The 144,179-nt window shown below is 39.4% G+C and overlaps 2 protein-coding genes and 1 long non-coding RNA gene across 3 annotated transcripts in view; 1 reads left to right on the forward strand and 2 right to left on the reverse strand.

Moving 5' to 3' along the window:
- Positions 1–3,315: 3,315 nt before the first annotated feature.
- Positions 3,316–74,133, reverse strand: LOC134203807 (uncharacterized). The gene is made up of 2 exons (XR_009977714.1): positions 73,562–74,133; positions 3,316–3,604 (listed from the first exon to the last, which is right to left on the reverse strand). It is a non-coding gene; the product is annotated as an uncharacterized LOC134203807 (long non-coding RNA).
- A 20,768-nt stretch (positions 74,134–94,901) lies between these two features.
- Positions 94,902–124,272, forward strand: LOC134203813 (sphingolipid delta(4)-desaturase DES1-like). Its single transcript, XM_062678661.1, has 2 exons — positions 94,902–95,913; positions 123,797–124,272. Exon 1 carries the CDS (start codon positions 94,935–94,937, stop codon positions 95,898–95,900), a length of 966 nt encoding a protein of 321 aa, XP_062534645.1. The 5' UTR covers positions 94,902–94,934; the 3' UTR covers positions 95,901–95,913; positions 123,797–124,272.
- A 602-nt stretch (positions 124,273–124,874) lies between these two features.
- LOC134203817 (ubiquitin carboxyl-terminal hydrolase-like) overlaps positions 124,875–144,179 on the reverse strand; it is a 20,075-nt gene continuing 770 nt past the window's right edge. The window contains exon 3 of the mRNA XM_062678664.1: positions 124,875–125,667. Within this exon, the coding sequence (XP_062534648.1) occupies positions 125,158–125,667 (510 nt within the window). The 3' untranslated portion in view covers positions 124,875–125,157. The remainder of the gene's footprint in view (positions 125,668–144,179) is intronic.

The raw sequence follows: 144,179 nt of genomic DNA on the forward strand, positions 1-144,179 counted from the left end.
AGTAATTAACTTTACTGATGTATTACAGTCCTTAAATTATTGTTGTTATTGATACACAATCGATTTTTTGGAGTGCTGTTAAAAATCGACTTCTAAAATATTTGGTGGCAAATGATCTCTCTCCAAGAACTTGCTTTGATAAAATTAGAAAGGTGCCCTCAGATTTTTATTTTTTTTCCTTCGGAATACTTGGAATTTTCGATTAGCTGTGCGTATACATGAACGATCTTTGTTATTGAATTCGACTACACATGCAATTTTAAAATTTGGGGAGACCTGATCCCCTTTCTATGATATCTGCGCAATAAATAATATTCCCTGCCAACCCTTCATCAAATCTGTCAAATCTACAAAAAATTAGAAGCCTGAGAACAGGTTTATATTTTTTTGAATTTTTTCGTCTAATGTTTGTATGGGTGACTAATGGGGGATCAAGTGTCCCCATATTGAGGCAATAACTTCAAATCCAAATATCCTTAAACTTTGATGGAATGTTGACATTTTCATCAGTACAGATCATTAAACATATTTATAGCTTTGTGCTGTGAAAAACGAAAGTATTTGGTCATTGTTATGAAATGTTGATAAAATTTTGCGTGGCCTATAAAAAATCATAACCTGCAGAATAAATAAGGTTGTCAATCCAAAAAATAACTCACCACATAATACTATATCTAAAAAATACGCTAGAACAAAACTACTTTAGTTCTCGACAAAACAGGGGGTGATCAATTCTCCCCGGGGATCAAGTCTCCTCACCTTCCCCTACTAGTCTGGCAGGATCGAGCGGAAAAACCCAAATATGTACCTTCAACCAATGTAAAAAAAGTAGTCATGAAAGGGTTAAAATAGCTTTACCGTGGTTACCCAGAGTGGGCCATTTGACCATATCTGGACGTGGACGAAAGCGGGATTTTAGAGCGTAAAGTGCTGCGTACAATGCTCGGCAGGAACCTAGAAAATATTGTGTGATTCGTGCGCATGTATCACGATCGGTATGAAGTGCACAAGAAAAAATGTAAATTGTATAAAACATGGCAAACTTCAGTGGGTTGGTCACTCAGACCTTCGTATGGGTGATGGGTGAAACTGGAGCACTACTAGCAATACGCCAGGCTCAAGTGTAACGACGCTGTAGCTATACAATTAGCCATATAGTATAACAAGCATCCGAAGGGAACAAGTCTATCAATCTGTCCCTATCAAAACTGCAAACGAATCATCTGCTTGATTTTTTTTCTAGAAAGCGATCATTGACGATGGGTACTATCTATACGCTATAAACATATTCAATTAAACTGACAAGTATTAAATTATTATAACATTAAAGCAAATCGATTCCACGCCAGCTGTCGTATATTCAAGTCTAGACTATTTGCCTGGTTACTGATTTACGCTAACCAAGATTTTATTAGCATATGGCTATAATGGTGTTAATTACAGTTATCCGTCAAACAGCGCATATCATTATCTTGGCAGGCATTTATTATTTCCCTCACACTGTTTACGAAACGTCGACCAACGATGATCTTCCCAGATTATTGTAAACATGCGCGAAAGTTGCACAAAGGTAGCTGAATAATTGTTATTCTAAGAGCCGTGAATGAAGAATTAGTTTGCATTTTTCCGACCAGATGGGTTCTATAGCACCGAATAATTAAAATCGGACCGGCCGGCCAACTTATGCGATAACTCACATAGGGATAATCGGACAATAATCGAAACACGCTGGATCACGATATTGACAATCATAAGGTAGCACGCTGCTGATGTTTACCTCTGTGTGCTGAATCGGGAAGCGCCTCATTATTACCAATAAGTGGACATTGTACGATGTCGACTGCGAGCTGCCCATGTCCAGCCAGCCGGATAGAGATGCTAATAATGGCAGTCAATGACTATTACCGGGGGCCATAATGTCAGTCGATAGCCTTTGTGACAATCAATTTCGTTTTCAATGGCACAAACTGCCGCCGTTCGTGGATGTGGGTGATTGGTTTGGCCGATGCCGTATTCTTTGGTGAATCAGTTTCATACACCATTTGATTCGGAACGATGTTGGAATATTGATGAATCTGCGCCGTATGCTACATATTTGATTCAGTTGAATAATAAAGGTAATGAGATAAATTATCGGAAATAAGAGTAGTAGAATTTTCGACTATTCTTTTGAATTTCGGCAATGCTATAGCCACATAGCCACTTGGATTAGTTGTTCAAATGCAAAACGGCTAGCAGTTCCAAGGTTGATTTTTCCATCTTCATCTATGTGAACACTGCGAAGCTCAAGACGAATAGAATAAAAAAGAAATCTTGCAAATCGGTCAATCCGTTCGCGATTTAAATCATGGCACACAAAACCCAAACTCATATCCATTTATATACATATGTAGATCTGAGCCTTCAATACAACATTTTGGTTATTTATTTGCTGTGGTCATCATTTAGAGGCGCCATGAATAAATCAAATATAAGGATTATGAAAATTACCAGATATTCTACATCATTTGCACAAATCGAAATGAGGAAGACTCCAACGAATTGAGAAAAAATTCAAGCGACGAGCCGTTGGTCGTAAAATTCCAATTTTGTGACCAAATATCACACTCTTATGAGTTTTTTAGGCTGAATCATCTTATCGCATCCTATCGCTTCCTACATACATTTGATCAAACTGTTTCCCATCGTATCAGTATGTCCGAAGACCTAGTAGGAATATTGATGGAAATATTCTTAAATAGGTAGCTGAATGGTTGTGGTGTTTTAAACAACATCACTGTACAGATTATATGAAATGAAAACAACCATACGTCTGTACACATAGTTAATTGAATTTGAAACGTTTTGTTTTGATTAGTCATCAAAGTAGATTTCTTGCCAGTAGTTCAAAATTGCATTTATTTTATTCCAATATGAATATGTTTTGCCCCAACCTTTGAATTTCTTAAATTGTACAATTCATTGTGATGCGGTTCCCTTCGTAAATTTAAATTTATTACGCAAAACATTTGATAATCGAGAATCGATCCTCTTGAATAACACAAACTCACCTTGATCGTCAGAAGGCATCCAGATAGGGCGATAATGTTGCACAGCATGTGATAGGAATCCACGAGCAGCACCAGTGCATGCGAGATGTGGCTTAGAAAAAGTTGTACCAGAAAGTACATAATCGACAGCACAAGCACGATATACAGCTGCACCGGCTGCAGCCGGTAGATCCATTCTTTCATGGGCATCCTGTCTGCTTATGGACACCGGCACCGTATTATGTATACCGACTTGACCACTCTCTTCAATTCTCACTTTTATTCACAAAAAAAAATCTTCTCTACCCTCTATTCAGCAGTTGGAATGATTTTTCCACATTTGTAAACTTATTTTTACCACAATCACCTCTGCTGTATTTTTAGAACAAACACTTTGGGATTCGATTCTCTTTGGCTGTTTGATTGCATTTAATATGTTTCCACCATTCGTAACACCCAAGACAGAGCACGGGGAATGCTACGGCGACGTTCTCGGCGTCTTAACTGCGCGACACTTTTCATCCGTTCCGTACGCGGCGAGTTCCGATCGGTGAATGAGGCGCATCTGGAGATCTCTGTAGAAGGGAGGGAGCATAGGAAGGGAAATATAAGATTAGGCAGAGCACAACAACGACGAGCACACGATACGATGATGGTAGCGATAGCTTAAACTCATAAGCTATCGTAATATGATGGACATTATCGAAATTCATACAAAACTGTTCGTGAGGTAGTGAGGGGATGATTTACAAGCTGTTGCATGACTAATGTGATAGAGAACTATCTTAGGCGCACCACACGTGTTTGTAAGCTGTTGGTTTCCTTATTGATCTCGAAGCCTCAGAAATTCAGCTAAAAAATTCGAATTTTGTTTATATAATTCTGTCCAAACTTAGACGTACAGAGATGTCCAAAATAACTGGGATAGGCAAATTTTGGGAATAATTAGATGTATTGTACAAAAGATGTTTTAGTTACCAGATAAAGATTGTCGCTTCGGTTCCCTTTGTTCTGCTGTCCGGAACATGTGTGGTACCTAACTGTCAAATCGTATGTATTTTTCCTTCATTGACATTTAGATCCCCTATCCTCGCCAGCCCTCCTTAGCCGTGCGGTAAGACGCGCGGCTACAAAGCAAGACCATGCTGAGGGTGGCTGGGTTCGATTCCCGGTGTCGGTCTAGGCAATTTTCGGATTGGAAATTGTCTCGACTTCCCTGGGCATAAAAGTATCATCGTGTTAGCCTCATGATATACGAATGCAAAAATGGTAACCTGGCTTAGAAACCTCGCAGTTAATAACTGTGGAAGTGCTTAATGAACACTAAGCTGCGAGGCGGCTCTGTCCCATTGTGGGGATGTAATGCCAATAAGAAGAAGAAGATCCTCGCCAGCAAAAGATGTTCCGGACAGCGACGACAGCGACAATATTTATCTTGTAATTAAAATATTTTTTGATATAACTATATCAATTATTATCCGATTTTAACTAATCAGGGATGCCTGAGCTAAAAATTCAATGTGTTTTCAAGATATGTTCATGGTACTGACCTTAGCCATTGTATACCGTAGATATTCCGGGTTTTTCGAAGATAGGTTCAGAACCGTAAATTTGCGGTGGGTATTAGGACAAGTTGTGGTTAAAAACCGAATAATATTAGTACATGTAAAATTCGATATAAAGTAAACTTCGATTTCAAAGTTGTACGTTATTTCGAAGCATGAATAATCATTCTTATTTTATACTACTTGAATGTTGTACTATTATATACTTTATGGGTGAATATTTATTTTTTATATAAAGCTCAGCTAGCAGTTTGAAACAGTTTTTCTTGTGAATGATTCCTACAAACTACAATTTGTGTACACAAGGCTTGCTTTTCGTTACATCGTTTGCATCAATATTTATTTATTGAATATTATTTATTGAGTACATATCCGCGATCTAAAGCAGATTTAAACTAGGGCACGATAGGATATGTGACTCATCAAATTTAATTTTTTCTCTGAAATTTTATTATACAGTTCGAATACACTTTCAAAAAAATGTTTAAAAATTTAGATTAAATTATTTGTTTTCCCGGTTCCATTTCATTAGAAGTATTGTTTATACATTTCATTTTACAACATTATACAACATTTCTTTTGGAATGATCGCTATTTTGTACTTTTTCACGAGCTTCAAACGTTTCTAAAACCCATCGCAAGCGGCATGCACGGTCTGCATGGGCATTTCGTTCCAGATTTTGAGAATTACTAGAACTGGTCCAAGTTACTGACTGTATTCGTACAGCTTTACCAGAATAAAGGATCAAACACGAAAGTTAAGAGGGTTCAAATCCGGGAAGCTGGGAGGTCGCAAAATTTTGTCCAAAAAGTTGATGAAATTGTCCCCATATTTGGCTTAAATCGCATTTTCCGTGAATAAATGGTTATAAAGTTCTCCTTTCAAGAGCCTTAGCGAACTCCTTTCAAAAGTATCAGAAGCCTTCTTTCAAGAAGCTCGGGAACTCCTTTCAAGACGCTCGGGAATCTTGCTTTAAGGGACTTGTACGCCTTTCTTGGAAGCCTCCATTCAAGATTCTTAAAAGCCTTCTTTAAGAGGATCAAAAGGCTGCTTTCAAAAAACTATGAAGCCTCCTTTGAAGAATATAAAGAGCCTTCTTTCAAGAGGCTCGGATGCTTTTCATTATTAAGGCTCAGAGGTCTTCTTTTAAGATCCTTAGAGGCCCCTTCCAAATGGTTCAGAGTCCTCCATTCAAAACACTCGGAAGCCTTATTTCCAGAGTTTCAGAAGCCTTATTCCAATAGGCTCGTAAGCCCCTTCCGAGAAGCGCGGAAGCATCCATTCAAGAAGGGAGAAAAAGGAGGCTTTCGAGAGACTCAGAAGCCTTCTTCAAGAGCCTTAGAAGCTCATTCGAAATAGTTCAGATGCCTCCTTGGAAGCCTTCTTTTAAGATTCTCTTTTCAAGAGGCTTAGAAGCATCCTTTCAAGAGGGTCGAAAGCCTTCTTTCATGAGGTTTGAAAGCATCCTTCTAAGATAATCGGAAGTTTCTTTCCCAAGCAGCACAAGTTGATCAGAAATGGTTGCAGCAACTTGATTGTGACTAAATCTGGTCACATATGAGTAAGTCTTTTTTTGGGGCTTGAAAGCCTCCTTCAACGATTCTCAGAAGCTTTACTTTCAAGAGGGTCGAAGACCTCCTATCAAGAGACTCGGAAGCGTTATTTCAACAGGCTTGGAAGATTGATGTACAAGCTCAATTTAAATTGGAAAGTTTAACGGAACAATTTCAAAAAAACTTTTTACCATAGAAACCATGTGAATAATGGAAAGCCATTTATTACTTTAGTTCTAAGGTCCGTCTTCTATATATCCTATTAGTAGGGGTGGTGGAAATTCGCAATTTCGCGGAAGCCGCGAAATTTAAACATTTTCGCGATAAACCGCGAAATCAGCAATTCCCGTCAAAATTTTATTCCAATCTATTGCCTCAGTCGATTTCTTGACCTAGTTAATACCAACTCGACAAACAACGCATTTTTTGACTTCCCGATTTTTTTTAAGTGCAAAGTCCGAAATTGGTCGAATGTTGAGTTAAAATTAAATTGAAAAACAATTTTGTTTTTGTTTCAAATTTTAAAAATAGTTAGAAACGTAAAATATATGGATTCCTTAGGAAAGTTTATCCTAAATAAGAGAATTAATCGATTGCGATACCTCGCGATTCTGCCAACCGGGTTTAAAGCTTCTACGATTGGTCCGATTACTGCATTCGCAGCTAGCGAAGTTTTTGTCTGTTGATGACCTGTTCGATGGAATTTCAGAATGTGCAATCAACGGAAATACAGGAAAATGCCGATCCACTCACGTTTTGGTTTGCAAACCGAGAAAAGCTCTTATAGCGGTGAAATATCTGTCTATTCCTGGAAACTCGGTAGATGCTGAACGTAGTGTCAACCAGTACAATTTAATCAACTTCCCAGCGCCAAAAGTTGACGGAAAAAAATTGAACAACCAAGTGCTTTTGGCCAGTAATACAAAGAAATAATAAAAAAAATAATTTGAAATTAATAAACGTATTTATTTATTTATTATCAGACTAAGGCCGGAGTGGCCTGTGCTGCACATAAAAGTCTTCTCCATTCAGCTCGGTCCATGGCTGTACTTCGCCAACCACGCAGTCTGCGGAGGGTCCGCAAATCGTCCTCCACCTGATCGATCCACCTTGCCCGCTGTGCACCTCGCCTTCTTGTTCCCGTCGGGTCGTTGTCGAGAACCATTTTCACCGGATTATTGTCCGACATTCTGGCTACGTCACCGCAGTCTTCCGATTTTCGCGGTGTGAACGATGGATGGTTCTCCCAACAGCTGATGCAACTCGTGGTTCATTCGCCTCCTCCACGTACCGTCCGCCATCTGCACCACACCATACAACACAAAAACTCCCAGTGCGCGTTGGTCCTCCACGAGCATCGTCCAGGTCTCGTGTCTGTAGAGAACTACCGGTCTTATAAGCGTTTTGTAGATAGTCAGTTTGGTACGGCGGCGAACTCTATTCGATCGGAGCGTCTTACGGAGTTCAAAGTACGTACGATTTCCAGCCACTATGGGCCTTCGAATTTCTCTGCTGGTCACCGGTCACCGGTCACCGGTCACTGGTCGGCGGTCACCAGTGAGCCCAAGTACACGAATTCTTCAACACCTCGATTTCGTCACCACCGATAGAAACTAGTGGTGGGTGGCTTACATTGACCTCTCTTGAGCCTCTTCCTATCATGTACTTCATCTTCGACGTGCTGATGACTAGTCCAATCTGTTTAGCTTCGCTTTTCAGTCTGATGTAGGCTTCCTTCATCCTCTCAAAGTTACGTGCCATGATATCAATGTCGTCGGCGAAACCAAATAACTGGACGGACTTCGTGAAAATCGTACAACTCGTGTCAATCCCTGCCCTTCGTATTACTCCCTCCAAAGCGATGTTGAATAGCAGACACGAAAGACCATCACCTTGCCGTAACCCTCTACGGGTTTCGAAGGGACTCGAGAATGCCCCTGAAACTCGAACTACGCACATCACCCGATCCATCGTCGCCTTGATCAACCGTATCAGTTTATCCGGAAATCCGTTTTCGTGCATTAGCTGCCATAGCTGGTCCCGATCGATTGTATCATATGCGGCTTTGAAGTCGATAAATAGATGATGTGTGGGCACGTTGTATTCACGGCATTGCTGCAATACCTGGCGTATGGCGAACACCTGGTCTGTGGTAGAGCGTTCACCCATAAATCCCGCCTGGTACTGCCCCACGAACTCTCTTGCAATTGGTGTTAGTCGGCGGCATAAAATTTGGGAGAGTACCTTGTAGGCGGCGTTCAGCAATGTGATTGCGCGGTAGTTGCTACAATCCAGCTTATCGCCCTTTTTGTAGATGGGACACACGACACCTTCCATCCACTCCTGCGGTAGAACCTCATCCTCCCAAACCTTAATAATGAACCAGTGCAGCGCTCTAGCCAGTGCCTCACCACCGTGTTTAAACGGTAGTTGGTCGACTCCAGGGGCTTTGTTGTTTTTCAGCCGGCCGATCTCCTCCTGGATATCCTGGAGATTCGGCGCCGGAAGTCGCATATCCTGCGCGCGTGCTCCTAGGTTCATTACCATATCGCCACCGTTATCTGCCACATCGCCATTCAGGTGCTCTTCGTAGTACTGCCGCCACCTTTGGATCACCTCACGCTCGTTTGTAAGAAGGTTCCCGTTTATGTCCTTACACATATCGGGCTGTGGCTCGTGGCCCTTACTTAAACGGTTCAACTTCTCATACAACTTTCGGGCGTTATTAGCGCGGTACAGTTCCTCCGTCTCTTCACGGTCTCGATCTTCCTGCTGGCGCTTTTTCCTCCGAAATCGAGTTTTGTCTGTTCCGCGCCCGTTCGTATCGTGCCTCGTTCGCCCTCGTGCGGTGTTGCAGCAATCTCGCCCATGCTGCATTCTTCTCCTCAACTAACTGCTTACATTCGCCGTCATACCAGTCGTTTCTCTGATCCGGAGCCACCGTGCCTAGTGCAGCGGTTGCGGTGCTTCCAATGGCGGATCGAATATCTCTCCAGCCATCTTCAAGAGATGCTGCGCCTAGCCGCTCTTCCGTTGGGAGTGCCACTTCCAGCTGCTGCGCGTAGTCTTGGGCTAGTCTACCGTCTTGTAGCCGCCCAATGTTTAGCCACGGCGGACGACTCCGACGCGTGTTGGTCACCGTCGAGAGTTTTGAGCGCAGGCATACTACAACGAGTAAGTGCGTACGTTCGTGATGTCGGAGAAGAATTTACCGTCGATTAGAACGTGGTCGATTTGGTTTTCCGTTACTTGCTTAGGTGATTTCCATGTGGCCTTGTGGATATTCTTGCGGGGGAAGAAAGAGCTTCGGACTACCATTCCGCGGGAGGCTGCAAAGTTTATGCATCGTTGGCCGTTGTCGTTTGATACGGTATGCAGACTATCCGGTCCGATGACCGGTCTATACATTTCCTCCCTTCCTACCTGAGCGTTCATGTCACTGATGACGATTTTGAGGTCCTGCAGTGGGCATCCATCGTATGTCTGCTCCAGCTGTGCATAGAACGCTTCTTTCTCGTCGTCGGATCTCCCTTCGTGTGGGCAGTGCACGTTGATGATGCTATAGTTGAAGAAACGGCCTTTCATCCTCAGCTTGCACATCCTTGCGTTGATTGGCTGCCACCCAATCACGCGTTGGCGCATCTTTCCCAGCACTATGAAGCCAGTTCCCAGCTCGTTGGTAGTGCCACAGCTTTGGTAGAAGGTAGCCGCTCGATGCCCGCTTTTCCACACTTTCTGTCCTGTCCAGCAGATTTCTTGCAGCGCTACGACATCGAAGTTGCGGGGATGTAATTCATCGTAGATTATCCTGTCGCAACCTGCGAAGCCTAGCGACTTGCAGTTCCATGTTCCAAGCTTCCAATCGTGATCCTTTATTCGTCGCCTAGGTCTTTGCCGATTATATCGAGTCGTATTATCTTCTATGTCGTTCGTAATAGTTGTTTTTAAAGGCGGCTTATTGGGCCTGCGCAAACCTCCTGTCTCGTCGGAGGGCCGTCGTGTCAGGGTTGTTTAGCGTCCCACCTAACACCAGGACTGGGCTTGTGCGCTTTGAGCGGCACACGGTCGCTTTGGCGGAGCCTACTTGCGGATTCATGCAGCTTTTTATAGAGGTTTAACAGGGCCCACTGTCAAACCCCACCACATCCTAGGCAGGCGCCACAGCTCGCAGATGGCCTGGGGAGGGATCGTCAAGCCCTTGGACATAGTCCCTGCTGCCCCCAACGTACCAATTAATAAACGTAACAATTAATAAAATTAATAAACGTAACAATTTAAATAAATATGGAGTCTACATTGCCTTTTTTTATTTTTTTGTTCCGAAATATAATTTACCGTGAAATTGCCGCGAATTTCCAGATTTTCTGAATTGGCTGTCTGCGAAATTTTGAAAATTTTGCGCGAATTTCCAAAGTAGGGGTTACTTATTAGCTACGCTTATTTTCATTACGACGATAAAAATAGGGGATACCTCAATGAATCCAAAAGTTCAAAGGAGTACCTCTCAAGAAAAAGGTTGAGAACCGCTGCCCTAAGAAATTTTCGAAGGAATATCCGAAAGAATTACCAAAATATTTTCCGTAGGTATTTCTAAAGGTGTTTCAAAAGGTATTTCCAGAGAATTTTTTAAAGGAATTCGTAAATGTTTTTCTAAATGACTGATTCAATGAATTTCCCAAAGAAATCCAGGAGAAAGTTTTGAATCCCGAAAGAACTCCTGAGGTGGATTCCAAAGTAATTCTTAAAATTCATTCTTTCAATTTTCGAAGGAACATCCGGAGGAATTTAAACGGGATTTTTAGATTTATTTCCGAAGTTGTTTCCGGAGGATTTTTCAAAGAAGTTCTTTGAGGAATTTCTGAAAGAAATCTTGAAGTAATGTCCAAAGAAATTCTTGGAAAAATCTGAGCATGTCGGAAATTCCTTCAGGAGTTCCTTTTAAAAAACCTTCAGGAGTACAGAAATTCCTCATGAGTTTCTTTGAATTTTATGCTAGAATGTTGGGAGGAGCTCCTCGACTAATTTCTGAAATTATTACTCAAAGATTTGCCGAAGGAATTTATTTATTTATTACCAGACTAAGACCGGTGGATTAAGTCGGGTTTTCATCATCACATTAGGTTTAACTTCAGTATTCGGGTTCTAAATACTTTCGGATTCATTTCATATGAGCGGTTCATGCTGAAAAATCAAATTCGTGCCTAGATCAGCATGATTGTCTTTGGCGTAAATAAGAGGGGGGCTGTGGAGTTTTATTAGAAATATTTTTTACGAATTGTCATATTAGATTTTTATGACAATTTTATCAAAATTCCTTTACACGTATCATATGACGACCATGACCATTTTTTCGAAAAGATATCGAACCGTTTCAAAATGGAAAATTTAAGTATTGATATGGATTTTCAGATTGTCTTTGCCAATAACTTCTATTACCATTAATCAATTAGGCATTTCTTCTGCATAATGTGATAATATTCAGGTTTAGCGATGTTTAGATTAATTAAAGAAAAAAATTCTAGAAGTAGAAATATTTCGAGGGAAGCTCTTAAGTAATTAAAAAACATACCGGATGTACAAACAAATTTCAATTAAAATGCTGAAAAATAAATCCAGACCAAAACACCAAATGGATTCTACTAGAAACCTCCGACGGTGTTCTAGGAGAAATTTCAGGAGCAAAGTCCTGGAAAACATTCCCACATTTTCTGAAAGATTAAATTTTAGTTGATTTTTTCTCGTTGAGCACAAACGCATTTATCGTGCCAAAAAGAAACGCGTAAAAAAGAAATTAAAAAGAATGCAAAAAAGGTGGTTGTTGAGTGGTAAACGTGTTTTCTACTCACTCCAGTAGGCCTGAAATCGATCCCAGGCGGCGCCGTTGACATTTTCTAAGACGACAATGTTCCGACAGGATATGCCATTCGGGAGAATGATTAGCGATTTACGTTTAGTGTAAATCCTAAATGAACCGGTGCCAGCGAAAGTGGTACATGTTACATTCAGTAAATTTTTCAGGGGACGCATTTTTCCAAAAACTTCGAAAATAAAATTCAAATTAGCAATTTTCTGCATCTCAACTGTACCAACGTGTTATGACTAATGTGCCTAAAGGTTGTAATGAGAAATATGCGGAGTTTCTTGACAAATTTCAAGTTTGCTGGAACAAAATGCACATGTACCACTATTAATGGGAACAAAATGCAACAGAAACTGAAAATCGTTGCCAGTAAAAGTGGTACATGTACATTTATAAAATTATTTTAAATGGCAGTAAACCATTTTGAAATTCAAAATAGAGTTAATATCTGTTGCGGAAACATCCATGTTGTCAAATTTTCTTTTCAATAAGCTGATTTTAGTGGGTAGAACTGCACATGTACCACTTTTCATGGCAACGAAATGGCCATTGTGATATATACCAGAAATTAAAAAGTGCATATCTTCAGATTTAGTTGTCAAAAATCACTTTTTCGTTATTCCCTTACTAGACCTTTGCTCACAGAAGCAGTTGGTGTAAAAAACACAAAATCGACAAAAATGGTTTATGTACCACTTTCGCTGGCACCGGTTCAAATAAAACTGAATAAAAAGTTGAAATGGTCGGCGTGGTCAATTTTCATACGGCGGTGATTCCGAGTCATTTTGGGTGGTGGCGGCAACCCAAGATTTCATCGCAATCATAATAACTCAAAATTGAATCTCGATCTTTTGTCCTCAAACGAAAGCTAGCTGTAGTTCCTAGAATAAACAGGGCCTTACAGGGGGTTTATCCAAATTGACCTCTCTAGTGCCTGGGGAACCTTAACTAAAGGTATACTGTTTGAGCTTCTCAATTTGACTGCTTGCTTATATTTGCCCTGATGACTCTATTTCCTATCTTTAGCACACATAATTTGATCGTATGAATGGTTACAAAAAATCCGTGAAGCTCTGGGATAAACATTAGGAATTTGACAATTTTACGGATGTTCCGAAGAGCTTTCCTACGTACACTCAATAGATGAAATGGCTATGAAATGCCGCATACAGGATAGCAAAAAGAAATGCAATAATTAGCACAACTAGCACATATTCGCAAGGAAGTCAAGTAGAGAAGCTCAAACAGTATCTTTTTAGCTCAGGTTCCCCGGGGACGAGAGAGGTCAATTTGGATGAATCATTATTCTAGGCTTATTCTAGGAACCTACAACTAGCTTTCGTTTGGTGATGAAAGATTGAAAATCTATTGAATTTAGGGTTTTTGTGATTGGAACGAAATTTTGGATCCAAATGGACCTCCATGCACAATGCACTATGGTCCAGGATACAGATTTACGCGGAAAGATGAATTTTACGCCAAAACTATATTTTTTAGAAAAAAACTGTTGTTCTACAAAATTGTTCGAAATAGTAAGGCCATCATTATGGTTCTACCAAAAAATAGGGTGGCCCATCATATAAAAAAAATTAGAAAATATTTTTTTTATTTCTCAGAATATTGACATGTTATGTTCTACAAAGTTGTAGCGCAGCTCATTCCAATCAATTTTGCTAAAAAAACTTTTTCTGTAGCTCTTAAGTTGGCTGATTTAGAGCAATTTTACCTAATTGGATTAGGGTGTACCTCAAAAAAACAGTATTTTTGATCTAATTTTTTTGTTTCCGATTTCTCGAAAAAGTCGTCTTCAGGTGACTTTTAGAGCTCAAAAAATTGCAACTTTTGATGGGCAAATGTGCTCAATATCTTTTTCCGATCAAAAGTTATAATTATTTTTCTGTCAAAATTACATTTTTTTCGATATCTCCGGTTAGGGCAAACCAAAAAAAATATATTTACACGGCATTTAAAATAGAAATTCGTATTCTTTAATATGTCAAAAAATTAGGGATATATTATTTTTTTTCACAAGTTTTACCAATTTTACTAAAATCATGTTTATTTTAAATAAATTGATATAACTCGACAACAGAAGAAGATACAAACGATATTCTTATAGCAAAACACGCGTTTTGAAAAGCCCCAAAAGTCTTCAGAAGATGACAACCGTGAAAAATAAAAAATGAAATGAGCACATCATAAATATTGTTTTTTTTTTGAGTGACGCCCTAATCCTGGTAAGTAAAATTACTCTAAACAAGTGAGCTTAAGAGCTACATAAAAAGTTTAAATAGCAAAGTTGATTGGAGAAAGCTGCGCTACTACTTTGTAGAACATTTTATGTCAATATTCCGTAAAATAAAAAAAAAATTAAATTTTACATTTTTATAAAATGGCCCACCCTATTTTTCGGTAACTCTATAATAAGGGCCCAAGTATCCAGAACAACTTTGTAGAACAAATTTTGTTTCTTAAAAGTATGCTGCAGACCGAAAATGCATCTTTTCTCGTAAATCTTGCAATACGATGATGATGATAAAACTTATAAAAAGTGTTAGAGCTGTAGATTTTTTATTTTTCATTTCTCACGAATGTCATCTTCTGAAGACTTTTGGGGCTTTTCATAACGCGTGTTTTGCTATAAGAATATCGTCTGTATCTTTTTCCGTTGTCGAGTTATATTAATTTATTTGAATAAACATGGTTTTAGTAAATTTCGTAAAACTTGAGATAAAAAAATAACATATCCCCAATTTTTTGACATAATAAAGAATATTAATTTATCTTTCAAATGCCGTGTAAACATATTTTTTTGGTCTGCCCTAACCGGAGATATCAACTTATGAAAAAAATGTAATTTTGACAGAAAAACGATTATAACTTTTGATCGGAAAAAGATATTGTGCATATTTACCCATCAAAAGTTGCATTTTTTTTAGCTCTAAAAGTCACCTGAAGACGACTTTTGCGAGAAATGTAAAACAAAAAAAAAATAGATCAAAAATACTGTTTTTTTAGGTACACCCTAATCCAATTAGGTAACATTGCTCTAAATCAGCCAACTTAAGAGCTACAGAAAAATTTTTTTTAGCAAAATTGATTGGAATAAGCTACGCTACAATTTTGTAGAACATAACATGTCAATATTCCAAGAAATAAAAAAAATATTTCCTAATTTTTTTTATATGATGGGCCACCCTATTTTTTGGTAAAACCATAATGATGGCCTTACTATTTCGAACAATTTTGTAGAACAACAGTTTTTTCTAAAAAATATAGTTTTGGCGTAAAATTCATCTTTCCGCGTAAATCTGTATCCTGGACCATAGTGCAATGTGTAACTTTTTTTGTGCTTCTCCTAGAGGTTGCTGTAGGCTGATTTTCTCAGGGAATCTTAGCTTTGTTGCATCACAAACTTATAGCGCTGCTGTTGATGTGCTAAAGTCTAAACTAAACGGATGAATTTCTGTCTGTCTGAACCTAATAGACTCGGAAACTACTGAACCGATCGGCGTGAAAATGTGTATACAGAGGTTTTTGAGGCCGGGGAAGGTTCTTAAGATTCGAGACCCCTCCCCGCTTTGGAAAGGGGGACTCCCATACAAATGGAACAATAATCTCTCAAGAATTGATCCAGAAAATGGAACCAAATCCTGCATGTGGAGGTTTTGGAAGGAAAGATATGTTTCTGTGGTGGTTCAAAAAGGAGTGGTGCTCCTGGAAAGGGGGGCTCCCATACAAATAAAACAGAAATTTCTGCATAAGTCGAGAACTAACCAGAAAATAAATCAATTTTAGGGTAAACGAAGTTCGTCGGGTTTGCTAGTTGTAGGTTTTCTATAATAAAGATGTATTACTCTTGAGTCGAATTGATAAGTTCAGTATTAAGATAGTCAAGAAACACTAATCGCAAAAAATCGCTAATAACAAACTGTGACGTTGTTTGCATAAATTATAAGCTAATCGTTCTATGCTTGTTTTAAAAGAATTTTAATGTTACCATATTTTCATAAAATTAACACTACCAGGCAACTACAGGCCTAATTTTATTTATGCTGTGATGGTTGGATAAAATAAATGAAATATAATAAAATAAACTAAAATAAACTACGAAAGGAACACTTATTTACGGTGTATATTTACTGAGAACCATACATAATCAAGTTTCAGTGACTCAATCCCAAAGAAGACACCGTAAAGGCCCAGTGTAAAGTTCGCACCCTGCTGAGAGAATTCGAAGAATTCAACATGATGATGATACCGTAGCAAAGAGATTTAAATCAACTCAATATGAATACCGGTCCTGTCCGAAAGATGGTTTGCAAATTAAAATTCTTGTTATAGCTACATACTGAACGAAGGCCACGTTTCCCGTTTTGCTTCCACTTGACCTTCGAAAACATTAATCCTGTTCCCTGTTCGTTCAAAGTGTAGAACGTTCAAACCAGAGTGTATGTAATCAAGAGTGGCGACACTGTCAGAATTGGAACAAAAATCATCTGTCATTCCCATACAAAATCGTGTTCCAAACGAGCAGGAGACCTGTCAAACGCGGCACATGTCGCCACTCTTATTTACATACACTCTGGTTCAAACATATTTAAGGGTGCAATGTCATTTGAGGTTATCAACTCCTCCCTTGAAACTTGCAGAGTTGTTACCGTAGGTTCACTCATTTTTCATAGATCTCGTGCGACAAATTCGTGACCAACTTTACCATTCACGCCTTTGTCTCCCACGACCGTTAACAATGACGGGTTTGATAGCCCATATGTTAATTATGCAAATTAAATGACAAACACGTTTGACCACTATCGCTCTTACACGATAATCAACAGTGATGAGATGCGTAGAAGATGACCGATAAATTAGCCCGACCCCGGAAAACGTATATCGTGCCAAAGCCCACATTAGAATGACCAACAAACGCAAAATAGCACCAGTGCAGCACAACACAACTGATAATGATGATGGTATTTTGAACTTGAAACGACATTAGACTCGGATGAGTGGCTTCTGCTTATCCTTTATCGGCTTTCCTCTTGCAGTGAGCATGTATATATTGCCAATATCGAAACAGCAGATAAGCCAAAACTGTAGTTTGAATTTAAGAGATAACTGCGAGCTCCCTCAGACCTGACGGGTGCAATATTTTTTTCCCATAAATATCTCATGATAAGAACAAAGCAACAATAGGTGCAAAAACTGAACATTCAAATTTATGACACCCGCCATCGATTCGAATAGTGCGTCATAATTGTCCATTATCAACTACCCGAGAGATAAGTCTTACAGCACAGTCCTCAGGGTGCACCTCTCTTATCTTATCATCAACTATTGCTTTCCACTTCGAAGCAAGTCCGGCTCTTCAACAAGGGAACACACGTCCTAACATTGAAAATTTGCGGAATGAATGACCAAACCAATAATCTAGATCAACGCAAAAAAACGACTGGTTAATCCTCCAGTTTAGTGCCTTTCTCGAGTGACATTAATGCTACGTTTAGACAAGGCAAGTGAATTCAGCAAGTCGCTTGAATCGAACGCGAATGGAACGTGTAAACATCTTAATTCAATTCACTTGAACGAAAAGAAAGTTGAACATGTTCAACTTTTGGCAAGTCAATTGAATTCAACTGAGTTGTTCAATTCACTTGCCCTGTCAAAACGTAGCATAAAGGTGAATTGCACTTAAGAGAAGTTTAATTAGCACTGTTAAACGGATAGACTCATTATTCATACTTAATTATACTCATTTCAAGAACCCTTGCCAAACGCAATTTGTTACGAGCAAATCGGCGCCAAAAAGTTTTTTTTTCCTATACATGTTTTCCAGTTAGTATTTTGACCATAAATTCTGATCCCACACTCAATAAGACAATAAGATAGCATTCCCCGTTGAATGCAACTTGTTTCGAGAAAACCGGGTTTGAAAAGTGGGCGAGATTTTCATGCGATTCCCGCGTAAAAAATGGTCATTTTGGTCATAATTTTTGATCGTATAGTTTGAATACATCAATTTTACAATGGGACAAGATTTCCTGTCGAATGCAATTTGTTGCGAGCAAATTGGTAAAGGGTGAAAAATTGCTCAGAAAGAAGTTGCCTTGACGAAGCCGCGATCCTGCCATCAGATGGACGTTTGCGTGAAATCAAATACGTAGGGTTAGAATTTTGGAAAACATGTTAGGCTACTCGAGGCTATTTATCAACATTTTTTTTTAATCTAAATAATTCAACTTTCGTGTTGATAATCTCAAAGTAAATCAAATTTCTAATCCGAAAAATCAAACTATTTTCGACTTAAACGTGTTTTAATGTTTAATAAGCATTTTAAAATTGACGTCCTATATGCCTCGCCGGGTGAAATAAAAAAGCACCATCCAGCCCTCATTTTGCTTTCGCGCTGCCGTCAGGGCCAATAATCGGTAAGCCATGGAATTACCAGGCCTGAGGTGACAGTTTCGATTTCTGATGCGTTTATGGGATCTGTAGGGTTTGGTTTTTTTAGACATTGTTGAACAAAGAATATCATTGTTCTAGCCACAAATACAAATTCATGCATATGGTTGACATCAAAGTTTTTACACAGCTGTGTAAAAACATACAATTTTATTGTAAGGTTCCATTTTGCATGATTTGGCGAAAAATCATAAAAACTTTTTTACACGGATTTTCAAATTTTGAACTGAACGCATCATCTGTGACAACAAGAAATAATCCGGGGGAACATTGATCATTTTTTTAATTGTTTTGTAAATATTTCCCCCGTAAGTGAAATCGTAGCTTTTTTTTCAAATTTTTAAAACGAGTACTGCTACACGTAGAACGTATAAGGCTGTTGCTCTTGATTATTTGAAGATTTTAAACTTGTTTTAAACATGTTTTTCGTCGAGTTTTTTTATTTTTCAATTTGGGGCAACTTTGACTAGATAAATGATTCTAAAGAGAAATCGTATGCAAACGCCTTAAGGTAGGCAATTTTAATTGAAATCTCTTACGATGAAGCAATGTGCATCGATTGTTTCAACAAAAACATCATCACCGCTAGTAAAATTATCTGGTTTTTCAACAATATATAGCAAAATTTCGAAACAAAAACTATGGATTACCCAGAAAATAAGATTGCTTATCACATAACTATAGGTACGAGCTTATTTTTTTGTTATTATACTTGTTTTGAATGCTTTTTTGGCAGCTTGCTCTGAGTTCTAAAATTAATATTGATTTTATTGTTCAAATTTTGGCGAAAAAAAATGCAAATTCATCCGAAGGTTATAGGGTATATGCTCCTATCTCCATCTCAGCCCCTATATTCATCTCATTCTGCGTTCGCTGAACTTCATTTGAATGAAGCACCCGACATACGCACTTATTTTTATCAGAAAGTATTGAAGAACATTCTTTTAGGACTAATTTAAATAATGTTTCTAATAGTTACAGCAAGAAATAAGAAATAAAGCTAGATTTTAATGAAAAATATAACACTTACTTGAGTAGGATGGAATTTCTATATCGTACGTTTCATTCGCTTTGCTTTCTCAGTCGTACAAATCGTTCACTCCCCCTTCTTTTCCCTTTGGTTCGGAGAACATTCACTACACGCAAAAAAATGTTGCTGTCGAAACTACCATTCCGAGGGTTAATTTAAGAATACGCACCGACGATTTTCAGCAGACAACAAACCCGTTTGATTTTACCATGCGCGCAGTAAAAATCAACTGTGCTCATGGTGGAATGTTGTTCTGCTTCTTCTTCTTATTGGCATTACATCCCCACACTGGGACAGAGCCGCCTCGCAGCTTAGTGTTCATTAAGCACTTCCACAGTTATTAACTGCGAGGTTTCTAAGCCAGGTTACCATTTTTGCATTCGTATATCATGAGGCTAGCACGATGATACTTTTATGCCCAGGGAAGTCGAGACAATTTCCAATCCGAAAATTGCCTAGACCGGCACCGGGAATCGAACCCAGCCACCCTCAGCATGGTCTTGCTTTGTAGCCGCGCGTCTTACCGCACGGCTAAGCACGGCCCCCTCCTTGGTGGAATGTTGTTACATGAACTGAATCAGTGGTGAATTTGTCCAAATGCATGGTGCATTTAACTGAAAACTTGTATATGTTTTAAAAACATGGCGTAGTCTACAAAATAGTAATTGTTACCATGGATTTTTTTTTCTGTGTACCATAACACCATAATTCTTAGCACTAAGGATTAAATTATCCAATGATTAAAGTTTAATTATTAGCTTCAGAAAGCCGAAAAACAATGGGATGAATTATTTTTACACCAGAAGTAGACTTGAACATATATCAATCTCAATTTATCTCCTTTCTCGAAATACAGGAATGCCAGATTGAAAAAAAAAATGTTAGGATTTTGTTCAGTAATTTGCTATTTCTAAATAAATAAAACACAGAACAACAATAAATATATGTTTACTCCATCACTTAATACTGGAAATAATAAAAGAATAATTATTCAGGTCAAATTTATGTCCTATTAATGAATTTGATGAAGTTCAAAAATAATCTACTCTACTGCGCAACTCCGAATTCCACGAGTTTGGCATCACAGCTCGTATGTTTCCATAGCACCACGACGCGCATGCGCTAGCTAGCAATGGTACTGTGCATTTTGACGAATAGACAAACTATTCATTACGTCACGTGATGTCGATTATCCTTTAGGAAAAAGGAATAGAACTATGCTAGATGTACCAGTTGTGGCTATAGCACCAGTTGTCGCACTAGTGCTTTTTATGCCAAATGGCCAATCAAATCACCGCAAACCAAGTTCATATCGATAAAGCATATTCATATGATACGATAACACCTTTGATTTCCTTCAAAACAAGCAAAGCATAATTGTAACAATTGATTTTGCTTAATTTTTGACGTCCTTTGCACTAGTGGTGTGGTCCCAATTTGCTCAATCCCATAAGAAAACAATGGGATTTGCCAATTAAGGAACCAAAATTAAGAATAGTGCCACAACTGGTGCATGCGTTCCTGTTATGGATTGATCAATTTTGAGGATAATAACAAATTTTATTGTGATTTTCTCAGCTGTTCTAAGGAGCAGGAAGTAAAACCTTTCGCTTGATATAAAAAGTCCACCCACATGCCTTTTACTTATTTTTTTTTAAATATTTGTTCTTATGTATGGCGACAATTGGTACACCCACCCTACATCGGTGTTGTCATGTACTATGCAACGATACTATCTGTGTCATAGTCATGAAGAAATCTATGCTGGGTTGGCATGATTGCTGTGGTGTGAGATGCAATATGAAGTGAGAAAAATATGAGCTCGGCATGCAATAAGAAGAAAATTTTACAATGAGATGGATATCGGTACAATTCGGTGGGGTTTTAATCAATTTTTTTGTGTGTCTTTATTACGGAGACTTTCAGCCCGAGGCTGGCTCGTCTCCGGTTTTAATCAGTTGATAAAATTAATTATGGGAAGAAAACGCGATATTTAATGCGATTGGGATAATATATAAATGTGAGCAAGCGGGATTTTGATATTTAATTGAGGATCGAATGCATTTCAATTGAGCTATTCTCGCTTAACTTTTCAAAAGGACCTAAGTAACATTTTTTTCATGAATTAATTTGAATAGCGCAATCAACAGAACAACATGAAAGCTATTGATTGCAGTATTCAAATTAATTCATGAAAAAATGTTACTTAGGTCCTTTTGAAAAGTTAAGCGAGTATTGATGTATTTAACGTTCACGCTCGCCTAATGAGATGGATATAGGGACAGATACCCTAATTGTGATAACAGGAAATAATATTTTATTCATTTCTTGAAAATGGTGAAACTGATCAATGTTACCGCGGTGATCATTGTTCCCCCGGATTACGGTATCACACATATTTTAAGTAAGGGTATCCATTATCCAATCATGGTTTGAACCAAATAACAGCCTTTCGACGAGTCGTCAAAACTAAGTTAATTTATTTCATCAATATACACATGTTACTATTGCAAACTCTCTCTAGTTTATTTCTAGACCAACATTTGAAAAGGGCGTAACAGCCAAAATTTATTCCTCCTGATTCTTCGTCTACATATATTGCTATATATGTGGACAAAGAATCAGAAGGAATAAATTTTGGCTGTTACGCCCTTTTCAAATGTTGGTCTAAATTTGTAAGTTTAGTTCACTATTTTTAAGAAACATCGTAGATTCACATATTTATGAGGCATAACCCAAGCAACCAGAAGTTCAGATTTTACTTAAATTTACTCTTAACTGAACTAATTGGTTCACTATGGTTCACATCAAGTTCCAAGCATCCTTAACGGAACTTTAAAGCTCATTTAAAGTTCCGTTACATACAAAAAATTACTTAAAATGAGAGCTGATTAAGCCAAAATAGCCCTTCTTATCCGAACTTCTGGTTGCTTGCGAAGTATGTGAATCTAGGACGTTCTGCGTCCACTGCGTCCATTAATTGGGTTGTTTAACGAAGAAAAATATGACATTTTTTATAGTTTAACGTAAAGAACATGCTTTCCTGATCTCCAACATATTTTTATTTTGTTTGTAAACCTTTTATTTACATTTTCGTACAGCAAACAATAAGCCATTTCAATCGATAGAATGACACTAACATTCATAGAATGACAGTTAGCCCATGCAGCATAAGAACAAATTTGTAGTCCCATACAAATTTAAAATGCAAATTAAAAATAGTTCCGGGGCTCCAAAAATTTTGAAAAATTGGGGTTAGGCTCAGTTTTTATGCAGATTCAGAATATGTAAAACACATATATACCGCTGAACAACCCAATTGTAGTATACCCGTGTCCTTTGTTTAGTCCATGTTGTTCTACTCCATTTCTATTGAGAAGAAATGAAGCAGTCGGTTTTTATTCAGGTATTTCTCATACTTAATGTGAAGCTACTTTAGATTAAGGTACCGCTATTTACACCCTTCGAGAAACAGCGTACTCAGACTCTCAAAGTCAGTTTAGGCTTCAGAAAAAGTAAGATAATATTGATTTTGACCAAGCATGGTATTGAAGTTCGAATATATTTTTGCTGCTTTTATGAGGTCCGAATTCGTTTTGTACAGATATTTGATTACATTGGGTTTAACATTTAGGAAGCTCACCTTTAAACAAAGCTTATATCAGTCAGAGTTTTCAGCAGATCCACCAAGTTCGTATCCGCTTTTTTCCTAATTAATGAGTGCTTCCGAGATTTGAGAATTTGTCGTCAGTTTAGAAACCAGCCTAAGGTTAATTGAGTTGCTTTTTTACAATTTACTCTATTGACTCCTTTTAAAAAGATGGGTCATCTAAAAGCAAATTATAGTCATTACATACTCTTCCGATCATCACTTATAAGTATTATCAAGAATAGTAAGAACAAGATTGAAAAAACCTAATTATTAGATAAAGTGAAATTCATCAGTTTCGTAACGCTAAAATTGTCCATGTCCAAACCCCTAACGCGATGTTCATGTGTTGTTTTTGTAGTTGTCGACGTCTAAAATCGGTGTGAACGATGGATGGTTTTCCCAGCAGCTCATGCAGGACGTGGTTCATTGTACTTCTCCACGTACGGTCCGCCATCTGCACCACATCATAGATGGTACGTAGCACTGCCCTTTCGAAAACTTCAAGTGCGCGTTGGTCTTCCACGAGCATCGTCCAGGTCTCGTGTCCGTAGAGGACTACCGGTCTAATGAGCGTTTTGTAGATTGTCAGTTTGGTACGGCGGTGAACACTATTCGATGTCTGCGGAGTCCAAAGTACGTACGATTTCCAGCCACTATGCTGCCGCGAATCGCAAGTCAGTCCCATCTGCATATGGCATCCATATTCAGATGGGACTACTTGCGATTACCGGCAGTATGCGTCTCCGAATTTCTCTGCTGGTATCATTTTCGGCAGTCACCAGTGAGCCCAAGTACACAAATTCTTCTACCACCTCGATTTCGTCACCACCGATGCAAGCTCGAGTTAGGTGGCTCATATCGTCTTCTCTTGAACCTCTTCCTATCATGTACATTGTCTTCGACGTGTTAATGACTAGTCCGATCCACTTGGCTTCCCTCTTCAGTCTGATCCTCCATCTTCTCAAAGTTACGTGCCATTATATCTATGTCGTCGACGAAGCCAAATAGCTGGACGGACTTATTGAAAATTGTACCACTCATGTTAATCCCGGCTCTTCGTATTACCTTTTCCTAAGCGATGTTGAATAGCAGACACGAAAGACCATCACCTTGCCGTAACCCTCTGCACGTTTCGAAGGGTCTCGAGAATGCCCCAGAAACTCGAACTACGCACATCACCCGATCCATCGTCGCTTTGATCAACCGTTTCAGTTTATCCGGAAATCCGTGTTCATGCATTAGCTACCATAGCTGGTCCCGATCGATTGTATCATATGAGGCTTTGAAGTCGATGAATAGATGATCTGTGGGCACGTTGTATTCGTGGTATTTCTGTAGTACTTGGCGAATGGCGAACACCTGGTCCATGGTGGAGTGTTCGCCCATGAAACCCCCCTGGTACTGCCCCACGAACTCCCTTGCAATTGGTGCTAGTCGACGGCATACAATTTGGGAGAGTATCTTATAGGCGGCGTTCAGCAATGTGATTACGCGGTAGTTGCTGAAACCAGCTTATCGCCCTTTTTGTAGATGGAACACACGACATCTTCCATCCACTCCACAAGAATTTGTATGGCAACTTGTATTAAGGGAAACCTGTACCTAATCACATGTTAGGAAGTACGCGTTTTTTGGTTAACATGTTGAATACTGCGATCAAAATCACCTCAGCATATTCACGCAAGCCCAAAGATCTCTTGCGTATTATTGCAGGAATATCAGATAGTGTGCGACGCTTCGCTGTAGATCGAAGAAAGATAGGAAGCAGGCGCCAGTTGATTGTAGTTGCTCTTGAGTAGATTGAGAAATATTGTTATGGATGTATTGTATAAACCTATTGTTGAATATAGAGAACTGCAGCTGCTGGCAGAAGTATCAGTCAGTAGCCCGCCGTGGTGTAGAGGGGAACTCTAGTTGTTATTCTTTGTAAGGGTGTTCCCTTCTCCGGCCAACAATTATATCCAGTTCAAAGTAGTTTTGTATGTGTGTTCTAGGTACGCCAAGTTGTTCTGGAGCTCAGATCAATTGGTATATCAACTTTGGAATTAGACAGGCCCGTCGGTTTGTCGGTGGATACACTATGCACCAGAAAACATCCTAGGCCGGACCGAGATTAACAAATGATGTCGATATTTCATCCGCAACCCTTAAGAGCCCGCACAAATTTGTAAATACCATCTGAATTTCTATGATTTATTGTGGATTTGTGGAGGGCTCAGTTTAATGTTTTAATGAATTCAAAGGCAAGAAATTACCAAGAACAAAAGCGACCCTAGTGTAATCGGGCTTGTATATAAATATCATATTTCTAGGCAGTAACAATCTACAAGCAACAGTGTATGCCAGCCAAAGTGTACTCAACTATAGATGTTCATTGTTCACATTTATCAGATTGTGATAAATAATAGCAAACAAGCCTGCTATCAACCCTGAGAAATCTGTGCCACCGACCGCGATAACGTGTGCAAAATTTAGTTAATATCGCAATCATCATCCACATCCATGGCGACGAATGGCCCCGTCGCGTAACATACATCTACTCACATGCCCTTTACATTTATGTGTACCGTTGTTGTCGTTTCGAAGACGGTCTGGTAACTAACTAGCAAACAAGCGTGGAATGAGTGTTGAGTGCCTGTTGAGTGCAAATCGCCAGCCAACAACGGTCCACCTCAACCGCCGCCAGCCAATCATCTGACGTCGCGTCGGGAGGTGGAGATGTAACTTTGGTTATCAAAAGGGCCGACCGTCTCGGCGGGAGCAGCCTTGCTCGCTTCGGCAATTGAAACTGATTAAACAATCCGCCCCATTCTTCGCGCATCAGATCAGATTAGCGATTGCGATTAGTGTAGGTAGTTACCTACCTATGATGGACGCCGTAACATTCCGTTGCTAGGTTAGACGTTAGTTAACCTTTTGGAGGTGGTTTCAAATCTTTTGAAGTCGGATATGCATTCCAATGTGGAAATGTAAAATAGTCTTTGGAAAAAACATCTTTATTGCGATTCTTAAGCTAAAATATATAAACCTTTTTTTGTTCGTCTTCTCCAATCACTCTACATTCCAACTGAAATTTGGCGTCTTATCTTTAACTATTCTATTAGAATTTGCTGCGTTATTAATTGAAAGCTTTTCTATGCCGCCATTGCATGAGTACGTATTTTGTGTGGCAAGTACAATGGACACACTATGCCCAGAGTATCGAGAAAGTTTTTTTTTCCCAAAAACATCTTAGACCGGACCAAGAATCAAACTCGCCATCTCCGGATTGGCAATCCTACGCCTTTGCTCGCAAGGCTTACTGAAAACCTCTTGTATTTGCCGAATTTGAAAGCTGGAAGCTTGCTGTTCGAAACTTTTGCAATATATCCTGCCTATCTTTCACACTTCAGCCGCCTTTCGAATACTGAGTTTGCCGTAAAGTTGGGCGTGTTTGTGATTCATCCTTTGCTTCCACACACCGTTCTCTTGCACACCGCCAAAGATACCCAAGTAACCATGGAGCTATATATGCTTGCAAATAATACAGCCATTAAAGTTTACTTAAAGTGGAAAAAGGCCCTTTTACGACCGAAATAATGCCTTATTACTTTGACATGTTGAAATAAAACATATGTAATGCATCGCTGCATTTGTAACACTGAACTAGTGTATCGTTGCTTGACAGGCGATGAATAAATGCATCTTGACATCGGTAAAACTGATCTAATGCAATAAGCATTTAATATGCCGATCTGTGATTGATTACATGCATGAATTAATGCTTGGTGGTTACTTGGGTAGTCTGAGTACTTGTAAGTCTTTTTCAAGTATGGTCCAAGCCTCATGTCCTTAGAGAACCACCTGGCTTATGAGCGTTTTGTACATGATTCATCAACCTTTTTAGAACGCGGTTTCTTCTGGAGGCATGAATTCTACAAATGGTTTTATAACTACGCCCGAGCTCATTCTCTCATTAGAATAGTGACGACTCGAAAGTTCTCATAATCCAACTTGTCGCATATTTTGTAGATGGGGCATAAGACCTCTTCTTTCCGTTCGTCTGGTAGCTGTTTGGTTTCCCATTTTCTGACTATCAGTCTATGCAGACAAATGGTCAGCTTTTCCGTACCCACCTTGATGAGTATATCGAAGAGCTGCTTCAACCTTACGATCACCTTTCGTTCGTCCTTCAAATGATCCCATTTTTTTACCCAAGAGATGAGCCAGCCCCGGGCTGAAAATCTTTTTAATTTTTTTTAAACAAGTTCCCCTTTTCAATCCTGCACATCTCGACCCACGGCACCACAATTGCCATACTGATTGTCCGGAGACTTAGCTTCGCGAAACATTATTCGCCCGAAACTTTAGACTTGCGACCGCTGGCAAATATCAGAATCCACAGTCTGACGCTAATTGAAAACTTGACAACAGAAACTGCTGAATGAGTACTGGACCAAATTTTGAACTCTTGGATGATTTCATTCATTTCATTTATTTAGTTAACATCTAAACAGATAACACTGAATCAACAATTTGACGCCACAATGCACGGTTCGAGGCCGCATCTCTCCATCCTCGGATACGCCCCACGCTCGCCAAGTCGTTTTGCACCTGGTCTGCCCCGTCTCGTACCTGCCGGATCGGAAGCAAACACCATCTTTGTAGGGTTGCTGTCCGGCATTCTTGCAACATGTCCTGCCCATCGTACCCTTCCGGCTTTAGCTACCTTCTGGATACTGGGTTCGCCGTAGAGTTGGGCGAGCTCATGGTTCATTCTTCTCCGCCACACACCGTCTTCTTGCAGACCGCCAAAAATGGTCCTAAGCACCCGTCTCTCGAATACTCCGAGTGCTTGCAAGTCCTCCTCGAGCATTGTCCATGTTTCATGTCCGTAGAGGCCAACCGGTCTTATAAGCGTCTTGTATATGACACAATTGGTGCGGTGGCGAATCTTTTTCGACCGCAGTTTCTTCTGGAGCCCGTAGTAGGCCCGACTTCCACAGATGATGCGCCTTCGTATTTCACGACTAACGTTGTTGTCAGCCGTTAGCAAGGATCCGAGGTAGACGAATTCCTCGACCACCTCGAAGGTATCCCCGTCTATCGTAACACTGCTTCCCAGGCGGGCCCTGTCGCGCTCGGTTCCGCCCACAAGCATGTACTTTGTCTTTGACGCATTCACCACCAGTCCAACTTTTGTTGCTTCACGTTTCAGGCGGATGTACAGTTCTGCCACCTTTGCAAATGTTCGGCCGACAATGTCCATGTCATCCGCGAAGCAAATAAATTGACTAGGGTGGGTGTACCAATTGTCGCCATACATAAGAACAACTATTTTTTTTAAATAAGTAAAAGGCATGTAGGTGGACTTTATATATCAAACGAAAGGTTTTACTTCCTGCTCCTTAGAGCAGCTGTGAAACCCACAATAAAATTAGTTATTATCCTCAAAATTGATTAATCCATAATAGGAACGCATGCACCAGTTGTGGCACTATTCTTAATTTTGGTTCCTTATTTGGCAAATCCCATTGTTTTCTTATGGGACTGGTCAAATAGGGACCACTAGTGCGACAACTGGTGCAAAGGACGTCAAAATTTAAGCAAAATCAATTTTTACAATTATGCTTTGCTTGTTTTGGAGGAAATCAAAGGTGTTATCGTATCATATGAATATGCTTTATCGATATGAACTTGGTTTGCGGTGATTTCATTGGCTATTTGGCATATAAAGCACTAGTGCGACAACTGGTGCTATAGCCACAACTGGTACATCTAGCCTAGATCTGTTGAAAATCGTACCCCGGCTGCTACACCCGGCTCTCCGCATGACACCTTCTAGCGCAATGTTGAACAACTGGCACGAAAGTCCATCACCTTGTCTTAGTCCCCGGCGCGATTCGAACGAACTGGAGTGTTCGCCCGAAATCTTCACACAGTTTTGCACACCATCCACCGTTGCTTTGATCAGTCTGGTAAGCTTCCCAGGGAAGCTGTTCTCGTCCATAATTTTCCATAGCTCTACGCGGTCTATACTGTCGTATGCCGCCTTGAAATCAACGAACAGATGGTGCGTTGGGACCTTGGATGATTTAGAATATTTTAAATCGAGCGCTTGAGACCAAAAGCGTTAAATACGAATGTCGCATTGTTAAATCGCTACTTAAACGTGTTCCTTTTATCTGGATAACACACGCGCTCACTTTGCTGACAGCGAGGCGAGGCCTACTTTATTACTCCATTATCATGCAATTATGGGGGCCCATTTAGCGAGTGATAGCGAGAGCGACTGCAAGATTTGCCGACTCGAAAACCGTCTACATATTCAGCGGATCGTCTCCGCAGTGATGCGCGTGGGCCGAGTTGCTAAACACAAACACTCATTAGCATAGGGGCGCCAATTGGCGTGAGAAATTGCACGGAACTTCATATCTTCCACGGTAACGAATCGTAGCACAAAGCCGCACTCATAGCGACTATGACATGCTCAGTGAAGCGAACAATGTGCTTCTAATAATGTTGCACCACACCGCTTTCGGAGGTGTCATTATGCATTAGCAAAAGGTGGAGGCATGCAAAATAAGGGTGTTTCGAAAAGGTCAATGTTGTGCTGGGAAACGTCTGTTCTCTGGTTATGATTGAAAGAAGTTTTTTCTTCAAAATTATGTGGAATGCTGAAATTTTTTACGACACACTGTTAAATTGTTCTACATATTGATAAAAAAATAACTTCTAATTTAGTAAAGAGATTATTCAATTGAATTCAGAGGAAAACTCCACAAGTTTTCCAAAACAGATCCATTTTTAGGATCACCCTGGCACGAATGAAATGATCCGCAAACCTCAAGTGAAGCGAACAGTGCTTTTGACGACTTAACGGAGTCTGATAAATCTCACCGAGCCTTGGCCAATAGTGCCCAGTGATGTGCGAATAATAACTATCCACATACATACCCTATCAAATCGTTAACGTGCGTAGTACGTACGATTATGTATGGTGTAGCGATCTGCAACATTTCCGTAGATCACGTAACAGTGTTTATAACTTGCCTGAATTCATCACTATTTTGGTGGACTTTGGTCCATACATAGATCGACCAGAGGTGTTTTCGAATATGGAACGCAATAAAATTCAAATGATTATTTATGAGATGCGTAATGAAGATGGAATTGATAATGATATTGTGGTAGGGTGCTTCGCCGCACGTTAAACGGCAAATTCTTGCCTTTTGTTGAACGCACTTGCACATATGCATTCTCTAGGGGTATTCAACAAATGGCGATTTCCCCTAACATCAATCATGCTAAATAGGTGTTAGATCGTTTTCATAACACATTTTTTGCCTTTCTAGTGGTGTACCAAAATGCTTCATTATGACATTAAAAACGAACAGCGACAGCATTTTATTCCTATATAAATTAATTCAGTTTGTAGTGCTGTATGTGTGTGCGCGCGTTTGTGCTTACGATAGAGAATCAATCGAAAATGAGTCAGAATAGATAAGGTGCTCTAAAATTATGGTCAAACACAACTACAAAATAAAACATGGGCAAGACACTTATTTTAACCAAATTTCTTGCGATATGCTTCATCGATGAGCAAGTTATGCACATTGCAAGTACACTCAACCTTTTTTACGGAACTTATTGGGGGGACATGACGTATTAAAAAAGATTTTTTGCTTAAATTACTATTTTCACACTTAATTCTTTAATCTTTGGACAATTTTAAATACGATACATAATCATAGCAATCTAAAGACCCAAATGGGATATGTTATCATCACATGTTTTAGGTCTTCCAAGAATTTCCTAGAGTTTAGGCTTTTAGGCTTCCACGCATAAACTAACATCTAGAGGTATTTTTGATATGGTACAAGCTCCCAGCGGTCCAAACATCAATATTCCTAGCGATTCTTTAGGGTCTGTCTCAATTGGATAATTAAACTGAAATTAAACTTAAAAGTGACATTTCCATAATTATCAAATAACCCTGCTCGCAGAGCAAGATTACTTTTGACAGATATCGAATCATTTTCCATCGATGTCCTATTGGAATTGCTGGGTAGCACCAGCCATTCTTATAACGGGGTGATTTTTTAATTTTCGAACTGTCACTTTTAAGTCTAATTCTCCAAATGAGACAGACCCTTAATCAAATTGGACATACCTACAACATGTGTTCCATTCCAGGCCATCCAAGAATTCCAAAAATTGGAGAACAGACCTTAAGATCAATACGTGTAACGAAAGAGCTATTTGCATGTTAGAAATTGAACATGCTCTTAGTGATCATTTAAATCAAATCAAAGCGTTTCAGGATTTGGCGCTTGCGATGGAATCTGCGACGAATTCGCCTCCGTTCTATCAAAATGCGTTGTCTCATCAATTCCATCAAGCAGCACGGATGTGGAAATTGGTGTTGAATGCGGGCATGAGTTCTGATTTTACAACGAAATTAGCGAGTTTGTCTGCAATTTCTTTTACAGCGCATTTCAGTTTAATGATCTTATCTTCCATCGAATGGGTAGGCAGAGTGGTGGTAGCAACATCGATAGTCGTGCGTTCTCTCCACTTACAGAACAATATCATGTGCACACAATTCATTTTCGGTTGTAGAAACACAGTCAGCGTGAAATACGCGTAGCAAAAGATCAATATTCTATCCCCCCAAAGTGCAATTTTTATCTCTCTTAGGGAAAATCCAACAAGTACGTCACGCAAAAATTCGCGATTTCCAACCTCCCTCTCACCTTCGTCACGTTTTTTGTAACAAACCTATAATATTTCTGTATGGATCGTCACGCTGCTCAGAATCCCTCCTCCCCCTAGAGGCGTGACATACTTTGTGGATGGTCCCTTATGTGCTTTTCTCGCTACATTGTGTAATGTTCCATTCTAGGCCATCCAAGAATTCCAAGAAAAAAAAAAGTACAAGCATTAAAGTCAATACGCGTAACGAAAAATCTATTTGCTCCTTTTAGAAATGCAACATGCTCTTAGTGATCATTTGAACCAAATAAGATATGAATGGAATGCATGTTCCATTCAATGCCATCCAAAAATTCCAAGAATTGGAGTACAGACCTTAAGGGCAATACGTATAACGAATTGCTTCTTTTATAAATCCCACGTGCTTTTAATAGTGATCATTTCAAATAAATAGGATTTGAGGCCCAAATTCCAGTGAATTTTCGAATGAAATTTGAATCAGCTGTACCGTATGAATGTTGAGTAAGCGGACATATAGATTGGCGCAATAAAGTATGGTCCCGTAAAGTGAAGTTTATTGAGTGTTTTTCACGTTACACGGTTTTCGTTAGTAGTTTGTCTCTTTTTGTGGTTATTTTACTGGGAAGGTTGGCTTCGAAACCAACCGGGCAACTTTCTCCGAGCAACACAAGTAAGACAAAAATAGTTGCAGCAACTTGATTGTGAAGAATCTGGTCACATATGAGATGCAGTAACCTAGGTGGAACATGTGTGCTGCTAGGGTCATTCGGACACGGTTCGGTTCGAAGGGAATTTCGGGATGCTTGCCAGTGATTATAAAACCCTCTCTATATAATTTGTCACTGGCCGGTAATTACAATCAAGCTCTAGATAATTATATTCGTAACTCGTATTAGTAGCGTTTCTTTTTGTGTGTAATTTCAGTCAGCCATACTACTTCCCGGACCAAATTTAAAAACTGAGCCTTCTTCCCCTGAAAGGTCTCAATGGTCGGGCAATCCAAATCTTGGTGGATGGTCTCCCTCGGGAATGGCGCTTAAGCCATCTCACTTTTAAGCCGGGAAGGTCAGTAGGCAGATGGTTATAATCTTATTTTTTATTTCTGTATCAGATAAGGTGATCAGGATCGACCTTAATTTTAAATGGATGAAACAAGAAACTATTTGTTTTTCTTTAGTTTTACTTTCTTTTAAAATTAAAAAATCACTTAAATAAAGATAAAAAAGTTTTACTTTCAACCAGTGCTTTGTTTTCACATTTAGTTGAATATTCTTTTTTACAACGTGTTATCATTCGAAACGCAGGGTCGTCCGTGAAGTGAAAAAAATCTGCCTCAAAGAGCTGATAATTAATCAGTGCGCGATTAAACGTGTTATGATCCGGAACGCCGCACAATTTTCGGATTCGTCAAATTTCACGACATAAATCGATAACTCGAAAACCATCAGTGCTAGAGTTTTGACGTCTTCAGAAGAAATGATCTGCAAGGAAAGATCTATTTTTGGTGGAAGTTGCCATTACAGCGGCCCTTCGGTGATTTTTTTGGAAGTGATTTTTTTAATCTTTTGAATTAGGTGAACAAAAAAAATATATTAAGCTCTTTTAGTGGAATGTATTAAACCGTCTAAGACGAATTAAGTACTGTCCATTTAATTCCACTAGTTAATTTTCGTTATCTTTGCAGATACGTATTTCGACCACAACTGTGTGGTCGTCTTCAGTGTCTTGTACTCGACTCGAGTCGAGTCGAGTACAAGACACTGAAGACGACCACACAGTTGTGGTCGAAATACGTATCTGCAAAGATAACGAAAATTAACTAGTGGAATTAAATGGACAGTACTTAATTCGTCTTAGACGGTTTAGGTGAACAATTTATTCTACAAAGTTGTAGATAATTTAATTCTAAGCATTTTTGCTTAATGAGCATTTGTTTTATCTCATATAGCCAGAGCCGTTGCGTGGACTCTCAGCCCTAGCAGCACACATGTTCCATATAGGTTACAACAACTCATATGTCACCAGATTTAGTCACAATCAGGTTGCGAAAAATCCAACTCCAGAGTGACTACTGATCTTTCAATGAACTTCAAATTTGGAGTGAATTGATTGATTGTGAGAATAGCGATTGGTCCAAGTCGTATCAAGAACAAAATAATTCCAGAGTGTATTGATTGATGGCCAGAATAACCAACGGGCCTATTCGGATCAAGATATATACATTTTTGGAGTGGGTCTGACGGTAGTTTGGTGGCACTGGTTGTTTTGGTTGAACCAATAAATTTCAACTTTGACGAAAGTCTTAATGAAATCCCTCGATGCATATTCTTAAATTCAGCATACCATCATTTCAAATACTTACCCCGTAAACCTTTACCAGTTAATAAAGATTACACTGGATCAAATGCGATCGCATAGTTTGTCTGCATAAAATGAGCTAATTTATCTTGTGTTAAAATTTCTTATCAGTACTTCCAAATATCTATTATTAGATAAAGGTTTGAATTTTTTAGTCACAAACAAAAACTATAGGGGGAGATTCCCCAGTTCCGGACACATAAGCCATTTAAAGAAAAACTCTCTAATTATCCGGATTATGTTTACTTGTATTTGTATACCTTATACACAAAATATGATCATTGATGATTGATACAAACTATATTTGATAATTTGAACACGTTTTTGGACGATGTATTTTGATGATGAATTTTGGTGCAAATTTTCACGGTTCAGAAAAGTGTCCCCGACACTATTGCATCATGTTAAAATATGACCAAGTTCCTATTACATGAGTGAAGACATCATTTAGAATAGTAATATTTTTCACTTGCTTCATGTTGTAGATATTAACAGGTGTTGGTAGAGCTTATTTGACTCTCCAGCTCAATTTCTTACATCCTACTCAAAAATCCCTCCATATTCAATGACATCTTCAATTTTTGTTTCTGCTTATTTCTTTGGCTTTCTGATACCTTAGCAAGAAAAAACAATTGAATTGAAGTAAGTTTAGAAAAAAAACAGGTATAAAGAATGGCTATTTGATCACATAAAAAAACTCACTGTCCAGACCCGGGGGATAGCTACCGGATACAGAAATTGATTTTACACCATATTATATCTAACAAATCATGATCGCTATTTGAAATATGGGTAATATTGACCATCTCGACATAATCAGAATGCATTCGATTGATTTTAATATTGTTGATTAAAACCTTCTAAAATAAGGCGAAACATGAAAATTTTTGACATTTTTGTTCAAATTCAAATTTTGTACAAAGTTTACAACATGACGATCTGATATTCCATGCAGTTAAAGGACTTTTCAATAGCTTTCTTTTGTACTACATAAGATGATGGAGGGATCTCTGCAAGTGCCGTTTTTAGAAGTGTCCGGTATTGGGAGGTGTCCGGCACTGGGGGATCTCCCTATATATTTGATTTACGCTTTTTTAGTCTACTCTGTGTTTCGCCTTTGGTTTATTTAAGTCCTTATCTAGTGCTCCTTTCCCAGAAGCTTGTTTCATGCTCCTTTCCTTGCATTTCCTGTTCCTTCCTTTTCCTTCCATTTCCTTTTTCATCAAGTAAATTATGAAAAAGACATTTCCAAATTTAGGGAGCATGCTGACGGTACCTGATACCTTGAAACGTTATGACCCCGGGAGTTCTTGCTGTCCCATAAAGGGACTAGCCTAGACTCCAAGCTGCTGGTCTGACCAATGGCAGCTTCTGGGGTGGGCGCAAAAGGCCTCTTTTCCCCCAGGTCCCAGGGCGTGCGAGTGTGGGAAGTTTTCGAATGGTGAATAATCTAAATTGAATTTATTCTTTACAGTTTACCTTTATAGTTTATTCAGCGGTATGGGCGGCGATGAGAACAGTGGCAATGGCCTGGTTGGGTAGCGGTGGCACTTTCGCAGATGGCGTTAGGCACAGGCGCATCATGTAGCCGGATGGTCGTCGAATGACCCAGCGGATAGCTTTGGTCCACGGAAGTCGTCTCGCAGAACTGGGGCCAACAGTTGGCAACCCCGGAAACAAATGATCGCTGATCGCTTTCTTTCTTTCTTACCTTCTTCATCGAAGCCTCTGGAGCTCATATTTTTGGTAACCGCATTCATTTTCCAACCACTTTGCCAAAATTCACTGCTTTGATTCATCGACCACCCGTTTTGAAATGACGGTTAGACTCTAACTTGACAAATTATTTCCCAGAATTTCAACACCATACACAAAGTGTTACCATTCGGTAATTACCTGTATCAGTTTTTGGAGGAACAGGTCCTTCTGAAAATACGTCATACAGTAGTCCCCGAGAGAATCGTGATAAGAGGTTAAATCTGTATTACTTTGAACCAGTGAATTTGTGAATAATTTGTCATATTTCCCATAGCGGAATTCTGGATTTCGGCGCCCCCCTAAAGCCTGGCGCCCTTGGCGGGGGCCAACCCTGCCAACCACACGCTACGGCGCTGCATATAGCTAATGTTTTATGACAAAATTACTAAATTTAGATAGGGTGGTCCCGAAAAAAAATATTTTTAGCTTCCACTTTCATCAATTTAAAATATTTTAAAAAAATTTCTTAGCATCGCTTCAAGGTCTTTGGATAGCGCATCGTTTGGTTATATAAGAGCAAATCGGTCAATGATAAGTGCCTGGAAAATGAGTGAGATTATTTTGCGCACACACATACACACACACTACCGGAGTCGGCTTCATGGGTCATACCGGTGGTCATGCCCTGTGGTCGAACTCGATCTTTTTATCGAACAAGTGACCGCGCGAAGAACAACATGGTATCGTCGCTTTCGCGGCGTCGGTCAACCGTGTTACGTTTTGATTTATCCGCATATGCAAATATTGAAATTCCTATAATATCGTCTCATTAAACACAATTATGTCACAGAATGACATTAATATATGCACTGACTCGTGAGCCGTAGTTAGAGCACCCCTGTCCAATAGTGCACTACCAATGAGAATAGATAGAAGGTGAGGAAGAAGACCAAATGCAAGCGTATTAGTGGATGATGGAAAACGTCAACAGCAAATGGTGACGTAGATATTTGCACGGCTTCTTATGGGAGCTCGTTCGAATGTAGTAGTGAGAGCTTTTTCACCATACACAAAAAGCACGCACACAAAATATGGATTTCCATACCTTAGTATCTATTTTCATTGGTGCACTACGCAAATAGCCAGCCATAGAAATCACATCGTCTCACCAAAATGCAACTCGTATAAACAACACAAGCGCAAGGAGTCGGCACAAACATGAAGCCGTTATCACCGATGGCGATGGCACAAACACAGATTCACGCGAGAGCGAGAAATATAGGACACACTCACACAACCTTCGTTACTCGCCATAGCATCGGGTGGATCGCAACGAAGAGATGGTGTTGCCCATCACAGATACCAGTGTAGCTCTGTTCGTAACAAGAGAATCGCAACGCTTTACAACCACCAAGCACAAGCGCGGTCGATCGCCAAGTAAAACACAATTATTCGCACTAGACCCGCGACGGATCGTGCAGGGAAACGTCTCCGAATTCCCAAGAAAAAACGAAAAGTACCTAAATTCGCAAGTGAAGTGAGGTGCGCGATATTTGATTACTCCAATTTGAAAGGGAGCACCATCGGCGAAATTTAGTGGGAACATTTTGTGTAACAGGTGAGCTCGGCCTCCTCGAAATCTTTTGTCCGTGACTAGTGACCAAACGACAGCGATTTTCTTCTACGTTAGGGACGGAAAAGCGCGTGGTCTGTAGCGGAGAACATTGGAAGCCTTTGATTGGCACACCTAAGCACTGGCTATAAAGGGACACGGGATCCAAGGTGAGCAAACCCAGCACCGGATGAAAATCCACCATATTAAACACCCATCTCTGGAAAATAGGTATCGGCTAATTCGTCGTCAAGAAAGCTTTGCGTGACACGGACGGTCGCCTCGATTGTGAGACCCGGGCTGGAGGAAGTAGGTCACGAAGGATAATATCGACGGGGCAAGGGACAACATCGACGTCAGAAGGTCCTCAAACAGGTGAGCGGTTAAAGTAATGTTTTGCCCATTTTCCATTACAATCGCACTCTTCCCAATGCAGTGCCCGTGGTGACGATCAGTGGTGAGGCCAGCGCAGAGCGGCGATCGATACAGACGCGAACCGAATCCAGGTCACGAGACCGCACGGCATTAAACAGAATTTTGATTTCGGTGTTATCAGCGAAAAGGAGCCCCGTCGAAGGGTAAGTCCATCGTGTTTAAGCTTACGGATAGCATTCCTAAAGACACCATCATCTGCAGGGCTTCTTTGACATATCCTAACATCGTGCCCGGATACCATTAGAAGAGCGGAGCGAATCGCGACGACGGCCGGACCGCTTACTGGGACCGTTCTTAAAGTGCCTGCAGTGTGAATCGGCGGCGATCAGCAGTGCCTGCAGCGTACATCGGCGGCAACCAGCAGTGCCAGTAGGGTGAATCGGTGCGCGACCAGCGGTGCCTACAGGGTAGATCAACGTGTGAATAGCGGCGCCCACGGTAGGAATCGGAGTGGGAACGGCAATTCTGGCCGGCTGGACGAGCAGTCGGTGGCTTTCACTCCATTTGAACGGCGACACACGATTAGCAGATCGGTGGTCAGTCAACGCCACCATGGAGCCCGGTCGAACGGCGGCAAGCTGGCTCCAATCAGTGAGGGGAAGCGGCAAACTGTGAGTCAGTGCATTAATGATAAGACCAAATGTTGTAAGAGCAGGAAAAGTAGGTACCCAGGACAGGAGGATGAGAATAAGTTTAATATAATGTGTTAAACCATGAGACATTTGTTTTGATTTGGTTGGTGCCGTTAGCCCTCAGTGTTTGTGACTGATTTACCTTGGTAGCCTTCCACTTTGCTCTACCGTAATGGGAACATCATAACAACCGGGCGGGTTCCAAACCCGAGGACGGAAAGGGGTCCTCGTCAAGGCTGGGCTAGGCGTAGGCACTGCGTCGGCAAGTCCCTCTGTGTGTTGGCGAACAGACCCTATCGCAGAGAGGTCAATTTGGGGTGCACGCGGCATCATCATTCTTGATGCCAGTCGTGCAGAGGGAAGCAGGCGCGAAGTCTACCCTTCCCACCTTCCGAGGACATAGGGCGTGGTAAGGCCACCTGGAAAGCCGGCAATGCGCTGGCACGATACCATGGTGTTCTTCTAAAAAAGCGAGTCACGATGCTCGATGCTGCAAGGACACGCAGCTAACCTCGAGGGTGCGTCGTGCACTGGCCTTTGGCCCTTTGAAGCATTACTTTCTGGTTGTACCGAAGGGACTATGGGCTTGGCAGCAATGGAAACGGTTTAGCGGGTCGGGGATGTAGTCCTGCCTCCCTCGTTTGCTGTCGGAGGTGGTCCCTAACCCCGAACTTCCTGGACAACCCAGGATGTCTGTTGAGCAGATCCCCCCTCCATTGCTTAGGAAGAAAAAAAATACACACACACGCACACACAGACATCACCTCAATTCGTCGAGCTGAGTCGATCGATATATAACACTATGGGTCTCCGGGACTCCTATAAAAAGTTCGTTTTTGGAGCGAAAATAGCCTTTACGTATACTTTGTATACGAGAAAGGCAAAAAGGACCAATTTCCAAAACCAACCTGTAGCGAGTAGGGTTAGAACTAGATTAATGAGTAAACTATTCATAGAGTGCATAATTGATTTAAGGTAATTCGATGATTCCAGGGGAAGAAGGCGGAGTACTGAATCCCTACCCCGACATGTGCTAGTTCTAACCCTACTCGCTACACAACCAATTGATTTTCATTTCTTAGTTTTTTATAGCATGAATATAGGAGCTGGTAATAAAGAACCTTATATCTAAATCACAAATTTCGGTGGTATAAACGAAGGATTTCTTAGTTCATCTTTCATCTAAATCAGTCGATCCAATAAATAATGAAAACAAAACGCCACGCGTATGCAAAAATCTTAAAAAACTAATTCTACGAAACAAACGACTTTTTCGGCGCTCTGGCTACAATGTGTCGTCAAACATGTTTATCATATTTTGTGCAACGTCGCAACAAGTATGACATCGTTCGGCTCATCGTTCAACGATTTGGTCATCGAACTATTCTTATATTTCAAGGCAACGTGCTCAACTTTCGATCCGAAAATGGTAGATTGCGCTTCGTGCGTCTTATCACAAATTCAACTCACCGATTTTTCAACCCAAACACACCTCCTCCAGAATATCGATAAGCTGTAGTAGCAGTGCAGCTTTGTCTGCATTGTCTAGTCGTCATTTTCGTTGGCCACCACACCGCGCGGTGACCTTTGCGGTGCGGTTTCTAAGCCTGAAGCCAACGACTCCGTCCTACCAGATTGGAATTTCAATTTTTACAACCTCCTCGATAAAAGCGATTTTTTTTGTGGACGTGATCCCTCCGAGCACCCACTGATCGCAGAATCGAGTAAAAAGGAAGAAGGGGAACTTGTTTGTTTACGAAATCGAGAAGACTCGTCGTGTGTATTATAACTCGACCAGCACCAGTCTGTCGGGAGACCGTGAGGATCGTCCGTTGGAGCTGTTAGTGAGGCCAAGGCGCCACTTCATCGATGCGTTATTGGCCCCAAAACAGAAAACACCATATTTAACAGTGAAGATGTACGACGACGTGACGCTAGTGATTAACATTTTGCCGCCCGACCAAGAATAAAGACGCATGAAATTTATTCATTAAGGTTTTTACCTTCATTTGGAATAGCAATAACAATTTGAACATACGACAACTCCAGTTGAGTTGCGTTAATTATCGTTTAGTTATGCGGGTGGGTGACATAGTCTGCAGTGTAAGTGAATGAAGTACTTGCACGGTAATTACTATTTCTTCCAATCAATTATGCCGGAACAATCTAGTCAAGCACTTATGCAACGGTGTTATTGTGTGTATGTCATGATAAGGGAAATACCTCTATGAAAGTGATGTAGCTACATTGTGCAAAAACCTGCCAGTCGATATACTGCCTGTTAAATAGCCCATAAGAAGATCATCTCCTGGATTTTTTTGTCTGTCTAGGCATAGTTGTTTCCATACCACTAAAAACAGTTCACAACCAGGACATTAGACAATAAGATTCGCACTTCGATTTGAGTTATGCCATATATGACCTTACATGCTTCCCTCTCACAAAGGTTTAGGGACCATGAGTACGTTTTAATAAGGGATCATCGGTTCTTCTAGTATCCAACTGATTTATTTGCTTTTTTACTAACTACCAAAGCGCATAGCTGTGAAACGTTCTACTAATTCTACGGTTAGGTATACTGCCCCTATTCGCATAAGCGTCCCATGTCAGTTTTCTTCAACTTGAGTAATACGCCGTTGAATTTTTAAAACTTGTTTTACATGGAGAAATAAAAAAATCCAATAAATTGATAAAACCTGCAATCTTTTTGAAAATTTGGCACAATATTCTTTATCTGTATACATTGCTATGGAACTATTAAAGAGACCATAATTATATTTATATTTTGTGAAAAAGCGTATCAAAATCTGGAATGTGACTTTTATGCGAAATAGAAATAGTTTAGATTTTCAAATAACTAGAACAAAGCCTATTATATTATCAGTTGAAGTGATGAAGTCATTTTAAGCTTATTTCTGGGAGAAAATAAAAATCGACGAAAATCGACATGGGACTCTTATGCGAATTGCGGCAGTATATATAGATCGATGGGCTTAGGTCGTTGTTTACTCAAGCGATTGTGCGATTATCGATTATGGACAAGTGTGATTATTGATTATCTGCTCTTCCATTTTTGAAAATCATTTTTTGTGCATTTATATTTTTTTTAGTTCTCCACTTGTCGTAAATTTCATCAGTACTACAGCAGCACCCGCCGAGGGTGAGGCTGAAGCAGCGATCTTCAGGTCCAATCTGGGGACTTTTCGCAAGAAAAATTGTAAAACAATACTGACTAAGTGAAAATACAATATTTAGAGCTAATCACTTTACACACTAAACACAGTAATTAATCTATTGACCGACCGCACAAAGCAGAAACAAGCATTACGATAATCGCGTGATCGTTCTGCGTTCAATAGAAAACACGAGCAAACGCTCAATGAAGGTTTTACTTTCTGATCAATTTACTCTCCCGCACAAAGCAGAACCAAGCGCTTCCATGATAGCGCGATCGTTCTGTTTCTAATATAAAACACGAGCAAACGCGCACTAAGGTTTCACTTTCTCCATACGGCCGTTTGATTGAAATGACAATTTGGCCGAACTGGTCATTTGACCGAAAATTTCATTGGCCGAATGGAACATTCGTAAATGTCGTTTGCTGAATGGGTCATACGGCCAAAAATGTCGTTTGGCCGAATAATAAGTGAATAATGATAATTGAAAGGTGAAAAATAATATAGGAGTGAGAAATGAAACGTCGCACTTCTTACTCCTTATTCCTCAGTTCTTAATTCACACTTCTCACTTTTTACAGTGAGATGAGAAACGTCTCACTCATCACTGCTCACTCTTTGTTTTTTCTTCTCACTGCAAAAAGTGAAAAGTTTTAAATGATAAGTGAAAAATCTCACTTTTCTCGGTCAAAAGTGATAAGCAAGAGATGTGGAGTGATGAGTGAAATTACTCACTCCTCACTTCTGATTTTTCACTTATTATTTTTAATTTCTTATTTCTAATTTCTCGCTTCTCATTTTTTCAGTGAAAAGTGCGAAATGATAAGTGAGGTCAAACTTCTCATTTCTCATTTCTATAACTCCTTTGTACGGTTCCTTAGCTCCAAACGTGAGTTAAGAAACTCCCAGGGTCGTTTCATGCGATTTACTCAATCAGCTATATAAAACTTTCCAGCAAAACAAACAGCATAATCATGAATGAATGACGAAAGAGGTTCATCCACCAGGGGTGAAACCAATTAGCATTACCAACTTCACCTTTTCGAACCTAGGAAATATTTCAGCAAGTGAGGGTTGGGAAATTCTACCTTTTTCCGGGAATTTACACCGAAACGAGGATGATATGCGACAAAATGAAGGAAACTTTAGCAAACTTGATACTCAATCAAATAGTGAAAACAGTGTTATGAACTAGAATACATTTTTGTACACATATAGAATTTATTCACCTTTTAGTGCCTAATTTGCTTACTAGTTCCGTGATCACGACTCCTAACCTACTTTCTCTACGACCTCTTCTGACCTATTTAGCATGCTATTTATCAAAAACAAAACCAGCGCGACTTACGGTTGTTGATGGGGTGTGGGCTGACTCACGATGATGGGGAACCACTGCATGGAACGGGATGGTAATTGTACTTGCTCGTCAGCGGTTTGCGGGTTGGCGAATCTGTTACGGTTCCTGTAATGTCCGGAAGACGCCAGGTCAGCGACGGGCCAATGGATGATTCAACAATGGCGATCGTGTGATGGGTTCAACGATGCCGGTGCTCAGACGATGGGGTCCACAAAGTCGGCGATCGAATAATGGTTCCAACGATGTCGGTACTTGGACAATGGGGTTCACAATGGCGGCGATCAGACACTGGTGTTCTCTCGTCTTCTATTTTTGCCAATTTTAAGGTTAGATTCCTCCGTGGTTGGTATCAACTTCCCGGATACGACACTTCGTGCGAATTGGATCCCTCTGCTGCGAATAACTCCAACGGAGAAATCACAGGGCTGGTTTCTGGCTCAGGGATATACGATACACCCGAATTGGGCTATCGGAAGTTGGAAAACCTGACGTTCGAAGAGCCTCCGGTTTAGCTTAAAAGACGGAAAAAAGGCCCACTAGGCCTATTTAGGCTGGCATTAATCACTTGGCATCATTATTTTTCCCCTATTGTCCCGTTATCAATTCAGTAGTAACCGTAAATTACCTTTTTTCCACAAATTTGTTCCACGATCCACGTGGAATCTATTCCGTTCACCTGCCACACAACACCCTACATTTAACATATTAATTTTTAGGTTATCTTTTATTAACACAACTAACATCTCTTTTTACCTTCTATTAACTTTTACTAACACTGGACTTTTATTATTTATTATCCTCTAACTTTTAAGGACCAACTATTAACACTAAAAGATAAGAAAAAAGAATTACTTAAGTTTCCAACATTAGAATAGTCAAATCACTAACACTCGAATTTTAACGCGCCGCGCACTTCCAACTTGCTTGAGATATTGAGCCAGAAAGAACGAATCAGTTATTTCAGTATCGCTTGAAGGCATCGGATCCCTGATTTTCTAATCTGACAAGCCCTCTTTAGACCAATCTCATAACTATGGCGAATCACCTTAAGAAAATTCTCTGGTACTGTTGACCTTAAAGATTGCTTCGAAAATGAACTATCTGTTCTCAAAACTAGATGGCAGCACTTGCTCACCAGAAGCCAGGTGCGTATAAAGGAATTAGCCCATTATTGTGCATTTGGTGAAGCCAATGCTATTTCATTGAAATTATCGGTTACATTTCTTACTTGTAATTTCTCACTTTTCACTTCTCATTGAGAAAGGACTGAAATTTGAAATGAAAAGTGAAATGTAAAAAAGGTAAAGTGAGAAATTAGTAATGAGTAGTGAGCAGTGAGACGTCACACTTCTCACTTTCACTCTTCATTACTCACTTCCAATTTTTAACTTAAACTTCATTTCACATTTTTCAATTTCCACAGTGAGAAGTGTGAAATGAGAAGTGAGGCATTTCGTTTCTCACTCCTCACTCCTTCTTCTCATTTCGCACTACGAAAAGTAAAAATGCACAGTGAAAAATATAACAAGAGAAGTGAGAAGTTTCACTTCTCACTCTTGATTTCTCACTTCTCGCTTTTCACAGTGAAGAGGGAGATTTGAGAAATGATGGGTGAAAAGTGAGAAATGAAGCTCAAATGACTAGTTCAGCCGAACGACTTTATCGGCCGTATGTCCACTTCGGCCAAACAACTAGTGACCTTTGAGCCGAATCAGTTTTGGCCCTACGGCCCTTTCCCATGTAAATAACCGAACTGGAAGGGTTTAAATTCCAGTTCTATATCAAATGTAGGTTGGTCAGTTAATCAGAGGTTAAACTGATAATGGCAGTTCCCGGTATTTTAAAGAACAAATCTCGGGTACTTATTCAAAAGGACGTATGTGATTTTGTAAACAAAGTTTCAAACGTCGATTTGTCCAATCTGATAGCGCTCCAACGCAAGCCATCACCACAGATAGGGAGATGAAGCCCTCGGCTACCTGTTGGTGGTGTTGGTTTGCGTGGGAGTGCCATCAGATTGGACAAATCGACGTTTGAATCTTTGATTACAAAATCACATACGTCCTTTTGAATAAGTACCCGAGAAATATTGCATTTTCAAATAGCATGATTGCACAATTCGTAGTTGCTAGCTGCTCTTTTAAAACGATGTTGATCGCAATCGATCCCTCTATGAGCAATAGAGAAATGAATACAAGTTGCAACTTGTCATAAGTACGAGACACTGAAGACGGCCTTACTGTTGTATGTATGTATGTATGTATGTATCTTCAATCTAACCCCCACTGTCCGGCAGTAGTATTATGGAAGAAAGCTGTCTTTAATAAAGTTAGCTTTAGCCCGGGAGATAGAAGGTGCTAGCTCTACTGCAGCTCCAGTGAACCATTTCAGACTGCCTGGTAACTAGACTGGCCCAGGAAACAAAAAGTTGGCTAATTCCACGGGGCACCTCCCAGGATTGTGTCTTTGGGTGAGAAAATCAATCTCTGAAAATTTCAGCGCAATCGCTTGTTGCATAAGCTGGCGCATTTGATTTGAAGTTTGTATGGGGATTTCAGCCAAAATGTTTAGGAAAATACACCTCCGTCACTCATTCGATCTGGAAATTGGTTCTGATTGCTCGATTGACCTCAGAATTGCTAAAACGGCAGTTGGTATGCTACAGAACAATTTCACAGAACATTGTATGATGATTAAGGCCCAAATTACCGTAATCCAGTCATTGACAAGAAAACCAGCCACGTGCTTATACCACCCCCAAGAAAAAATCCGCCCACCGAGGAGAAAATGCATTCCCCAGCTGAATCGGGGAAGCATTCTCGTGTTAAAACTACATCAACACATAGTGGTGACTTCAATACATCCGTGGGATGCTTCATTTGGATGAATTTCGTAATATTATTTGAAAAAACTGCATTTTGCAGAAAATATTGCAAAGTTGAAAAAATATTTTTCCAGGAGGGGAAACCGTCGATTTACTCTCACGCTCTCTTATACTTTGTAGATACTCGAAAATCATCGTTCAGTGTTGCGTGTTGATTTGTTCTATATATTATGCTTGTTTTCTCGAATATTTACGTAAACATCAAGCAATAATCTATTAAAATGTTGCTTTTCATGCTATATATTGACACTAAATATTGAATGTGAGGTAGAACTGTGAAAACGCAAGCATTCATAAGCAACGCAGGTTATTTATTTTTTCATAATTCAAGTGTTGATAATGTAGTGCAGCTAAAACGGCATCACTTTTCATGTACACAGAGAGAAGACCGATCATATGGTCATGTAAACAATCCATTGAATCTTGACGAACATTTGAGAAGGTAGTCAACTGCATCATAATTTTACATTCATGTAAAATGCATGTAGAAAATTGTGTAATTAGGAGAAGGATGCACATCAAATCAATCTCAGATGCATTTTTGAGGTTGTTTATGTATATCGCCATAATCTTTGCGCTGTACAGGTATTGAAAAGGATGTTATTATTTTGTGGAAATATATAGAGTTTGACACCTTATGAAATGTTTGTGTACTTTGTTCAAAATCAGATCTGAGCGAATTAGTAGGCTCTCCCCAAAAAAAAAGAAGCGAACAGCAAGAAAAAGAAGTCGATTTGCTGTATGACATTTGAACCTTAAATGAACTTTTATATAGGTTTCGGCTGATGCGATTCGATCAAAAAACCCAATCAGCTCCTAATAAATCAGCCGAAAATTATATAAAAGTTCATTTAATCATCATGCAATGCTCTGTGAAATTGTTCTGTAGCATACCAACTGCCGTTTTTGCAATTCTGAGGTCAATCGAGCAATCAGAACCAATTTCCAGATCGAATGAGTGACGGAGGTGTATTTTCCTATACATTTTGGCTGAAATCCCCATACAAACTTCATATCAAATGCGCCAGCTTATGCAACAAGCGATTGAGCTGAAATTTTCAGAGATTAATTTTCTCACCCAAAGACACAATTCTGGGGGGTGCCCCGTGGAATTCGACAACATTTTTTTCTCCCCATAGTAATCTGGGCCAGTCTACTGGTAACTCACGTCCAGTCCGAGGTCACTTTCACTAGCAATAAGCCCCGCCTGTTTATGCTACCATTATCAATTGGATAATGGATCCATAAACAAACTTCCGGGTTTTTTTTTATCCAGCGCGCATTTAATTTTGGAATTATATAAAAACATATTGAAACAATCTCACCAAATTGATCCAATCACTTCCACGAACAATTTACTTCACTCTTTCAAAGCTATACGAAGTAATTCGATAAATAATGGATAAATAACCATCTATCTCTGGTATCATCACACAGCCACACATATTTCACCAAAAACATCCCCGTATACACAAACGACTTCGCGCACTCAATTAAGAAAAAAAAATACTTTATTAAAGGTAAATTCCAAACTTCAAAACACTTTTCTAGTACATGCAAAATTTAACCATCAGCCGAATCTGTTTCTTGCGCGAACGAACAAAAACGTGACAGCAAATTTAAAACCAACCATCCGCGCGCATGGCTTGCTGCGGTCACACTGAAGACGGCCTTACTGTTGAGGTCGAAATACGTATCTGTCAAGATACAATTAAGTGGTGGAATTCAATGGGATTGTACAAACTCGTCTTATGACAAGCAGTGATGGGAAATGTCAAAAAAATGTCATGGGGTTGCTATTACTAATTTGCTAATAACTTTTTTCAAAAGTTATTTACAATTCAGATTTTTTGGTTAACATGTAATGCTCAAAGGATGCTACAACTTTGCCGAACAGACCATTGTTCTAAATACAAAGTGTGAGGCATGATAAGGAAATTAAAAAAATGTCACGGAATGTCATGACATTAATGTCATTTGACCCTAATTGGGCTCTCACGCCGTCAATTTCAGATTTAGAGCAATGACCTATTAGAAAAAGTTTTAGTATCCTTTAAGGGCTACATGTTTATATAAAACATACAAATGTGAATAACTTATGAAAAAAGTTATTAACAAATTAGTCCCATGACATCGATATGACATTTCCCGTCACTGATGACAAGTGAAGACATTCTACTAAAAAGCTCAAAATAATTTTCTTTACACAAGTTGCAAGTTTGTTCGTGTTTTGTGTTGGACACAGAACAATCGCGCGGAAGTGCATGATTGGACGCCTTTGTGTGCCTTATGAGCGATCGGTAAATAAATCAAAATGGCTTGTTCGTGTTTTCAAGAAGTACGCAGAACGATCGCGTGATCTTTTGAAATAAAGTGTTCTGCTTTGCCTTCACTAATCACATTTTCGTGAAAAACAAATTCATTGTTTTGCATTAACGAAGATGGAATTTCGAGCAATTGACAATTGTACACGTCTGTTTTTCAAAAAATCTGGTTTGGGATGAAAAACAAGTTGATAATTGAATGCAGCCCGGGTTAGAAAAGGCGGCGTACCTCTGATCTAACTGCCTATGATATCGAGCTGATTGAAACCACAATGATCTGAAATGCCGTTGTTGAGAAGTATGTGTGAAGCAAAAAAAACTTATTAATGATCCGGAGCCGGCCTAATTACTTGCTTGTTGCACCGCGGCAAGGTGACCGCTGCATGATGTACCTCAGTCTTGCTATACACGATTGTGGGCGATACCAATATGATGAAAACATACACAGGAAACTTGGTGATAATTTACACATTTACATTCGAATTTATTTTTCTAATATCTGTTATCTATTTGTGTTTTGTTTGTATATATGTTATTAATATTAAAATCTTTATGAACGAGATATTCGGCCCTTGGTCGGATCATCTCGTGGGATATACAAGTCAATGTAGGTATATTTCCATTTTCTCTAACTACTACTCAACTGCAAATTCAATTGTGATTATACTTTGGATTCTGTTTTGTGGAACGCATCGGATTAGGATACACACAACAGTTATTTTGTTTGTTTCTTCTACAATTTTCAAATAATTCTAATCTATCTAGGAAATTAAAATAATAAAAGGATTCCGAGATGACGCCAATTAGCTTTCAGAATCCATTACTTCTATAAATTTTAATCGAATTCGTGCTTTTCGGAGTGTTGTTATGTTAAAACTACGATCTATCAATGACAAATATTCAAATTTTACCAATATTGCCAACAAAGCTACAGGTGTATTCAGAAATAAATCATTGCTCTAAGTTCAAATATAGGATTCTATTTGACCTCTAATAAGGAATCAAGATATATTCATTCAAATTGGATATAAATATACTTACTAAACCAAAACGTCGAAATTTTGTTGAAAAGTTTGCCATGTAATGTTATATTATTCAAAATTTATTGATTAGGCAAATTTTAATCAAATTAACTATTCATTGATAAATTTTATCCTTCACGATAAAACGCTAAAAACATGCAGATTTTTTTTGGTTTATTTTAGTATATTGTACACATACTCTCTTTAATGAATCAACAAACATTTACCAAAAGAATTAGATTATGCATCAGAAGGTGTTACAATTTTCCCAAAACAAAATTATGTTTTCTTTGACCACAATGTCGATTCCCATTCAATTTAATTACAAACAAATAACCTAAATAAGAGAAAATATTTGCATTAAACAAAAAAAAAATCGATATATTTCTACTTGTTCAATTATTTTTGGGCGGCCTACTAAAAGAATGGTAACTTGGTTTAGAAACCTCGCAGTTAATAACTGTGGAAGTGCTTAATGAACACTAAGCTGCGAAGCGGCTATGTCCCAGTGTGGGGATGTAATGCCAATAAGAAGAAGAAGAAGAAGTAGAAAAAACATTGAGGCTCAATAGGCTTTCGCAAGCAGCGAATCTGTTACCGATAAAAAAACTTGTGATTCCTCTTGCATCATGCCAAAAGTTTTGTAAAGAAGCGCGTACTCAGATCATTCACATATTTAAAGATCCTTCCTTCTTCCTTCTTATTGGCATTAATACATCCTCCACTGGGATATTACCGCGTCGCTGCTTAGCTGAGTACTTCCACAGTTATTCACCGCGAGGTTTCCAAGCCAAGACCGGCACCGGCAACCAAAAGCAGTCACTCTCAGCATTGCCTTGCTATATAGCCGCGCATCTTACCGCTAGGCTAAGGAAAAGATTTATAGATACTAGGATCAATTTACTGAACAAAAAAATGCCAACATTCAAACTTGTGTTACCTCTACGAAGATATCAAAAGCTTCAATATAATTGCGTTGTATCTGAAAGCTCACTATTTCTAAGCTTCTATAATATTATTCAAACTAATCCAAATGTACCAAGTTTCAGGAATAAATTGTGGAATGGTCATTTAAACCTATCTGTATCATGCGAACGATTTTTATTATTTGCACTCTGATTGCAGAAGTCTTTGTTATTTAATTTTTGTCGTCTACAACTTTTCTTAAAAATTTAAATAAGAAGGAATCACCTTTGAGAAAATTGTGTGAACAAAAGTTATTTGATATAGTTGAAATTGTTGGAAAATGTAAAAAAAAGTTTTTGATTGTATTTTATACGACTATTTGTTGTTGAAACAATTCGATGAAAACCGAATTAGCGAACGTTCACTGTATGTATAGAAGGCGACGATAGCCTTCTATACGCACCCTGTTGTTGGTCTTGTTTTAGTCGTTATTTAGTCGTTTTAGTAGTTAGTTTAACAATCGACCTTAACCCCATCAAAATAGGGAGGGAAGGTTAGACCACGATCGACTCGACGACTTAGAAGTGTTGGACTGCCAGGACCGACCCTTGGGGCACACCTATTTCTACCTGGTAGGCCCGTGAACACTGATTGTTGATCATGACTTGGAACGAGCGTTTTAGGAGAAAAATCAAAACAAAGCCAAAATAGTGCCGGGAAAAATTCGCCTAGCTGCTGCAACACGTACAGTTAAACGAGATATCGGGGGATACTAGGTTTGCGAGTTTTCCCTATCCGGGAGGCGTCCTGGAGAACGTCCCCTAATCCGACAAAGTAGGACCCGGTGCCGTACCCCGGGCGGAAGGCATGTTGTCGGGAGCCGAATCTTCCGTCTATTCCAAGCATCTCGCAGTCTACCAGCCTTCCGATGACCTTGGATACGCACGAGATCAGTGAGATAGGCCGGTACTCTTGGCAGCATTCCGGGATGAGCTGCTGTCATTTCGGATAGTAATAAGGTAACAACGTGGGTGAGCCGCCACTCGTCGGGAAAGGTTTTGTTAACCAGGGGTGGCATTGCGCATCTCGAATCGAATCACTCGATTCGTACATTTTTGCATTCGTTTCGAAAAAATTGCGGCATTATGTATTTCGTTCGACTTCATTCAGTCGCAGTACAAGATTTCGAATGGTGCTGTACTAGCTCAATCGAGTATGTTCTGTCAAACGAAATGTAAACAGAGAGAATAAGAGATAGCTTTCTCCGTGTTTGGTATGCCGCCCGCTGGAGAGACAACCTTCAGCGCATGGCGAATGTGAGCAAACAGAGAGAATAAGAGTAAATTCAGCTGCGTGTAGCATGTTGGCATCTTTCGGGGCATGAATTGACAGTTAATTTATAAACAAGCAAATTGTGCTCAATGACTATAAAAAGGAATATTATATTTATTGAGCAGTTGCAACCGATTAAAACATTATGCCGATACGACATGTATGACACAAATTATAAGTTTTATATTTATTTGAGTTTATGCCACAGATTCAATTTTGAGCTAAATAATTTAAAGCTAAAAAAGGATTCAATAATAAATTACTTTGATGTTTCCATGTGTTTTAGTTAAATGCACTTGGGTCATTTCTTGCGCGTTTTGCCTTTCGCGTATGCTAAGTATACGTAAAGGCTATAGGATCACGCCAAAACCGAACTTTTGATAGAAGGCTCGGAGACCCTTAGTGTTATATACCAATCGACTCAGCTCGACGAATTGAGGTCCAATCGGCCATTGTGTTCCGTAGTTATTTAAAAAACATTGTTTGTTTCCCCATTTTTCCCAAGAAAAAAAAAATCGAAATCGAAATATTTTTTTTTTAAATTTCTGTAATGCATCCAAATGAACGCAAATGAATGTGAATTGATTAAAATAACTTAATCTATGCAATTTTGACCTTTCTTATGTACTTTTCTTGTTATATTTTATAATACACGAGAACGGCACCATCACTGCTAGGTGGATTATTCTGGGTTTTTTTTATTTAACTCAACTATTTTTACGTAGATTTTCTCCCTAGATTTTTCACGCGGTTTATCGAAATCGTCAAGAAATACGTGAAAACAGCAAAAAAATGATTTTGATTGAAGTCGTTTTTACGTAGATTTCGGGATAATAAAATATTGCATATTGTTTGGAAACTATAAAAGTAGGTATACTAAAGACATTATTTCCTTCAAGATACAATAATGAAACATTTATTCTCTTCCCGTAGAGAAATAATAACAAATATTATTAAAAACTTCCAGCAAGAAATGACTCTCGAACAACATTCGAAAGCAATAAAGGTGACGAGTGTTTTTCATTCGACTTGAGTCGTTTTTCAGTGTGCTATCGAGCTTCAGCTATCGAGCTTCAGGTTCAGCGAGACCCACAAGTTTTGTACCTAACGTTAAGCATCTAGTGGCTATGAGCCTTTAAATGGACTTAAGTCACATACCGATATGACTGATGTACCGTCGTCGGGGGTGACAATGGGTCAAATGGGGGTGAGAATGGGTCACTTTTTCAACTACTTAGAATGCTTGTAGAAAAGATTTAATGTACCTGAGGGCAAGAAGACTAAAATATAAGAGGCCTTTTTGAACGATTTTGTTATACGACCTCCAGACTGCCGGTGAGAGCGATGACCTATTCTCACCCCCAGACCCATTGTCACCCCCGATGGCGGTAACCTTCAGTAGATCGGAAATGGTACGGGCTTACACAGGGAAGGTCTACGCTTGCCAATAAGCGCATTGACTTTCCCTCACATTACGACGGCGGGTTGCTCTGCATTCAGAGAGTCAAGAAAGTCCTCCGACAGGTCGGAAGTAACCCTTCCACTTGAGCACGGGGAGAAGGGACAAGCTGATGGTGGTCACGCCGACACCGCCTGCCGAATGGACAGCCCTTAATCAGATTAATCGCCATAATTATCACAGTCGTAAAAACGGTTCTATACAATTCACTGAGATCTCTAAAATAGAGATCACTGAGATCATGGCAATCAAATAACACTAAATGGGCATATATCCTACGATTACGATTACGATTATTCGATTGATGATTCAATATACACTGGAGTCGCTTTTTATGCGGTGTGATTTTGGCTGTTTCCGGCGTTTGGAGTGGCCAAAACATGGTGATGACCCCACGAAGAAATCTAGGAGGTATTTAAGAAATAATTGTTTCAGAAGTATAAGATTGCTAATGTCGTTCCTGTTCGCGAGACAAACATCTAGGTTACGTCCTGGCAGCTAAAGTACCGGTACTACAAGTGTCAATGTTGGTGATGAAACCAAACTTGCACTACAACATGATGCATAACTTATGGAAAATAGGCCAATTGAAGCTTGTTGAAGCATAATTTGGCAAAATAATTTAAATGACTTCAGCGCCATTAGCGTTCTAGTACTTATGCTTCTAAAGGGCCCTCCTTATCCGTGCGGTAAGACGCAAGACCATGCTGAGGGTGGCTGGGTTCGATTCCCGGTGCCGGTCTAGGCAATTTTCGGATTGGAAATTGTTTCGACTTCCCTGGGCATAAAAGTATCATCGTGCTGGCCTCATGATATACGAATGCAATAATGGTAACCTGGCTTAGAAATCTCGCAGTTTATAACTGTGGAAGTGCTTAATAAACACTAAGCTGCGAGGCGGATCTGTCCCAGTGTGGGGATGTAATGCCAATAAGAAGAAGAAGACTTATGCTTCTACTGTGGAGAAGGAGGTAAACCGAGAAATTGATAAAATATATACGCGGTAAAAGCGACCCCAGTGTAATACATTCCACACATTCTCTTGATATTATCGATCCAGGCCAACAATGCAGCCTTACTTAATATGTTTTTTTTTTCAGTTTTGCAAGGTAGCAGAAAAAATTGTGTCATCTTTCGCGATACATCTTCGACACCTTTGACTGTCAGCGCTGGTAGCTAGGAATACAAAATAAAATTAAAAATTCAATCTGCGCACCATCAGCTGGGTGTCCTATGAGCATCAGCCGGCTGAGGGGAACGTGCGCCAAGGTGTTGTGGATAGCCATGAGTTGTCCATCCCTATGTCGGATATTACAACTGGCAACCGATACCTACCTTACCTTATCGATATGGAAACTGATCGGTCAATTAGTATTGTGCCTGCTGCTGACTTCAATTTTGCATTGCGCCCTTTGATCAGTATTGAATGTTAATTGAAGCAGCTGCGAATAATTCGCTTACCCGTGAGTCTTACTCGTGCTACGATTTCATTTTGTAACAATTAAGAAATTCTTGGTCGTATAATCACCAAAGCTTCGTAAGCCTGCGTGATTGGCGACGTGCAACTTGAGGACCAAAAAGAATGGAGACAATTTGGCTTACTTGTAACAGACTGACGGATTTGCATCTTGATTTTCTGAAAGAAATTTTAATGTACTAATTTCCAACTATGCTGATCTCCAGAATTCGAAATTTTATGAGTTCATTGCTTTGAGATCTTGGATGCAATTTTTATTATCCGTGTATTTTAGGCCGTCTACAGTCGACGGTTTCCCAATATTGAGGGAAACTAAAGCCTTTCCGTACAAATAACTTGCACTTGAAAGCCCAAACGCCTATCGCTTGTCGCCCTTGTCATGTCGCACAAAGAATGGATTGGCCAAAATAACCGAAACCTTGCCACAAGTTCAAGGCGGGGGTTTTTCCCCGTATAGGCCCCCCAATTCCACATGCGATTATCGTCTCGAATCGGAACCGTAATGACTCTAATGGCACCTGATCCGATAAGCTCATTAATTGAGGCTATTAAAAAGCAATTCACGAGGAAACACCCCACGCTCCGCATCACACACGCCCCAACAATGGCTTTCTCGCATATTTTGGAGCAATTTCGACCGATTTGCGGTCATCTGTCTGCCGTCGTCATCCTCCTTCGTGTAGATATGCGTGGTCGACAATTTATGTGAGCGGTGTGGTATGGCACCTATGGCACGTTCTTGTTTCGTGCGCTTCGCGTCTTCGACATGTGTTTGGGTACTTTCGCATACTCATCTTCTTTTTAGTCTTCCCTTTCAAACAGAAATAATAATCGTCAACAATGGAGAAGATATTTGCGTCACTGATCGATACCTCGGCAAATGTGTTATTGGCGAAATTGAAACTTTTTTTTTCACGTTCGATTTCCACAAATGGGAGAAATTACCGTGGTTATGGAATTCATCGTAAAAATAATAATTGACATGTGACCACACATCAACCACAATTTAATGAACAATTAATTTTCTGCACTGGTGAAAGGAATCAACCTGACCTCATAGCGCCTCATGGACCATATAAAATATGCGTTCCTAAAGTTTGATAGATTTAAAATTCCTATCGAAGGAACAGTAAAAAATGGGTTTTGTGCTTTTTACAAAAGCGTGATAGCTTTGGTGCATATGAAGCTCAACTAAGACATTGTTAGGCACAGACAAACTGTAGGTTAACTGTTTCGAAACTCCATAGTATAACTTTCATTAAAGTAGACTCTTCATGAGACGGTATTCTGTGATTCGATATCGACTGTTAGAAACCAATTATGTCATATTAAACATATTCTCTGAGTTACTGTGATGATCATGAATAGCTTCCGAAGGATTTTGCACCTCATCTTGATCCATTTGCAACTCTTAAGGGATCCATTTAGGTATGTTTTTGCATCTGTAGCACATTTGATCGTATCCGAACCCGACGAATGTTCCCTAACAATGAAACATAAAGTTGCCATCCAACTATCAACAAGACACCCACATGGTGCGCCATCGGTTCCTAATACATAAACTTTTCAAAATTTCAATGAAAAAGATATATGTACATCATATGGTTCATATTACCCACATCAGAACCCCACAAAAAACTCTAAAAAAAATCGAATTTCAAGATAAATCATAAATTTAACCAGTAACATAATCTTTGAATAGGCTAAGTATAAGATCCTCGAGGAATAGTTTTCATTATTTGAATGTAGTAAAACATGTCGTACTCATAATTTGAAACTAGCTTGAAGTGCCAAAACTTGAAACTTGATAGAGTGCCAAATTTGTGACGATTTAGCTCAAACGGGACCCCTGTCCGTTTTACTCCCACCTCCCCTTTAAATTGTTCCATAACCGGTACGTAAGTTATTCAGCGCTGAACTTAGTTTACTCGAGACTGTCAGCCATTGCGCTCCAATAAGCCCCACGAAGAGATTGCATGCGGTAGAACATCCCGCTATAGAAACGATTACGATAGATCGTTCTTAGATCCTAGCAACATTTCCGCTGTAGAGCCGGTTTGATCTTCTTGATAGCTCGGTTGATTGAGTTCAACGAATTTTGATCGCGGTATTTTTAGCGCACGATGATTAGCTGCGTACTTAATACCAGTTTTGATGCTTACCGAGCCAAGTTTTTTTAACTTTATTTATGTGTTTTTTCAAACAATTTAAGAACTAAGAATTAAATTTGAGCTTTGATTACTTATCTGAAACCCATTTACCTAAATCTGAATACTATCAACGTGAATCGACGTGAGGTTTTAATCTTTTTGCCTTTCTCGTATACTAAGTATACGGTAAAGGCTATATGATCGCTCCAAAAACAAACTTTTTATAGAAGGCCCGGAGACCCATAGTGTTATATACCAATCGACTCAGTTCGACGAATTGAGGTGATGTCTGTGTGTGTGTGTGTGTGTATGTGTGTGTGCGCAAAACTACTCAAAAAATGTCACTCATTTTTCGGGCACTTACCCTCAACCGATTTGCTCGCAACAAGTTGCATTCGACGCAGAATCCTGTCCCATTGTTTCCTATTTGAAATTGGCCAGATCGGACTATGGGATCAGAAGTTATGGCCAAAATACAAATTCATACAAAAAATCGCGTAAAAAATGTCACTCATTTTTAGGGCACTTACCCTCAACCGATTTGCTCGCAACAAGTTGCATTCGACGCAGAATCCTGTCCCATTGTTTCCTATTTGAAATTATTCAGATCGGACTATGGGATCAAAAGTTATGGCCAAAATACAAATTAATACAAAAAAAATCGCGTAAAAAATGTCACTCATTTTTCGGACACTTTCCCTCTACTGATTTGCTCGCAAGTTGCATTCGACGCAGAATCCTGTCCCATTGTTTCCTATTTGAAATTGGCCAGATCGGACTATGGGATCAAAAGTTATGGCCAAAATACAAATTCATACGAAAAAATAGCGTAAAAAATGTCACTCATTTTTCGGGCATTTAACCTCAACCGATTTGCTCACAACAGGCTGCATTCGACGCAGTATCCTGTCCCATTGTTTCCTATTTGAAATTGGCCAGATCGGACTATGGGATCAGAAGTTATGGCCAACATACAAATTCATACAAAAAAATCGCGTAAAAAATGTCACTCTTTTTCCGGGCACTTATCCTCAACCGATTTGCTCGCAACAAGTTGCATTCGACGCAGAATCCTGTCCCATTGTTTCCTATTTGAAATTGGCCAAATCGGACTATGGGATCAGAAGTTATGGTCAAAATACAAATTCATACGAAAAAATCGCGTAAACAATGTCACTCATTTTTCGGGCACTTATCCGCAACCGATTTGCTCGCAACAAGTTGCATTTTACGCAGAATCCTGTCCCATTGTTTCCTATTTAAAATTCGCCAGATAGAATCATGGGATCGAAAGTTATGGCCAAAATACAAATTCATACGAAAAAATCGCGTAAAAAATGTCACTCATTTTTCGGGCTCTTACCCTCAACCGATTTGCTCGCAACAAGTTGCATTCGACGCAGAATCCTGTTCTATTGTTTCCTATTTGAAATTGGCCAGATCGGACTATGGGATCAGAGTTTATGGTCAAAATACAAATTCATACGAAAAAATCGCGTAAAAAATGTCACTCATTTTTCGGGCACTTATCCTCAACCGATTTGCTCGCAACAGGTTGCATTCGACGCAGAATCCTGTCCCATTGTTTCTTATTTGAAATTAGCCAGATCAGACTATGGGATCGAAAGTTATGGCCAAAATACAAATTCATACGAAAATATCGCGTAAAAAATGTCACTCATTTTCGGGCACTTATTCTTAACCGATTTGCTCACAACAAGTTGCATTCGACGTAGAATCCTGTCCCGTTGTTTCCTATTGAAAATTGGCCATATCGGACTATGGGATCGAAAATTATACCATTTTTTTTTATGGAAAAATCGCTAAAAAATTATCACTCATTTTTCAGGCACTTTTCCTCAACCGATTTGCAATTGCATTCGACGTGACGAAATTTTGTTATGCCTATGAACAAATATGAAAAATAAGACCAATCCACATATTGGTGTTATTTTAGATTATTTCAAACCTTTTGAACGAACGAGAAAGGCGCCATCACCGCTAGGTGGATTAATCTGGGTTTTTCGGTAATCATAACATAAGGCCACAAGCTTTTTTATTTTCTCCCGTATAAGTAATAAATATGTACGTTATTCAGACTACGTGTCATCTCAAGTTATTATAGTTGAAGTTGTTTCGTTTTCGACGACTTCGCATAGAGTTTATTCTTAAAGATAAATAGTAGAGCTTTTGCAACAAGATAGTTTTAAGGTGATCATACAACAAAGCCACAAATCGTCCATCTTGGAAACCACGTGCTTTTTCTAGTGATTTTTTAAGAGCACGAATTGAGAGAAATATAACGCCCATGGGGATGAAACATCCGTAGATCGTTTGCTTACTCATGCTAAACAATCGACTTTAATTTCAGCTTTGTACGAAAATTATTACGCTAGATTTGAACTTTTGATAATAGGAGTAGAAAACCGTGTGGTGAATTTGAAATTCACCACATGGCTGGATTGTATAATCACCTTAAATAATGTTACGTATGTTCTTTACTTGTTAAAGTTAGAATCCTTATGAAGATGAGAAACTCTAGAATATCTATAGCCAAATTAAAAACTTATCTTATGCAAGCATTCCAAGCACACCTAAATTAACCAATTGAAGAAATCAAGGCATTAGTATAAATTAGTGGGAAGGCGCCGAAATCTAGAATACAAAGATTTTTTTCTTCATTTCAACATCATTTCATATGAATTCATTTTTCTCGATGGCCTCCAAAACTAGTTACAAACAATAATGTTTAACTTTGAACCTCACCCAAGCCCAACTTACTAAAAAATAGATTGATTCATTTAAGTTAGATATCGATTCTGACCGTCCCATCTCACTACAGGATAGGATTATATTGACCTAATTAGGTCCAGTAGTGGTTCTACTCAGACCATCGACACCACAGAGAGTCCAGATTCAGAGTTGTAGGGGGAGATCCCCCAGTGCCGGACACATAAGCCATTTAACGAAAAACTCTCTAATTATCCGAGTTATGTTTACTTGTACACCATATACACAAAATATGATCATTAATGATTCATACAAACTATATTTGATCATTTGAACACGTTTTTGGACGATGTATTTTGATGATGAATTTTGGTGAAAATTTTCACGGTTCAGAAAAGTGTCTCCGAGTAGGGTAAGGGAGGTATTTTGGACCACTTTAGGAGATGGAAGAACAATTTTTCGAATAAAAGTTTGATTTTGTAATAATTCTTGATCAATTCCCTACGCAACTAAAAAGTGGTGAAAGCTAGGTAGGATTTGTAGGTAAAAATGTTTGTAAATCACACCGAAAGAACCAAAATATCATAAATTCTGAAAATATGTGAGATTTAATTTTGGACCACCAGTTTTTATTTTGGACCACCTATTTAACATATTTTGGACCACTCGAATAATTTTGAATTGCTTGCAAAGTTATGTTACTATTAGATTAAATTAGTGATCCCCAGCATTTTTGACGTATCATCCTTAAAGTATTTGTTAAGCAATACAATTTCATCATCACTCAAAAGCTAAGAACAATACCAATAGCTAATAAGGGTATTGAAACTAATCAATTTCAATACCACTGGGTACAGCATCATCAAAGCAAAACAAACGTGCGGCCCATGGTCGTGATGTATGCACCTGGTCACTTCTACCCGGTCATATTTTTTATGTAGTTTAAAGATCTGTTCCATTTGCGTCCTTGATAGTAGTGGGTTGCTCGGTTCTTCCTTGCTCCTTGCGCATTCTTTTTCCAAACGAAACATAATCGTAGAACACGGAACTCTGTTCCATTGGCAAGCAGCACGGACGGAGAGCTCTAGCAAAGATTGGTTTTTATCATGGAGCTTTCTTAACTATTCTCGTATGGATATAATGAAAACAGTTACATGTAGGTTTGATAGACATTTTTCAAGGACTTACATCAATGAACGGTAATTTATAAATTCGGTATGAACGGTAATTTATGAATGGTTTGATACTAGAGAAATAAATGGTTGGTAAAAACAAAAGTTATTATTATTATTGTTTTCATTTGAGAGACTTTCAGCTCAGGCAACAAGGCTCACCTCTGGTAGCAAAAAGGCAAAAGTTTAAGAGATCTAGAACTTAAAAAGAAGATATGTCGAAAATATGTTCGGTTCAATGAAAAATGAACCTATTTTGGACATGCCTCAGAATACTGTTTTTAAACTTGGAATGTTTTGCTTCAGGTCTGAATCTGCTTCAATTAGGTTCTAAGAGGTCAACAACATCATTCACATGCTTTAAATCTATGTACAAATAAACTTACAGCTTTTGAAATATCTTGGCTGTGCATATGCACAGCATATGTTTCGAAATGGACAAATTGATATGAAATTTGCGAAAAAGAATCCACGTGTCTTGGAGGGACTCGAACCCTCAACCTCCTACTCTCTAGATAGGCGTGATAACCCCTACACAACAAGACCACTTAAAGGTCACGTTTGCGGAAAAGCCATCAGAATCCGAGTACCAACCTCCACCGCGGTTAGCTCTCTTTTTTGCAAATTGAATATCTTTCGGATGCTTGATTTGCCCAATCTCCACATTTGCTTTACTGTTGTATATCCACAGCCAAGCGAGTGCACTCAGAATCCGAGTACCAACCTCCACCGCGGTTAGCTCTCTTTTTTGCAAATTGAATATCTTTCGGATGCTTGGCTGTGGATATACAACAGTAAAGCAAATGTGGAGATTGGGCAAATCAAGCATCCGAAAGATATTCAATTTGCAAAAAAGAGAGCTAACCGCGGTGGAGGTTGGTACTCGGATTCTGATGGCTTTTCCGCAAACGTGACCTTTAAGTGGTCTTGTTGTGTAGGGGTTATCACGCCTATCTAGAGAGTAGGAGGTTGAGGGTTCGAGTCCCTCCAAGACACGTGGATTCTTTTTCGCAAATTTCATATCAATTTGTCCATTTCGAAACATATGCTGTGCATATGCACAGCCAAGATATTTAACAAAAAAATGGTTTTCGTACGGCCGAGTTGCCGAATAATATGCAATTAATTGTTAGCTTTTGAAAGTTGAATTCCATTTTACAATGTCGTCTTGGTTTTGGTCTAATCTAGCCGGAATGGGTAAATACGTGAAAATATTCTTAATAATGGCTTTATTTTATAAGAAACAAATGTAGGAGATACCTAATGGATAGTTTCTTTTTGCAATAAAAGTTAAATGTTGCATGTTTTATTTAGTTTTGTGTGATATAACTGCAAAATTCAGCTAGGTGGTCCAAAATATGAGCCCGGTCCAAAATACAGCCGTTACCCTACTGGACAATATTGCATCATGTTCAAATATGTCCAAGTTCCTATTACATGAGTAAAGACATCATTCAGAATAGAAATTTTTCACTTGCTTCAAGTTGTCGATATTAACACGTGTTAATAGAGCGTTTTTGACTCTCCAGCTCAATTTCTTACATCCTACTTAAAATTCCCTTCAATTCAATGACAGCTTCAATTTTCGGTTCTGTTTATTTCTGTAGCTTTCTGATACATCAGCAAGAAAAAAACAATTGAATTGAAGCAAGTTTAGCAAAACAGGTGCAAAGAATGGCTATTTGATCACATAAAAAAAACTCACTGTCCGGACCCGGGGACAGCCACCGGATACGGAAATTGATTTTGCACCGTAGATACATTATATATCTAACAAATCATGATCGCTATTTGAAATATGACTTATGTTGGCCATCTCGACATAATCAGAATGCATTCCATTGCTAATTCAAACCTTCTGAAATAAGGTGGAACATGAACATTTTTAACATTTTTGCTCAATTTCAAATTTTGTACAAAGTTTACAACATGAGGATCTGGTTTTCCATGCAGGTAAGGGGTCGTTCAACAATGATGTCACAGATTTTAGGGGGGGGGGTCTAAGATTTTGTGACAGTGCATATACTTGGTATACCAAAAAGCGTGACAGAAAGGGGAGGGGGGGGTCTAGAAATCTCAAAAAGTAGTGGACGTCATACTTGAATCATCCCTAAAGGACTTTTCAAAAGTTGAACGGAATTGGTAGTCATATGGCTACTGCATTTGCCTCATACGCAGGAGGTCGTGGGTTCAATCCCACGACCGTTCCATTCTGCTACTTTGTATCTTACTCTATATTTCTCATGATCTAGCAATCACTAGAACTGGAAATGGGCTTCCATACCGTTTCCATTTCTATACTACCAAACCTTCAACGTGACTATTCTAGTAGAAACTGCTAGAATTCGAAATGAACCAAAAAAAATTCGTTTCCTACATCCAATAAGAAATTCTATCAGTTGTTTCCTCCTATCTGTCACATTAGCAGCTCGTTAACCAAGACGAACCTCTGCTCCTCGAACCTAACCCAAAAATTCCAACAAATTCCGCATGAACTCGTGGCAAGTGCAGAGGTATATTCGGCTCGCAGTAGGCGAGTGATTGCATCATCATTTCCTCCCCTTCCCTATAATGACTTGCATTCGTGGCAGGCGCCAGTATGACCTAACAAATGAGATCACCAGTACTTGTACAATGAAGATGAGTGCTAGTCCCAAGCAAACATCTGTTGGTTCTCTGTTCAAGAACAGCTGATCTGGTCATGATGGAGTAGCAATTACGGGCAGTCAATCAAGCTCAAGCTCAAGCAGGTAAAGGACTTTTCAATAGCTTTCTTTTTTATTACATAAGGTGATGGAGGGATGCCTGCAAGTGCCGTTTTTAAAAGTGTCTGGTATTGGGAGGTGTCCGGCGCTGGGGGATCTCCCCCAATATTTTTATTTTATTACTAGCAGATCCGACGAACTTCGTATCGCCTAAAATTGATTTATTCTCTGATTATTTCTCGAGTTAAGGTCGTCAATGGGTCAAACGGGGGTGAGAATGGGTCACTGTTTCAACTATTTAGAATGCTTGTAGAATAGACTGAATGTATCTGAGGGCAAGAAGACTAAAATATAAGAGTCCTTTTTAAACGATTTTGTTATTCGACCTTCAGGCTGCCTGTAAGAGCGATGACCCATTCTTAGCCCCAGACCCATTATCACCCCCGATGGCGGTATGGAGAAATTTCGGGTTTATTTGTTTTGGTGCCCCCTTTTCCAGGAGAGAGAGGGGTTTCAAACCACTACATAAACATATCTTCTCTTCCAAAACTTCCACATGCCAGATTTGGTTCCATTCGCTTGATTAATTCTCGAGTTATGATAAAATTGGTGTTTCATTTGTATGGGAGCCCTCCTTACCTTTGCATACAAATTTTCACGCCGATCGGTTCAGTAGTTTTGGAGTCTATAAGGTTCAGACAGACAGAAATTCATTTGTATGTATATAAAATAAATATATAGAAGAAGGAGATATTCGAAATAGCTCTAATAGTGGTTTCAACCATCAATCGACGCATTTCAAAGGTGGATTTCATTAGCCCGAATAGATGTAGTAGTGCGTAGGTTCAAAAATAAAAGAAAATTGAGTCAATTTTCCAAAAATTCCTAAACATTCTCAAAAGTTTTCTGAATATCTAGCAAATCTTACTACTTTGATAATATTCGATATTGGGCTTGGGAAAAAATAAAAGAAATATTCTTTTTGTACATCCTATAAAAATGAGTTATTTTAAGCACCCTCTCCTCGTCACACTTCTTCTTTTTATATTTTTTTATATATTATCTCACGCTTCTCAAAAAACCTAACCCACCCAACCCCCTGACGTGACCGGACGAGGTTTCTAGCTCAGGTTTCTTAGCTCAATACACGTTGAATCGAGTTACTCAATAAATGAGTGCATATCATTAGAACATATGTCAAATGAAGATTTAAAGGAATAATGGTAATGATAATGGCATCTTGCTATAATAATTTTACCATAACATCTAATGCCAATCTTACTACATTCTCCCCCTCCTCTACTCTTGACGTGTTTTATTGCAAATTTCATTGAGATGCAAATATCTTTGATCCTAGATAAACATCATTAACAAATTCTTATGAATCAATCTTAGATTTACAATATGACAATTTAATCCAAATCCCATCCAAATCCAATCCGAATCCAATCCAAATTCAATCCAAATCCAAATCCAGATTCAATCCAATCCCAATCCAATCGAAATCTAATCGAAATCCAATCCAAATCTAATCCAATCAAAATTCAATCCAAACCCAATCCAAATCCTATCCAAATCCAATTCAAATTCAATCCAAATCCAATTCAAATAAAATCTAATCCAAATCCAATCCAAATCCAATCCGAATTCAATCCAAATACAATGCACATCCAATCCAAAACCAATCCAAATACAAATCAAATCCAATCCAAAACCAATCCAAAACCAATCCAATCCAATACAATCACAAATCCAATCCAAAAACAAATCAAATCCAATCCATATTCAATCCAAATCCAATCCAAATTCAATCCAAATCCAACTTAAATCGAATCCAAATCCAGATTCAATCCAATTCGAAACCAATTACAATTCAATCCAAATCCAACTTAAATCGAATCCAAATCCAGATTCAATCCAATTCGAAACCAATTACAATTCAATCCAAAACCAATCCAAATCTAATCGAAATCCAATCCAAATGAACCGTTTGTTTGAGAAACTGCATATGTAACATTTTTGGCCAAAATGAGATTTTTATATATTCTGAATCCTCGTCCAAATATACGTATTCTGGCAAAAAACACGAAAAAAAAATTTTGTTCAGGAATGTATGAAAAAAAAATCGTTTGTTTGAGAAACTACATATGTCCACATACTTTGAAGAGCAATTGTAGGGTACTGCTTACATTTTTTGCACTGAAAGTGCCCCAGGGTGTTGAGTTTTGCCAAAAACTATTGATCTGTATCGAAAAAATCGAAAGATTCGGTGCAAATTTGTTCAAAAACAGTTTTTTGTTGTTTTCTCGAAATAGTGTAAAATGGACTTATGTAGTTTCTCAAACAAATGATTCAAATCTAATCCTAATCCTATCCAAATCTAAATCCAATTCAAATTCAATTAAAGTCCAATTCCAATGCTCAGAATGTTGTTGTCTACACTTTTTACTGCTACTGCCAAGTGCCAGTTAGAAGCAATTTTCATCGAAGTAAACAGTCGGTACCTCGTTATTCCGTGTCCCTTCAAATCTTAATTTCAAATATAATAGGGGGAATGACGGCTTTGGCAGGTTTTGTTCTATTATTGGCAGGGTTTTTTTTTTGTGACTGATTATGCTCAAATTTGGCCTAAACATTCTTTGCATATCAAAAAATATTGTGGCCAAATTTCATCAAATTCGGTCGACAAAAACCCCCCTGACAATAATAGAACAAAACCTGCCAAAGCCGTCTTTTCCCCTAGTTGTATCCTATATTCATATCAATTTCGAATCAAATTTCTCATTCAACTTTTCAAAAGGACCTAAGTAACATTTTTTCATGAATTAATTTGAATAGCGCAATCAAAAGAACACCATGAAAGCTATTGATTGCTGTATTCAAATTAATTCATGAAAAAAATGTTACTTAGGTCCTTTTGAAAAGTTAAGCGAGATTTAATCCAATGTTAGGTCTTTTATTCATTATGCCATTTTTCCATATTTCGTTTTATATCCATTTGCCCACCGATCACATATTTTAACCTTTATATAATGTTTTCATCCGGATCTCCCTACTATCAGGTCTACCAGAGACGCTAACATTTATTTATTTAATTATTTTTATTTTTCTCATTGTGCCATATTTTTTTTAAACTGGCCTACTCATCTGCCCTTCCGGCAGCGAGCCTACCGGCGGCAACGCTAGCATACTTCATTTTTTTTTCGTTTTGCCAACTTTTTTGGCATTGATTTTTGTTTTTCTCAATGTGCCATCTTTTTTTAGTAACTCTCTTGTCACCCGGCCTACTCCTCTGCACTTCCGTCAGGGGGCCTACCGGAGACGCTAGCATTTTTCATCTTATCTTCCATTTCTTACAATTCCTCAGGACATATTTTTCCTTACCTGACCCCGATGACACCGATATTCCGATATTTCAGATATAAACAGGGAGCTCAACCGACTAAAAAAAATCACTATTCCAACTCTACCGGCTGCGTCATTGTCGTGACCGGACGAGGTTTCTAAGCTTACTTAGCTAATAGGCCTTTTCATGTGACACTGCCGAGACTGCACTTGTTTACAACCGCTGAACAGGCCTGCAAGTCCGAAGCTGTCACTTCGTAGAAGAACTGTCAATTGACGATAAAATCAGCTGTTTTTAAACGTCTCGTGAAAAGGCCCATACTTAGCAAACTGGGGTGGCATTGCGCACCTCGACTCGAAACGAGCAAACCATGCAAACTGTCATACGAAAGAGCTGTCGAAAGGAGATGCGCAATGAGGCTCCTGATTTCCGTCGTCGATTCGTTCTCGAGAAAACCAAAAACATTTTTGCGTTACCATGGTGGCCATTTATCGAAAAATTTACTATCTCCTTTTTGACTAATTCATATATCATATGAAAGTAGGTATATACCCTAGGTAAGAGAATTTGAAAATATTGAAGCGCTATGTTTATTCAGTCAAAAGATATGGGCTGGCGAAGTGAAAAAAGCTGATAAAAAAAAAATCGTTCCTTACTTTGATTTGTATGTTATGAAGTCAATTTTTCTCCAAATATAAAGTTTTATATACCATTTCAAAGCTGAAAACCATAGCTTTTCGATAGTTTGGTTTATTTTGCACGCAAAGATTAATATCAAAAAGTTGTAGAAGAAAAACTTTAATTATCATAACTCTTCGCTATAAAATGGTCCCGCAAACCTAATGTCCCCTCATCTGTAAATTGGGGATTGAAATATAACCCTAGAACCATTTTTTAGTGAGTGATTTGCTTGCGCATATTTGCGCTTTTACGAGAACGCTGCAATTGAAGTTTTCTTGAAAATTGTGGTTTTTATTCTCTATACCTCGTAATGATTAGAAAATGAACAACATTATTACTAGAAATATGGTTGTTTGCTATATTATGCAAGCTGCATTAGAAACAAATAAAAAAACGCACAAAAAAAAAATTGAAAGAAAAAAACATTTCGCCGTTGACATTTTTTGAAGGGTTGACGATGGTCTTTAAAGGGTTAAAAAAGGTTCTTAAATATTCCTTCACATAATATATGTTGCATAGAAACAGTTTTTATTGAAAAAATATTTTGGCCGCCCCACATAGGAGTACGCAGTGTAAAAGCGTGGCCAAAACTATGTCAATCATTTTGTCGTCTGTAAATGCATACAATTAACAGCAAAGCATATACTTTTGTTTTTGTGCTCGTTGTCATCGGATAATGTTAAAGAAAAGATATTTTAGTTACTAGATAAAGATTGTCGCTTCGGTTCCCTTTGTTCTGCTGTCCGAAACATGTGTGGTACATACCTGTCAAATCGTATGGATTTTCCTTCTTTGACATTTAGCTCCCCTATCCTCGCCAGCAAAAGATGTTCCGGACAGCGACGACAGCGACAATCTTTATCTAGTAACTAAAATATCTTTTTGTTAAAGTCTCTGGATAATGTATTGAAATTACAATCAATAGAGCAGATCAGATAAATACGTTGCACTTCAACCGCTTTATTTCTTAACAACCTTTTACATCCGAAAATGCGTATGCTTTTCATCAAAGTCCAGCTCTTCTTTGAAAGCGAACCATTTATGTGAGCTTTGTCGCTCAAAATCATAAATATTTATTTTTTTCGTCTAGCTTTTCTTAGCAAACTTCACTATATTAAAATAAAAACAACTCACGATTGCGTGAGGATGCGTGAAATGTTTTTCGTGGAGCTTATTAAGGAAACTCCAATCTTTCCAACGCTGACAATTTTGTTGCTTGATCGGGTTTGGAACCTAACCAAAGTTTAATTTTGTAAAACATATTAATGTAAAAAAGGTAAAAAAAAGCTAGCAATTAATATCATCATTATGGATCACCTAAAAACAATTTCAGATCGAATCATGCTTGGAAACGTTTTTATATACCCTCATTATGGGTACCTATACTGATTTTCATCCTAAAAATCAATAAAAACCCAGAAAAATACGATAAAACATGAACATTTTCTCTTGGACAATTGCGATAAAATTAGCATGTAAATTATGGTGAAGTTTTGGCAGCCAGCATTGCTTACAAGTAATCAATATTGATCTATGATATTGATATAAGGTACACTGGGGGAAGTGGAAAAAGGGGGTAAGTGTAAAAATCGACTCGAAAAATTACAGTTTACAGTTTTTTACAGTTTTTACCACACCATAACATTGTGCAAGAATATACTTTGATGCCCACACTAATACTATATTAAAATTTGTATAATACATACACTAACACGGTTAACGCTTGAACTGTCATTTTAGGTTTCGCGAGAAGTTAATTTTTGCATTCATAAAATCAATTCTTATTTGCACACATTGTCCCTTTTTCCAGTGAATTTGATTCACAGGTAACCATTACAATACAATTAAACTAATCACATTCAATTTGTAGTGGTTTGTACCATGAAAGCAAATAATTTAAAGATTTTACACTTACCCCTGGTATCAAACACTGCGGGGGAAGTGGAAAATGTTCTGATCACGAAATTTTTTCCTTCCCTCCATGGTTTATTTTGATAGCTGTGAATCTTAATATGTTCCTTCTTTGTTATCATTGTGATTTCAGTGGTGATTGGACTAATGTACATAAGAAAATGCCTAATCAATCCACCTACCGGTATTAATGCCTTTCACATGTTTTACATATGAAAAAAATGTATGAGAAAGTAAAAAATTGCACAGGTAGGTGAATATATTCCATAATTCACATTCATATATATTTATAGCAAGTTTTGTCGTTGAATGCAATTTATTGTGCGTACAAATTGGTTAAGGTCAAGTGTTAGAAATAGGAAATTATTTTGTACGTGTTTTTTGCACACACATACATACAAAAACACACACACACAGACATCACCTCAATTCGTTAAACTAAGTTGATTAGTTTATAACCCTGTAAACCCCATTTTTCCTATAAACTCATCTTTGGGGCGAACCTATAGGTTTTACGTACACTTAATGTACGAGAAGGCAAAACCAGCCCTCCACTAGCTATTACGAGAATTCCTTGGGAACCTATTCCGTTAAGTCAATGAAATTATTCGACAAAAGATACTCAGAGCAATAACTGTTTTGATTTTAGTTATTATCAATTTCCCACCTTATCGGCCGCGACGATTTGAAATCGTCGCAAAGCAAATCGTCGCCGAAATCGTCGCCAGCAAAAATGGCCATAAGATCTGTCAGATCAACTGTGAACAAAATTGTTTGATTTTAATAATCACATTATTTCCCGAAATTTAGTACTATTTTTCATGCATATTTTCATAATTTGGCTTTGAACTACCACAGATTGAAAATGATGATATTGGCGACGATTTTAAAGGTGCTTAAAAAGTGATCGGCGCGTTTTGTTACCAGCGAAACTGACAATATATGTAGCTACTCATCAGATTTAAGGTCAAGGTAACATGGGTTTTCCACTTACCCCACCCAACTGGGTTAAGTGGAAAAACAACTCCTAATTTAAAAATCTTTTTCCATAAATTTCAAGCTAACAAAATGGTACGAATTATCGCACAGTTATGCCTGCTCCAACTTGATTATCCAGCTTACAAATAACTACTCGTGTATCTATCTAATGGCAAGTTTGAAACAAACATACTATACTATAGACCAGCGGTTCTCAACCTTTTTCTGGAGAGGTACCCCTTCGAACTTTTGCATTAATTGAGGTACCCCCTATGTTTTTGTTGCTGTAAATGAAAATAAGCGTAACTCTTCAGATATATGAAAAATGGACCTGAAAACTAACGGAATATATGGCTCTCCATAAACTTTTCTGAAATTTTCATTTTCTTTGAAAATTCAAATTGAGCTCATACATCAAGCATCCTACAGATTTTTTTGACTATTCCGAAAAGCTGTTTTCGAGCCACTAAAAAGGAAGCTTCTAATCATCTTGAAAGGACGATTCTGAGCTGCTTGGGAGTATGCTTCCAAGCCTCTTGGAAAAAGAATTCCGCGCCCCTTGAAGAGAAGGCCTCTTGAAAGATGGCTTCTAAACCTCTTCAAGGGAGGCTTTCGAGCATCTTGAAAGTAGGCTTCGAAACCTCTTGAAATGAAACCTTACGAGCCATTTTATGGAAGGCATCCGAACCACTTGAAAGGATGCTTCTGAATCTCTTGAAAATACGCATCCGAGCATTTTGAGGAGGTGTTCGAGATCTTGTAAGGAGGCTTCCAAGCTTCTTGAAAAAAGTCTTCGGAGCGTATTGCGTGGGGGCCTTTGAGCCTCCTGAAAGAAGGTTCGGAGTATCTTGAATAAAAACTTTTGAGCCTTCGGAGCCTCCTCAATGGCGACTTTTTAGCCACTTAAAAGGATGCTTTGGAGTATCTTGAATGGACGCTTCCAAGCGTCTTGAAAAAAGAATTCCGAGCCTCTTAAAGGAAGGCTTCGAGCCTTTTGAAAAAAGGCTTCCGAACCACTCGAAAGGAGGCTTCCGAGCCTTTTGGAAGAAGACTTCCGAGCTGTTTTAGGAGCCCTTTGAATGGAAGGATGCTTCCAAACCCCTTTAAAAGAGGTTTCGGAGCCTCTTGAAAGAAAGTTTTCAAGCCATTTAAAATGAGGCATCTGAGTATCTTGAAAGGACGCTTCTGAGGCTTTCGAGAGTACGGTTCCAAGCCTCTTAAAAAGAAGAATTCCGAGCCTCTTGAAAGGAGCCTTTCGAGCCTTTTGAAAAGAACTTACCGAGCCTTTTAAAAGAAGGAGAAAAGAATAAAATAAAGTTTTAAGAAGAAAGCTTAGAAGAAGACTTCCGGGCCTCTAGAAAGGAGGCTTCCAAGCCTCTTGAAAGGAGACTTCCGAGCCTTCTAAAAGGAGACTTTCGAGTCTGTTGAAATATGCCTTGCGAGCCCCTTTAAAAGATGCTTTAGAGTTTAGAGGCTTTTAAAAGAAGCAGAAAAAAAGTTGAAAGAAAGTTTCCGGCCCTCTTAAAATGAGGTCTCCGAGTCACTTGAAAGGAGGCTTACGGGCCTCTTGAAATGAGGCTTCCGAACATTTGAAAAAAAGGGCAACCCTTACTTTGCACCGTTGCACCAAAAAATGAAAAACGATCCGTAAATAACATCTGAATGTTCCATAAAACGCTACCATAAATCCATAAAATAATTCGGGAGATTCCATAAAGAATAATTTTATGATCCATAAATCTTTGAAAAATGATCCATAAAAACTTTATTTTGATCCAATTGATCCAATTTAAAATTGCGCAATTTTTATCCTGATGATGATCCATCATTTCAGTAATATGATCAATAATTTTGTTTATATGATCCATAATTTTGATAATGTGATCCATAATGCTTGGAAAGAAGACCAATAAAACTATATTAATATCACCAAAACTATGGATCATTTGAATAAGGTTTTGGATTAAATGGCCGGCATCTATGGATTATATGACTAAAATTATGGATCATATTATTGAAATTATGGATCATCATCACGATAAAAAAAATGCGCTAATTTGAAGCTTAATGGATCAAAATATAGTTTTTTATGGATCATTTTCCAAAAAATTTATGTATCATTTGTCATACGTCCATAGGAAGATAGCTAGAATCGTATTGTTTTTCTTGACAATGTTAATGGAACATATTTCCCTATTAATTGCTAAATTTTAGCTTAGTTATGGATCGAAAAACTATTCTTTATGGAATCTCCTGAACTATTTTATGGATTTATGGCAGCGTTTTATGGAACATTCAGATGTTATTTATGGATCGTTTAACTTTTTTTTTTATAGAACCGTCTTTATCGCTTATATGCAAAAGTATGTTTTGCCGAAAAAAAGGTTTCCGAACCTCTTGAAAGGTGCTTGGAAGGAGGCTTCCGAAAAGCGTAGAAGGATGCATCCAATTCTCTTGCAACGAAGCAACTGAGCTTTTCGGGAAAAAGTTTTCATGTCTCTCAAATGGAGGCTTCCGAATCTCTGTAGACTCTAGATTTTAGTCAAGAATCATATTCGTAACATATTATTTAACATTCTGTTTTAATCAGAGAGATTACATAGAAGATTTTTATAATTTGTTCTTTCGAGGTTTTGCCCTTTTGATATTTTGTCTCACAGCCCTTCATCCATTGTACTGGTTGTGGAGGCAGGATTCAATTGACCATGATTTACTGATCGCCATGCATATTATGTACAAGACAAAGTTTTGAAATGTAAAAAAAATTCTGATAATTTAGTATCAAAACTTTATCAATAAATTTTGATTGAAATTGTAATTCATCCGCCATTACACATTTTTGTCCGAGGTACCCCCTGGGCCCAGCGAAGGTACCCCCAGGGGTACATGTACCCCAGTTTGAGAACCGCTGCTATAGACAGAAGTCATATACCTATGTAGCGTAGGGATCCAAATTAAGTTGGCGACTTTACTTCGACAATTATGATGCTTTGCTGAACAAATGGTCATAAGCATACTCTTTATTAATTGATAAAGCTCGAGGTCTGAATATGCTTACAGATATGCATAGCACTCGGTATTGAGTCTAACTGCGGGCAGCCAAAACCATGTGCTCCAATATCGCGTATATCAGTATAGAAACACTCAATACAATCTCCTACAAGTTTCACGTAAACCTTGCTAGAAAGTAAACTTCCATGTAGTCCAAAAAGTGTCCAATTTAAGTATATTTCGTTCCGTTTTAACGGTTCATAAATTAATTCATTTTTGTTCGACATTGATGCGCTTATATGTGTACTGCTCATTTTTCCTCCTAGGTATATTGGATTAAATTGGTCAATCAACTCACCGCAATCATCAGTCACAGCCACAGTTCTTCGACTGTACTCTCTTCAAATAATAATCTCTTCGCGTCGCACCAACTGCAATCGAAGGGATTAGTAGAGCTACATGTGATATGGTACTGCTATCAGCCGTTTCGACTGATTGTGGTTTGCCTGTTTGAACACTAAACCACAGATAAGTAGACGTAACTTATCGCTCGGGGTACGATGGAATATTTGAATTCACCGCTTCCAAAGAAAGGTTTGTTTTTCGTATATTTCTACATTATCACTAACCACAATACTTTATTTCGCGATTCCCATGTCTTTTTTGCACATCACATTTTTGTGTTTCTCGTCAACCAAAATCACTAGGAGGCTTGTGTTGGCAAACTCTTTAGGGCCAATGCTCTCCGCCGTTTTGCTTGTGTGAATCTAAATTTATCCACCATCCGTAAACAGATCACGAAATTGTACGCCGCACGATATTCAACGGTACGGGAATTGACCGGCGCACGTTGCCAAAACAGCTGCCTCAAAAATATGAATACTTAACACGCGACGTGTTTCGCGATTCTACCGTGGGTGTAGAACCGTAAAAACTCAACTCACCGAAAAAGTCAAAGTTCTGTTTTAAATAACAAACATTGTTTATGCACAACAATCGCGCGGACGAACATTCTGTTGATGCGTCGAAATCGAAAGCAAATGTGGAGGGTATCGTTCGCGCAAGATAAGCAGCTAAGGGACAACTTTTTTTTGGCGAACCGTTTCCAACACTTGTTGAACGAAGACTGGGTGGTGGAGAGCGAGCCAGAGAGTTCTATTGGATGAGCGCGCGACGCTGAAACGCGAACGTCGCGCTGCAGTTAGGATGACTACGACGCTGGGCGTCGCGGTTGTTGTGCTTTCAGTGGGGTGTCGGTTTGGTGCATTGGTTTCTGAAGTAGATTTAGATTATAGAGAATACTTTACGAAAAATGTCCCCTATTTCTCATTTGATTAGTAGACTTCAACTAATATATTTTTTTACATTAGAATAATTATTTTCAATATTTTGAATTTTTAATGAAGTACAAATATCTTAGCTTTACTTGGACTTACTAAAGATACGTTAAGTTTAGATTTGGCAAAGCATTTTTCAACCCTTTCCTTCCCATGGTAGCTGTAGAGCTACCATGGGAAATTTTGTACCTTCCAACATTCATCAAATGTTACTCGTATAATACGAAGACCCATCATCTGTGGAAGTCAGGCCTACTACGGGCTCCAGAAGAAACTGCGGTCAAAAAAGATTCAACATCGCACCAAATGTGTCATGTACAAAACGCTCATAAGACCAGTAGTCCTCTACGGACATGAAACTTGGACCATGCTCGAGGAGGACTTGTAAGCACTCAGAGTACTCGCGAGACGGGTGCATATGACCATCTTTGGCTGTGTGCATGAAGACGGTGTGTGGCGGCGACGGATAAACCACGAGGTCGCCCAGTTCCACGGCGAACCCAGCATCCAGAAGGTAGCTAAAGTCGGAAGGGAACGATGGGCAGGGCATGTTGCAAGGATGCCGGACAACAAACCTGCAAAAGATCCGATCCGGCAGGTATAAGAAGGCGTGGAGCGCAGCGAGCGAGGTGGGCTGACATATCGACTTGGCGAGCGTGGTGTGCATTCGAGGATGGATAGATGCGGCCTCGAACCGTGTATTGTGGCGTCAAATTTTTGATTCAGTGTTATCTGTTTAGAAGTAAACTAAATAAATTAAATGAACATGCATTGAATTATTATAACGACAAAATGCAGCAGGGTAACGGCTGTATGTTAGACTGGGCTCATATTTTGGACCACCTAGCTGTATTTATATCACACAAACTAAATAAAACACGTGAAACTAAATTTGACCCCGGGAGTCCTGCTACGTCCCAGAAGCTGAGACGAGACCTGCAAAGACGGCTTCTTTTTCCTTGTTTTGACACTTGTTCTTCTTTTCATCACAGTTGATCATCGATTCTCAACTGTTTCCTTGAGTGTTTCACCTAAATCTCGGGTAGAATCTTCTGAGCACAATAAAAGTGTTTGTGATTTACGGATTTGTAAACTTATTTTTATAAAGATTTTCCTATCGGAAATAAAACACGTATTCATAACAGTTCAATATTAAGCTGTCCGGCTTTTCTAGAATACTTTTCAAAGTGAAAAAGTACTCGTAAAACAAAATCATTCGGAATACTTTTTGAGGGATACCAATACTTTTACACAAAAAGGTGCTGGTTGCATCTGACAATTCGTGACAGCGCTTGCTGGTTGCAGATGAAGTTATATTTTTTCCTCTTTGCAAGTCCCGTCCCAGCCCAGAAGGGGACTGGTCTAGAGCCAACGGCAGCTTCCGGGGTGGGCACAAGACCTCTTTTCTCCCGGGTCCCAACGAGTTGCTTGTAAAGGAGAGCTTTCGGTGGGGTGGTCCTAAATAAAAAATATTGCGTTACCTTTTAGGTTGTTTATTCGCTGGCTACGGGTATGGCAACGTCACTGCAATGGGGCGGCGGTAATGTGCAGCGGTCAGTCCATGGTTCGGCGACAGGAAAACTCCGCGGACCGGTAGGCTTGCGCCTGAATGGCGGCTCGACGACAGCCGGATGGTGTCATCATCTGACACGGATACGGTGAGGGAAAATATCGAAGGCCGTAGCGCAAATCGGCAGTGGCGCCTCAGAACTGGTTTGACGACGGATGAACGGCGGCCAATCGGTGGCCGATCGAACAATAATGACGGTGTGAAGTAGCATGAGCGGGCAGGAGTGAGATTGGTAGCCGCTGAATGACGGCACGTTAACGGTTGGTTGGTGGCTTGTCGAAGAACGGCGATGGCTTGCGCAGACAGCTCTGAGTCGTGGTATAGCGGCTTGATGGAATCACGGCTCTGGGAAAACGACGATCGTTTGCGGGAATCTACTTTGCCGCGGCCGAATGGCGGCTTCATGACCAACTCGGATAACGGCGATAGCTGACAAAAACTTATGCGGCAACGGAATGGCGGATAAGCCATTTTACGAGACAGATTCGAACAGCTGATCGAAATTTTGAGTGGACGCTCGGTCTTTGTTTTGGTAAATTTGCATGCAAACCATCATCAATTCATTCCATTTTCGCAAATGTTCCTTGTAAAATGTAAATATTAGTGTTAGGTCTCCTGTCATTTGAGCTTTTTATAAAATAGCTTATTGCCGAGCGACGCCGCTGGCGAGAAAACCGCTCGAAGGGTCTACAATCACGGTGGTTGCTTTGGTTGGGGCGTAACTACCTTTCCCGATGAACCACGGCTTTGGGCACCCGAAGCAAAGCCTCCGAAACCAGTTTAGGTTTTTTTGCTTCCGCGTGGATTTTCAGAATCCAATTTTCTTTGTAAAGAAACACGTCCGTACTATCGATACTGCTAAGGTACACCGGGGCAAGTTGAAATACGGGGTAAGTTGAAACGGAAACTGTAATTCAGATCAGCAATGACCGAATGCCCTGATTATTTTTTTCAACAAATTACTCCTCTAAACGCACCTTCTGACTGTCATTCCCAGAAGATTGCAGCTACTAAAAGCAATCCCTGCCATTGTTTATTTTTCACCCTTTGCAAAATTTGAACCAACTTTTTGACGTGCCAATGAAACAGGTCCCAAAATGATGTTTGGAAGTGTTTTTTCATCAAACTTTCACGGTAGGTAATCATTCAATGTTGAATAAACATAATGATTATGAAAAATCGATGAAAGATACGTTTTAATTTTTGTATTTTGGTAGTTTGATATTGCTCCGCATTTTCAACTCATCGGGGCAAATGGAAATGCGTGGTGCGGGGCAAGTTGAAACAACAACGATTCAAAACGTCACCCTCGCAATTGAAGTTTCCAGAATTCAATATGGTCCGTAAGTACATTCGGAAAACAAAAAATGATAGAAAGGTCCAAAACTCTGAAAATTAATTTAATAAATTTCTGCCCTGTCGTGAGTGTATCCCTCCCACAATATCCACTGAAGAATAGAATAAAAAGGGGTATGTTTAAGCTGCACGGTCTAGTTTTGAGATTCTTAATCTACTTTGCCTCGCTGAGAGCACTGGCACTCAAAAAAAAATCATAGAGCATGTAAACATTTCATTAACTCCACCTTTCACTTCCCCAGCCCCCCTTTCTCCAATCGAGGGTCTATGAGAGATACGCTGGTTAATTAATGTGAATTTATGAAGAAGCCACAGCCGAATTAATCAAGCGTATAATTCAAAGAAAAGAGTATAGAGTATCAAAATGTGATGTGAACTTTTATGCGAGTAAATATCAAGATGAGACAAGTGGGATTTGATTTTCAAATTTCTAGAACAAAGCTTACTATTTTATCAGGGTTTTAGGAGACAATTTTAGGCTAATTTCTGAAAGATAATCAAAATCGTCAAAAATATACATGGGACTCTTATGCGAATCTTGGCAGTATAGTCACCTTTAGAACCTCGTGTATCTTGAGTTACACTGAGTACATATATTTTGTTTTTGATACGGTACAGTTTGCTTATGTCTGTATACGGCGCAGTGTTTCAACTTACCCCGATATGCGGGGCAAGTTGAAACGGAGCATATAAAAAATAATTTAAGTATGCAAAATATTTATAAAAAAGTTTGGTAAGGTTGCTTATTTTTTATATATAATCTTTGGCCCGAACTAGCAAACACCGCAAACGGATTCAAAATTTATCAAAGGGTGATTTTTTTACAGCACTTCAAAGTTTAACTTTGAAAAAACCGTTTCAACTTGCCCCGGTGTACCTTAACGAATACTCCTCTTCCCATTTTTTATATCCCTACTACCTACAAATTCTACCTAGCATTCACCACTTTTTAATTGCTTAGGGAATTCATCAATCAAAAAAACAAAATCTAACTTTCATTCGAATTTTTTTTTTCGGCCATCTCCTAAAGTGGTCCAAAATACCTCCCTTACCCTATTTCAAATTATTTTAAGTTGTAGCAAGCGAATTGATCAACTAAAAAATGTTTTGATCAAGCAGGAAAAAAATCCAAAAATATACATTTGGATATATGAATAAAAGCATACTTGCGATCGAGAATATACATTCAGAAGTGATCCAAGATAAGCAGCTTAGACAATGAATGGCACTTTAACATCAATTCGTTTTTGCATGCAGTCATCGTGTCGTGCACGTGCTTCGTGAAGTAATCTCATACCTCTAGGAGTTCAGATTTAATGTAGGTGCATTAGTTTATTTGTTGCAGCAAAGTGTTATATGTAAAAATCAACAACAAAAGCAATATTGCATTTTTCTCTTTTTCATTGTACAGATTTTTTTATTGCTGAGAAGAACCTCCGGAAAAGTGAGAATGATTTTATGAACAAATGTAAATATTTTGCATAATTATTATTAGGTATATTTGCAACTGTTATGCACAGTTGCAAATATAATAATCAACAATTAACTGGACTAGAAATACTAACAGTGCTATAAGTTTTCCAGAAATAAGAGAAAATTGATTTTTTACAAAATAAAATATATTCTTTTGATTTCATCGTCATTATCCTACACTCTATCCAAAAATATTTGAAACATGATATACTTGTTAACTAACTAAAATTAAACAAACGTACAGTGATTTTCAATTCAAACTATCAACCATTGTAAAAAGCACAACATTATCGGAAACAGCACGTTTGTTGTACACAACATGGGCCAGCATACGATACTCAGTACTTTGTGAGTTCTAGAAGGTCAAATTCAAACGATCAAATCTAGATCAAATAGATAATTGTTAGAAATAATTTTAATTTAAGGGATAATTATTTGATATACAGTTTTTTATATATACATTATATTTTTATACATTTTATACATACATTTTATAAATGACAAATTTGTTCATTTTATTTCCTGACTTGATTGTGACTACGATTTAATCTAGAATTAAAAAAACACACACGATGTACGAAGGGCTGTGGGACAAAAGATCAAAAGCTGGGTGTCGACCACCAGAAAAAATCTGGAAATCCTGGAATTATCAGGGAATTAATGTCAACCTGAAATAATTATGGAATTATCAGGGATTTCGTGAATCCATCAGAAAAATCAGCAAGAGACAAAGTGAATATGTTGTATTCATATCGTTTGTTTTGAGGTTCAAATGAGGATTCGAAATTAGTCGTCCTAATGCATGAATTAATGGCATAGGGAAATGAGCTACAGACAAGCCGTCGAACAACTTGCCTCACCACAACTGAAGAAGAAACAGTCCATATAGACTATAATTCCATACTTTTACGATTGCCGAGACTTCAACAGTCGTAATCTCGGCAATGATTTCGACGAATCTCGGTAAAAATTTCACCGAGATTCCGATAAACTTTACCGTGTCATTGATAGTCATTACTTAGATCTGTATAAAACATCAATTTAGCCGAATTTCGGAAAAATATTGACTCTAAAATGTTGCTGGGGTTGACAAAATAATTCAAGCACATGTGTAAGGTTTACTTTAGTTGAATATACTATCTCACGCGCATAAGGAGAGATGGGCTATTGTGGACTTTAAGACTAGCGGAGTTAAACTGGGGCACGTGACTCGCCAAATTGAAACAAAAAAAATCCTAAAATTTATATATATAAGTTAACGATTCTGGATGAATTTTCTAAAAAAAATGCTGAAGGAGTACCCGAATGGCTTCTTGTATTTAGAAACTTCTTTGGAATGGAATGAAATTGCTTTGGAATTTTTTTAGAAATTCTTTCAAAAATCCCTACATGATCTGCTTAGAAAATTCCTCCCGAAATGTTGTAAGTAAGCCTCCACAAATTATTTTTAGAATACCCCCAGGAATCTTCGGAAATTTTTGCCAGGAAATAATTAGGAAAATTCCTCTGGCAATTCATTTATGAAATCTATCGAAAACTAATTTAGACTTTAATTTGGAAGTTTCTCCTCTAGATATTCTTTTAAAATTTTCTTACATAAATTTCTTTTAAGAATTTTATCGGAAATTTTTGGAAAATTATATCATGAATTTCTTTAGATATTCAATTAGAAAATACTTCTAAAGTTGCTTTTTTTTTAGAAATTCTAATATTCCTACGACCCAAATTCCTTCGGAAATTCATTAAGAATTTCTTCCAAAAGTTTCTCCAGAAATAATTTTTGTAGGAATTTCTGAAAGAATTTCCAAAGGAATTCCTCAAGGAATTATTAAATTTTAGTACCTGTCATAAGACGAGTTTAGTACTATTCCATTTAATTCCATGTTACACTGAAAACGGCCTTACAGTTGAAGTTGAAATACGAATCTATAAAGATTACAACATGGTGGACAGAGGCGCGGCCACTATCCGAGATAGTAGGACAAAAGCTGGATTATGTTTAGAATACTTTTATAAAATGGAGATATGTTTAGAATACTTTTATAAAATTTAGCGACTTTCCGTTGATCCTCTCGGATTTCAAGAGATTTTTTCGGACATCCTCAGATAAGTTATAAAACTCCCTATGACTATTAGGACAATCATTACATTTCCAGTGTTTATAGAAAATTTCTAAAAAGCCATGTCTTCGAACATTTTTACGAATTTCCAGAAGTGATTATGGATTCCTGTAAATTTTATAAAATATTGGATGATTTCAAGCAATTATCATTAACTTCTAGAGATTTGAACCTTTAGAATTCTTCAGAAATTTCCCTACGATCTACCAGTAAAGGTTTGGATATTCCTACAGATTCCAATAAACTTTCAGAACCATTCAGAATTCTTCTTCTCATAGGCCTGCTACCAGACATCCGAATATGCTAAAATCAATATAAACTGCTTCATATTTGCATTTGGACTTGAGACGCAAGTGAAAGACAAATACTCGGAGGGCATGATTTTGATAATACCGCGGCTGAGGACATCATGGAAGCTTTGGTTGATTCATTAGACTATTTGAATAAAACTCCAGGATAATTTGGAGATCTTACAGTACCTCATATGTCTTGTTTTGAAACGCAAGTGAAAGACAAATACTCAGAGAATATAATTAAGTTGATACCATGGCTTAGGACATCATGAAGGCTTTGGTTGATTCGATAGATCATTTGATTTAAACTCCAGGACAATTTGGAGATGTTACAACATCTCATTTGCCTGTATTTGAGACGTTAGTGAAATACCAATACTCAGACGACAAAATTGGGTTGACACCGCGGCTGGGGACATCGTGGAAGCCTTGGTTGATTCGGTAGACCATTTGATTCAAACTCCAAGACAATTTGAAGATCTTATAACATCTCATATGCCTAGATTTGGAGAGATCTTACAATACCTCATGTAAGACGCAAGTGAATGTATTTAAATGTATTTAAATGTATCCAACGATCAATAAATTAAGTGAAATACTAGAAATTTTGGGAAAAATTTATTTTACGTCACATTCGCTTTACGTCCCACAAATAAGTGACGTGAAAAGAGGGTTGAGTGTAAATACATTAAATTACCAACAACGTGTTTTGTGAAATGCTTTAATCAACAGACACACTGAAATTGTGCACCTCGTGGCCATGTAATGGGAGTTGAATCTATCTGAATTGAATCTGAACAATGGTTTGAATCTTTTCTTAGTTGCAAAACTGTCGTCATTTTTTTTGTTGGTTGTGAAACTTTCGTAAGTTTTTGACAGAGCAAATTGACATCGCATGCCAGTCTAGTATGGATCTTCCTTCTTAGAGCATTGTGTTCATAGAAAGCTGAAAAAATAGTATCTTATACAGCCGAAATATTTTTAATATTCAGCTCTCGGTTTCATCTTATTCAGACTATTTCAAAGGCCTTCCTAAGTAACTGATATAGCTGATGAAGAGTAACTGATAAAGAAATAATCGCAAGATTATGTGAGGAAAGACACAATTCTCAAAATCAAATTAAATCGATGTTTTAACTTAGAGAACTTAGCAATGCAGTACGTAAAGCAGTGTATAACCTCATCATAGTTATTGGTATTGCTTTTCTAAAAATCTACAAAATTATAAAACAGTTAATTTGAACACAGATTTTCCCCAAAGACCCAAATCTGTGTTTCCGACCAAAATCATTATTTTGTGTTTTTTTAAATAGATTTATGCACATTTTAGGCAATCAAAACATTGAATTCGTTATTTAATCGGCTTTACATTTTAAATTTCTAGAATTTTGTTTTCTTTTTTCAGTTTCTTTAAAATCTTGAATCTATTATTAAGGGGTTAGAACGTTCTTATACAATATTATAATATTGGAATTTTTAAAGTTTTGGAACTAATTCCTTATTTTCCGAGAAGCAAGTTAAAACATATTTTTTTGCAATTCCTGATCATAATACCTGTTTTACAGTTCATTTTTGAGTGATAAAACGGCCTACTTTTCATACCAACGAAATGGATGTTTTAATGAACATTATGCAACTCAAATAGGGTGCTATAACTCATTTGGGTGCTATAATGAAAAACCAACATCAGAACAGTAGGGGAGACTGGGTAGACTTGATCCCTTTTTCTGATTTCCGATGTATCACAGCCAAAAATAAATAAACATACGCGATTTCCACTCAGACTCTCTATGAAATATAGTGTTGTCTGATGTATGTCAATCCTTAAATTATTGTTGTTATTGATACACAATCGATTTTTTAGAGTGCTGTCAAAAATTGACTTTTAAAATGTTCGGGGGAAATTGATCCCTCTCCAAGAACTTGCTTTGATAAAATTAGAAAGGTGCCCTCAGATTTTTTAAATATTTGTCCATCAAAACACGCGGAATTTTGGAATTGCTGTGCGTATACGTGAACGATTTTTGCTATTGAATTCGAAAGCACATGAAATTTTGAAATTTGGGGAGACTTGATCCCCTTTTTATGATATCTACGCAATAAATAATTTTTCCTTACAACCCTTCATCAAATCTGTCAAATCTACAAAAAATTAGAAGCCTGAGAATAGATTTATATTTTTTTGAATTTTTTCGTCAAATTTTTGTATGGGTGACTGATGGGGGATCAAGTGTCCCCATATTGAGGAAATAGCTTCAAATCCAAATAGCCTAAAACTTTGATGGAATGTTAACATTTTTATCAGTACAGATCATTAAGCATATTTATGGCTGTGTGGTGTGACAAAAACGAAAGCATTTGGTCATTGTTATAAAAAGTTGTTCAAATTTTGCAAGGCCAATAAAAAAATCTTTAGGAAGGTCAAAACATACATACCGTCATGCAGAATAAATAAGGTTGTCAATCCAAACAAATAACTCACCACATAAAGGTCATTTGTCAAGAGGATCTACACTAAAAAATACGCTAGAACAAAACTACTTTAGTCCTCGATAAAACAGGGGGTGATCAAGTCTCCCCGGGGATCAAGTCTACCCACCTTCCCCTAATTACATGACTACATTTTGCTGAATTAGCTTGGGTAAGTGCTCAATTAGTGTATTCTCTGCGCCTCGTGATAAATTAAATAGTTTGAACATCAAATGAACATCAAAATTCTCCAAAAGCAAGTTCAACTTTGCTTCTTGGCTAGTCGAACAATGCAATGTGGCACGATAACATGAAATCTGATTTTTCTCTGCAGCAACATGATTTATTGGTAAGAACGATCATAAGGATTAAACTAAACTACATATACAATTTTGGTACAGATTTATCATATCAAAGCCCATTTTTCGTCATTGCAAAAAATAGCGTGTGCAACTCGTTGCAAAATTCGATTTTTGTAGTACTCGTAGTATTTATCCAACTCGGCAAGCCTCGTTAGATAAACGTACAACTCGTGCTAAAAAAATCATCTTTTTGCAACTAGTTGCACAAACTACTATTAAAGTATATCTTTTACCTTCATAACCTTATATTGTATTAGGTTAGTAGTGAAGAAACACTAAACTGTAATAGGCTAAATGTACCAGTTGTGGCTATAGCACCAGTTGTCGCACTAGTGCTTCATATGCCAAATGGCCAATCAAATCACCGCAAACCAAGTTCATATCGATAAAGCATATTCATATGATACGATAACACCTTCGATTTCCTCCAAACCAAGCAAAGCATAATTGTAAAAATTGATTTTGCTTAATTTTCGACGTCCTTTGCACCAGTTGTTGCACTAGTGGTCCCTATTTGGCCAATCCCATAAGAAAACAATGGGATTTGCCAAATAAGGAACCAAAATGAAGAATAGTGCCACAACTGGTGCATGCGTTCCTATTATGAATTAATCAATTTTGAGGTTAATAACAAATTTTATTGTGGTTTTCACAGCTTTTCTAAGGAGCAGGAAGTAAAACCTTTCGCTTGATATATAAAGTCCGCCCACATGTATTTTACTTATTTATTTAAAAATAGTTGTTCTTATGTATGGCGACAATTGGTACACCCACTCTACTGTAAAATATCACAGACTTTTTCACAAAGCATAAAAAATACATTTTTTTATTATATTTGTAGAATTTCAAAATTCCAATCAGCTTTTGATCATGTATCAAAATAAATATTCACCATATTATTTTTTTTCGAATTTTGTGCAATTGAAAATTGCAAAAATGATAATAAAAGTATTTTCGTCTAAAGACTTGGAGATTAGAGTATAGAAGAATAACTTAAAGATGAAAGAATGAAAATTTCGATATTCAATTCTAAGCTTGCCTCGTAACTACGTGATGAACTCATAAAACATGAAAAATAACAATAAAAAATATTTTAAAAAAATGCCTCGTAGCAAAATATCCATGAAATTGATTCAAAATGTCAACCAATTTTGATGGATTTGATACCTAATTAGGTACCACACCATGTACTAAAATCAAATAATTCAGTCAGAATGCGACTGAGTAATAAACATTGAAGAGTAATTTTTTTCCTTATATCAACTTATTTAGCAACTTTGAAGAATTTTGAATGTAATTTGACGAAAATTTATTTTTCCTTGTAAATATTCTGAATTCCCGGTTTTTTCCGGTGACTTCAATTTCCCGTCTTTTTCCTGCTTGTCCCGTTTTTCCCGTTTCGGTGGCCACCCTGTCAGTAATAAACAGCTACCTAGTCTTTGATGTAGTAAAATGACTATCCTTTACCAGACGCACAGTGAGGCAGTCCTTGTGTAAGCATGGAAAAAACCTCTCAGCCATTGAAATCTTCAGCGTAGTTTCAACATACATTAGTGCCGAAATTTGGGCCAATATTCGCAATTTTTAACGATTGGCGCTTTGATGTTGCATGAAGAAAAAAAGTAGAAAGATGATAATCGAAAAAATATCCACGGGAAAGCATACGAAGAAGTTTTTAAAACTCTTCTCAAAAATTGTAAAAGAAATTTAATTAAAAACGGTAAGCCGTATGGGGTTGGACTTTTTTAAACTGTGTAGGGGAACTGTACCGGTTTTTGTAATGTTCCTAATTTGGCCAATTTTGTGAATAACTCCGGAAATAAAGCAATTCGCGAGGGTTTTATTAGTTCCAACAAAAGATATATTGTGGATTTACTCGATATCAAGATTTTCCCGATTACTTTTACAGCTACTCAGAGTAAGTGCAAAAAATCGAGGGGAACAGCAATGTTAATGTCTTATAAAACTTAATTTTAATGATTACAAATATTTAGTCAAATGAAATCAATTCTTCAATATTACAGTCGCAGAACTTTATGAAAAAATGTAGGTATTTTTTTCGCGGTTTTTGGGGCAAGTATTAAACATTTTATATCTCTCGATCAGGTAATAAATATCTAATTTTGTCCGCCAAAATGCAAATGCCAAAAAGCACGTAAACAAATATTCGCTCTTTCACTCAGATTGATAGTTGGAATTTTTTTGACGTTTACTTTGTCTCGCTCAAACCAACAGCGAATACTCTAGCGACTACTTTAACAAACACTTGGTGGAACGGCTACTCTAACCGACCGTGTCCACCTGGCAAGTAAACGTACAATATCCCTTACGGTTCGACGCTGCTTTCAACTGATCGATTATTTTGGAAAAATATGTATTTTTCAGGGTTGGCCAATTAGGCACTAAGTTCTCTACTTCCCCTATTAAATGTAATATCACAAAATAAAAGTTCGAATAGAAATATTGTGTTGATTATACAATAGAAAAAAAGTCCAACCCTGTACTGCTTACCGTTTTTAATTTAATTTGCCTTTAGAATTATTGAGAAGAGTTTTAAAAACCTCTTCGTATACTTTCCCGTTAATGTTTTTTCGATTATCATCTTTCTGCTTCTTCTTCTTCGTGCAACATCAAAGCAGCAATTGGCCCTGACGAAAGCGAGAAAACAAAATGGGGGCCGGATGATGCGTTTCTATTTCACCCGGCAAGGGATATAGGACGTCAATTTTAAAATGCTTATTAAAACGTTAAAACACATTTTAGCTGAAAATAGTTGGATTTTTCGGGTTAGAAATTTAATTTTATTTTAAATAGGCAACACAAGAATTGAATTATTTTGATTAAAAAAACATTTGTAGATAAATAGTCTAACATGTAGTTTTTCAAATTTCTAATCCTACTTATTAAAAAGTTTTCAATATATCACTGTTAATAACATTTTAAAAGAATTTTAAAATATACTTCCTATATTTCACCATGTTGAAATATAGTGATTTCACGCACACGTCCGTCTCCGCTAGATGGCAACAGCGCAGCTTCGTCAAAGCGAATAGAGAACGATCGCGCGGTCTGCCGAAATATTGTCGCGCCGCCCCCGAACTGGACCGCGCTATTGAGCACTCACGCTGCGAGTCGCGACAATTCGATTTATGTTATTAGTAAAGAGGCTGCACTCATAACAAAGAGATGAAGTGTCAAAATTGGAACAGCGCATTTGCTGTCAAATCGGTTGTTCCAATCGAACACAAGGTTGTTAAAGGTAGGAGTATTTCGTCTCTTTGTTTTTAATCCAGGCTCGTTAGTTATTAGTAGTGCGCATCATGAACGCATGGATGCACTGTCGTGGTCACTAATCTAAATGAGTTCCGACGACTGACAACTGTAGATATTTCAATTTTATTGAAAATAAAATTTCCGATTTTCTACCATATACGGAATATTGTGTTTTGCATTGCATGGCCGGTAAGGGGTCGTACACTTATTACGTAAGCACTTATGGGGGGAGAGGGGTCTGCCATTTTCTTATGTTCCATATAAATAAAAAAAATGATTTGTATGGGAAAAATCTTAAATGGGGATTTGAATAACCCATAAAAATTCTTACGTAATTAGTGTACGGCCCCTAATAAAGTTAATCAGTTAAGTGCGTGTTTTCTCTTGTTCCGGACAGCAGAACGTTCGCGCAATCTTCCGAAATATTGTGTTCTGCATGCTCGGCCGGTAATAAAGTTAATCAGTTCAGTGCGTGTTTTTTCGGAGTAGCTATTGCAGATCCAGTTGAAAACCGAACTGAGCTCTCGCAAAGTGGCCGAGTCGGGCAGGTGTTTGAATCAGCAATGGACAGGAAAATTCTTGCCCTTTCATACAAATATAATATTCCAAAATTTTGATTGAACTTTACTGAAAATTTGAATTGAATTTTACTGAAAGCCAGTACAAATGCTAAGAAAAAATATCTTCTTATGATTTTCATTCAGTCAGGGGGCAAACACTTGAATATCATGGTAAGATGAATGAAAGATTTTCTTTCAAAGAAGACATTCATGAAGAGATCCACGAAGTAATTTTTAAAGGTGCTTATGAGGGAATTACCAAAATTATTTTTGAAGGAATTCTTAAAGGCATATCTGAAAGAATTCCTGGAGGAATTTCCGAAATAATTACTGTAGTCAGTTAAAAATGCAGAAACTCCCTCAGGATTTTTTTTTCTGAAATTCCTTTCGGAATTTATTCAGACATTTCTCAAGAATTTTTTTCAGAATTTTTTTAGGAAATTTATTCAGAAATTTCTTTAGAAATTTATTCGTAAATTGTAACGGCCATTCGGTCCGTTACAGTTTTGAAAATATTTAGTATAATTGAATATGAACCTGATTTAAATATAGAAAGTAGTTTAATTAATAGTTTTGTAAATAGTTTCACAAATTTATTAAAGATTAGCAGTCCGTTGTACCGCGTTTCAAAAGCTCTTTTATTCTCTCACGCTCGCAGAACGCTCAGAACGTTCTAGATCAACGTGCCTACCATGTGGCGAGCGCGTGTGATTACGTCACCGGTCGGGTAGTGACCATCCACCTGGGGAAAACCCCAACAAAGCCTCTTTGATAATTTTCGGGAAAGATCGGCAGGCAAAGTAGGCTGCGATCCGAATGGATTAATTGCTTCCTGCACTTCGATCGTTAGGAGGGGGAAATGCGATCTAGGGACTTCGTGAGGTCGAAACCGAAGGCTAAGAATTAGGACAATCTTACATTTAATCTGAGGATTCTTGACTGTGACTCGTTCACTTTGATCTGGATTGTGGAAGAGGCAGGAGTTGTCCGATTTAGTTTCGCGTCGTGAGGTGATTTGTAAGCTAAAAAGTAAGTCGATCGAACTATCGTGCGATCAATCAAACGTGCTAGCAGTAGGTAGTGTGCGAGTGTGGAGCGTAAAACAGAGTTGTGGCAAGTGTGCCGGAGACCCGTCACCTCACAGGTTTTAGCCAGCGACTACTCCTGACCCCACCTTGCAGCTTCAAAGTTTCCCGGCGGTCCACTTTGCCGGAAGGGGCCGCGATCGACATTTTCGCGCCCAGGCAGGGCGAAGGCAAAGCAAGTCAGCAGCAACAGCAACCGTTTTCCCGCTGTCGGTGACGACCGAGAGCGCAGCAGCAGCAGCAAAGCAAAGTCCACATCTCGTTGGCGAGGCGCCGTCGGCGCATGAGGACTACCGTAGCGTAGTAGAAGGAAGAGCGCGCACCGCAACCGCGGTGTAAGAGACCGGCATCGTGTTAGATGAGCCGTAGGTAAGCGTCACCTTCTCCACCATCCCGTAAGCACATGGCAAGCGTCGCCATCTCCGTCCGTGGAGCACGTGCGTAGGCGTCGTCCGCTCATCAGGCCGCCTGCGGCACCGCACCGTTCTTCGACCGGTCCACACCATCGTCCGGCAAGCGACCGATAGCAGCGTCCCCGTCGTGGAGCTACAACGGCGACAATAATACAGATGGTCCGTGAGTAGAACAAACGCATGCATGCAAATTTTTGGTTATGGTTAAATTGGTTAAGAATAGCGGTATCCTGCTCAACTGAAACTCAAGCTGTTGAATGATGACATCAACCAATCTTTATCTTCTAAATACCTTGGGGTCGTGTTTGATTCCAAATGTACCTGGAAACTCCACATTGAGTATTTGATACAAAAATGCCGGAAAAGGATCCATTTTCTACGTTCTATCTCCGGAACATGGTGGGGTGCTCACCCGGAAGACCTCATCAAACTCTATAGAACGACTATTCTCTCTGTTTTAGAGTATGGCTCCTTCTGCTTCCTCTCAGCAGCTGATTGCCACCTGATCAAATTGGAACGAATTCAGTATCGTTGTTTGCGTATTGCCCTTGGCTGCATGCATTCAACGCATAACATGAGCCTGGAGGTGCTTGCTGGAGTCACTCCTTTAAAGCACCGTTACTGGGAGCTCTCACTTAGAATACTCATCAAATGTGGAACAAGTAACACACTTGTTCTAGATAACTTCGATAATATGCTTGAACTAACTTGTCGTTCAAGATTCCTGAGAGTTTATCTCAACTACATATCGTCAGATCTTTGTCTTCCGTGTTATAATCCCCCTCGAGTTCACTTCACCAAAGACAGTTCCTCAATTGTATACGATCTGTCCATGAAACATGCTATTCAAGGAATACCAGATCATCTTCGACAAATATCTATTCCCTCACTTTTTTCTGAAAAATATGAACATGTCAATTGCAATAACAGATATTTCACTGATGGTTCTCGCATCAACGGATCCACTGGCTTCGGTGTTTTCAATGTAACTTCAACCACCTTCCGAAAACTTCAGGAACCGTGTTCGGTTTATGTTGCTGAGCTGGCAGCAATTAACTTCGCTTTGGGGATAATTTCAAATCAGCCCGTAGACCATTATTTCATCTTCTCGGATAGTCTTAGTTCTATCGAGGCACTCCGGTCGATGAAACCTGTTAAGCACGCATCTTACTTTCTTACAAACATAAGAGAGCAGATGTGTGTTTTGGTCGAAAGATCATTCAAGATTACCTTTGTTTGGGTCCCTTCTCACTGCTCAATCTACGGCAATGAGAAGGCAGACTCGCTGGCAAAGGTGGGCGCACAGGAAGGTGAGGTTTATGATAGACAATTCTCGAGCAACGAGTTTTTCCCATTAGTCCGTCAGAGTACTCTTCAAAGTTGGCAAAGAAATTGGACACACAACGAACTTGGACGGTGGCTATTTTCTATAGTTCCAAAAGTTTCTGGGCGAGCGTGGTTCAGAGGTGAGGACTTAAGTCGAGGCTTCATACGCGTGATGTCGAGACTTATGTCTAATCACTATTCACTAAACGCACATCTGTACAGAATAAACCTTGTCGATAGCAACTTATGTAGGTGCGGAGCCGGTTATGATGACATCGATCACGTAGTTTGGTCCTGCTCGGAAAACGACGCCTCCAGAGAGCAATTATTGGATACCCTAGTGGCCCGAGGTAAACAACCCTTCAGGGAAGTTCGAGATGTTTTGGGAGATCGTGATGTGGTCTATATGCAGGCCATTTATAGTTTTCTTTGTGCTTCTGATATCAAAATCTAATAGTTTGTTTTTTTCTTTCTTCAAAGTTTTTTTTTTTTGTGATTAGTCTCTTCTTTCTGTTCCGTAGAGCACCATAGCTCTTGCCATCCGGAAGATGCTCCCAGTCGAACCATTCCTCGAGCACGACGACACGCCACATCGTCCCTGACGCCAAATACCCGGATGAGAAGCTGAAATTCCCTGATCCCAAATCCATAGCCCCGTCCATCCTTAAACATTGTAAACTAACCTCGAGTCACCACGAGTACGCTGGCTTCTACCCCTCTCTTACTAACTGAAAAATTAAATGATATTGATTGTATATATCATAAAGAACCATGGCTCCGTAAAGTGTTATACACGCCTGAGCCTACCAAATAAACGAACTTGGAAAAAAATTGGTTAAGAATATTTTGGATTTGCCTGCTCCCAATTTTGGTTGGTGATGCGTGGCGGTGAGAGGCTATTTTTCTATTAGCCGATCCCTGAAAGTGAATGCCCACACCGCACAAAAGCACGTGATAGGAGATAATTAGATTACGAAAGAATAGAAGCGAACAGAAGAAGTGAAGAGAGAGAGAGAGAGTTTTTGAATGGATAGATTGTAGGCCTACGAAATAAATAATTAAATTGAACTGCGAATATGTATATTGTTTGATGAGTTTGAATAAATAGCAATAGGGTACCACAGACAATCCGACTTGCTTAGTTCGCAGGAACGAGAAGAGGTAATGTAGAGGAGGTTTCCATGTCACCCGGTTTCGTTATTTTGTAGCATTTTCTTTTTGATTGTTTTACTGGGGAGGTTGGCCCTGAATCCAACCAACGGACACTCTCTATTTTTTCAGATCTGATCGGGGTGAGCTGTTTATAGCCAACCGATGATGATAACGACTGTAAGCGGATATTCTGCCTTCAACTAGATTGTTTTTGCTCTTCTTAACGATCGAGCGTGTTTTGAAGGGGGAGTAATTTTCTTTGGAATCCCTATAGCCTGTCGATCTTCGCGCTTTCCTTCCATTATTGGAAGATAATAACCCTTTCCCCTGAAAGGTCTTAGGCCGGGCAACCCTAGAACAGGTGGATGGTCTCCATTAGGAGTGGCGCTTAAACCATCCGCTAATCCTTTCGGAAGGCGCGGACGGATCGTACGGTTATAAAATTCCAAGGATTTCGCCAAAAACTTTTCGGATAAATTCTTACTAGAGAACTTCTGAAGGAATTTCCAGAGGAATTCTAGAAATAATTTCCAGAATAAGGAATTTCGAAGAGAAATCCTCAAGATAAGAATTTCCAAAGGAATTCCTTATGTTTTTCATGAAGGAAATTCTAATGCAATTTCTGGAAGAATTTCTAATTAAATCTCCGGAAGAATTCCTTAATTTCTTAGAAAACTAAATTAATTTTCGTTAAAATTTTCCGGATTTATTTCCGAAAAAAAAAATCCGGGGGAATTCATTCTCGGTGGATTTTCAGAATGAATTCCTGAAGTAAATTTAGAAGGAATTTCTGCTAGAATGCCTAAAAGAATGTCTGAATGAATTTACGAAAGAATTTCGTGAAGTATTTACAAAAAAAGCTTTGCCGGATTTCCCGTTGGAATTTCTGGATGAATTTCTGAGATAACAACTTGATGAATTTTTCAAGAAATTTTTGAACGAACTTCATCCACAATTTCCAGACCACAAAATACAATAAAAAATCGTTAAGCTTAAAACTGCCAAAAGTAAGCCAAGAAATAATTTTAGCATTTAAAGTTACCAAATCTTCAAAGTTTTAGAATTATTGTGACGGTCACCATTATACAACGTTCAATATCAATATTAACCATTCAATTTTTTTAAATATTTTTTTAAATAAATAAAATCATCTGCATGTGTTCAATGTATTTTTATAATTTTGGAGATTTATTGAAAACCCTGGAAAAATCCGGGAATTTTTATTTTGGAGATGAGTCAACACCCTGAAAAGGACAAAACATCGAGTGACTAAATCTGGAATTTAAAGGTTCGGAAGCCTCCATATTAGAGACATGAAGGTTTTTTTTCGAAAAAGCACAGTAGCTTCGCTGTAAGAGGCTTGGAAGCCTCCTTCCAAGTAGCTCATAATCTTTTTTTCGAGAGACTGTGAAGAGGATCGGAAGCCTCCTTTCAAGAGGGTCGGAAGCCTTCTTTTAAAAGGCTCGGAAGCATCCTTTCAAGAGGCTCGGAAGCATCTAAAAGTCCTTAAAGTCTAGAATGTATAATTGATGTATAAAATTTATTTGCATTCTGGAAAATGTTTGGTTTCTTCTTATATTGCCTATATTCCGTTAATAATTAATTGTCATTATTGTCAGTCAATCAGTCAGTGGTTATGCTTATATTCATTTACAGCAAAAAATTATACTTGTATGGCAAGTATAATGGGTACACTATGTCCAGGATATCGAGAAAGTTTCTCCGGATTGGGCTTTATGACATCCAGTTTGTGTATAGACTACACATGCTGAGGTAGGAGTGTTCTAGCGTAGTATCTGTAGTTCATATCCTCCAGAAGTAATGCTGGAAGGCTGTCCCGGGGGGAAATTAGGAGGGTTTAGTGGGTGAGAGTCCCACACTCCAGTACACTTCCATGTGGTAGCTTGGCTACTACTACGTGTGTGCTGGATCAGTGCATTAGAATTACTCGTTGTTAAAAAAAATAAAAAAAAAAAAAAAGGCCCCCAGGGGGTACCTGTCGAGAAAAACGTTGAGAACCGCTGTAGTAAATAAAACTTACGCTTGGTACTTTTTAACATGAGAGTAAAGGCAAACTAGTTCGATCCCATTTACTCAATTTTGGCTTCCCGTGTGCAAGTCCGAAGTTGGGTAAATGGAACTCACTATTGGGTAGTTTAATTCTTCCATGCATGCATTTGTACACAGAAAGTCGATTTGTTACATGCACCTTCCAAAAAGAGTTTCTGGATTGTGATCGGAAGGTCTAACTTATTAGTGATTTGAATTCTTAGTAGGAAAGGACTATGTATTCACTATATGTTGTATTCATTTTTTTTTTTCAAAGTATGAGGGTTTGATCGAAATGAAATTCTTCTTGGTGTTGAGGGGGGTAATGCTGTCACCACCCACTGTGAGGATACCCGTGAGGCTCCGTTTATGACTTGGTATTTATTTCACCGCTATCGACACGGGTCACATGGCATCTTGAGATTAGGGGATGGTGGTCAATAATCAGCTTCAAATATTGACCCTGACAATATGGCCAAATTTACACACCATTTCATTAGTAATTCATCCCTCTAAATGGGGAAAACAATAGGTACCGCAATAAAATTGTGTTGCTGATGTTATATTTGTATAATGCAATCCACCAAACAACCAATGTTTACTAGTATTTCAATTAATTCCGCATGTTTGATATTATAACCACTAACATGGTGAATGACAAATGCATAGAAATCACCATTACGTGAAACCGGCTCGTATATCGTTATCGTATGCCGAAAAAATAGATAAGCTGCAATAACCTTTATCAGTTCTTATGTACTCCACCGTTACACTTGAAGCTACGCAGAGGTCGTTTAATCCCTTTAGTCAACTTCTAACTCAGGGCGCTAAAACACATTTTCCAATCGAAACTCGTCCGGATCGCGGCCTGGCGAATCGATACCAGCCTCTAAATGGGTCAACACGTCTCCCGAACAGATTTCGAGTGGGTTTACAATGACCAGCCGCACACGAGCCGCCGCAGTATCATGCTACAAAAGTATCCTCAAATTAAGAAGCTGTTCGGACCGGACCCACAGTTCAAGTACATCGTATCGGCTATGGTACTAACGCAAATCGTCATGCTCTACGTGATGCAGCATCAGTCGTGGAAAATGATTACCATTGTCGCTTACTGCTTCGGCGGTGTTATCAACCACTCTTTGATGTTAGCCAATCACGAAATTTCTCACAACATGGCGTTCGGATACGGAAGGCCGTTGGCGAACCGATTGTTCGGTATGTGGTGCAACCTTCCTATCGGAATACCGATGTCGGTTTCTTTCAAGAAATATCACACCTTGCACCATAGATATTTGGCAGATGAAAGGCTGGATCCGGACGTACCGAGCATTCTTGAAGCGAAGCTGTTCTGCAATACTTTTGGAAAGTTTATCTGGCTGATTCTTCAACCTTTGTTCTACGCTATAAGGCCACTATTCGTCAACCCACTCCCAGTTGAAAAACTGGAGATGCTAAACACTGCCATACAACTGACATTCGATGGCCTGGTGGTGGCAATTTTCGGGTGGAGAATGCTGGCCTACCTATTGATTGGGTCATTTCTAGCTATGGGTCTACATCCTGTGGCCGGTCATTTCATCGCCGAGCATTATATGTATGCCAAAGGGTTCGAAACGTACTCCTACTATGGCCCATTGAACTGGATTACGTTCAACGTCGGGTATCACAACGAACATCATGACTTCCCGGCCATTCCTGGGAGCAAGTTGCCCGAGTTGAAGAAAATCGCTCCGGAATTCTACGAAAGCATGCCACAACACACGTCCTGGGTGCGTGTCATGTATGATTTTGTGATGGATCCCGCCATCGGACCTTACGCCCGAATCAAACGCAGGGCATTCGAGAGGGCGGGATGATTAGACATATCAGGTGAGTCACTTTATTTATTGGCACTGGGAAATGGCAACAATGCTTTCAGCGGCAGATAATTGATCAAACTGATAATGTAGCGTAGAACAGAGAGATAACATTTTTTTCTGGACATACATTATGTCATGTCATGCTACCGTTAAGTGCAAGTAATTCAATTTTGTTGTGCTTCGATGTATTGAACGATATATTAAACGTAAAACATTGCTATTGTACTCCCTTAATAGCCCATTAAGCCTACGTGCTTTATCACCTGATAAAGTGCATCTGAATCTGGATCGTCAGATACATTTTTTTTAACTTTATTAGAGTGATTTTTAAGTTGTATACAAAGTTCATCACATCGTCACATACAGACACAATCTCGCCAAGCGGCTTTTTGGCTAACATGTGATATTTTGTTCGTAAAGAGAAAACGGAAATGTGCTTTGGGGCCATGCAGAAACCAAGTGGTAATTTTTTTGCCGATGTTTATTCCCCCCTCCCGCCATGTGGTTTATTGCGATCTTTTGCTGACCAACCACCTTAATTCGAAAACTAAGGTTTTATATAAAAGTCTGATTTATTTTTTCATTTGCACTTTTTGTGGTATTTTCATGATTTTTATATGATTCATTTGTTTCAGAAATATCCTCGGATTCGTAAAACATCTTAGAATGAGTCGTTTGACTCTTGACTTGTGTATTTCAATGTAATACGTAAAGATACCTTAAAAGTATGTCATTAAAATCATAATCCTAGAATTTTATTTGTGTGATTTTTTAATCTAAAAATCAGAAGGGTTATGTACAAGACACAACCGCCCAACGTAAACTACGTAAGGCAGTTTTGTTCAGTGAGGATTGTAGTGCCATCATGCATGAATATTTTTAGAAAATTCATTTGATTACTTATGTCACTGGTTTAGAACAAAACTAGCGTATCTTAAGATATGAAAATTGTTATGATGATGCCTTTCTTGGATCCGAATTGCCTACATTTGGGTTTTGAAGAATTTGATGAAATATTTCAATAGAAGAAGCCCTAGGGGAGCATCCTCTTTTCCGTTTGCAACATTTATTATTCAGAAACATTCCAATCATAGGCATATCTTGTTTTTCGTGCATCATTAGAATCATAAAATGTCAATCATGTACCAAAACCCAATTAATTTGGTTGTGATGCGCGCTAGTAGTAAACGTTGCGGACGGGAAAAGAGGGTGTGTGTGTTATTACAATCTAACTCCCACTGTCTGGCAGTATCACCAGTGTTGGTAAAATCTCAAAATCTCAAATCTCATCGGCGATGCAAACCTGGGTGATGCGAATAGAATCGATTTGGTTGTCAAACTGAAGCCAAACTTTTCTATTGTGCCGGAGCCAAACATTGAAGATTGTGGTTATGTTCGATTCAGATCCTATATTGAGAAGTATTGTTATTTTTTGAGAAAAAAATAAAAATAAACTTAGTTTGAGTTTTGAATTCTTTGTAACAAATATTTTCACATTATATTTCGAGTGGAAAATTAGTAGGAATGCAATTTAAAAGCACTCGTTACGATATTTCACGAGATTGAACAGCTGATTGGGCTAGAAATGTATGCGAACCATCGTGAAGTCATGTAGAGTCTTGCGCATTTGTGCGACCTCATGCAGCACGAAAAGAGGAATTCGAAGAGCGGGAAATGTTTGACAGGCAAGTAACTGCAAAATAATTTTGCTTATGGGATAGATTTCAAAATATTCCTCTACTTGCTTGAGAGCAGAAAAGCGGCTCTATCCGCACCACCCAGATGCAAACCATGCGTGAGTAAAATCCCATAAGAATCATGGCCCAGAGATTTGCTCATGATTCGAATCGCAATTTGCATCATTGCATGATATTTACGTGTTCTTCATTGTTGAATGCATTGAATTATCTGTTTTTCGTCTCAAACAATGGCTAATAATTGCATATACAGTATTATCCCGATTTTATCACCCCCCTGGTGAATTTTAGGGTGATAAAACAGGGTATGTGACAAAATTGAAAAAAAAAAATATTCTCAATTTTTTAATTAATTCCACAAATATGAATCATTTTATGCCTTGGAAAGTCCAAATGCGTGAACGGTACCCATTATTTCTTGTCGAAATTGCTTACAGAATATTTCCAAAGTACTCAGAAGGCGTTCGTAATAAACTACAAGCGGTGAAAGTTATTTCATGAAAATCAATGTTGTTTGTGGTATTATTTACGAAAATAAAAAGAATGACAAATTTTTTTGGGGTGACAAAATCGGGTCGAAAACGTGATAAAATCGGGGGTAGACAAAATCGGGGAGTGACAAAATCGGGTCAACACTGTATGAACAAAACATACGCCTCGATTGCGTTTTGACGCTTTTTAGAACGAAATCATTTTTCGGTGAGTGAGCGAAGAGATGCGATTCTGGCCGAGAAACTCAAGCGCGATGCTCCCCCTACAGAATCGCAGGCGAGTTAGCTCGTGCATGAAACCTCGATGATTAAGATTTGAGTATGATTCTACCAACACTGAATGTCACTATGGATAAAATATTCGCGCAAACATTTTATTAATATCATTGTAAGACTTTTGAATCAGGGAGCAAGAAGGTGATAGCTCTATTGTAACTCATATAGCCCGTCTCAAGAACGTATGCGTTCCGAAGCTTTTGTCGTGTACAATAAGTACCGTATGATTGCACCCACGTATTATAAAAATATCTTAAGTGCATTCACACTTCCTGAATCAAAGTTAAATCCTTCTGATTCAGGCGCGCATTTAATTGGACAAAATATTATTAGGCCGATAAAAATATTTTTATAAAATATGCCCCCCCCCCCCTTTGGATTGTTTTGCTCAAAAATAACAATTTGAGGGGCAACAAAAAAAATTTCCGGTAAATTTTGAGAACTTTCAAAACATTCTTTAACAAATCCGAGGATTTTTTTTCTCCATTTTAATATTCATTTTTTACTAGCAGACCCGACGAACTTTGTTTCGCCTAAAATTGATTTATTCTCTGATTAGTTCTCGAGTTATGCAGAAATTTTTGGTTCATTTGTATGGGAGCTCCCCTTTCCAGAAGGCGTTGCAAACCACCACAGAAACATATCTTCCCTTCCAAAACCTCCACACGCCAGATTTGGTTCCATTTACTCGATCTCGAGTTATGATGAAATTGATGTTTCATTTGTATAGGAGCCAGGTTTCAAAGAGGAGAGGGGTCTCTAACCATCTTAAGAACCTTCCCCGGCCCCAAAAACCTCTGCATTCAAATTTTCACGCCGCTCGATTCAGTAGAAGAAGAAAAAGATTACCCCCTCCCTCTTGACTTTGCGGAGACCAGTAGACCTCGACCTTGCGTAGTCCATAATTTTTAATAAATATGTGTAACGGCCTTATTAGTTTTCAGTTTGCAAAAAAAAAGGTTCAACATTTTTCCAAAGTCGTTTTTTAATATAAACATGTTTGTGCAATTATATTGCGAATTGCGATGATTGCATTACTAGCAAGGGCATTGGCATTGTTAGCAATTGATCGTCTCATGCCTGCACAAACATGCCCCTATCTGCATCACTTTTTATGCACCATGCACTACATAACGCATTTTTGTTACCTTTGTTTCGACACTGGTCCGGCTCCATTGTTCTACTTTTTGTGCGAAACACCGCACAAAAAGCAGAGTCCAAAAGCCAACCGCACTGAACGGCGACGGCCGAAACGAAACTCTTGCAGACAAGAAAAGAGGGTGCTGCTCAAATGATCCGATACCCTATTTTAACGTTCATAACCCAAAGTTTCAATATAATTGACAAATTGGTAGAGAATTTCCGAGTCGATTGATATATAAATCTTAAAAATCCATCGGAAGATAAAGGCGCTATTAAAGTTCAAAATCTTACATGATTTCGTGACGGTCTCGAATTTGTAAATTTTCATTTGCCACCCTGTATCCGAGTCTTCCCCTTAGACGTAGTTTACGTCAAAACTTTTCGCGGAACGCAGCCTGGGAGAAGCGGAGTGCGAGGAGATGGAACAGCTGGGCCGTTCTCAAGAAACACGCAAGTTCTATCAAAAGCTCAACGCATCCTACAAAGGCTTCGTGCCGCGATCCGAGATGTGCTGGAATAAAGATGGGAGTATCTTGACGGACGAACGTGTGTTGATCGAAAGGTGGAAGCAGCACTTCGAGGATCATTTAAATGGCGCTGAAACTACAGGCAGTGAAATCCTTCAAAAATGCCGTGAATACCAGGTTCCAACGCACCATTGATTTTAAGGCGGCATACGACAGTATAGACCGCGGAGAGCTATGGAAAATTATGGACGAGAACAGCTTTCTGGGAAGCTAACCAGACTGATCATAGCAACGATGGATGGTGTGCAAAACTGTGTGAAGATTTTGGACTAACACAGTTCGTTTGTATCGTGCCGGGGACTAAAACAAGGTGATGGACTTTCGTGCCTGTTGTTCAACATTGCGCTAGAAGGTGTTATGCGGAGAGCCGGGTGTAACAGCCAGGGTACGATTCTCAACAGTCAGTAAATTTATTTGTTTCGTGGATGACAAGGACATTGTCGGCCGCAAAGGTAGCAGAACTGTACACGTACATCCGCCTGAAACGTGAAGCAACAAAAGTGAACTGCTGGTGAGTAGATCTAAGACAAAATACATGCTTGTGGGCAGAACCGAGCGCGAAAGGACCCGCTTGGGAACCAGTGTTACGAATTACGATAGACGGGTATAACTTCGAAGGGGTCGATGAATTCGTCTACCTTGGATCCTCGTGAAATACGAAGGCGCATCATCTGTGGAAGTCGGGCCTACTGTGGACTCCAGAAGATACTGCGGTCAAAAAAGATTCTCAACCGCACCAAATGTGTTATGTACGAAATGCTGATAAGACCGGTAGTCCTCTTCTTCTTCTTCTTCTTATTGGCATTACATCCCCACTGGGACAGAGCCGCCTGGCAGCTTAGTGTCCATTAAGCACTTCCACAGTTATTAACTGAGAGGTTTCTAAACCAAGTTACTTATGATACTTTTACGCCCAGGGAAGTCGAGACAATTTCCAAGCCGAAAATTTCCTAGATCGGCGTCTGGAATCGAAACCAGCCACCCTCAGCATGGTCTTACTTTGTAGCCGAGCGTCTTACCACACGACTAAGGATGCCCCCGGTAGTCCTCTACGGACATGAAACGTGGATAATGCTCGAGGAGGACTTGCAAGCACTCGGAGTATTCGAGCGACGGGTGCTTAGGGTCATCTTTGGCGGTGTGCAAGAAGACGGTGTTTGGCGACGAAGAATGAACCACGAGCTCGTCCAGCTGTATGGCGAACCCAGCATCCAGAAGATAGCTAAAGCCGGAAGGGTACGATGGACAGATCCGGCAGGTACGAGACGGCGTGAAGCCCAGCGAGCGAGGCGGGCTGACCAGGTACACAACGACATTGCGAACGTGGGGCGCATTCGCATTAGACCGAAAGCCATTAGGCCAAACGGTCATTAAGCCGAATGGTCATTAGGCCGAATGAGAACTGGGGAGTGAGAAGTGAGTAGTGCGAAGTGAGGAAGAACTTGAACGGAAGAAGAAAAAAAGGAAAAAGGAAGAAGGAAGAAAGAAGGAGGAAGAAGAAAGAAGGAAGAAAGAAGAAGGAAGAAATAAGAAGAAAGAAAGTATAAGAAAGAAAGAAGAAGAAAGGAAGAAGACGGAAGAAATAAGACGGAAGAAGGAAGAAGGAAGAGGGAAAAAGAAAGAAGGAAGAGGGAAGAAGGAAGACAGAAGAAGGATAATTTTTGCTTCTTTTTGCTAATTCGGCCTAATGGCCATTCGGCCTATTGACTATTCGGGCTAATGGCCTGACACCGGCCTCGAACCGTGTATTGTGTGCGGCGTCAAATTGATGATTCAGTATTATCTGTTTAGATCTAGTTTTGAAGTATTATTGTACTAGAAACCCATGTTTGAAAATTGTGGATTCTTTTGGCATTGATTTCATGATCTATAATAACTTACGTCTGTTTGTCTGTGGCTGAGGTCTTTGAAATGTCCCAACATTGTTCACATAACTTTCACAGTGTTCTCGATATTCTAATTCCATATTTCTAACATTTTTTTCAATTAAATGTAAATTTGATGCAATAAGAAGGTTCATATAGGGGGAGATCCCCCAGCGCCGGACACCTCCCAACACCGGACACTTCTAAAAACAACACTTGCAGAGATCCCTCCATCATCTTATGTAGTACAAAAGAATGCTATTGCAAAGTCTTTTACCTGCATGGAACGTATCTAACAAGTCGGGTTCAAATTGTAAGATTCAAAGGAAAATTATCAACCCCAATACAAGCCTCTTCTGGAGTTCCTCAAGGATCTCATTTAGGTCCGTTACTTTTTATTTTATTTGTAAATGACCTCCCTCTTGTGCTTCATAAATTGAATGTCTTAATTTATGCAGATGACATGAAACTTTTCCTAAAAATCAAAACTGTCGAGGATATCGATACATTCAAAGATGAAATATTGGTATTCCATACATGGTGTAAAAAGTCTTCTACAGTTGAATATAAAAATGCAACTCAATAACCTTCAGCAGAAAACGAAACATACTCAGCGCAAATATTAGTTTTGATGATCAGAACGTAGTAAGAAGCAATAGAGTAAGAGATTTGGGAGTAATATTGGATTCAAAACTAACTTTCATCGATCATTATAACTTAATTGTAAGCAAATCCAACAACATGTTAGGTTTTATAAAACGATTCTGTTACAATTTCCAGGACCCATACACAATAAAAACACTATATACAGCTTATGTAAGGCCAATCTTAGAATATTGCAACATAGTTTGGTCCCCATTTTCAGCTATTCATGCCAACAGAATTGAGTCAGTTCAAAAACAATTTTTATTATATGCACTACGAAAGTTAGGGTGGACTGAATTTCCATTGCCACCATATGTAGCTCGTTGTAAGCTCATCAATATTCATTCACTGAAAGTGCGTCGAGATTTAGCAATGGTAACTTTTATAAACAATATTGTTTCAAACAGAATTGACTCAACGGAGCTATTATCAAAACTTAATTTTTATGTTCCATTACGATCTTTACGACATCGTCAAATATTCTCCGTAAATTATCATCGAACAAACTATGCAAAAATGGCCCAATGAATCAAATGATGATCACTTATAATAAACATTGTGACACTATTGACTTATCGATGTCCAAAACACAGCTGAAACAGATCTTCTCTCGTATTATAAGCTAATGACACTTTACAATAAGTTTAAACAGTATCAACATTATTTAATGTTATTTAGAATAGTTAAGAATACAAATGTAAATAGGTCTACAATTATGATTGACGACAATAAATAAATAAATAAATGAATATCAGATCCTCACGTTGGAAACTTGAAATCTTGTAATCTTGAAATATCAACGCATCCTCTGACCATAGCCTATCTGCGTTGTATTTAAATACCGCTGAGCGATACGTCTACCGGGCAACACGTCCGGTGTGCACTGCACTAAGATCTCCTTAGATGCAACCGGACCGAGATCTTACTTAAGGCTCCGAAGGGTCCCGTTTCGTTGTGATATGTTGCCATAAAATAGTAATTTATGCACTTGCTTTTCTAATCTACGGGAATATTTAAATTTACTAATGATATTGATTATTCACGATGTATCTAAATATGTGGCAAGTCAATTCATTCACCGATCAGATTAGAACGAGCTCAGTGCAATTAAAATATAAACGCAATACTTATCTGCAATCCACAGAGGATGTTGGGATTGTCCTTGAAGTAATATCGTTGTGAACACAGAGTTCCTGTATTGACGGTGGTTGTAGGTAGTATTAGTTATGAATACCACTGCTGATACCGGAACTATGAGATTTTCTTGAATTAAATTCTTCATCATTGGTCGTCTGGAAAGAAGTAGATAAAAGAATTGGGCCGCTTTCACTCGACGGCCCGCAAAACATTAGTAAGTAATTAATCTTTTAAGTAAGTAATTAAGTTTAAACCCTTTCTTGCGCTAAGTAATGCTGAAAACCTAACTTCTAGGAATTTGATTCGTAGAAACAAATTACCTATACTGAAATTGTTGCGTGGCAAAATAAGTTATACTATTAGCTAATTTAGTTAAGGTGGTTATAGAATGAAGCCCGTGGTGAATTTCAAATTCACAACACGTTTATTTACATATATTTCTAAAACCCCAAATCTGGCGTAATAGTTTTCGTACAGTGCCGTAACTCAAATTATGATTATTCAGCATAACTAAGCAAACGATCTACCATTATTTCAGCCCCGTTGGCGTTATGGTTCAAACATCTCGTGCTCTTGAAAAAAAATATTGGAAAAGCACGTGGTTTACAAATGGCCGATTTCTGGCTTTATTGTATAATCACCTTAAACCCTGACTACCCCACATTATACTGGCCCGTTTGGAGTCATCCAGTGGCACTTGGTCTTAACATTCGTTTTCTTTTTAAATTCTATAACATTTCATCACGCTTACCCCCCATATTAGTCATATGTACAACGAATGCTTGACTATTACTATACTAAGTATAGTAAAAGACCGGAAGTAATCATGGGGCCAGCCACCACCCAGATCCTCACGTTGTAAACTTTGTACAAAATTCGAAATTGAACAAAAATGTCAAAAATTTTCATATTTCGCCTTATTTTAGAAGGTTTAATTCAACAATATTAAAATCAAATTAATGCATTCTGATTGTGTCGATTTGGTCAATATTAGTCATATATCAAATAGCAATCATGATTAGTCAGATATGTAATGTATCTATGGTGCAAAATTAATTTCTGTGTCCGGTAGCTGTCCCCCGGGTCCGGACAGTGAGTTTTTTTCATGTGATCAAATAGCCATTCTTTGCACCTGTTTTGTTAAACTTACTTCAATTCAATTGTTTCTTCTTGCTGAGGTATCAGAAAGCCACAGAAATAAGCAGAAACAAAAATTGAAGATGTCATTGAAAATGGAGGGAATTTTAAGTAGGATGTAAGAAATTTAGCTGAAGAATCGAATAAGCTATATTAACACGTGTTAATATCTACAACTTGAAGCAAGTGGAAAATATTACTATTCTAAATCATGTCTTTATTCATGTAATAAGACCTTGGTCATATTTGAACATGATGCAATAGTGTCCGGTATTCGGGGACACTTTTCTGAACCGTGAAAATTTTCACCAAAATTCATCATCAAAATACATCTTCATACACAAAATATGATCATTGATGATTCATACAAACTTTATTTGATCACTTGAACACGTTTTTCAAGTGATCAAATAAAGTTTTTTTTTTTTTTTTTTTGTGTCTTTATTAAAGAGACTTTCAGATCAAATAAAGTTTGTATGAATCATCAATGATCATATTTTGTGTATATGGTATACAAGTAAACATAATCCGGATAATTAGAGAGTTTTTCGTTAAATGGCTTATGTGTCCGGCACTGGGGGATCTCCCCCAACGGTTCTCAACGTTTTTCTTGAAAGGTACATCTTTAAACTTTTACATTCATTGAGATACCGCCTGTTTTTTTTTGCTGTAAATGAACATAAGCATAAATAACGCATGAGCAGGTATTGAAAAAAGTCAGATCATGAGTGAAGACCGACTGAATTCATGGCAACTTTATGCTCTACTGTGGCCTAATTAATGATGTTTTCTAGATCGTTGAAATTTGGCGTTCGTTGATTCAAAGTTTAAAGATCTTCATCGCTCACCAATGAGAGACTACTGAGCGAGGCAGATCATTTGGTAACCTAACAATGAGTGTTGTTACCACACGCTGTTAGAAAAATCTTTTTGGACATTAGAAAAGTTTAGTACGCTTTGAGAATGGAACTCTAATACACTGCATAGAAGGCTTTGATACTTCTCCATCCCAGCAACTTGAAAGCAGAGTGAAAAAAACAGAACACAATACCACAGACAAACAGACATAACACATTGAACATTTACCCATCAAATTCATCGTCGTTCAAACACTAACGACATCTGTTGATTTCAGTTAGTTGGGCAAATCACGAACCAGATGGCGGTAGTGAACAAACGTCAAACTTCAGCAAAAACGTTGCGCGCGCCACAAGTGATCGATTGGTCAACTAATGATTATTTGAATTGACCAGTAAATCAGTAAACGATGGAAATTTGACGAGTCCTATGTTTGTTTGTCTGTGATAATACCAAGATTGGCTTGGCGAGCACTGTTGTTCGTTGTTTACGCAGCAACGATCGCTCATAATAGTTGTTCGGTATCCATCTGAGCAAGGCTGATCACTCACTGGCGTAGCCAGAAAATTAGTTTGGGGGGTGGGTTTCTGGACTTTTTTTTTCGAAAAAAAAAATTTCCTCTAAAAATTTTGTCTCTGGGGGGGTTTTATGTCCAAAACCACCCCCGTGGCTACGCCACTGACGTAGGATGCTATGATTGAATTAAATCAATGCTCGTCCGCTTCACTCACGCTTTCAATGTCTGCTCATGAGATATATTAAAAAAAAAAGTACCCTGAAATTTTTCTGAATGCAAATTAATGTTATACATCAAACTTCCTATAAGACTTTGAGGATTTTTGTAGATTTTTCCGAGCTATTTGAAAGGAAGCTTACGAGCCTCTTAAAAGCGGGCTTCCGAGCCTTTTGAAATGGGGCTTCCGAGTCTCTTGAAAGGAGGCTGAGGAAATGTTGGTAGAATACTGCTTCTCAGACCAAGTACAGGAACTTGGTAGAAAACCCGTAGAAAAAAAGGATTATGCTCAATTCCAATCCCTAATAGCAAAAGTAAAAATTTTAGTTGACTGCTACTGATGCCAACAATAAAAATAATTCTTCACTAGCGTCGCGCGCGATAGATCAGACCAGTGTTGTAAAATGTCATTTGCATTCGTTTGAATAATTTTCCCAGAACTTTTTTCAGAAGTTAGCTATTGATTCTGGATGTATGACGAACTTATAGCGCATAAATGTGCCTACAACTTTGTCTAACAAGACATTGCTGTAAATATGTAATCTGGGGCGTGGGAGGCAAAATGTCATTCAAATGACATTATGTCAAATGACACGTGACATTTTGGAGAGTTTCCACTCTCCAGCCTTAGATGTTATATTTAGAGCAATGTACCCTTGAACAAAAATATAGCACTACTCAAGCGTTATGAGTACATCTAAAATTATGATGTGAATTTTATTTATTAACAAATTAGTCAAATGACACGCAGATGACATTTTACAAGCCTGGATCAGACACGCACATCCACCAGTCCGCCAACATCATAATCACCGGCCGTGGAGAAGAAGGCAAGATTCTCGGCAAAGGAGGGGCCAAGTGCCATCGGAAGGTGTTGCACGACAACATCCAGGACATAACCAAACCCGCAATCCGTCGACTGGCTCGCCGTGGAGGGGTATCTCCGGGCTCATCTACGAGGAAACTCGCGGTGTGCTGAAAGTGTTCCTGGAAAATGTTATCCGGGACGCCGTCACCTACACGGATCCCTCCAATGGCACGGCACGCTGTACGACTTCGGAAGTTGAGCGCGCTCGGCCAACGTCCCTTTTTAGGGCCACCCAAAACGTAACCAAGAAGAAAGGGGGTTGCTCGAGAGAGATAGGGAAAAGGATGTCAGCATAAGATTTATTGTGGTTTTATCGCGTTAGCCTCATGATATCTTCTTCTTCTTGTTGGCATTACATCCCCACACTGGGACAGAGTCGCCTCGCAGCTTAGTGTTCACTTAAGCACTTCCACAGTTATTAACTGCGAGGTTTCTTAGCCAGGTTACCATTCTTGCATTCGTATATCATGAGGCTAGCACGATGATACTTTTATGCCCAGGGAAGTCGAGACGATTTCCAATCCGAAAATTGCCTAGACCGGCACCGGGAATCGAACCCAGCCACCCTCAGCATGGTCTTGCTTTGTAGCCGCGCGTCTTACCGCATGGCTAAGGAGGGCCCATAAGGAGCCTCATGATATACGAATGCAAAAATGGTTACTTGGGTTAGAAACCTCGCAGTCAATAACTGTGGAAGTGCTTAATGAACACTAAATTGCGAGGCGGCTCTGTCCCAGTGTGGGGATGAACAATGACCAAATGCTTTCGTTTTTTAACAGCACAAAGCCATTAATATGTTTAATGATCTTTACTGATGAAAATGTCAACATTCCATCAAAGTTTCAGGATATCTGGATTTGAAGTTAGTGCGAGGACACTTGATCCTCCATTAGTCACCCATACAGAAATTTGCCGAAAAAATTAAAAAAAAACTGTTCTCAGGCTTTTAATTTTGTGTAGATTTGACAGATTTGATGAAGGGTTGGCAGGAAAAATTATTTGTTGCGTAGATATGATAGAAAGGCGATCAAGTCTCCCTAAATTTTAGAATTGCGTGTGCTGTCGAATTCAATAACTAAATTCGTTCATGTGTACGCACAGCAATTCGAAAATTCCGCGTATTTTGAAGGAAAAATATTTAAAAAATCTGAGGGCACCTTTCTAATTTTATCAAAGCAAGTTCTTGGAGAGGGATCAATTTCTCCCGAATATTTTAAAAGTCGATTTTTGACAGCACTCCATAAAATCGATTGTGTATCAAAAACAACAATAATTTAAGGACTGTCATACATCAGTAAAGTTAAATAATATATTGCTTAGAGAGTATGTGTGGAAATCACGTAGGGTGGGTGTCCAATCGTCGCCATACTTAAGAACAACTATTTTTTAGAAAATAAGTAAAAGGCATGTGGGTGGTCTTTATATATCAAGCGAAAGGTTTTACTTCCTGCTCCTTAGAACAGCTGTGAAAACCACAATAAAATTTGTTATAATCCTCAAAATTGATTAATCCATAATAGGAACACATGCACCAGTTGTGGCACCGGGCAAGAAATATCTTCACCAAAGTCTTTCATTAACTTTTTTATACAGATTAATTCCTGACATCCTTCCGCCAAGGCAACAAACTCTGCTTCAGTAGATGATAATGACACACAATTTTGTTTTCTTGATGCCCAGCTTATTAGACCTCATTACGATGGTTGCTGGCCCAGTCGGCATCTACAAACATTTCTAGTCCTGCTGAAGTAGATCCCAGGTATAATCGATGTTTACTAGTACTGGAGAGATACCGCAAAATCCTCTTTGCTTCTTGCCAATCACGTTGTGTGGGACAGGAACTCTTCTGTGCCAGAATAGACACACTTGCTGACACATCGCGTCGGGGGTTCACAGCTACATACAGCAGACCTCCAATTAAGCTAAGGAATCGATTGTTGTTTGGTAATCTACGATCCGAGGTTTCGAATTTTTCAGGTCGAACCTCTCCAATATTTTTTGGATATATTGATGTTGACACAACGTACAGCTTCCTTACATCTTTTTGATTTTGTAACACTTGAAGCGTGTTCCAACTGTTTGAACTTAATTTTGGTGAGAGTTTTGCCAATGAAATGTTTCATGTAAATGTAAATGTTACGCAAAAACTTTATTTGAATTATATAACTTAATTAAATTTTTGCTAAAAGCATCCATAACCCTAATTCAAATTTTGAAGGAAGTACTAGATTATCTGCCGCCAATACACGGAAGCATTCAAGTACCCATTAATGGGTATTTTCGTACCCATTTCGAAGAAAAGCGGCATAACTCATTTAATGGGTAAACTCGATTTACCCATTAATGGGTACTCTAACTAAACTTCAAATAATGGGTACTTTTCACTCTCGGCTTCTATTCTTGAAATGAGTAAATAAGCCCCATTTTCATGCTATTTAAATTGAGGTTATGTAATGCAGATTTCATGTTCCTCCCGGAAGGGTTTGGAATTAAGAAAATTATGAATAATGAATAAGAAACAATGGATTCATTATATTTATTGCAACGCATCAATGTCGGATAAAAGCAAGTAGAATGAAACCGAACTTTTGTGCCGCCTTAAAGGAGTGTTTTGATCGAGGTTTTGATTTTTCCTGTCCGCATACAGCCAACCTCGCGGCCAACTTCCTGTGTGGTGCAAATCTGGCAAATACTTAATCCCTTGTACCGAAGGATGCAATCCGATTGCGAGTTGTAGAAAACTAGAACTGTTGATAAAAATGTTATGTATTTACAAAGGGGTAAGTGATGAATAAATGATGAAAAACTTACCTTTTTTCGCCGCTGGCGATGTCTTACTTTTTCGAAGCATCCACGGAAGCATCCCATATTGGAATATGGATGATGGACTTCTAAATAAATACAATAATTGTGAGCTCACTTGTTTTATTTTTTCAAGCACGGACTTTGGAGAAAAACATATGACAGCGGTGAATTATTAACAACGTGGGCCAAATTTACCCATTATTTTATTCGAGAAGAGATATTTCAAAATGGGGTAAAAATATACATTTCATGTCATCAGAAAAATGCCCATTTTTTGACATTTCAGAACCTTTTATAAAAATGGGTATTCAATACCCATTTAATGGGTACTTACGAATGTCCGTGTAGGGCATTTCGAACACCATTACGAAGGCAACTGGCTCCACTGCTCGACATTACCAGCACATCTAATCAACGGAGAGGCGCGAAGGTATGTGTAAGCCACCGAATCACGTGCCACACCATGGGATGTAATGGGTGGAATGGGATAGGAAAATCTGTTAACCTGCGATATATCGAAAGCTGTTACCTATCGCCTATATAAGGATCCAACCCCCCAAAATCCAATCAAATGGTTTAAAAAAAGGGGAGTATCAAAAAAACAACTCGTTAACAATAGAACCCTAAATAAATGCTCCGGACCTACTACCCAAAGGACAAAGGACTATATATTGCAATCAATAATCAATTCCCATGATTAAAAAATTTATTTGAAGGGGGGATCTTTCGCTGCGATCGTTTCGGTGGGACGTTGGTGTATCTCGGTGCTTGGGAAAAATTATCTGAAATCGTGTACTGTGCCCGTGGTGAATGGATAGTGAACTTGATTCGAATTAGAGGCTAGAACGGCTTCAGTTGATTGGGGAGTACTTTTGCAAAAATAAAGCATTAAACCAGAATAGGCGAAAGGTGAAGTGCACCACGATGAGGTCAAACATAGATTCGATCGTTGCGTTTAGTTTGCTTGCAGCAGCATTTATTGCGATAGTGGCCACGGTCGATGCGGTTAAGTTGAAAGAAAAGTTACAATTGGCGATCCTCGGAAAAAAATCAAATTGTATGGTCAACCACACAATTTTACTGTGCTTGGGGGAGACTCACTATTCCTCTTTCATAGCTCTTCGTGATTGAATTGATTTTGATTTCAGTATTTGCGATTTTCTAAGTGGTAGGACAGTCCGTTTGATCTAGTGCAAAGCGGCAAAAGATTAGCTACCTGAATAGCAAGCTGCACAAACATCTATTGTTTGCGGGTTGAACGATTCTCTAAAAAAGGGTAAACCACGCGGTTCGAAACGATTGCTCATCTTATCATTCTTTTGGGTCGAATGCATCTATTGTTGAAGTTGTTTGTCGCGATTTGAAACAGTTTTGAGTTTGCTTTGGTGCGTTTCTAGGTTCTAGCAGCATTATTAGCAGTTTTATTGGGTTTCTTTTGGGCAGCAATTAATCATATGATGGCACATGTAGGTAGCAGTGCAATAGCGAATGTAGAAGACTTGGAGGCACACTTTGGTGACCTTCGAGTCGATTTTCTGAACGAAGACGAACTTGATTATGAGTTGCGAATCAGGGGAATCAGTTGCGAAGAAGGCGCGCAAATGGTTCGCAAGCGTGGGAATCTAAGAGAAGTTCTCAAGCGGGATCGAGAATCGGTTGTTAAATTAGAAATCAAATACGAACTTGATCCAGAAATAGATTATGCGTGTTGTGTGGATAAATATAATGCTCTGCTGGATAGCTTGGATGGTGCGAAAACGTCACCACCGCGATGCCAATCCACAATGTTACATTTAGGCACTAGGATTGGTAGATTGATGCATTATGTAGATGAGACAAAGCAGAATTTTCTGAAAACGTTTCTCGATCAAATTATCGAATGGCTTAATCGTTTCTTCTATCAGAAAAGGGAAAATCAGAGGACAGATAGCGTTGATAGTGATTTTTTGGTTGGTGATTTACTAAAAGCACCTCAAAATCCTGTAACGAGCCAAAGTGAAAGCGTTCCGGGATTGGATCCAGTCGATAACGATTTAATTCAGTGTTTGCAAAGATTAGGGTGCTTAGACCCAGCTTCAAACTCGGGTGATCAGAAGAGAGATATCCGTGATGCCATGCTCACATTCGAACATGAGTTGTACTTATTACGAAAGTACAAACAGACATCCCAAGCGCGAGAAAATGTAAGATGTAATGTGTCTACATCCGTTACACACTCGGTTCACGTAACATCGAATAGCACTAGAATATCAAATTTAAACACGACAGTGGTGAATTCTCTTTCTTCTCCCAAGGTGACACCATCAGTCAGTGTACCTTCACCACCGTCACTCAGCTCATTTCGTCACACTAATGTCTCAATTCCTAATGCTTCTAATCATTACTCAGTACCTCATCTCTATGGTGGTGTCCCTTACTCATCGTCAGCGTATGGTTATCCTACGCCGTATACAGGCTCATTTCCAGGAATGAATGCTTCTTGCATGCTTCCAACTGGATGGTATCCAAATGCATACTGTAATAGCCTAGCTGGATACCAAAATCTTCCAGCCATATCATACTTGCCACATCAAACTCCATACTCTGCACCCATGCCGGTAGTTTCTATCACACCTCAAGTCTCGATTACCCCCTCTATTTCGACTTTCAGCCCTGTCGCTCCAACCACATTGGTGCCACAGACAGCGTATATTCCCACTCACTCCCATCTGTCGAGCGTACCTATGAATGCGTCGTACAGCCATAAATCTTTGCCTGTCTCGAAGTGGAAGCTGGAGAAATACACAGGTACCGATCACGGCAGCAACTTGAATGAGTTTCTGGTATTGGTGCAACAATTGTCGCTCGCTGAGAGAATCTCAGAGCAAGAATTGTTTGACTCGGCATTCCACTTATTTACGGGACCTGCTTTGAATTGGTTCATGTCAATGAGTTCCAAAGGCTTATTAAGAGATTGGAGCCATATGGTGGAGGAATTGAGAAGGTCATTCGTACATCCAGAATTAAATTCTCTGGTTCGATCAAAAGTGTATCAACGGCGTCAGCAAAGAAACGAGTCGTTTCAAGACTACTATTACGACATGGAGAAACTGTTTAGGTCAATGACGGTACAAATGAATGATGCCGAGAAGTTGGATGTAGTGAAGCGCAATATGCGTGGAGACTACAAGAAATACCTTCTATGGAAGCCAACTACGACGCTACAGCAATTAGTTGAAGCTGGTCGTCTGATTGATGCCTCAAATTTTTCCCTCTATAATAAAATGTTTGGCTCGGAAAAATCGGCCAACATCGTAAACGAAATCCACACGATCAAACAGGAAGTTAAATCTCAGAACCCTCGACCAAATGAAATAAAATGGTCTAACAATAATCAAAATCAAAGACGTTTGAAAAATTTCCGAACAAATCAATGAAGGAACAAACTAAATCATTGCCAAATCAGAAGAAACCACCTTCCACTGACTTGCCTACCAAACCTCAAGTAGGAAAAGAGAACCCACAGGAAGGAAATCATAATAATATCCGTTCTTTAGATAGTTTGGTGGCAGCACACAAACCTCCTCAAATGGATCAATGCATTTATTGCCGATTTACAAATCACACCGTCGATCAATGTCGGTCGAGTAAAGGATTGTTTTGCAGGATGTGCGGCTTTAAAGGGTTTGACACCCAGAACTGTCCTTATTGCTTAAAAAACGGATTTCAGACGACCAAAAGTCGCCGGTCGTCGACGTCCTCCGCGTAAATAGTTTTCAAAACTCTGTTACTCCGTTCGAATTTTGGGAACCTACTTTAGAGGAAATGTACTCTAAAGCGGATCCAGATGTACAAGTAATTTTGAATTCAATGCCAAACGACAATAGACCGTACGCTAAAGTTAAACTCTATGGGAATATAGTAAAGGGATTACTTGACTCAGGCAGTAATTTAACTTTAATCAGTGATAGAATTTATCATAAATTGAATAAACCCAAATTACATCCTTTGATTGATCCATTGGACATAAGATCAGCTAGTGGCACAAAGTTGAAAGTACTTGGTAAACTGTACATTCCGATTACATTCGATAATCAGCTTAGAATAATTTCCACCATGGTGATCGAGAATCTGATTCTAGATTGCCTCTTAGGCATGGATTTTTGGAGAAAATTCAAAATTTCTCCATCCATAAAGCGATGTGCTTTAGTAGAAGAAGAAAAGAACCCGAACCCTGAAGAACTCAAAACATCGTTAACTAAACCTGAATTGGAACAATTGGAAAGCGTTAGGAAACTTTTCAAAATTGCTGTTCCGAGTGAAATATCCTCCACTCCTTATTACCCACCGGATAGATATCCAAGAAGGGTGGAAAGGCAAACCAGCCATTCGTCAATATCCTTACACCATCTCTCCTAAAGTCCAAGAAAAGGTAACGGAAGAGCTGGACAGGATGCTTCGAGTGGGAATAATTGAAAGATGTCATTCTGATTGGTCGCTAAATGTCGTCCCGGTGATAAAACCAACCGGAAAAGTCCGATTATGCCTCGATGCGCGGAAAATTAATGAGCGCACCGTGAGGGACGCGTATCCTCTACCACACCCCGGTAGAATTTAGGCCAATTACCGAAAGCCAAGTACTTGAGCACCATAGACCTCTCAGAAGCTTTCTTACAAATTCCCTCGAAGCATCCTCCCGCCGGTACACAGCATTTAGTGTACAAAGCAAAGGTATGTTCCAGTTCACCCGTCTACCCTTTGGCTTGGTCAACAGTCCGGCGACCTTGTCCCGTCTGATGGACCAAGTCTTAGGACACGGTGAACTGGAACCTCGCGTTTTTGTATATTTAGATGACATAGTCATCGTAAGTGAAACGTTCGAAGAACATGTCAAACTACTTAAGGAGGTAGCACGTCGGTTACGAGCCGCTAACTTAGCAATCAATCTAGATAAGTCCAAATTTGGAGTCGAAGAACTTCCATTTTTGGGTTATTTACTATCTATCCAAGGCTTAAAACCGAACCCTGAGAAGGTCAGAGCCGTGATAGATTATGAGCGCCCGACAACGGTAACAAAGTTACGCAGATTTCTGGGCATGTGTAACTATTACCGGAGGTTTATACAAGACTTCAGTGGTGTAACAGCTCCACTGACAGATCTGCTTAAAACCAAGAGTAAAGTTTTAGGATGGAATGAGAGGGCCGAAGAAGCTTTTAGTGATATTAAAGAAAAGCTAATCACCGCTCCCATTCTCATGTGTCCTGATTTTACTAGAGAATTCTGCATCCAAACCGACGCCAGCGATGTAGCTGTGGCCCGGTATACTTACGCAGGAGCAATATGGCTCTGAAAGGGTCATCGCCTATTTTCACACAAATTAACGACCCCACAACGCAATTACCATGCGTGTGAAAAGGAAACCCTAGCGGCATTGTTGGCTATTGAGGCATTCCGCGGGTATGTGGAAGGAGCCCACTTTACCTTAATCACCGACTCGTCCGCGTTATCACACATAATGACCACAAAGTGGAAAACCGCATCGCGTTGTAGCAGATGGTGTTTAACCCTGCAGCAGTACAACATGAGCATAATACATCGGAAGGGACGGGATAACATAGTACCCGACGCCCTATCCAGGGCCGTTGCGATAGTGACAACCCGATCATCTTCGTCTTGGTACGACAAAACCATAAAGGACGTCAAAGAAAACCCCGACGACTTTGTAGATTTCCGAGTCGAAAACGGAAAACTTTATAAATTTGTTTCGACTCCGAATTTACCCTACGATCATCGGTATGAATGGAAGTTAGTACCACCGGTGACAGATAGAGAGGAAATTATCCGCGAAAATCACGACGGGTCAATGCATCTTGGAACAGACAAGACAATTGACCGAATAAAGCAGCGCTACTATTGGCCAAAATTAGCCGCTGAAGTGCGCGATTTCATTAAGGACTGCACAACATGCAAAGAAGTCAAAGGATCTTCAGTGCCTGTTGTCCCTTTATGGGTGATCAACGGATCACTAAACACCCATGGCAAATAATTGCAATGGACTTCATTGGTCCCTTGCCTCGCAGCAAGAAAGGCCATCAGCATATACTTGTGGTGCTTGATCTATATAGCAAATGGATTATGCTGAACCCCGTACGTAAGATCGACAGCGCATCTTTATGTGCCATTGTTCGTGATCAATGGTTCTTTAGGAACTCAACTCCTGAAGTTATCATAACTGATAACGCCTCATGCTTCCTGTCAAAGGAATTCAAATCTTTTAGAGCGTTTTCACATACGACACTGGCTAAATGCTAAGTATCATTGCCAAGCAAACCCAGTAGAACGGGTCAATCGAACCGTGAACGCTGCCATAAGGACTTATGTAAGAGAAGACCAAAGACAATGGGATTCCAAATTATCGGAAATAGAAACGATATTGAATTCTTCGGTTCATTCCGTTACCAAATTGACCCCCTTTTTTATTACTCACGGTCATGAGCTATTCGTGAAAGGATCAGATCACAAGGATCTCCCTTCAGAACACGACCAAACTGTTCAAGATCGATCTGAATCACAAAAACAACTTTTCGATAAAATCTACGAAGTTGTAGAGAAAAATCTGAAACAAGCTCACGAAGTTGGAAAACACCGTTACAATCTTAGACATCGTCAGCATGCTAAGAGTTTCGAAATAGGTCAACAAATTTATTATCGCAACATGAAACAGTCTAGCGCGGTGCATAACTACAATGCAAAGTATGGCGCTATGTATCTGCCAGGACGAGTAAGGTCTAAACTGGGCTCATCGTCATATGAGATTGAGGATTCCTTTGGGAAATCATTAGGGATTTGGCATGCAAGTCACATGAAACCAGCATAAACATTGTATTCTTAAATCCAGAGCGTGTACGTAGACTAAAAGTAACGTTTTTTTTTTCAGTTCGATAAGATTATCTCCAGACAGTTGATCGTAAGTAAACACTGATACTTCGTTATCATTGGTAAACACTGCCGACGTCTGAAACATTGGTTCTGTATAGCTTTTCTAGTACGTCACCAAATTAGCTAAAACGATAGAAAAAAAGGTAATTACATATGTTCGAAAACCGTGATAATCTAGCTTCAAACAATAGATATTTTCACGATTTTCCATCCTGATGAAAAGTTTTGCGATGCTGCGATAACTTACTGTTGATAGTATTTGACAGTCGCCATCGAATCGAGTAGTGTTTTCGAAATTTGAAATCGGCTCACATCTCAAGCATGTGTCTACGATCTAATTTAGCACAGATATAGATTTCTCTTTAAATAAATTCAGGCTGGTTTAGGCAGAATAGAAAGTGTTCTTCGCATTTCGCTGGAGACCGGAGGCTAACAGCCGCTGATGGTCAGTACAAGGTATAACCTTCTAAATAGATACTGAGTCCTCGGACAATGAAAGTATATGACCCCGAATACCAAGGCACTTATCTAGTCAGGCTTAAACTAAACCCAAAGCATACTTAATTAGACAAATGATTAGGTTTGGCCGGTAGACAGTTACGTCTACGGTATTTAATACCATTAGAATAGGATGATAGGTATAGGTTTTGTAAATAGCTTAAATTTACTGTACAGCTAGTAGTAAGTTAGGTTGAAGGGTGTGTGTGTGAAAATTGACTGAATGAATGTGAATGAAATAATATTGAGGGATCCCGCTTGAGAGTTAGGTGAATGATAGTATGAATGAGTTAATTAAAACCAGAACTACGGAAGCCCACCAAAGCTATGTTTTTCCTCACAAGTTGAGGGAGTATGGATAAAATTCCCATTACGAGAGAGATGTTTTCTTGAAGGTAAAGAATGATTAAAATCGGTAACTGAATCGTTAACCTCAATGGTTTAAAAAAAAGGGGAGTATCAAAAAAACAACTCGTTAACAATAGAACCCTAAATAAATGCTCCGGACCTACTACCCAAAGGACAAAGGACTATATATTGCAATCAATAATCAATTCCCATGATTAAAAAATTCCCATATCTACCAATATGTGAATTTTTATTTGAAGAGGGGAACATTGTAACACTTGAAGCGTGTTCCAACTGTTTGAACTTAATTTTGGTGAGAGTTTTGCCAATGAAATGTTTCATGTAAATGTAAATGTTACGCAAAAACTTTATTTGAATTATATAACTTAATTAAATTTTTGCTAAAAGCATCCATAACCCTAATTCAAATTTTGAAGGAAGTACTAGATTATCTGCCGCCAATAGGGCATTTCGAACACCATTACGAAGGCAACTGGCTCCACTGCTCGACATTACCAGCACATCTAATCAACGGAGAGGCGCGAAGGTATGTGTAAGCCACCGAATCACGTGCCACACCATGGGATGTAATGGGTGGAATGGGATAGGAAAATCTGTTAACCTGCGATATATCGAAAGCTGTTACCTATCGCCTATATAAGGATCCAACCCCCCAAAATCGGGTCTCTTTTGGATTCTTGAAATCGACAGCACAAGTCTTATAATTTAAAGTGGTTGAGTTCTTTGCTAGTGAATTGAACCTGTGAAATAGAATACCATCGGTGAAATTATCACCTGTTTTAGAAAATCTTTTTGGAGTTCCAACTCCCAATCTAACTCGCGAGGACGCTAAGAGTGTAATAAGTGCTTTTAGTGGCCACTTAGTGGCATACTGGTTCTCCTTATCGCCAACGTGAGACCAGAAAGTGATTGAAAGGTCGCCTCCCGGTTAGAAGCGTAAATCGGCACGAGTGAGAATCCGTTATAGAACCGGCTAGGCAAGGTGTCGTGATCCGCGAGTTAGATTTAATTCCTTTCAATAAAGACTACAGTGACTAGTGCTGCCGAAAGTGATTTCGCTCATAGCGGAGTCGCAAAGATCGTCCGTTACCATACGATCAGGTCGTACGTCACCAAACGACCAGAAAACCACGTTCCGTGATCGGAAAGATTGCAGCCCTGACGAGGGTGAAGCGCTCGAGTAGTTCTAAGGAAAGCAGCCAGCTGAACGAGTTCGGTGCCTCGCGAGGACCAGGACAGCAAGAAATCCAGGATTCGTTAAGCAGTGAGTGAGTCTACAGTTTTTCTTAAATAAATCGTGAAATTGATCAAAAATAAGCAATTGCTTACTGAATATATTTTAGTTTATTTGCTGGGTTTGTTGCATAATCTAATTTTTTTATAGTTTATTGCGTGCGCTGAAAGAAAGTTTTTCCAGGTTGAGAACAGAAAGTGAAACAGGTGAGTTTTCCCCAGCACGTTGTGCCGACCCTGAGAGATTAAAAGAGGTGAGCTGGCTCGGGACGTGAGGACGTCCATGCCACAGACGCATGGGCGTCATTGGTAGTTACAATTTCAATTACAAGAAAATGCATGATATCACCGAGATTAGTCATGAAAAATGTTGCTGCAATATTTTAAATGTTTTCTCAAATTCTTCTTCAGATGATGTCGTCTACGTAGATAAGGATATAACTAAATCGTTTACCCTCCTTTTTTACATACAGCAAGGATCAGCCTCGGATGGCATGAAATTCATTGACTTGAATACATTGTCTATTCTTTGGTTCCACACACGGGCTGATTGCTTGAGTCCATAAATACTTTTCTTCAGACGACAAACAATATTGGCTCCTCCTGTTTGGTACATTTCCGGTTGCTTCATGTATATTGTTTCATCGAGTATACCATTAAGGTACGTGGTTTTCACATCTACATGCTTGACAACCATTTGATATCGACTTGCTATAGTGAGGAATGTTCGCAACGTTACTTGTTTAGCTACAGGAGCAAATACTTCATCGAAATCCACGCCAAATTTCTGTGTAAATCCTTGCGCCACCAACCTGGGCTTGTGACGTACAACATTGCCGTTCACATCTCGTTTCGACTTGAATAACCATTTGCAATCTATTGCTTTCCTGTCTGGTGGAAGTCAAATGACCCCTGAAGAAGCTTGGAGTGGTAGGATGCCAGATTTAGCTCACGTTCGTGTTTTCGGATCACCTGCGATGGTCCCAGGTTCCAGATCCCAGGTTCCATTTTTAACTAAAGAGATATATTCATCATCCATAGCAGCCTTCCATAATTCTGACTTGGAACTTTCAAGAGCTTTTGTCACTGTATCAGGATCTCCATTGCTAGAGGAATTGTTCCTGGTAACTAATCCTTGCGATATTTGATGTTGACTATCCATCACTGTTGTCGAGGTCGTCGTTGAGTTCTCCGCTGCATTGCCAGTAACATCATCGCAATCTAGAAAACGATTGGACGGCAATCCATGGCTAGGAAAGAAAAAATCCCGCAACTTGTTCGGAAGATAGCTTTCTCTACCACTTCGTCTCAACATTCCCGATTCTGGAACGTGTGTGACTGGATGCCTCCTAGATGTTTGAATCACTTCAATTTGATCAGCTAATTCTACATCACTTTCGTCGCTTGTCATAATTGTATCATTGATGATTTCAGCTTCTGCAGTTTCTATTGGAGCATCTTTCGGAACTTCCATTTCAAACGACGCTACTTCATCCAAGACCAGACTAGTTTTTCTCGAATTTTCTATAGAAGTTGGCTTTACCTGAATCGTCATATTTGATTGTTCGCTCAGAAAAATTACATTACGAGACTTGATCAGCTTTCTTGATTTTGGGTCCCATAAACGATAAGCTTTCGTATCTTCTTGGAATCCAGTGAGTATGCATTCGAAAGCTTTTGTACCGTGCAAACTCAAACTTCGGACGCTTAAGCACTTTCTGATATACAATCATCCTGTTCACGCACATTTTAAATCACACCGTTTAAATCAACATTGCAATCACTAAGTATAGTATTCATCTTTGAACTATGTATTAAATATGTGCAAGATATTGCGAAGAATGTATGCAATTTATGAAAATGTCCGGCTTCTGTTTGATTCAAACCTCGGACACCAGCGGGGTTGGATTCATATTTCGGACACAAAGATTCAAACTTCGGACACCTGATTACACGGTACCGGCAAGAATAATTGAAAACAATTCTCACTGTACAGCTCAGACTGTCTTTTAATCATTTCGTCGCGTTGTTTTAACATGTCTCATTAAAATTTAACTATACTAAAACAAGCCAAAACTATTAGTCCTTCCGATCCAGCTTGATGAAACATTTCGATGAAATATTTCAGAGAATTTCCCATACAAATTGAAGCGTCCGAAGTTTGAGTGTGTCCGAAATTTGATTATCCACGGTATCCCATTTCTTCCGCTTTGGTATGTGTACCATCGCAGGTGATCCGAAAACACGAACGTGAGCTAAATCTGGCATCCTACCAGTCCAAGCTTCTTCAGGGGTCATTTGATGTCCTCTAGTTGGCAATCGATTGATCAAAATATACAGCTGTTGCAGTTGCTTCGGCCCAGAACATTTTGGGAAGATTGGCTTCAAATAGCATACATCTTGCCCGTTCAACGATAGTTCGGTTACCTCTTTCCGCCATTCCGTTTTGCTCTGGAGTATAATCCGCCGAAGTTTGATGACGAATGCCCATACGACACAGATGATCTTCTAATTGCTTGTTCATAAATTCTTTACCGTTGTCCGTACGTAGAATTTTTAGCTTCTTGCCAGTTTGCTTCTCTGCCATGCTTCGAAAACTTTCAAAAGCCTTGAATACATGTTCACCAGACTTCTCTGACAGAAAATAGATGAAAATTCTGCGAGTTTTATCATCTGTGAACCCAATTCTGCCTCCATTGGTCCGCAGATATCTGAATGTACTAGTTCCAGTATTTATGTTGCCGGTAAACGTGTTTGTTTTCCCATTGCACAGATTTTGCATTTTACATCACTTGTTGCATTTGTGTCAATACCTTGGATACCGCTGACCATTCCGTTTGTTAAACGGTTCAGACTCTTGATATTGAGATGTCCCATTCTTCTATGCCATAGATACAGATTCTCCGTAGAGCATTTTAGTGCTTTGCATAATGTCAGTTCATCCAACTTGAAAAGATCGTTAATTCTTGTGCCTGTAGCAATAAGTTTTCCTGTTTGGTTGACAACTTTCACACCATGCTCGTTGAATGTAACAGTATTTCCACGCTTCACTATTTGGTTTACAGATATCAAATTAACGGATAGCTCCGGTATTACCTGGACTTGATGCATTTCGATGGGTTTTTCATCCGGGTAGCACTCAGGGTAAATCTTGATAGATCCCTTTGCAATGACGGACATAGCACCTTTATTTGCTGCGATGACTTTTCCACCACACTTGATTGAATTTTCCAGTAATACTTCCGTTTTTGTAAAATGATTTGAAGCACCGGAATCGAAGTACCAATTCTGATCGTCTTCACTCATGGCTGACAATACAGTACACCATGCATTTCCGTGTTCATTTTTTGGTAATTTAATTGTGCAATTCTTCGCGATGAACTTTTGACAGTTTCTGCATTTTGGACCGTTGCTTCTTGTTTTCGAATTCGTATCTTGCCTTTGTTTCCAGTTTTGTTTCTTCCCAGCGAATGCAGATCCACTTGGTATACTGATTTCTTGGAGCAGTTTGGTTTTGATAACATCAGCTTCAAACCGGAATTTTCGATTGCCATTATCATTGGACGATAGTCTTCGGGCAAGGAGCAACGTACCGATCCATTCATCGCTAATATCGAAACCAATACCATGTAACTGATGAGCCGTTGCAATGATACTGTTCACGTAGACCTCCATCGACTCACAAGATGCAAGAGACGTTGAGATGAGCTTCCTCAGCAGTCCAACTTTTCTTGTTAAACCAGAGTCCTCGAATGCTGCTTCTAATCGCGACCAGGTCTCCCGGGCGGTCGTAACATCCTTAACATGGACATAATTCACCGGGTCCAGTAACAATATAATCTTGCCTCGAGCTCTTCTGTTTTTCGATGCATCTACTGCCGCAAACGTTCCATCGGGGTTCTGTGCAGGTTTTACTGCTTCCCACAAGTCTTCCAACTCCAAAAATGTCTGCACAGCAAACCTCCAGGTAGACCAATTTTCGCGACCTTGGAGCAGCTGAATGGACGGCAAATTTAATGAGTTATGGCTTCGACTTGGAGCAGGAGCAACTGCGTCACCTCCGCCGTTTGGAATATTCATTTTTCAATTATTTCGATATATCGCATACGTCTTCCTTCTGTGTTCATAAAATTCTAGGCTGGACCCATAACCTGTTGGTTAATTATCTGAGAGCCGTAGAAAGAACAACTTGTATGTACTGTGGTTCATAAAGGAATGAAAATTTATTTCAGCTGAATGACATGACGTTAATAATAAGGACTACTACGATCTAATTTCTTGACGCTAATATCTTCAATATTTTTTTGACTCCTTTGCTATCATTGTGATGACCCGATCAATTTTGAGGTTATGAGCAGAAGGAAAACAAACACGTATTTACATGTGCCGAATTGCACATTAGTGTGCGAGCGCAAAACGTCACTCATCTTTATGTTTATTTATTTTTGGCTGTGATACATAGGAAATCAGAAAAGGGGATCAAGTCTCCCCAGTCTCCCTTACATATGTAAATCTAGTCCCGGAAAAAAAATGCTTAGCCTAGCTTATTATGCCAATATACGATATCACGGTGTAACAGTATACCAAAATCATAAAATGGAAACATTTTATATTTGTATATCATTGTTGCATCTTCCAGATTTAATGCATTGTGAGTTTCTATTTTTTTATTTTTCTCCGTTTTTTTTTCAGTGTGACTGGATGCCATGGAACAATAATCAATAAAATTGGATTAAGTGATGTTTTTAGAATATTTGTACATTATTATTTATGTTAATAAAATATTTATTAAATCAACAAAGTATTAGCACCATCCGCAATCGAAAGAAAGCATATTATATTCGATAATTGTCAGTAATGGCAATTTGCAGGAATCTTAAAATCAATCATTCTCGGGTACTTATTCAAAAGGACGTATGTGATTTTGTAAACAAAGATTCAACCGTGGATTTTGAATAAGTACCCGAGCATTGTTTTTTTGCTTTTCTCGTACAACAACCGAAAGACTATCATTCCACTCAAAAATCGATCGTTTCATAGAAGGCTATGAAACCCATGATGTTATAACCCAATCGACTCAGCTTTTCGAACTAAAAAAATGTTTGTCTGTCCGTGCGTATGTGTGTGTGTACACATGGAACCCAAAAGCATTAGCAAACTTTTCATATAGTAACTCTTACCCGATTTCCTCGCAACAAGTTGCATTCGACGGGGGACAAGCCCTAGTTGATCATTGACCATATAAGGTTGGCTGAAGATTAGCTATACAGCGTTCGGAAAAGCCATAATGTTGGCAATTATTTATGATGCGTGTTACACTAAGGCGGGAGCAGTTATGGCTGTTGCTACAAGCATAACTGTCTCATATTGATATGGGTTCCAATTTAATATGGGATAATTATGCTTCCGCCGGCAGTATAAAAGTAGACAGGTAATCATACACTTTTTTGAGGTGGTGAAGTAGTTTAAAATTAAAAATTATCTTAATAAAAAAAAAACCGAAGAAATTTGTTTTTTCTCATATTTGAATATTTTTAGACTTGGGGGCCGTCCACAAAGTACGTCACGCTCCTAGGGGGGAGGGGGGGTTACGAGCAGCGTGACGACTCATACAAAAATTTTAGAGATTCAATACAAAAAAGTGTGACGAAGGGGGGAGGGGGAGTCGAAAATCGTTAATTTTTGCGTGACGTACTTTATGGATCTTCCCTTGCGGATGTTTTGAGATTTTTCAAACTAATAGGTTGTTCTCTACTGATAAAGCTAACACTTTTGCAATGTTATGTCAAAATTTATTCATCAGAGCAGTTTTCACATCAAAAAGCGGGGTTCAACCCTCGAAACGTTGACTTACAAAAGCAACAAATATTGTTCAAAGATAGTTTACCGCTTTCCTATAACCAGCAGTTCTAAAGCATTTACCTTTTTCCAGTCTTTCTGGAGATCCGTTTCGTTTGATTGATAGCTTTACAATTCCATACAAGCTAAGCGCAGACTTCTGGTAATATTATAAATGGCCTCGTTGAGAGAGGGCGCTCCTCTGCTTCCCGTGTTTACTGTGTTGGGGCCAATCCCAGCATGGTGTATCTAACTTCCTCTGGATCACGGGCAATGTAGTCTTTGCAGACAGCAATGGCATCCTTCAGCAGAGTTTCCGCTGATGTTGCCCCATGCGGGACCGGGAAATTCTTCCTTCCGTCCAACTCGTACAGCTTTCCGTCATGATGGACAAATGCGATGAAGTGGTGATAGACTTTCTCGTTGATATCCGGCGCAGGCGTTTGCCCTTCGTTGGCAATGATCTCGTGTGTTTCGGTAAAACCGCCATCATTCTCAAGCAATTTTCCGCGCTCCTCCGGTGACTTATCTTTGGCCGCATCCATATACTTTTTGATCACGCTGCCTTCCTCCAGTTCGATGTCCGGGTTGTTTAGCACGGCATGAACCAAGGCAATCGTTCCACAGGCATTGTGTACATACTGACGCATGTAGAAAAGACCTGCGGGATATTCGATGTTCTTGGCCTTTAGCTCGGCATCCTCTTTGGCACGAAATTCTTCATTCTGCAGAAAAAAATATAATTTTGGAAATTGAGAATGACATTATGTCGAATGAATTGTTACATGAAACTTTTAACAGATTTCGCTCTCTATAGTATAGTTGGTACATTGAACAATTTCTAATGATATTTATGTTTTTCTTTTGAAATCCATATCTGCAATGTTGAAAGAAATCAAGAAGGAGAGGATCCTTGATTCCACTCTTTAAGACTAAAAACAAAACCATGAGGATTTCTTCTTCTGGCCACACCCATCTTTGCTGTAGCGACTGGAAGCACTACCTACTATACAAATGGATCCGTATCAGGCCGATCAAACTGAGACGTTATCCAAGCTGTCATAAAACCTATCGGCCAAGGAGAGAATTAGATACAGCAGTTTGTCGAATGCAACATCGTGGTGTGCCAAGCGGATGATTTGCAAAATTGCTAAAAATTGCTTATAAAATATTTGAATTCTAAATTGTAACTCTAAGGATCATAATTTTAAAAGGAAATTAATTCTACTAAATTTTGGAACTGTAAGTTACTAGCTAGAGAATAACCATGAATAACGTTCAACTACATTGCAAGACACAGTTCAAAGTGGAATTAAAACTAAGGTCTCGGAAATGTCTTAGAATATTCTTAAGTCAAAAGTACGTATTCTATGCCTACATTAACGACCAGATATTTAAGATCGATCTATTTTATTGTACACTAATAAAATTGCAAATCTAAAGTTTATTTTCTATTCACTAATATGTTTTATAAGGTTTTGAGAACATTACTTTTATGTGGAGTTCTAATGAATCTTTTTGAGAGTTCTGTAGTCTTGGGCTGAAAGTCTCTATAATAAAGACATAAAAAAAGAGTTCTGTAATTTTACTCTGGGAGTTCTGAAGAACCTTTCTGGGAGTTTTGGAGAAATCCTCTGGAAGCTCTTGGAAATCCTTTTAGGAGTTCTGCAGAGATCTTTTGAAAGTCTGGAGAATTCCTCTGGGATTTCTAGACAATTGTTTGGGAGAGTTCTGAAGATTTTTCCTGGGATTTCTGGAAAATTCTTCTCGGAGTACTTGAAAATCCTTTAGAGAGTTCTGGAGAATCTTTCTACTAGTTCTAGAGGATGGTACTGATAGTTCAGGAGAATCCTTCTGGGAATTTTGGAGAATTCCTCTGGGATGTGTGGAGAATTCTTCTGGGAGTCCTGGAGAGTTCCTCTTAGACTTCTGGAGAACTTTAATGGGAGTTTTAGAAAATTCTTTTTGATGTTCTAGATAATTCCTCTGAGAGTATTGCAAAATACTTCTGGGAGTACAGAAGAGTGAATTTCTCAAAGAGAGAGTTCCTCTGGAATTTCTGGAAAATTCTTTTGGGAATTCTGAAGGAATCCCCTCTGAGATCTAGAAAATCCATCTCAGTTATGAAGAATTCTTCTGTAAGCTCTGGAAAATCCTTTTGAGAGCTCTGAGGAATTATGAAGCGCTCTCAGAAGAACTCTCAAGAACTTGTCACCACCCCCTTTGGAGGGGAGGCCGCATGAGACGGAGGACAAAAAGTTAAGAAAAGCGATCAAGATGGCACTGGTCCTCATGACCCACTTAACACAATCAGCCTGAAACAAATAGATGGTTCGAACAAGTGGGACCAATGGCGAAGAGTACTCGGAGCCGCTCTTAATATACTTAAAGCATAAAATTCACATGCAAATTAAAAGAGGTGTATATTAATTACTTACGTTCTATTTCAGCTTAAACCTAGAGAAATGTATGAAAAAAATGAGAGAGAAAACCTAGAGAAAAGTGTTAATTTGTGTGTGTGTCAGTGTTGAAAGTGTATCCCCCGGCGACGATGGAACGTAGTGCCTGCCCGGGCAGACCGATGAACTGCACCAGCAATCTGCCGGCCATCCACAGCTGCCGCTTTGCGCCACATTCCGCCAGGCGATTGGTGTTGGCGGTGAAAAGATAGGCCTGCCGTAGGTAACACAACGGATTACTTCGGTGCAGTGAAGCTGAGCTGAGCTGATTGCAATTTATTGCGAATCACGTGTGCTGCCTGCTTAGCAGTTAACCGACAACTAGCTCCACATTAGCTTGGTCGGTGCCTTCGTCTCGGCTTTGATGGTGAGTTGATTATACTCTCTTATCTTTTGGGGATGTGATAAGAGCAGCGATTGATATGGAGCGAGAGATCTTTGGATGCTGTGAGATGATCGTGTGCAGAGGGTTACTGATGTCGATTTATGGTATCTTATGGTAGGTTGCGCCAATTGGTTCGTATGTTGGGCAGCATTTCAGCTCGTAATCTTTTCATAGTCCCTTTTTCTGTTGGATGTGGACTCTCTCAACGTTGTTCTCATCGATATTTGGACTTTATTCGTGTTCTGTTGTTGTGTGTTGTACGTGTAGTGTATTTCACATGGTAAGATTGATTTCTGCTTCAATTACTTAAGGGTACATAGGGGCTACATTGATGCCCTCGCGAGGCCGTTGGAAGTGTGCAGGTTACAAACTTTCAGAGCAACTTTCCGGGAATCATAGAAGGATTCGCCAAATCTCCCACCAAATTTCGTTAGAATTTTAGAAAGAAATCTCCAGAACCCGTAGAAGGATGCTTCTGAATTCTCAGGGGAATTACCCAGAACTCACTGAGGTACTGCCCAGAATATGAAGGATTCTCAGAACATCCGGAGGAACTCTCCAGAATTCATAGAAAGATTCTCCAGAACTCTTAGGAGTACCGGAGTAGTCTCCAAAATTTATGTTAGCCTCGTTAGGACTAAACTGGATTTTGCGAGTGTGGTGGGCCGGCCACAATATGAAGTACATATTCAGATTTGCTGTGAGAAACCTTGGATGGAGAGAAGAGTTACCGGTGTATGAGAATCTCTGCTCGTTATTTGACCTCTACACCATCAGTAGCAGACACAAGATTGCTGACATCGCCTTTTTCTGTAACATCTTGAGAGGGCGAATTAGTAGTCCATATCTCTATAACCGGCTCAACTTCAACACTAGCCCGGTTACTGTTCGTCGTCGGAGGGTCTTCGATCCTCCATTTAGATCAAGGAACTACACGCAGCACGAGCCTACCAGCAGGTTTATGAATGAATTTAACAGACTACAAGATGTAATTTCTACAAACATGACAACAGAAGTACACCCGATTCTGTTTTTACACGGGGGATGCGTTCCGTATAAAAAAATCAGTTCAAAATTTGGAAATCCGTGTAAAAAAAGTTTTATGATTTCTCGACGAATCATGCAAAATGGAGCAACTTTGCAAAAATTTTGTATTGGATTTTTTTTACACAGCCGAGTAAAAAAAATTTGTGTAAAAACAGTATCGGGTGTAATTCGTGATAGATTAAGATTATTTTTAAGAGGACAATTGTATATGTGACAATAATTATGTGTATAATGTATAAGTAGGGTAACGGGCTTACAGCATATAGTCCAATAAATCAAATCAAACCAAATACCAAAACAAGCACTCCAGAGCTTCCAGAAGGAACAAGAACTCCAAGAAAGAATTATCAAACCAGGGCAAATCTCCAGAAACACCAAAACTCTTAGGACAACATGCCAAGAATCCCAAAAATATTATACAGAACTTCCAAAATTATTCCTTGGAACTCCCAGAAATATTGATCGGAATTCTGAGAGGAACCCTCCAGAACTCAAGAAGGATTCTACAAAACTCTCAAGAACTTTTAGAAAGAATCTCCAGAACTCCCAGAGAAATTGTCCAGAACTTCCAGATAAACTCTCCAGAACTCCTAGAAGGATTCTCCAAAACACCCAGAGAAACTTTTCAGAGCTTCCAGAAGGAATCTTAAGAACTCCCAGAAGGATTATGCAGAACTCCAAGAAAGATTCTAAAGAACTTCCAGAAAAACTTTTTAGAACATCCAGAAGGATTCCTCAGAACTTTCCGAGGAATCCTACAGAAATCCCATAAGAACTCTCCAGAACTCTAAAAATAATTTTCCAGTACTCCTAGAACAGCTATTCTCAACCTGGGGTACATGTACCCCTGGGGGTACCTTCGCTGGCCCTAGGGGGTACCTCGGACAAAAATGTGTAATGGCGGACGTATTACAATTCCAATCAAAACTCATTGATATAGTTTTGATAATTGTGTATTTTTATTTCAAAAATTATATTGTACATAATATGCAATGCGATCAATGAATCCCAATTGAATTGTGCCTTCCACAACCAGCGAAATGTATAAAGGGCTGCGGAACAAAAGATCGAACGAGCAAAACGTCGAATGAACTAAATGCATTTTTTTCACTAATGCTCGGTTGCTTCGTTGCAAGAGGATTAGAAGCATCCTTCTAAGAATCTCGGAAGCCTTCTTCCAAGCAGCTTAAAGACCTTTTTAGAAGTGGCTCGGAAGCTTCCTGGGCACTTCAGAAGCCGTCTTTCAAGTGATTAGGTTGCCTCCTTTCAAGAGGCTCGTAAGTCTTCTTTTAAGAGGCTCGGAAGCCACCTTTTAAGAGGCATGGAAACATCCTTTCAAGAGATGCGGTAGCCTCCTTTCAAGAGGCTCGGAAGCCTTTTTCAAGAGGCTCAGAAGCCTTCTTTCAAGTCGCTGAAAAGCCTCTTTCCGAGAAGCTCGGAAGCCTATTTTCAAGAGGCTCGGAAGCCTCCCTTTCAAGAAGCTCAAAAGACTTCTTTTCTAGAAGCTCAAAAGACTCTATTCAAGAGGCTCAAAAGCCTCCTTTCAAGAGGCTCGGAAGCCTCCTTTCAATATCTTTTCAAGAGGCTCAGAAGCCTCTTTTGAAGAGGCTCAGAAGCCTACTTTCAAGAGGCTCAGAAGTCTTCTTTCAAAAGGCTCAAAAACCTCCTTCTATGCTCAGAATCCTCCTTCCAAGAGGCTCGGAAGGCTCCTTTCAAGAGGGTCGGAAGCCTCATTTCAAGAGGCTCAAAAGCCTCCTTCTAAGAGGCTCGGAAGCGTCCTTTCAAGAGGCTCGGAAGCCTTCTTTCAAGAGGCTTGGAAGCCTTACAAGAGGCTCGGAAACCTCCTTTCAAGAGGCTCGGAAGCCTATTTTCAAGAGGCTTGGAAGCCTCCTTTCAAGAGGCTCAAAAATCTCTTTCAAGAGACTCAAAAGCATCCTTTCAAGAGGCTCAAAAGCCTCCCTCTAAGAGGCACTAAATTGTCCTTTCAAGAGGCTCGGAAGCCTACTTTTAAGAGGCTCGGAAGCCTTTCAAGAGGCTCAAAATCCTCCTTTTCTAGAGGCTCAAAATCCTCCTTTCAAGAGGCTCGGAAGCCTCCTTTCAAGAGGCTCAGAAGCCTCCTTTTTAGAGGCTCAGAAGTCTCCTTTCAAGAGGCTCAAAAGCTTCCTTCCAGGCTTATAATCCTTCTTTCAAGAGACTCAAAGGTCTCCTTCCAAGAGGCTCCTATCAAGAGGCTCGAAAGACTCCTTTCAACATCCTTTTAACAGGCTGGGAAGCCTTCTTCCAAAAGGCTCGTAAGCCTTCTTCCGAAAGGCTCGGAAGTCTTCTTTCAAAAGGCTCGGAAGCCTTTTTTCAAGAGGTTCGAAAGCTCGGAAGGTTTGGAAGTTTCCTTTCAAGATCCTTTCAAGAGGCTCAAAAACCTTCTTCCAGGCTAAGAAGCTTTCAATAGGCTCAAAAGCCTCCTTCCAAGAGGCTCGGAAGGCTCCTTTCAAGAGGGTAGGAAGCCACATTTCAAGAGACTTAAAAGCATCCTTTCAAGAGGTTCAAAATCTTGCTTCTAAGAGGCTCGGAAGCGTTCTTTCAATTGGCTCAGAAGCCTCCTCTTTTCAAGAGGCTCGGAAGGCTCCTTTCGAGAGGCTCGGAAGCCTTCTTTCAAGAGGCTCGGAAGCCCCCATTCAAGAGGCTCAGAATCCTTCTTTCAAGAGGCTCAGAAGTCTAGTTTCAAGTGGTTCGGAAGCCTTCTTTCAAGAGGCTTGGAATCGTCGTTTTAAGCTGCAAAGGAAGCCTCAGAAGCCTCTAATGAAGAGGCGCGGAAGTCTACTTCAAAGGGATACAAAAGCTTAAAGGAGCTTCCCTTCAAAGGGCTGGGTATTATTCTTTCAAAGGGATTGGAAGCCTAATTTCGAGAGGGGGTACCTCAATTAATGCAAAAGTTCCAAGGGGTACCTCTCAAGAAAAAGGTTGAGAACCGCTGTCCTAAAACAATTCTTCAGAGCTCTCAGATAAATTCTCACAAAACTCCCCAAAAAAAACTCTCCAGAACTCCCAGAGGAACTGTTTAGAACTTCCAGAAGGATTCTTCAGAACACTTAAAGGAACTCTCCAGAACTCCAAGGATTTTCAAGTAGTCCTAGAACAATTCTTCAGAACTGTTGACCGGAAGGGTTTGGATGATTTTGTTAATTTATTGTAGAATTACAAAGTTCTGTAGTGTACGCTACCACTCAACTGGGTTTTCCTGTTTGAATACTCTTTTTTGATCAACTGACGTCTATATTTAAGTACATTAAACCGCTGGCTCGTGGAGATTATTCAAAACCAATTCTTTAAATATACACTTATCAATTCAAAATTCAAAATAATTAAAAAATATATAAATTCAAAATCAAAATTATATATCACCATACTAAAAAAAAACTATTATTAAATCATACTATAGCATTACAAAAACAAACATGTATATGTATATGTACTATTCTACGTTGGTTGACGAAATAAATAAATAAATAGATCGGACATGGACCAGGACAGCTCACGACTTCGATCCGAGATTAGTAACAATAAGCATTGATGGCGAAAATTAAATCAGACAATAACCAGATAGTGTTTATAATTCAGTTTGGGCTAAAGGAAAATCATCAGCAATATCTGACTAGCTTCTACTTAGCACTGGCAAATACAAAATAAATATTTAAGGTATTATTTTACGAATTCATCTGCTTTCCTATTTACGATTGGCAATATCTTCTATAATAATGAGCATTCGGTATCTACTGTTCGACGACTCCTCATCACGGCTCTAGCTGTCAACCTCTCGATAGGTATGGGTGCGACTATAGGTAGTCACGGTTCAGTTTCGATTGCAAAGGGGCATGTGGAGTTCAACGGGATCTGACGTAGCGCAATGAACACTTCCCCTCGCAATGCAACCTTGGGAAGCTGCATTCTCATTCACGTTCACGTCGAGCACAACGAGCTTCACAGTAGGCCGCTCGTAGATTCCGCTGACTGTTTGCACTGTTGTACTCCTTACCTGTCCATTCGACCCCTGCATAATCCCAATTACACAATCTTTGGGTCAGGTGTTTCGCGGAGAATTTGGATCAACGACGATCACAATGTCATTGACAGCTATGGGCTTCGTTTTAATAAACCATTTGGCCCTACGAGTGATAAGAGATAAGATAATCTCGGAGCCACTGTTTCCAGAATTGGTTAGCTTAAGTTTGTGATAGCTTCCAGCAGTTCTTTAGCACCTTCGAGTTATCGTCAAACGGAGCCCAGAATCTCATTCCATTACTTGATCCAAGTAGAAAACGGTTGGGAGTAATACAGATGACTGATTGTCGTCAACAGGAATACAGGTTAGCGGGGGAGAGTTTGTAATATTCTCGATCTCCGCAAGCAGATTTTCGAGAACCTCATGAGATAACGTTCGGTTCGATTGTAGCTTTGAAAGGTTTTGCTTTACCGTTCGTACGAGATGCTCCCACGCCCCTATATGTGAGGGGAAGCAGGGGGAATGAAGTTCCAAGTAGCTTGTTCCCTGAAAATTCGTACCTCTGTCGCTGTATATGACAGCTGGTAAACCCCTTCTAGCCATGATGTGTCTTAGTGACTTTATACATGAATCAGTAGTCATAGTGTGAACGATTTGCACGTGGATGGCGCGAGTGGTTAAGCAGGTGGCAAGAAGTACCCAAAGTTTTTCGAGACGGGGTCCAAGGGTGATCGCGATTGGTCCAAAGTAGTAAACGGACGAGCATATGCAGCCACGCGAGGTAAAAGGAAGGTCGCCCATAGCTGGTGATTGGGGACGTGCACGATCGTTCATGCAGTGCTGATAGAATTGGCGAACTTTATTGTAGGTTGTTTTTAGACGAGAAATACTGTATCGTTGTCGCAACTCATTAACAACTGTGCTATGGTTTTGATGATGGTACTTGGTATGATAATGAGATATAATAAGTTGAGAGATGGAATGATTCCGTGGGAATATAATTGGATTCTTTGCATCCGGATGTACAAACGTGCAAGCTTTTGTTCTGCCATGAACACGAAGTACACCGTTTTCATCGAGGAATGGACCTAGATGATATATAGGACTGCTTCTGGCTATTGTTACTACATATTCGTTTGAATCCATCGCTATTCACTTACGTCTGAAGGAAGACGAACGCCGTCATACGCATGGCCAAGCGATGCATGTTCAAGACCTAGCAAGATCCTAGGGCAAGCGTTGCAGTAGGATTCTACCGGGAGCCCGCTAAGATGGCGGAACCGATCCATCAATTTCGAGTACATTAATGTTTGGGGTCTTATTTGCAGGTCCTGAATCGTACGTACGTTAGACATTCTGTGTGACTTGAAGGAATTTACTACGGCTGATATTTCTATCTCGACTCTTTGCGATGTATTTTCTATTTTTCCTGCTGTCTACAGGAGCCGTTGTGCTTTCGCAGACACTTACGGCATAACTTTGGCTCCCGTAGGCAAGCCCATTTTGTATCTAGAGTTAACTCAGCAAACCTTTTGTACTTAGCCACTGCGCCGCAGCTACCTTTGCATGTAATGCATTCTTCTTTTGGTGTTGCTATTGGTCCTGGATTAGCTTGCACCTTCTCTGGTCGAGATCGTCTTAGCTCTGCATAAGAATGTATATTGACCTTATGTCTATGCTCGAAAAAACTTACGTTGTCTGTGCTCTGGGGTCATATTGACCCCAAAATGAAATTGCTTTAACTTTTTTATTGTTTGGCCAATTTTGGATTTTTTGGGCAGTTTCGAGAGATAATTTAATCATCTTTCAGGGCGTTACCTGAGATTGATCAAATTTGTTAACAACTAATTTTAATTTCCATTAATATTATAGAAATCCCTGAAGAAGGTGGAATATACACCAAAACGTCGGAAAATAGAGGCAATAACGTTTTAGCTGCTTTATAAGACTGAAAGAACCGATAATCAAACAAAAATGTACGAATGATCTCAAGTTAGAGCAATATTTCACATATGTTGTACACTAGCGCCGCCTAATTGTAAAATTCCTAATTTATTTTTTTCGTCACAAGACAGTCCATTCTCACCAGATGAACTATGCCAAAGACATAATTTTTACAAATTTCAAATTTGTGCGATAGGAATATTTGCAATGAGGAAATTCCATATATCGGAATATCTTGAGTTAGTCTAAATTAATGATTTCATATATGCCACCACCTAGCGGACAAGTTCTAAACTAATCAATGCCTCATGTCAAAGCACACGCCTGCCTGCATAATCTTTTTGAAAAGCTGCAGCTCAAAATGGGTAGGGTTCTAAGATAACGTCCTGAAAGATGAATAAATTATCTCTCGAAACTGCCCAAAAAATCCAAAATTAGCCAAACAGTAAAAAAGTTATAACGATTCCAATTTGGGGTCAAAATGACCCCAGAGCACAGACAACGTAAGTTCTTTAATAAAAGAATACTGCAGTTCTCTTTTTCAAGATTTTTGGAGCGAATTTGCGCCTAAGTGACAGATCTCGGCGAGTTTTACCAAACTACCAAAAATTAGGAGAATCGGTTGAAAACTAAAAAACTGGCAGCGCACTAAGGAGTATCTCACCCCAAATCCTGGCCAAAAGTCAAAAACAATATTTTTAGATATCTCCATATTATTTTTCGTTTTTGTACTCTCAAATAGTAATACTAACTTGCCCTGGGATTTTTGGATCAATATTGATTACTTGTGAGCAATGCTGGCTGCCAAAACTTCACCATAATTTACATGCTAGTTTTATCGCAATTGTCAATGAAAAAATGTTCATGTTTTATCGTGTTTTTCTGGGTTTTATTGATTTTTAAGATGAAAATCAATATAGGTATCAATAATGAGGGTATGTAAAATCGTTTCCAAGCATGATTCGATCTGAAATTGTTTTTAGGTGATCCATAATGACGATATTAATTGCTAGCTTTTTTACCTTTTTTACAATAATATGTTTTACAAAATTAAACTTTTGATTAGGTTCCAAGCCCGATCAAGCAACAAAATTGTCAGCGTTGGAAAGATTGAAGTTTCCTCAATAAGCTCACCGAAAAACATTTCACGCATCCTCACGCAATCGTGAGTTGTTTTTAATTGAATATAGTGAAGTTTTCTAAGAGAAGCTCGGCGAAAAAAATAAATATTAATGATTTTAAGCGACAAAGCTCATAAAATGGTTTGATTTCAAAGAAGAGCTGGACTCTGATGAAAAGCATACGAATTTTTCGGATGTAAAAGGTTGTTAAGAAATAAAGCGGTTGAAATGCAACGAATTTATCTGCACTTGTCATAAGACGAGTTAATACAATCCCATTGAATTCCACCACTTAATTGTATCTTGACAGATACGTATTTCGACCTCAAATGTAAGGCCGTCTTCAGTGTCTCGTACTTGACTCGACTTGACTCGGTGGAATTCAATGGGATTGTATTAACTCGTCTTATGACAAGTGAAGACATTCCACTAAAAAGCTCAAAATAATTTTCTTATCAGAATTTATCTGATCTGCTCCATTGATTGTAATATCAATACATTATCCAGAGACTTTAACATTATCCTATTATTATTTATTTATTCAGACTAAGACCGAAGTGGCCTGTGCGGTATGTAAGAGTCTTCTCCCCATTCGGCTCGGTCCATGGCAACACGTCGCCAGCCACGCAGTCTACGGAGGGTCCGCAAGTCATCTTCCACCTGATCGATCCACCTTGCCCGCTGCGCACCTCGTCTTCTTGTGCCCGTCGGATCGTTGTCGAGAACCATTTTCACCGGGTTATTGTCCGACATTCTGGCTACGTGCCCGGCCCACCGCAGTCGTCCGATTTTCGCGGTGTGAACGATGGATGGTTCTCCCAACAGCTGATGCAACTCGTGGTTCATTCGCCTCCTCCATGTACCGTCCGCCATCTGCACCCCACCATAGATGGTACGCAGCACTTTCCTTTCGAACACTCCGAGTGCGCGTTGGTCCTCCACGAGCATCGTCCAGGTCTCGTGTCTGTAGAGGACTACCGGTCTAATGAGCGTTTTGTAGATGGTCAGTTTGGTACGGCGGCGAACTCTATTCGATCGTCTTGCGGAGTCCAAAGTATGCACGATTTCCAGCCACTATACGCCTCCGAATTTCTCTGCTGGTATCATTTTCGGCAGTCACCAGTGAGCCCAAGTACACAAATTCTTCTACCACCTCGATTTCATCACCACCGATGCCAACTCACGGTGGGTGGCTCACATTGTCTTCTCTTGAACCTCTTCCTATCATGTACTTCGTCTTCGACGTGTTGATGACTAGTCTGATCCGCTTAGCTTCCCTCTTCAGTCTGATGTAGGCTTCCTCCATCTTCTCAAAGTTACGTGCCATAATATCTATGTCGTCGGCGAAACCAAATAGCTGGACGGACTTATTGAAAATTGTACCACTCGTGTTAATCCCTGCTCTTCGTATTACCCCTTCCAAAGCGATGTTGAATGGCAGACACGAAAGACCATCACCTTGCCGTAACCCTCTGCGGGTTTCGAAGGGACTCGAGAATGCCCCTGAAACTCGAACTACGCACATCACCCGATCCATCGTCGCTTTGATCAACCGTGCCAGTTTATCCGGAAATCCGTTTTCGTGCATTAGCTGCCATAGCTGGTCCCGATCGATTGTATCATATGCGGCTTTGAAGTCGATGAATAGATGATGTGTGGGCACGTTGTATTCGCGGCACTTCTGCAGTACTTGGCGAATGGCGAACACCTGGTCCGTGGTGGAGCGTTCGCCCATAAAACCCGCCTGGTACTGCCCCACGAACTCCCTTGCAATTGGTGCTAGTCGACGGCATAAAATTTGGGAGAGTACCTTGTAGGCGGCGTTCAGCAATGTGATTGCGCGGTAGTTGCTACAATCCAGCTTATCGCCCTTTTGTAGATGGGATACACGACACCTTCCATCCACTCCTGCGGCAAAACTTCCTCCTCCCAAATCTTGGTAATGACCCAGTGCAGCGCTCTAGCCAGTGCCTCACCACCGTGTTTAAATAGCTCTCCTGGTAGTTGGTCAACCCCAGGGGCTTTGTTGTTCTTCAGCCGACCAATCTCCTCCTGGATTTCCTGGAGATCCGGGGCCGGTAGAATTATGTCCTGCGCGCGTTCCCTAGGTCCATCACCATACCGCCATCTTCGTCTGCCACATCGCCATTCAGGTGCTCTTCGTAGTGCTGCTGCCACCTTTGGATCACCTCACGCTCGTTCGTAAGAAGGTTCCCGTTTATGTCCTTACACATATCGGGCTGTGGCACGTGGCCCTTACGTGAACGGTTCAACTTCTCATAGAACTTTCGTGTGTTATTAGTGCAGTACAGTTGCTCCGTCTCTTCACGGTCTCGATCTTCCTGCTGACGCTTTTCCTCCGGAAAATCGAGTTTTGTCTGTTCCGCGCCTGTTTATATCGTGCCTCGTTCGCTCTCGTGCGGTGTTGCAGCAATCTCGCCCATGCTGCATTCTTCTCTTCTACTAAATGCTCACATTCGCCGTCATACCAGTCGTTTCTCTGATCCGGGGCACCGTGCCAAGTGCAGCGGTTGCGGTGCTACCAATGGCGGATCGAATATCTCTCCAGCCATCTTCAAGAGACGCTGCGCCTAGCTGCTCTTCCGTTGGGAGTGCCACTTCCAGCTGCTGCGCGTATTCTTGGGCTAGTCTACCGTCTTGTAGCCGCCCAATATTAAGCCGCGGCGTCCGACTTCGACGCGTGTTGTACACCGTCGAGAGTTTTGAGCGCAGGCAAACTGCAACGAGGTAGTGGTCGGATTCAATATTCGCACTGCGGTAAGTGCGGACGTTCGTGATGTCGGAGAAGAATTTACCGTCGATTAGAACGTGGTCGATTTGGTTTTCCGTTTCTTGGTTAGGTGATCTCCATGTGGCCTTGCGGGGAAAGAAGGTGCTTCGGACTACCATTCCGCGGGAGGCTGCGAAGTTTATGCATTCGATACGGTGTGCAGACTATCCGGTCCGATGACCGGTCTATACATTTCCTCCCTTCCTACCTGCGCGTTCATGTCACCGATGACGATTTTGACGTCCCGCAGTGGGCATCCATCGTATGTCTGCTCCAGCTGTGCGTAGAACGCTTCTTTCTCGTCGTCGGGTCTCCCTTCGTGTGGGCAGTGCACGTTGATGATGCTATAGTTGAAGAAACGGCCTTTAATCCTCAGCTTGCACATCCTTGCGTTGATTGGCTGCCACCCAATCACGCGTTGGCGCATCTTTCCCAGCACTATGAAGCCGGTTCCCAGCTCGTTGGTGGTGCCACAGCTTTGGTAGAAGGTAGCCGCCCGATGCCCGCTTTTCCACAACTTCTGTCCTGTCCAGCAAATCTCCTGCAGCGCCACGACGTCGAAGTTGCGAGGATGTAATTCATCGTAGATCATCCTGTCGCAACCTGCGAAACCTAGCGACTTGCAGTTCCATGTTCCAAGCTTCCAATCGTGATCCTTTATTCGTCGCCTAGGTCTTTGCCGATTATATCGAGTCGCATTATCTCTTATATTGTTCGTAATTATTGGTTTTCCAGGCGGCTTATTGGGCCTGCGCAAACCTCCTGTCTCGCCGGAGGGCCGTCGTGTCAGGGCTGTTTAGCGTCCCACCTAACACCAGTACTTGGGCTTGTGCGCTTTGAGCGGCACACGGTCGCTTTGGCGGAGCCTACTTGCGGATACATGCAGCTTTTTATAGAGGTTTAACAGGGCCCACTGTCAAACCCCACCACATCCTATGCATGCGCCACAACTCGCAGATGGCCTGGTGAGGGATCGTCAAGCCCTTGGACAAAGTCCCTGCTGCCCCCGAAAACATTAACATTATCCTATGACAAATTGATATAGTTGAAGTGAACAAACGAAGCACATTTTCAGCAATCTTAGCAAGTAATAATTAAAGAATTAAAATTAACATAAAAACCATACTCATTGACAGAGTCAGAGGAGGACACCACTCGTCGCAAGCACGCTGCAGTTCCTAAAAGCAGCGTTCTTACGCCAAGTGGTGCTTTACCTAATAATAACAACTGACGCCGCCGGTGGTCATACTTCACTACTAGTGTAATACAAAGAGCACAAAAGCAATAAAATACGCTTTACTGTTAATATGATGCATTTACAACCGACAAAATGATTGGCATAGTTTTGGCCACGCTTTTATACTGCGTACTCCTATGTGCAGCGTTTCAAAGTGGCCTGGGGTCATATTGACCCCAGAGCACAGACGAAAAGTTAAGGGAATCATCGTGTCTAACTCCGCGGCTCCCCGAAACTTTAGCTGTAGTCTGCATGACTGCGCTGGCATCCTCAGCAATCGAATAAAGCCAACCGCTAAAATCAAGTAAGTCGGGCGCTTGGTTGTTTCTGGAATGTTTCGCCAAATCCAGCTTTAATCCAGGAGGTATACGATTTTCCAATTTAATTTTTAATGACGCCTTATACACAAAATCTTCCACTCCGCATGCTTCAATCGTTGTTACCAAATTCTCAACCGTCAGTTCAAAATTAACCACTGTTTCCAATTTCTCCACCTGGGGCGATGACAGCGACTTTATCTTCCTGATGGACGCCTGCACTATTGCTTCTGGCCTGCCGTATAACATTCTAAGAGTAGAAATCACACTAGTCACGATCGATGGGTGGAGTAGTCTGCACCGTACAGCTTCCAGGGCCTTTTCTCTAAGACATTTTCGTAAACGCAGCATCTTTTCTTCATTAGAAAATACGCACATCTGCGTAGATGAGTTGTACAAGGAAATGAACAACGGCCCGTCTTCGGGATCTCCGTAAAAATCCGGCAGTTCTTTGTATACAACTTGTCTTGCCCCCAACTGACCCCGATTGAGAATGCACACATGATCTTCCAACATTTGCAATTATGTACAAAATTCTGTAGTGTACGCTACCACTCAACTAGGTTTTCCTGTTTGAATACTCTTTTTGGATCGACTGACGTCTATATTTAAGTACATTAGTACATAATCCAGAGGCGTCGCGTCCGCATGTGCAACCTGTGCACTGCACATGTTGCAATTTTATCCCCAACATTCAAACTCTAGATAGATTTCTTGTCTGTATTTAAATTATGTGCATTTGAAAGATGTTTCATGCAAATTTGACTATGTATTAGATACATAAACGGAAAATATGCATGTTTTTTTTATAGGCGGCGTGATGTGAGGCAACCAAATGCTGCGATGGGGACGCGTTATATTTTTCTCTACGATACCGAACCGACCCACCGACACCACATGTTGTATCAACACGGAACTTTCAGCCGAGAACGTTTTGTCATGCATCATACACGCATTATTTTTGTATGTGTGGATCATCTGCTCTAACCGCAATCGGCGATGTATAAATAGTCAAAGCGTTCTTCGCAGGCAGTGCACGGTTTGGTGCCTATCGAGAACCGTTTCAAACAGCGCATGCGCGATTCGGTGAAGAGAGCGCGATCGGAACAAAATCTAAAGAGAAGAGTAAATCGCGAGCATTTCTGTTTCCTCAAAGCGTTCCATGACGAAAGTTCCGCTTATATAAACAACGCGAAGTAAAAGCGCTTTTGATATTTTTTTTTATAATACATCCACTAATCCTGACGACAATGTACTGTCCGATAATACTAACGCGACATTAGCTCAATTTAAACAGAAATTGTCATCTGCTAATAAGCGTAATAAAACCTGTTTACAAATACGCCTATTATATTAGACATTGAAGTAACCGACAATATTAACATATTGTAAACAGACATTTTCATCTTCTGATGAAAATCTATATTGTCGCAGAATTTGCGAATATGAAACGGGTCAACATGTTTGAAGATATTTATTTTTAAAGGTTTTTTTTTTCGTGAAATCCAATATATTTAGTTAGGGAGGGGGTAAGTCAAATGTCAATTGTCCACACGAATTTATGAAATTTTTTATGAGCAAATTTCCATGCTGATGGACGGAAAACTTCTCGACATCTGTCCAGTCCAGAATATTGATCAAAGATATAAATTGTAAATAAAATAATTATTAATTGAGACGAGTAAGGGAATTTCATTGTTCTCTTTATTGTACAGACTTTATTTTTCTGATATGGCATATTCCTTTTCCGTATTTAAAACTTCGTCTCATTTTACGAATAACTCAAATTAGAATTGAAAGTGCCAGTTCAATAATTTCCGAATAGATATATTGCTTATTTGCCACATTGGAATAGTGGCTGATGATAGTAATTTTTAATTTTACTTAAATCACTTTGAAGCTTAGTTAAGTTTGAGTTAATTCAGAAAGTATGAAGTAGCTAAGAACTATAGATAGTGGAATATATAGATTAGCGAAGATAAATCCTCTGTCTCCAAACGAACTGTCAAACGTGTCTCCAAACGAGCATGACGTCACGATATCAATGGAAATGTTAAGGGCTGTGACGTCATATGCGCGCTTGCACGGTCAAAAAAATCGACTCAGCCATGCTTTCGCTCATCTATAGATTCTACTATCTATACTAAGAACTAGTTAGATGCAACAAAATAAGCAAACATATTGAGAAACACGCTGGAAAATTATTTGTTTATTATTTCAGGTCCCTTTTATGTGTTTTTCTCGAAATATTAAAATAGTGCACAGGTTGAAGAATTGATCACGCGACGCCTCTGACATAATCAGATAGTGTTTATAATTCAGTTTGGGCTAGAGAAAAATCATCAGTAATATTTGACTAGCTTCTACTCAGCACTGGAAAATACAAAATAAATAATGAAGGGATCGTTTTACGAATTCATCTGCTTTCCTATTTATAATTGGCAATGTCTTCTATAATAATGAGCTATCGGTATCTACTGTTCGACTTCCCTCATCACGGCTCTAGCTGTCAACCTCTATGCTCAACGTTTTCATTCGTCCTTCACTCCCCATTTGAACACGGGTAAAAAAATGGTCTTGTGACGTCATGATGCAATGATTCATAGTCAGGACAGTCCTCTCAATAGGCATGAGTGCGACTACAGTCGCGGTCCAGTTTCGATTGCAAAGGGGCATGTGGAGTTCAACGGGCTCTTGCATAGCGCAATCGATCAAAACTTCCAAAGACACTCTTCAGAACTTCCAGAAGGATTGTTGAGAATTTCCATAAGAATTTTCCAGAACTCCCAGAGAAACTCTTTAGAACTTCCAGAAGGATTTTCCAGCACTCTCAGAGAAACTCTCAAAAACTTACAAAAGGATTCTCCAGAACTTCCTAAGGAACTTTCCATGGCGCCAAGGAAAATTCTTCAGAACTCCCAGAAGGATTCTCCAACACTCCCAGAAAAATTCTCCAGAACTGGCAGAAGGATTCTTTAGAACTCCCAGAAGGATTTTTTAGAACTCTCAGAAAGATTCCTCAGAGCTCTCAAAGGAACTCTACAGAACCCTCTAGAGCTCCAAGAAGGATTCCCCAGTACAATACTTCAGAACTCCAGAAGAAACTCTTTAATAGTTCCAGGATTGTTGAGAACTCCCAGTGGAACTATCCAAAACGCCCGAAGGAACTGCCAGAACTCCCAGGGGAATTGCTACAGAGCTAGCAGAAAAATTCTTCAGAACTTAATTGAAAATCAAGTCGTTTTCGGCCGTTGCAGTCTTGTAAAGCAGCAAAAACAAGTTTACTTCTGCATCCGACGGTTTCGGTAATTTATTTTACCTTTTTTAAGGATTCTAAAAATGTTTGCAATTAGTTTTAATTTTACAGTTTGTTTTTAGCCCATCCCTAGTTTTACTCACTGAAGCTTATTTCGTTGTTAGAATGGTAGTGTTACACACTAATGTAGAACTTTAAGAAGGATTCTCCAAAACACATAGAGAAACTTTCTTTCTCTTTCTTGAAAATAAAACTTGTGCGGTATCAACCAACAATTTGAAAAGGAAACCTCCCGAGAGAATAATTGAGAAGCGCTGCCATATAACAGAATAAAATATAGGTTTGGATTAAGGCTCGCCTATATGCTGCTTATCTTGCCCTGTCTTACCCTAAATACTCACAATACAATTGGTCGGCGTTCTACCATACTGCGGCAAGAGGCTTTTTGACTGACTTGTGACATTTTTACAAAAAAAAACGGATTTTTTTTTCGTACATACATTTGTTGAGGTATCCTCAGTTATACTGCCCATGATCGCATAAATGTAACATTTGCATTTTGGTTGATTTTGTAAATCGTTTGTCAATCCTCCCCACAAACTCAATCATTTTCAGCTTACCACAGATAAGCAAGATAGTAAAGCCTATTTTACTGTTGTGGGATTAGATGCAGTAAATTGAGC

Source organism: Armigeres subalbatus, unplaced genomic scaffold (assembly GCF_024139115.2).
Source record: "Armigeres subalbatus isolate Guangzhou_Male unplaced genomic scaffold, GZ_Asu_2 Contig245, whole genome shotgun sequence".
In the NCBI taxonomy this organism is placed as follows: Eukaryota; Metazoa; Arthropoda; class Insecta; order Diptera; family Culicidae; genus Armigeres; species Armigeres subalbatus.

What these genes read in the sequence shown, in the direction of transcription:
- LOC134203813 (XM_062678661.1), top strand. Translation starts at nt 94,935, where the DNA reads ATGGGTCAACACGTCTCCCGAACAGATTTCGAGTGGGTTTACAATGAC.